Source organism: Lethenteron reissneri, chromosome 23 (genome assembly GCF_015708825.2).
Source record: "Lethenteron reissneri isolate LAM-NWPU_2019-01 chromosome 23, ASM1570882v1, whole genome shotgun sequence".
NCBI classification, from domain to species: domain Eukaryota; kingdom Metazoa; phylum Chordata; class Hyperoartia; order Petromyzontiformes; family Petromyzontidae; genus Lethenteron; species Lethenteron reissneri.
Window position 1 is genome coordinate 19,605,031 of NC_083801.1, and position 113,591 is coordinate 19,718,621.

At 43.1% G+C, this 113,591-nt stretch overlaps 1 protein-coding gene across 2 annotated transcripts; it reads right to left on the reverse strand.

Moving 5' to 3' along the window:
• Window positions 1-47,467: 47,467 nt before the first annotated feature.
• Window positions 47,468-102,169, reverse strand: LOC133346164 (collagen alpha-1(XXVIII) chain-like). 2 transcript variants are annotated; one of them, XM_061557620.1, is made up of 36 exons: window positions 102,001-102,169; window positions 98,419-98,601; window positions 97,351-97,919; window positions 96,620-96,640; window positions 96,400-96,459; window positions 90,151-90,204; window positions 89,650-89,694; window positions 85,789-85,815; window positions 83,684-83,728; window positions 82,636-82,680; window positions 79,928-79,981; window positions 73,116-73,184; window positions 70,408-70,476; window positions 68,995-69,063; window positions 68,282-68,350; window positions 68,044-68,112; window positions 65,923-65,991; window positions 65,304-65,372; window positions 64,011-64,082; window positions 63,702-63,770; window positions 62,426-62,497; window positions 61,572-61,640; window positions 60,279-60,347; window positions 60,056-60,124; window positions 59,407-59,475; window positions 58,884-58,952; window positions 57,901-57,969; window positions 57,323-57,391; window positions 55,892-55,972; window positions 54,770-54,805; window positions 54,608-54,644; window positions 53,322-53,879; window positions 52,071-52,177; window positions 51,050-51,416; window positions 50,006-50,182; window positions 47,468-48,951 (listed from the first exon to the last, which is right to left on the reverse strand). In XM_061557620.1, exons 2-36 carry the CDS (start codon window positions 98,597-98,599, stop codon window positions 48,935-48,937), a joined length of 3,660 nt encoding a protein of 1,219 aa, XP_061413604.1. In that variant the 5' UTR covers window positions 98,600-98,601; window positions 102,001-102,169; the 3' UTR covers window positions 47,468-48,934. The 2 variants fall into 2 exon arrangements, with proteins under 2 accessions (XP_061413604.1, XP_061413603.1); XM_061557619.1 differs by having other exon boundaries at window positions 101,921-102,168.
• Window positions 102,170-113,591: the final 11,422 nt, after the last annotated feature.

Here is a 113,591-nt window from a genome sequence, read left to right on the forward strand (position 1 = left end):
TAATTGGCTATATTCAATCATTTATGAGCAAAGTCTTGCACAAGCACGTGCATTTTACAAACGGATAGCTAAATCAATGGCGTGCTTGTATAAGGCATGACGGGTGGGTCAGGCACATCCTTGAAGCTACCCATAGGCATTGCCTCCTGATATGCATGTCAAAGCAAATAGGAATGAAAGCACATTTTTGCGTCGTTATAAATTTCAGGAGACAGCATACCACGTTTCTTGGCAGAATAATTTACAAGCTACACGAGGGTAGGGCATCGTAACGAGGCAATACAGCAGAAGGCTTCACAATGTCTTCTGTTTGTTATTTACCTTGCGTACGAGGAATATTTTGAGAGTTGAATGCTCGAAAAAAAAACACCACTCTCATGGGGACTTGGGAAGAGGCGTGGGTGGGGATGAGGGAGTGGGGGCGATTATTTTTGGGTCTCGTTCGCAAAGCCTTTCAGTGCCACTCATGCATGTAGAGTGAATTAAGTAGCTGAGCCATTTTATTTAATTTGAAGCTCATTGTATAAAGACTACTCTGTAAACAATGTATGTTTATTATCAGGGGCCTACAAGGGAGCGATTTGCCGAATTATCATTCTGACCCCTATCATTAAACACCGCCTTAGATCCGCAAATCACAATCCTCTACTGACGTTCTCTCACTGCACCGTAGATGGGCCATTCCTGAAAATGTTTGTCCACCCCAAATATTTTTTTTATGGACATGTAATTGACAATAGTCGTGTTTGACTCCGAAATAGCATAACATGCAGCATACCGAGTACAACCTCCAAACTCTTAATTGGATTTCGTGTGATGCATATTAATTAGGGTGCATAATTTAAACAAATTTTCATAAAGCATTCATGACTAAGTTAATCAATAATAAATTACATTACGTGTTGTTTTGCTTCGCTTGAAGACTTCGCGGCATTCATCGCAACAATGGGTTCAATGGCGTCATTATCAATATCAGCAAACAGACAGGCATCTGGAAAAGTTAATTTGCTCTATATATCAATACTCGGGGCCCTTTTAAAACACTGAGAGCCATTAGGCTAAATTAGCGTTACTGTAACCCAGACTGCATGAATAATACAGAGAGAGGCAGTTCAATGCAGCACAACTCCTCAGAAAATAGCAGGCACCGGGACAGACCGGCAGATAGTAACCAGACACGACCCACTGGGACGTTTTTTTCCTGGAGTCCTCAAAGACAGAAGTGCCACTTCCGTGAAATGCTAAGCCCCGTCAAATCCTTGCTGCAGTTTAACTTCGCATTGGCCGCGGGAAATGTATGTAAATATTCCACATATATTCAGGTTAGGCACGCATGTCCCATATGTACGTACATATACACACACATATAACGATTGGAGGAGTAATTGCCGTTATCAGGCACGTGGTAAAGATATGTTAGTACATCTATGTGTATTGTGGCCAATACTATGCCTAGTTATGACTGGTGATGTTCAAACGGCCATCAGCTGCTCATCTTGGGTTGAGTTTTACTTAGCGGAGACCCAGGCAAGATTCAGATATCCATTTACAGCTGGGGTTGTCCATCGCGCACAGGAATCAAACTTGGATTATAAGCATAATAGCAGTAGTCATAGCATGCAGAGACACTCGAATGTATACGTACACATCGCGGAACAAGATACTGCACCGCATGTTTAATAATTATCAACACTTTTAGATTACAAGCACACATTTAGTGTAATCACCTGAACCGTTTCTGGCATTTTTGCTCAAATGCGCACAGCTTGCCACGTGTAGCTTTTCAGTTTCAGTCTACGCCTCTTAATTCCGTTCAAAGCACAAAACGTGCGGGTGCGGATACAACAACATCAACAACAACAACAACATCAACAACAACAACATCAATAACAACATCAACAACAACAACATCAACAACAACATCAACATCAACAACATCAACAACAACATCAACAACAACATCAACAACAACAACAACATCAACAACAACAACATCAACAACAACAACATCAACAACAACAACATCAACAACAGCAACAACAACAACAAAAAGTCAATACTGCAGCAGTCAAAAGACCGCTCATTTTGAGACGCAAGCTGCATTAATGCCGCAGCCAAAATGTACACTGCTTAAATTGTCATAATGGATGATTCATGATTACCCTCGCACCCCACCACACAATGGGGCCCTCTCTCTCTCTTGTGAGGACGACTGCAGGATGCGTTCAGCCGGCAATCTCAAAGGACCCCCCCCCCCTCCCGTTTCATGAAGGACGCCGGACTCCTTAGACCCTTCTGAAGGATATGCCAACCATGCAGGCAGACGTGGGTTGGGTTGCACGCAGGTTGCGTTACAGTAACTGCGTGCAGACACGCTGTTGCTTAGGGCCAAGATTGGCCTTGTGGGTAACGTCAGTGCCGTTTGGACAAAGTTTCGATTATTTACTAATTTCAACCTGCTCCATCGGGGGCATTTTAAAACGTATGATATGTAAATGATAGATAATTGCCCGTAATTCACCGGATGAGAGAGTGAAACGTATGCGTGTGTGTGTGTATGTTGAACTGCTTTCACATCGTACATAGCCAACCGTGCCAATTGGAGGTTCGGGGTGGCAGGACGACAAACTAAACACAACAAGAGGCACTATGAGACATCTCCTTTACCAGTGGCAAAATATAGTAGTAGTTTTTTACCCTTTAAACTGGTACAAAAACTGACACCTTTATACAAGGCATCATGTTTGCAATAACCACAACAACACAAGCAGTCAAAATACTCTGATAGTGCGCTGTTTTTGAGTTGTACGCCTTTTGGCGTTATCTGGTCCAACACCAATGGAGACTAGGCTCTAAGAAAAGCTGTCTCGGATGTGGACCAATCAACTTCAAGGACAGTGTATATCATTATCAGAGTTGTTTATTTTTGTTTGCATTTTGACTGTTTGTGTTGTGGTTATTGCAAACATGAGGCCTTGTATAAAGGTGTCAGTTTTTGTACCAGTTTAAAGGGTAAAAACCTACTACTACAACAAGAGGCAGTTCTCGAGAAATTAGTTTACAATCTCGACGCCTTGGTGCGAAGCTGTGATTTGTTGTTGACGTACACAAAATGCTGCTTTTACGTAATTCACGGCTGTGTGTGTGTGGAGATTCGCCGCAAACGTTATTTCACACAGGCGCTGCATTTACAATTTCGCACCGATGCAACAAAACGCGAGTTCTAAAAGTGTCTACGTTGCACGAGTGCACATGGTAGGTTTCCATCCACGGTTTTCCATCGCTGTGTTGTGCTCGCTCTAGCGGACTTTGTGTTGCCGTTGCGCTGCGATGTCACCGTCTGGAGAGTTAAAAGTGAGGGTGGCGGTACAGAGCTATCGTGACCAACAGCACCAATGCTACCTTCACAACGCCATCGCAACCACAAGAATAATTGACAGCAACGTTTTCAGCTCAGGCTGTATTTTTGTTGAGATACTCTTAAGGTTTTTTCGGTAAAGTCACGTAGGTAAAAATAAATAATAAAAATAAGTAATAAAATGATAGAAATAATAATAGAAATAAAATAATAAATCTAAAAATAAATAATACAATGCTATTAATAATAATGGAAATAAAGTAATAAATCTATCATTATTTCTATCATTTTATTATTTCTTATTTATTTTTTCCTACGTGACTTTACCGAAAAAACCTAAGAGTATGAATCCTTGCAGTCACGAAAGCTTCAAATCTAGAATTTTGTTGAGATGTTTTCATGGTCATCGATCACGCAACGTGAACATTTGATATTCATTCAACATCATTTCCTGATTATCTCAAAAGGATGCACACGTGGCACACTAAGGGAACATTCAAATACATTGACCGTGCAGTAAAATAGCTGGTTATTAAATCATGAACAACTAAATCACACTTAATGTGCCCGATCTTGTCTGATGTAAGACATCTAAGCAGGGAATTTGCCTGGAAAGCACATGCAGGGGTCAAATCCAGTGGTGGAGGTGTGGGGGCGGTGAAAATGATCAGAAGATGACCAGGAGATGGCAGTGCGAAGTTTTAACACCTCATGTACATGGGTTTTCTCTAAACTACTCCAGTTTCACCTGGCACGAAGCCAACCACTCGTAAATGATGTTGGCCAAATATCGCAAATGGAGGACCATCTTGAGGGAAAAAAATATTGGTTATAATACTCATTGACATTTTTCTTGGGTGAATAAGTGGCAAAAATAATTGTCGTAAACATGTATTGAGAACACCAAATATTCACCCAAGATTATCGTATTCAAACAATCTAATTCCCTGGAAGGGTATAGATTGCTCACACTTAATGTGTTGCTTTTAAAAAATATATATATACATTATAAAATCTAAAATTGCTATGCTGTAGTTTTTATGAAAGTGTACTTTTAAAAAATATTAAAATAGCTTCCTCTCAGGAATAAAGCATGCATCAAAAAATGTCATCATTAAAAACGCAAGGCACCCAAAATTGGAATCTCTTTCAGGTGAGCTATTTGTGTGTGTATTTTTACTCATATAGACGTTGGCAAATAAGACACCCACCTGTACTATATACACAGTGTTGCAGTTCGTGCAGATTTATATTGTCATAGATCTACCTCATATACTAACAATGTTCTGCCTTGTTGGAGATTCGTAATTTAAAAAATGCAGTTGTCAGAGTGAAAGGTGTGTTCGTTTATGTTTAACAACTACTGCGGTCAAATAACAGCCCACAGCGACATCAATAAATATTTAGCAGTGTGCTTCAACAACTGTAAATGTAAAAACAAAACCCCTCTGTTTTCTCCCACCGTGTCATACTACGTTTCCACATGTATGGTTAAAGCGTGTGTATATATGCAGTAATTAGTCCATGCCAAAAACAAACTTTCATGCCTGAGGGCCAAATGCAACCACTACTTAAGGGAGAAGCCTGTGTGTGCATACACACACACACACACGTGCGTGTGCGAGTGTGTGGGCATGCGTAAGTCAGCCTCCTTCATAGGCGTTGCTGGCAACAGCCCTTGCCCCAGCAGTCTGTTAAGGCTGTACGGGGGATCTTTGTCTTTGTATGCCAGCCCTGGAGAAAATCGCGCACATACGGGAACTCGCATTCCCAACCGAACACGCATACCTTTTCAGAAGGATGAGCTCATCCTAATCAATACTCATAAAATGTGAATGGCTTGGCTGCTCGAAACAACTGGCTTCAAAGAGCAAACCCATGTAATCTACTTTCATACAAACTGTGTGGGTTGCACTGTAATTTGAAACCACCAACCGGATCATTCTACTGCCATTATATTCTTTCGCCGTTGGCCATGGTATCTTGCAAGATGCTCGATCACTTTTGCCATTACTATTTTCTGCACTGCTTCAGTTTGTGACCGTGGGATGCACGCACGCCGCTACGTTGCAGGTATCTCTCTGTCCTTCAGCACGACGGTATTTACATAGCCTGCACTGCACGTTCTGACATATATAAGGTATTCCAGATGCCTTGTAATTTTTTGCCATTCTGCATTGGCATTTACACACACACAGTTTCTTAAAGAGCTTCTAAAGAAGCTCCCAGCACGTGAAGCGAAACGTCGGACATCATGCCAAACGACGCATGGGAAAACCCGAAGACGCATGCAAAGAGCTTAAACAGCGCAACCGAGAAAACCTACGCAGATTATAACAAGGATTTTATTTAAATTACGAGCTTTTTGTTGGTTGTAATAACTCACCAAACATGTGAGCACACAATTTGATTTTTCAAAGTGGTGCTTTTGCGATTAAGTGCCAATAGTGTGTGTGCACAGCTAAGGCCTGGAAACTTGTGAAGGTCATTCCCAGGGTGAGTCTGTGCGGGGCTCCCTATCTCTTTAGCCATTCCTCCTATCAGATGTTTGCCTCTCACAGAAGCCAGTGTTGTGAAGTGTTTACATCCATTCCCTCAGTTTTGTGCAACATCTAAGAGAATCAGGTGACGTTAGACTGGCTTCTTGTAAACATGCACATAAACATTCTTTTTATCCACATCACTGCTTTTTAAAATGAATAATTCATGAAGCCGTTTTATAGCATAAAAACAACAATAACGTGTATTCCAATTAATAAAATTCCACCTAGCTTTTCAGAGACACCACAGTATTTAAGCATCGTGGAATCGTCCGTCGTTGTTTTGTACGGAGCGCAGAGCGCAGTATGCCACTGTTGATGCCATCTAATTTGAGTATTTTCACGTGAGCAATATGAGCTGTTCACACCACCAAACCTTCACCCATGCTGAATGCAAATGTTAGTGCCTGTGCGACATTGCGCTAAAGGTCAGGTGTGGTGGTGATGTAAAGGACAGATTTGTCCTTAGCACCGACACTCTTTCACCGCGCACTGCATTGCAGCTGGGTGCAGATCAATTCATGTTTTCATTATATTTTTTGTACACACACACACACATCAGTCACTTACGAAAATTGTCGCGTGTTTACCATTCCCGTGATGTGACAAGGTTGAAGAGGTTGCCTCAAGAGGAAAACTGTCCAGCCCCCAGTAACAAAAAAAACCCCACATTTCCTTGCGGTTAATAAACCGCCGATTTTGCATTCAGCGACTGCAGCTGTGCATCAAGGTTTGTTGTCCTCGCGTTTGATTTAAAATATTTAATGCACGATTACGGTTATTTTTCACAAGCGGGTTATTAGTAATCAATGGTGCCCCGCTGCAGCGCAGCTTGTCAGCCCTGAGAGAAAATGTTTTCAAATGTAACCTATAATTTTAATTACATTTCAAGCCTCTTTTTTATTTCAAGACGACACAAGTGAAATGGGCAATGCAATTATTCATCCCCGAGCCTGACTAAACACCCGGGCAGCGCACGGACAGAGACGCGCGTGGCGCAAAATACGCGGCAATGCGTGCACGGATGTTGCGTGGAACTGCGAACACTCGTGCCCATTAGAATGACAGATGGACGGAGAGGCCTGAGTGTACGCCGGCATTGTGCGAACTTCTACGAAGGCAGACGATGCTAACGCGTCGTCGTTTATTCCAAAGAGCAGACTCTGCAGCATTAATCCCGCGCCATTAGCCTGAGCTACCAGCATTCGGTAACGCGGCGAGAGATACGGGACACTGAGACCGCTGCAATGTATATTCACCTCTCTTACTCTACGTACAAAAAAAAATCCAGCCATCGGCTCAGCAGTCACTGCTTGCCTGAGCAGGATAAAAAGAACAATCATATCAGCTCGGAGTATATTTCAACTCAGCCGTGTACAAAGCCACAGTGTTCTGGTTGTGGTGAATATGAAACGTGTTTGCAACCGGCACAGAGGGCAGGTGTAGCTACTACCGTACACTGCTTTCTTATAACAAATATCCCACTGTGATGTTCCATCTAAACCCCCGTCCCTTAAAAAGGGTAAATAAATGGTTCCAAAAATAAAATGATCACAGATAAATTGTTGTCACCAAGTCAGAATGAACCGGTTAAGGGGGGTGCTTTTTATTCAATCTTATGATGTTCAAGCTTTGCCTGGCACAACTGAGCGGGCTTCAATCAGTCCCACAACAACCGCACTTACTCCAGAAAAAAAGCAATTTGTCATTACGCCATAAATCTATGCGAGTGCCGTAGAGACAGTTGGTGGAGTGGTTGTTTCCCCACAAACTCCGGCTGTACACCATTGTTCTCTCGACGAAAAGTCAATGGAAAAGACAAATGTCTTGGGGAGGAAACCTTCAATTCAAAATCGTTATACGTAATGTCTGCATCAGCAGAAAAAACACAACATCGATATTTAATTCAAGGCAAATATCTCTTTAATTTGTGTCGGTGGATTGACGCGCAAATATTGTCTCCGATGTCACTATTATCGTTACCTTTGTAAATATAAAAATATATGTTAGTTTTGCAAAATAACATTTGACATCAATGTCTTTTTTTCTGCAATGCTTTTACACTTCAGGGCCACCGACAGAGCATATTGCATGCGGTGAAATGGAATCGAGCTATTTAATTCGATTGCATTTCCTCACTGTCACTTTGAATATTGCGAGAAGGCAACTTGCATATCTAATCCGTGTGGACGTCCAATCCAAGCAAGACGATTCGTCTCTCCTTGCCTCCTCCAGCCGGCGTGGTGGCAATCGCTCGCTCGCTCTTCGGTTTTCCCGCGACATCACCCCGCGTGCCAAGCAAATGAAGACAGCGAGGACAAACGTCCCTCAACCAGGGCGAGGCTTTTTTTCGCTCTTGTGCCGTACGTCTCTCTCCACGCCAACGTGGAGGGAGGAAAAAAAGAATAAACTTTGTAGCCAACCGTGCTAATGGGAGGTGCGAGTGGCCACTGTTTTTGCCGAACATCAACTGACGTTCTTGCGCGTGCGATTGTCGGTGGCTGACGTTCACACGACATGCATTGGCAGAGAAGATATTAAAGTTCCACGTGAAATGTACGACTTCTTCAGGGGTTAGGAGTATTCGTGCCATATCGCGGCTTTCCTTGTTGGCCCAAGCCTCTCGAATTTACCTGCGAATCAGTGTTTACAATCGTCATGCGTCTGATGATTGTAAACACTGTTACATGAACAGTGGTGGGGTGCCAGGAGTGGAATTAGAGAAGCCCAGACCGACATAATCGTATTTATTTTTAGGTTAATTAGGACGAAAAGTGGTTGCGTTGTGTAAGCAGTACTGCCCTGCCTAAATTGCAAAATAAACCAACCGCAATTGCCGATGTTGATGGTGCTTGTTTTGCAAGCACAAGTAAAAATCATACAAAAAAAACCTACATTTAAAATGAAAGCAAAGCTCCTTGGACGTATTCATTGTTAATAATGACTTAATTAGAATGTTTTTCCACTGGAAAATGTTGTATCACAACATATTTTTTTTTGTAACCGTTCAATGTAATCGTCAAAACAATGTTAAAGTGCAGCCCTGAAATGTCTTTCTCATGGCACTGCTGCTGGCAGATAGACCTCCGCCAAAATAGAGCTCCAGAGATCGATCAGGAGGATATTTGGCTTGCCCTTTCACACTGGCCGTACAGCTGAGAAGAGGTGGACGTTCCCGCACGTTGGACCACCACGCGACCTGTCGATCGACCAAACACTGGTGGACCCATTTATACCGCCGAGTGAACAGGGGCTGCGGGATAAAAAAAAAACTCGCCCCCATTGCTTCAGCTGCGACGCCAGGAGATCGAATCAAACCGGTGACCTCCAGACTACAATTCCAGTGTGCTACCATCACACCATGGCAGTAGACCCCAGTGCAACGGGGATGTGTCCACACTAACAACGCTGTGTCTGTTCTCGTATTTCAGAGCTGTGCTTCCTTTAAAATAAATAAATGACTTGTTTACAACAAAATTATGCTTCGTGCAGAGAAATGTGCTTTTTTGGTCATTGTTTTTTCGGCAAAGCCAGAGCGCCATGTATTGTTGATCATTACAGAGGCCCCAAGTGGCGGAACACTTCTGAGGATATGAATGAAAAAGAAATGAGATAGAATCAATGTAATGCATGCACTATTGGAGTATTAACCAATAGTGTATACTATTCTAATAGATTACAATTACGACATTAATGTAAGAGACACACAATTAAAATTGAATTCAGAGAAATGCACCTTAGACCATTGACTATTTCTAATCAATTGTGACTTCATTGTGTGAGCTGACAATACTCTGTCACTTAAGCAGAGGCAGAAGTGACCTCTTCCGAGCTCAGCTGACCCGGTGGAAATGATCAGTGTTATTGTGAGGGGCGAGCAAAGCAATGTGTATAACACGCGATGTAGATGTAAAATTCTGTCCAAACCTTATTACACCGCACCGCGTTATAGCTGTTTTGCAGACTTAATGCCCCAAGCAGTCTCTGCGAGGCTGAGCAGAACACATCTATCAGCATTCGGTTTGAAGTCACCGGTTCTGTGAATGTCACGTTTCTTGCAGAATACAAAGTGATTGTCATGTGACTTCAAAGCGCACCGTCGCTAAAAGAGTGTCAGTGCTTAGCAACGCAGTTTGATTCAAAATGCAGATGCCACTGATTCAAACACTTACAAATTGCATAGAAGAAATACACCACATTTCCGCAGAATTTTTTTCTTTAATTAGTTTGTGTGTTTTTTTTTAGTGCATTTTCATTTAGTACTTTTATTCGACTGACCGGGAGGGCAAAGTCTGCGTGTTTTTTTCCCCCCATGAGGATGCAGGTTTTCAACAACAACAAAAAAGCAAGCTTCTTGGTTCTTTCGGTAAAGTCACGTAGAAGGGAAATAATAAAATAATAAAAATAAAACATAATTTTATTATTTCCCTCCTACGTGACTTTACCGAAAGAACCAAGAAGACGAATCCCTGCAGTCACGAAAGCTTTAAATCGAAAAAAAAGCAAGCTGCTTAGGTTTTCACAGAAGAAGAAGAAGAAAAAAAAGCACGAGGAGCCTGAAAGGCCTGCGATGGCAGGCGTGGAGGCTGCACGACAGCTGCTGCTGCTGCTGTGCAGCCCTGGTGCAACGTGGCCTTCGTCCGATGGCTCTTGAGGCATGGCCTGCTCGCGAAGGCACTCACGCCCGCCGGAGCCCCTAAAGCTGCGTCTGGCGAAGTGGAGGGCGGCACAAATTCGGCGGACAAAGGGAAAGGGGGTGCGCGGCTCTCCCCGCTGCCGACAGCCACCGTCGTCACGTCTCGCCGTGGACAAAAAAAGGTTGTGGACCCGGGACTGTGCTGCAAAATAAGATCCGACCGATGTGCTGAATGTGCGAGCAAAAACAAAACAGCACAGACGAGCGGCATCCAATGCGAAGCCTGAATGCCTCTGGAGGTACGCTGGATGGGGGGCGCCTGTAAGCAGTCAGGTTCGCAGCGAGAGAGGCGAGACAGATTTTGCTCCCTTCACTAAACCTCACTGAGCAACGTGGTGAAGTATGGTCCAACAACCGTGCCCATGACCAGTGGCCATGTAAAACACTCCCATAATGCCCATCGTGAAAATAGAAGGGTGAAGAAAGCTGCGTAAAGTGCAAATTGTCACGTGGCGTATTTACGCATACATAGGTGGTGATAACGACAATCGTGTTGGGAAATGTGTAAAGTTAAGGGTTATTTAACTATTTTTTTTACTAGGTAAGGCCCACTGAGATATGCAGCGGTCTTTCGGAAACGACATGGCGACACACGATAGCTCAACGAAGTGGCTTATCACGTGGGAATATATAGCAGCCAAACACTCTGAACGCGTGTTGATTCTAAATGTGGAGGGAAAAACTGGAGGATCCGGAGAAAAATCCACGCGACCATGGGGAGAATATGGCAAACTCCAAATTGAATTCAGGATTGAACCCACGACCTCTCGCATACCAGGCGAGGTAGTTAACATCTCGCCACTGTGGCAGTAAGGAAGGACGAGATTTCTACATTTGACGACCATGGCAATGTATGTTGTATGTATGTTGAACTTCTTTCGCACCGTACATACCCAACCGTGCTAATCGGATGGTGCGGTGGAAGGACAACGAACAAAAAGCTGGCAAAGTACCTTCACCACGGTGGGAGAGAATATTTAACAACAATTACATTTTTTCAGGATAGGAGCTTGATCAGGGTCCCTGCTTCACTGGAAGCTCTCACCTAATTTCTGTGTTTAAATGCTTGGAATTATTCATGTAATTGAGTCCCTGGCGTATGCCGATTGTGTTGCACCTATTATTATAATTAAGCAGGCCAGACATGCATTGATTTCGCTAGAGTTTAGGCACGTGCATCCTGTTCTGGGGGTGTTTTTTGTTTTTTTTTACGAATGAAGTGGCAGTGCAAAGCGAGTGTGCATATCGCAGGCATTTTGACGATACAAGTAAATACTGTCGCTGCAGTGCCTGCTGTCCCTGCCGGCCTGCGCGCGTCTCTCGCAGTCGTGCGCTATTTGTAACGTTGACATTTATAACACGTCGCAGAGGCCAGATTACGTCCTTTAACAGCCATTAGTGAGCGATATTCTATGCCGTGCGGGGACGTAAACACACTCTGCTTCAACTCCGCAGACACATTTCAAGTGCATTCACAGTGGGAGGGTGGGGGGTGGGCAAAAGACCTTGAATTTATGCATTCGCTAAGTCATCTCGTCTGCAGCTCATGAGGCATGCGCTCACTCCATTGAGCCGACGCAGGGACGGGCCAATGGAACTGTGGATAACGCCACCGCTGTAATAAGCCACAAGTATGAAAAATAAGAATATGTATTTTTTTGGCCCCTTCTGACAATAAAGAAGGACGCGTCAATGTGTTCCAACGCCACATAGATACCTTTCGCAAGGAACCAAGGTACTGCATTAACCAGGCGCAGTAATTGTGGTGAGCATGCAAACCAAACATGCTCTGATAATGTTTATGCATTGTCTTTGAAACCGATTGGCCTCCATCAGATGTCTAATGGCATAAGCCATATATTACACATTTGATTGGTGCATGTGTTACGTGCAATTGAAAGTCGTCACATACTAAGTAAAAACTGCATTGTAAAGCCTGCGACAATGATCCTCCGTATCGCCTGAACAGACTGTTGGGGCAAGTGCTGTTAGCGAGCACCATCGATGAAGGCCGGCACGGCACACGAGGGGGTTGGTGGGTGGCCAGTACCACGCCTGAGCCCACGACGCACACACATACATAGCCAGAACATGGCACTTTCAATCATGTCGTTCGCCGGCTGTAGTTTTTTTATCCTTAAGGTGACGATGAACGAATGAGTGCTGTATAGCACAACTGTCACCGATGCCCTTTGTGAGAAGTTGAATGGAAAGCAGCTCCTTTGCTTCAGATGTGTTGTCGATGAGCAATTTCCCATTCTTTCCCGTCTCTCCTAAAACTCGTAAACCAGGTAGATTTTGGCGCAATAATAATTAAGCACCGTGTTTTAACTACGTGATTTAAAAGTGTGATGGCAGTTATATTTTGTTATCGTCGTTATATTTCGATTTAAAGCTTTCGTGACCGCAGGGATTCATCTTATTGGTTCTTTCAGTAAAGTCACGTAGAAGGGAAATAATAAAATTAAAACATAATTAAATAATTCTCACGACGTTTCGGCCACAACGCAAGCAGCCGTCCTCAGGTGAATAACAGGTCTGTCTACGTGACTTTACCGAAAGAACCAAGAAGATATCATCGTTATGTTTCTCCCGTGAACGAGAGATACGGTGTTCCATTTCGATGAGTTCTTCTTACAAACTCCAGACTGGGATAAAGCCATGATGAACGCGGCTTCAGAACGCCCCTGCAGTGCGCATACAAAGACAGAGGCACACAGACACAGACACACTCGATGTATCAAGACTCCTGCTACAACGTTGGTATGCGCGCATCTTGAAACCCGGGATACATTTATTATTGTTATTACCACCTCTTGGGTAACATTACACGTAGAGAACATTAATTTAACCCAACACGTAGGCTTTCGCGACCAATATTATCTATAATAGAGGGTTTTTTTTTGTTAGATCGCGTAATTAACGACACATTTATATTGACGCGATCTAACCCAAAACCCCTTATTATGGATTATTTTAAATTTTGGGGTAAAGGTGCAGCCCTGCAATTGCTTGCTCACGCCACTGCTGGTGGAAGTGCCTCCACCAGAGGGAGCTGCAAAGGGAGTTCCACTCGAGGATATGTCGATTACTTTCCAAGCTGGGCAGATGTAATGGGAGAGGTGAGCGTAACCCCCATCTCAACTTTAATCCACCGCACGTGACCAACTTTAACCCACCATACGTGACCAACTTTAACCCACCACACGTGACCAACGTTAACCCACCACACGTGACCAACTTTAACCCACCACACGTGACCAACTTTAACCCACCACACATGACCAACTTTAACCCACCACACGTGACCAACTTTAACCCACCACACGTGACCAACTTTAACCCACCACACGTGACCAACTTTAACCCACCACACGTGACCAACTTTAACCCACCACACGTGACCAACTTTAACCCACCACACGTGACCAACTTTAACCCACCACACGTGACCAACTTTAACCCACCACACATGACCAACTTTAACCCACCACACGTGACCAACTTTAACCCACCACACGTGACCAACTTTAACCCACCGCACGTGACCACTTTAACCCTACGACCAACTTTAACCCACCACACGTGACCAACTTTAACCCACCACACGTGACCAACTTTAACCCACCACACGTGACCAACTTTAACCCACCACACGTGACCAACTTTAACCCACCACACGTGACCAACTTTAACCCACCACACGTGACCAACTTTAACCCACCACACGTGACCAACTTTAACCCACCACACGTGACCAACTTTAACCCACCACACGTGACCAACTTTAACCCACCACACGTGACCAACTTTAACCCACCACACGTGACCAACTTTAACCCACCACACGTGACCAACTTTAACCCCCCACACGTGACCAACTTTAACCCACCACACGTGACCAACTTTAACCCACCACACGTGACCAACTTTAACCCACCACACGTGACCAACTTTAACCCACCACACGTGACCAACTTTAACCCACCACACGTGACCAACTTTAACCCACCACACGTGACCAACTTTAACCCACCACACGTGACCAACTTTAACCACCACACGTGACCAACTTTAACCCACCACACGTGACCAACTTTAACCCACCACACGTGACCAACTTTAACCCACCACACGTGACCAACTTTAACCCACCACACGTGACCAACTTTAACCCACCACACGTGACCAACTTTAACCCACCACACGTGACCAACTTTAACCCACCACACGTGACCAACTTTAACCCACCACACGTGACCAACCTTTAACCCACCACACGTGACCAACTTTAACCCACCACACGTGACCAACTTTAACCCACCACACGTGACCAACTTTAACCCACCACACGTGACCAACTTTAACCCACCACACGTGACCACCTTTAACCCACCACACGTGACCAACTTTAACCCACCACACGTGACCAACTTTAACCCACCACACGTGACCAACTTTAACCCACCACACGTGACCAACTTTAACCCACCACACGTGACCAACTTTAACCCACCACACGTGACCAACTTTAACCCACCACCGTGACCAACTTTAACCACCACACGTGACCAACTTTAACCCACCACACGTGACCAACTTTAACCCACCACACGTGACCAACTTTAACCCACCACACGTGACCAACTTTAACCCACCACACGTGACCAACTTTAACCCACCACACGTGACCACCTTTAACCCACCACACGTGACCAACTTTAACCCACCACACGTGACCAACTTTAACCCACCACACGTGACCAACTTTAACCCACCACACGTGACCAACTGATCAACTAACTGTGGTGTGCCCATTTATAGTCTGTTCTCCGACAACGCCGCGTGCTTTCACAACGCGAATTGGATTCAACGCGATCGAGTGAAGAGAACTACGTCGCGCGAGCATGAATAAGCGGTTGTATGACTGCCTCGGCATAGCATCGCACAAGGCGGGATGCTGCTGGATGCTTCTAGATGCTACCCACACACGCCTCAGTCTTTGTTCAGCCTGCGTACGCATCTCACGTGTTTTCGCGGACTGTGCTTTACCCCCTCCCCCCCTATATTATTTGTTATAACGCGATGTTTCCATACGGGCGCTTTTTTTTAATTGCCCACCGCTTCAACTGCCACGCCAGGAGATTGAACAGGCGACCGTTGGACTTGCAAAAGTGCATTTTGCTCACCGTCACATTCATTGTGAAAATTCCGTCACAGTTCCTATGATCACTGTTTCATTGCTTTCATGGCTTTATTTTGGTGATTTCGAAAAGTGTATTGGTTTGGCCATGTTTGTTTGTTGTAGTACAGAGTTAGACTGATGGCCTTAATCTAAGATGTCTTGTGGTTGTTGTTGTTGTTTGACTTGCATTCCACTGGGATTTTTGCACACATCGTTGGTGTACGGTGTTTTTTCTGCAATATTTTGCTGTGTTTTCTTGGATTTTCTATTTGCACTCAGTCGCATATTCACTTTAAGATGTTTTTTGTTCATGTTTTTGTTTTTTGTTTGTGGCGGTTGCACCCGATTCAAGAGCCGAATGGCTCACAGGGCTATACCTAATAAATGAACTTGAACTGTGTGGCACGGCATCCAAGTCCAAAACTCATCTGCGGCACTCATTAGCGCAAGGAACATTTTGTGGCTCGGGAACGTAAACATGTTTTCCTCTGCCTCTTTTACACGTAATGTTTCTATTGCTATGCATGCCAAACTTCGTGTGGATTCACACTGTGTCAAGCCAAACATGCCATCACAGAATGTGCCATTGCTGTTCATGCCACTTGTGACGTGACAATTGTGATAGAAATGTTTGAGTTACAGATGTTCACCATTTAAGTTACTACGTATGTGAACTAGGAACAGAGGCGTGGACAGTGATCAGTAAGTGGAAGTCAAAGTAACATGGTCCTCTAAGCACATCGCTTTTCTTGACCAATATTATGATGAATTTATTTTTGGGCAGGGCCACGTTATGATCGGACAAAAACATGTCTTGTGAAACCCTCCACCAGCCCGACAACCCAGCCAACCAAATTAAATTCTCACGTGGTGCACAAGCGGTTTGAACAACGCTCCCATTATTATTGTTACAGCTCATCGGCCAGTTGGAGACAAATCCTCACAAACAATTTTAGCAATCGAAACGACCGACGCTTCATTTGGAAATAGGCCAAACGTTTTCAGCGAAAGTTTTTTTAAAATCCAGGTTTCAAATTTAAAATCACTACTTGGATGCTTATTTTGAGGCGTGGATAGTTTGAATGTTTATTTTTTCTTGCAAAGAGCTTACATTTAAATAGAAGATGCACTCACGAAATCATCAGTTGTAGTCATGTGGACTCTGCGGGAGAAAAGCTGCTTATTCATTGAACTAAGAACATTTCGTGGCATATTCTAGTTCATAAAATGCACGAACTTGACATTCAAAATGCAGTACGGTACAGTAAAGTATGGACTACTATCATCTGTCTCTTCTGTACGGGGATCGAGCGTTGCCCCCTCACAAGCGTGGGTTTGCAGAGCATTATAACTGCAGATCAATTGTTGGCGCTGCCTCACCGCCTGGCAGCCTTCCAGCTTACGCCTGTGGTTCCTCGGCTATTGCGAGATGCAATTTGCATGAAAGACGCAATATGGAACGGATAATTAGCTTAGCTTTTCTTTTCGAAATCTCAAACAGTTTTAATTTTGGTCCGTTATTATTTAAAATTGGAACTGAATTTTTTTTACGCTTCACATTTTGATATTGTTTTTGTTTTAAAGATTCAGTTAACAATACTTTGTCTACTGTCATTGCATTCTGTTAACGACTCGCTGTTTAAAACCAACCTTCACTGTGAACCCCTCGACATAGCACTCTGTCCAGTGTCGAATGAAAATGCCAATATAACATCAGAGAAGGACACACACTCGAAGGCAGGGTTGGTCGAAAAATAAAGAAGAACACCCCTTTCATGTTGTGCAAATGTGATCATATCCTTGACACATAGATGAAAACAACATGTTTTTATATGCTTCCTAAACTCACACGACCCCAATAAATGCCTGTCAAACACCATTACTTGTTGTTGTGTAATTAGTAGCCCAGTGGGACTTTATGCTGTTACAAACAGCGTCATTATTTGTTTTCCTACCATATTCATTGCATTATGTTTGCATTACAATGTTTGCATTATACTATTTGGCAAGCTTATGAGGTGGAGGGTGCGCTGCTCTGGTGGGTGGGTTAATGCTAAATGTTTGCGGGTTTTTTGGGGGGCAGGACCATGGCACACAGTGCACACGAGTTTTTTGAGATTATTGTAAAGTCTGCAAGTGGGGAGAGTGATGGATAACACAAGGGGACAGCATAATAAGAGTCCTTTGTAAGAGGTGGTGTGACCCACAACAAAGCACGAGGGCTGGATCTTAAGTATATCATTTCTTCCGTGGGGAGATACCACTTTGTGTCAATAACTTCCTCTGAATACAAACACCGCGACTGCAGAAGATTTTAAAGCAAAATAGAATTAATTAGGGCAGTGTTGTGAGAATTTTTTTTTTATAATCCCAGCCTGCTGTCGTGTAACTTGAAAAATAATTGTGTTAATAGACTATGGTTTATAAATGCGTAGTGTATTATTTTGTAGGTTACAAATAAAAGGACACCTGGGAGAAAATACAGAGATGCAAGTGGGTAAGGGAACAACATCGGAAACGCAAAAAATAAGCTTAAAAGGAAACTGTTAGAAGGTGCGTGGGTCATTTCATGGAGGTCATTACTGAGACAACTTGAGACTGTCCTCTATAAACATTTAAATATGTTTAATGTACATGGTTTTCAGTGAAATTAAAGCGAAGTCACGTTATTCAAGAATGTTTTCTGGCCATTATTCCACCAAGTTTCAGTGAAGCGGAAGTCAATTTCAGCTCTCCAATGAGTTTTTTTTGGTTTGTACTGCATGTTGCCCGGCACGATGTCCGACGTTCGGCGCCCACTTTGCTGGGAACGTCTCCTTGGCTTAAACGTTCAGTTCCTGAAAGAGCTGCCGAGACATCGCGCCCAGACAACAGACGGCACGCCATGAAAACACATCAGAGAGCGCTTCACAGCACTAACATGAAAAACCTACAAAGAGCATTAGTTGATGTTGCACAGAATCGACCTCACTTCACCGTTCGCTACTCATGGAGTTCCAGCTCCGCGACTAGGGGCTCACATTTAACTGCGCCTCTGTGAGTGTGGTGGACGAGATGACACTGAGATGGACTATGAAGCATTTTTTAAACCTACAAACTACGTTTTATTTTACCACGTCAGGCCCACTGAGCTATATAGTTCTCTTTCAGAAGCGACCTGGCCACAAGTGATAGCCCAACGCAGTGGCTTTTAGGGCAGCCAAATACTCTAAACGCGTGATGTTTCTAAATGTTGAGCGGTGAATGCCAGAGGACCCGGAGAAAAATCCACGCGACCACGGGGGAGAGAGGCACGCAAACTCCAAAATATACAACAGCAGTAGTCAGGGTCGAGATCGAAGCCAACGACGATCTCCTGTCTACCAGGCGAGGTAGTTGGCATCACGCCAGCGCGGCACCCCGAGATCACAGCTGGGGTCATGACCCCAGCAGTGGCTAAGGAGTGGGCGTGCGGCACTTTCGGGGCTATTCACAAGGCGTTCCGTCACGTCCACCGCACCACAATGTGGCGAGAATTCCACCACAAAGAGACGCCTGCCCGGCCCTCCGAGAATAGAGGCTTCGGCGGTCGAGTTGACAAAACAAAAAAAAGTTCCGTGGTGGATTTGTCCATCAGATCGTGAATGTGTGATGCACAGCCCACGTACCTAAGTATGATTTAATACACACACACACAATACAGACACACAACACAATACACGCTGCCTATGTAATTATTTGAAACACCACCACTCCCTCCATTCCTTCTCCCACAGCAATTTGATGGGTTATAAAAAAAAATCTGGGATCTGTTTGCACTCGATAATTCACTCGTGGCTTTGGATTGTGGAGACCTGTACAGGAGATTAGCTATTTTTAGACGACATTTTCAATTGCGCATATATTTAATTGTAATGCCTCTGTATCTAATTGTTCACGTTGCAAACAAAAGGCATTCAGGTTATGATTGCTGTGGCTGTAGTGTACAAATAACTGACGGTTCTCGAAATGGGTCTGTGGGCGAGAGACGAATTATAGTAAAATCACATTGTCCCCAGGCACGGTTGCTTTTGGAAACAGAAATTGCACATTATTACAGAAAGTAAGTAGGTCTTTGACACGGTGCCTGTGCGCATGTCAAACATGTTGACCAGTCAAGCCAAGCAACTGCTGTTCTCTGCTGTTTGAAGTGTAACATGTTGTACCAAGCAGACAGTCTAAATAGGGCTCACTACACGAGAATAACACAGTCAACAAAGAAGACTAAAACAGATAAATAAACAAATCACACGAATATACTTTATGAAGTTCGTATATGCTCTTTCCGTATTTTTTTTTCGTTATAAACACCAGACTCTAATTTCACTAAAAAAAATTACCTCTAAATGTTACGGCCATTATTAACCTGTTGAAGTTAAAGGTCAGCCTTGCACACAGCCGTCAAAACACTGCAGGGGAGAAAGGCTCCCCCCTTTCAAGTCATCTTTAGCTTGCTCTTGCATGTTGAGTCAATGGTTTTGAAGGTATGCAGTCCTCGCCACTTTACTCCGACAAAAGTAAAACACCTTTCCCGTAACTAAAGTGAATACGTTTATTTACATATGGGCAAAGGCCCACGGTGTTAATGTTGGCGATGAAAATGAAATGTTTGACTCAATTATGCAGTCTCTACGTTATTGTGTTCCTATACGTAATCTCTAGACCGCTAAAATGGATTTCGCTTATTGAAACTTTACATGAAAACACAAATATTCAGAACTTTAAGGAAATGCTATCGCATTATCCCTGTGCTATTAAAAGTGTCCTTGGTAGCAGCTTGGTAACTATGGAGGTCACTGCGCTGCGTCAGCGTATTGATCCAGCACTTCTCAAAATCTTGAATTCCAGCTTGAGGCTGAATTAACTAATTTTTTTACAGATTTTGTTTTGATTTCTATGGGGAGGTGAGATGCAAGTATTCTGGTGGGAAAGATGGTTTGGGGGCCTCCGTCTAGTTACCAGTGGCCGCAACAAAGCCAAAGATCCCCCGTGTAGCCTTTAACAGACGGTTGGGAAAAGAGCTGTTAGTAGGCGGCTATGAAAGCCAGCACGGCACATGATGGAATGGATGGCTCGCGCCTCGCCCATCCGCCTTTGTCTATCCGGTGCTGATGATTTACACACCACATCAGGTAGTCATTGATGGCTCAGTCAACCTAGAGGAGGCCCAGAACCAGTTCATATACATTTGCTACCGATGTTGGCCATGAGCGGAAATTGAACTAAAGTTAAATTCTACGTGACTTTACCGAAAGAACCAAGAAGATGAATCCCTGCAGTCACGAAAGCTTTAAATCGAAATTGAACTCAAGTTATTTTGTTCCTTGCGCAGTGCGCTAAACCACCGCGCCACCGCTCCCCGCACCAGTAGCCGCGCACACATACACGCTTTCTACCAGGAGCAGGCAATGCAGTGGATTCCTCAGAGCTTTAACCGAGCAGTTGAGTGAAATTGCCCAGCTGGCACAGCAGAAGGTGCTCCATGGGTGTCCTGGGTTAAGGCTCATTGAGTGGACATTGAGAGGCATCTAGAAATAGCCATATTCCCTCGTGTGGACCTCACCCCCCCTCCGCTCCTCCTTAGTATATTGGCTGTGTAAGATGTGACCAACGCAAAGAGAGCAAAGACAAAAAAATGAAAATGTTCTGGTGGCCAATCAATTAAGAAACCGTTTTGGCAAAGAACTTGTTTTGCAGATATTTGCCACTTAAATTAAAGTTAGACAAACAAGCGCGCCCTGTTACGCAACACGTCGTTTTCGGCAAACATAATGAACTCCACATCTATAAATAAAATTAAACAATCGTGCTTCACACGGCAAATTAGCACGGAACCACACATTCGCACGAAAACACGCTCACCGTGAAGCAGTTTGAGAAACAAACCCCATTCTCTCTCGTGCATTGCACACACACACCGCAGACAAACTAGATGTGCACGCGCACGAGTACACTATCCTAATGGTTTTAAAAGTTAATGCCGCAATGCCATTATCTGCCCATGCTCTGACGCCAGTTTGGAGGGCCTGCTGTGCCACGTTTGTCAGCAGTCGCTGAAGCCACCGCGCGCCTGCTTCTACCATTACTCTGCCTAGCCCCCCCCCTGCCCTCATTACTCCAGCAACGCTTGTTCACTTCCCCCTCCCAACCCATTCACACATCTACACCCCCGCCCGCCCGCCCCCGCCGCCGCCGCCCCCCGAGGCTGCTTACACTGCCGGAGTGTAACTCCACGCGGACCCGTTGCGGTCGCAAGCCCCAACGAGATGGGTGCAGGGAGAATGTTGGTCGGGAGGGGTCCGAAGGGTGGCGACTTTGAAGTTAAGATGAAGAAGAAAAAGAAGACCCCCCCCACACCACCTCCCCCCCCAAACGAAGACGCAGTGCAGCCCAATGCCATTGTGTAACTGTGTTAGTGTGAGACCAACCCCGTTAAGGGTTTTTGCTTAATCGGGCACTGGCAGTGGAATTTATGACACACGGGGTGTGTCGCTAGCTTTGGGAAAATGTCGAAAACGATTGTAAAGGATTGTTCATCGGCCCGCGCCTTTATATTGTGGGGGCTTCCATCGCCAGCTAAAATACAAATACTGCGGTATTGTATGTGGGGGGTTGCTGCTGCTGGATTGTCGGCATAACAGCCTAACTTGGTTCTGCAAATTTAAACATTCAGCGAGGAATGGAATCTCAAATCCTCAGATCACTCTCCGCGCTGTGCTGCCTGAAGCTTGGACTTTTTGGCAATGTTTTCGGACATTTATAAAGCTTCAACTTTTACATCTCTCCAAGAGGGTTGTTTCATTCAAGTGTTATTTATTGTGCACGTATATTTAAATCGGCAGATGGATGTATCAAAGCACGTCTAAAGTGAGATGTGAAACCTTTAGCAAACTAAGGCTGTAGGCTCTGGTAAACGTATTCCACTTTTTGTGATGCGGCACTTATTACATTAAATACCGCACACCGCCAGTCAACACCGGGTCGTGGATAATAATTCATAATCACTCTCTGATTCGGTGTGGAAACTGATATATGGAGCATCTTTTGCATCTATAATTACCATTGCATATTACAAGCAATCGAATTCTGACAGAATTTAAATCAATGAACGCTTTTATAGAATTTCAAATAGAATTATCAGGCATGTATTCTTGCAAGATGTGTATGTATAACGTGTCACAATTAGCCCCTCTTTCTTTCAAATTACTGCGTTACAATTGCCGCTATAATGGTATTGGACAAGATTACAGAGACATGCGGCACTCTTTGAGATTCGTATCAGGCTCTGGTTGTAGCCGGAATTCATTTCTTTGCCTGATGTTTAAGCGATGCACCCCACGCCAACTTTTCACACTTTTCCAATCATGCAATTACAAATTTACTTGTGATATTTATGTTTGTTTCATCTTCAGAATGTGAATGGCAGTGAGGAGATGTTGCCGCTCTTATTTCAAGGAATTGCAATGAATTTAACTGGGTGGACCTCAGTTTAACACGTCGGCTTTCGCAACCAATATCATCCGTGATACAGGTTTTTTTTTGGGTTAATCGCGTAAATATAATTGTGTCGTTAAATCCGCCACCACTCGACACAGCCAATTAGTAAGGATTAAATCTGGCTGTCGACTGATGAAGCTAGTTGTAATTACTGGCGAAACGTCGTACTCAGATTGCAAATGTTGTGGCTTGGCTCTCCAACACACCGGTGTGCTGTACTAGTGACGAATTGGCCATGCTCTGTTTACGTGACAACCCTTACTAGTTGGCTGTGTCGGGTGGTGGTGGGTTTAACGACACATTTATATATTTACGTGATCTAACCCAAAAAAGTCCCTCTATTATGGGTGGAACTACCACACATTATGAAGTCACATTCTCAGTGGGCACCCCTCGGGAGATAGGGCCCTGTACACATCACAAGTCTACCATTACAACATATTAATGTTGTAAATATTGCTTCCAAATAGTACAGATTGTTCCTGCAAAGTATCCTTTAATTAAACATGGACACTTTTGAAAAAAGTAAGAATCTCAATAATAAATGTCCTATTCGATGTTACATTTCATAAATCAGGTTGGATATTTGCATTGCAGAAAAAAAGTTAAAATGAATTATGGCTCGAATAATGGTTGAGTGGATTTAGAGATAAATAGATTACGCATTCTCTCCCATCAGCAGTAAACGTGAGGAGGGGCTCCAGGTGTTATGAAAAAATAATCCTCCACGGGACGTGGAATGCCATCTCTGCCAGTGCCATATTCTGTGATTGGTGAAGGAGTGGGCACACGAGGAAGCTTCTTCGCCTGTTGTTTTTGGAGGGGTTGGAGTAGAATTGGAGGGAGGCTCTGAAAAAGGGGGCATGGGTCAGGAGAAGAGGGAAAGGTTGGCCACGCGGTTAGCTTTTGTTATTTCTTACGATTCACGAGGGCCATCATTGACTCACGAAACCGATCGGAGAGGGACCTTGTCTCTTCAAGTACTGTACTCATGGGGACACTTCTTTGCATTCACAAGAACAATTATGCAAAGTAGAAATTTGAACGATACAATATTTAGATGTGTGAATTTAAGAGTAAATACAGTATCTTTGTTTTTATGATATACAGAGAGTATAGGTATTAGAGTACATCCTTCATGTATAACTAGGTTATACATACTAACGTTAAATATCTAATTTTCATGGCAGGCATGGTGAATACAACTAGAAAATAAAAACTAAAGAGTATAAATGTATTCAGTATACAGAATGTAAATTGAGTGATGGAAAAAATTAACTACAGTGACGTACTGAAATATGCAGGGCATGACTTAGTAATTAGTGCAAAAAATAGTTATATAATCACACTTTGTATTTAGCAAAAATAATTGTTTTTAAAAACAAACTTGCTGTGCTGCTGTTTTAGACAGCTTTTTCCAAATTAGAAATGAAGGAATGGGAAATAATCTAATAAAAAAACTAGAAATGTGGAGCAGTGCCTACGTAAACTCTGAATGTATTCTGTTTAAATGTAAATATTTAAATATCTGAAAGATGATGAAAAAGGAATAGGCCTTACCGTGAACGATGGTTTAATGGATTGCAGAACTTCAAGCTCATGACACCATAACTAAACATTCCACCTCGTTTGAGTTGCAACAGTCTCATCGTATGGACTTTCATTGCAAAGGCAGCATCTGATAAGCCACAGAGCTCGTTTGTAGCACTACCTGTTACTTATAAATGTGCTGTATTAAAGGCAGAGTGCTATTGTTTGACCGCCTGCCATAGCTTTGGCAATGACAGAAACAACATTATCATTCCCTTTGGTTTTTTCGGTAAAGTCACGTAGGTAAAAAATAAAATAAATGCAAACAACTACATTAAATCACGACGTTTCGGAGGCAACACAAGCTTCCGTCCGACTGCAATCTTTGCAGTCACGAAAGCTTCAAATCTAGAATTAACATTATCATTGTTTAGTTCGTGAACATGGATCATACTCACACACTATATGGTGAGATCCACTAAAACATGGACCTGTGCTCTCGTGTGTTCTGAAGAAATTGAGGCAGCACTGCAGGACAAACACAAGCCAGCCTACGACGCTGCCAATTGTCATTTTTATAAATAGAATGAGGTGTTTGGACAAAAAATTAATGTGTAACAAAAAAAGGTGTAATGTGCCAAGCTCAGAAAAAATGTCAAAGTTCCACTAATCAAAACCAGCACTGGCAGTGCTTATCCTCACCGACAACCCCAATTACAGTGTTGGAAATGCCACTTCCATAAGGCAGGAATAAACCTATCATCATTTCAACAATTGTTGACTTTGTACAAAGAGGTATAGCGTTCAGTTTGACAAGAAACAGGAGAAGAAACCGTGCTCTTAAACTTAAATGCCAGACACCGCGACAAAGGTTTATCGGTTTGTACCTGCGTGGTGGTTGGCATTGTCTCCGCAGTGTCACTCCACGTGATCCCAACACGTGCAGGAAATTAACCCCAGTACATCCCAAACAAAAAAACACACATCTGAGAACTATAAATTACAACAAATTTACTCACAATGTAAACACATTATTTGAACCGATTCGTATCGGACATGTGGTTATTATTGATACTTTATCCGTGTGAAAATATCTCAATGTGAAATTAAGGATGTGTTAAACTAAAATGTAAAACGTTGTTTGTGTGAATTATTCCACATCGTTAGTCTTTGCTATATTTCAGGATAATATATGTGGTTCCCTAATTCAAGCTGTTTTTTTAAATGATTTTTCAGGGTGTCTTTTGTGTGACTTTATGGTATGTGCCTTAGGCATTCCCACGGAGTCATACACACCAAGTCACCTTGGTTATATCACCACAGTTTTAACATCTTAAGAAGTACACGTTTACTTAAAATGTCATCACGTTTTTTGTATGCTCTTTGTAAGTCTAACTGGACTGTACCGCGTGAGAAAACTCATTAAAATTCCACATACAGTATTTATAATCTGGCAAAACATGCAGGGCCATAGGAGGTTTACAAGATACTTTGTTTTATTAATTGATCTACATAAATAAGGTAAATGCATATTATTTTGAGTGTGTGGGTGTTTGTGTATCTGTGGATGTGGGGAGCGATAGTGTAGCGGTTAGCGCGCTGCGCTATGAACCCGGCGACACGAGTTCGATTCCCGCTCACGGCCAACACCGTCCAGTGCCGATTATCTGAACCGGTCTCGGGCCTCCCCTAGGTCGACTCAGCCTGAAATGAGTACCTGGTGCGCTGTGTGTAGTAAACATCGCCACTGGGGAGACAACGGCGGTCGGGCGTGGTGCTGGCCACCCACCCCCTCGTGTGCCGTTCCGGCCTTCATAGGTGCTCGCTAACAGCACTTGCCCCTACAGTCTGTTAAGGCTATACGTGGGATCTTTGTCCATGTATGTGTGGAGGTAACTATACAGAGGTAGTAGTTCGATTACCATTGGGCATAATTCACTAGAAACTCCATCTCAGAGAGCTGTGTTCAGTTCCTGGTATCAGACTTCAGTAAAACAAATCATCGAAACTCCCCCGCGTCTCCCCTTACTGCCAGTTGCTCTTTTTTTTTAAAACGAGTGTCTGGTTTCACTTGCCCAGCATCGTCACTGTGGAGACTGGCCCTGCCTATTCCTGCAAATGTTGTGTTACCTTTATCAGGCACGAGCAGGATTTACTTCAACAGCCCTATCAAGATAAAGTGGAAGTTGTTTTTGCTTCTCTACAGGGTGGCCCAAAAATCAGGAGACAGGGTTATGCCATTTATTTTAACAATGGCATGAACACATTTCAATGTATTATTCTTTAAGTTAATATTTTACCTGTTGTTAATATACATTTGTATTCTTAAATCGCAGATAATATTTTCAAATGGAAATAAATGTTATTTATTTTTGTACGCTAAAGAAGGCAGCTGTAATCTTAAAACAGTCCTAAATTCATTTCAAAAGGGAATTCATGCGTGGATTCATGGTAATGTCAGTTTGAACATTTGTTACAATAAATTAAATAAACCCTTTGTGCTATCTTAAATGAAATATAATGACCCCGTGTCCTGACTTTTGTATATTTATGTATGTACCCACACTGTCTTCATCGATATCATGTTCACTCTGCACAAATATAAAGTTTAAATTAAACATATCCAAGATTCCTTGTACAGCAGTTACTTTGCATGCATCCGCACACGAATGTACAACACCTTGCATGGCAAGCCGCAGGTCAATGATACAATCAGTGCTCCTTTCAGTGTGGCTCGTGTTACATTTAAGGCATTTTACAAAGTTGGAGCACCATCTGTCTTAATTAAAAACGAACATACTACACTATGATTACGGTGTACACCCACAGATGGTGGCATTAATTCTGCAGCATCCCCCTCTTCCTCCCTGATTGTTCCTGCGTAATTAACCCCTCTTGGTTGTCACAGCACAAGTATGCCGAGGCTGCCATTTCCTCGCTCCGTTCTGTTTGTGATGCGCAGCTTAACCCCATTTTTCTGTGGCGTTGTTTTTTATGCACAAACCGCCACGCGTAATCAAACGCCATGAATTACGCCACGGTGGCTAGGAGATGTTAACTACCTCGCCTGGTACACAGGAGGTCGTGGGTTCTATCCCGACCCTGACGCCTGCTGTATATTTGGAGTTTAGTCGAAACTCCCCTCCACCCACTTCGCATCCAGCATGCAGTGCCGGATTATCCTAGTAGCAAGAGGAGCTACATATGCTACGGGCCCCGCACTTTCAAGGGCCCCGCGCTAAATGCTTTCAATCTATCAATTTTGGTTCAGTGATTCTGCACTTGCTCTATTACTATAGTACTATACTGCCTTCAACTTTTATGAACAACTGGATGTTTAAGGTTAGCGATGTGTCGTATTATCTGGTTGTATAGCAAATGAAAATATACAATTACTTTACTATGCAAGTAAAAAATGTGTGTTTTAATATTTATGTGTGTGTTTTATTTTATTTTATTTCGGGCCCTTTTATAACATATGCTACAGGCCCCGCACTAGCTTAATCCGGCACTGCCAACATGATAATCAACGTGGCCTGGCCTTCATTCCTGGCCTTCACCAATCCGTGGATTCACAAAAGACTGGAATTGGTGTTTGGGTTCGGCCACGTAATGGTCTGGGCCAAATTTTTGCCATAAGACCCTCCAACACCCGACATAGCCAAATAAATGAAATTATCACGTGGTAACAAGTGCTGAACCGACAGCTCTAATTGTTTAATAACTATTCTCACTAACATTGACAATTGTTCTCACTGTCAAATGTGGGTTTGAGAGCAGTTATATCAGTGACCTAACCCACAAGTCAATTATGAAATTAGTGTAAAATATACATTTCTTATTATTACAATAACAGTGTATCGTGATAATGTTTGTAAAAATGGATATGAAATGTACACTCACACGCATGTCATATTTTCTTCAATATGGTTAAGTACTAAAATAAATATAAACATCATGTAATAAGTACTGTGTCTACCCAAGGGCAGGAAGTTAAAATAAAACAGACGGTGAATTCAATGTTACCTCTCTCTTAAAGTGTTGACTGTTCCCAGTGCTTACATACAATGATTAGTAGGCGTTAACATATCTTCTTCGAAGAGGGGCTCCTGTCTGAAACATCAGCTTATTATTTACAGTTTTATAATTTACAGTTATTTGTAAGGCAGTGTTAAAGTATTTTTTGTTAATTATGACAGTGATAAAATGTATTTCTTTTTTATCACAGCACATGCACGTATAATTACGTGCATAGCTTACACACACATATGCACAAACGTAACATTTTTAATCAGAAATAGATGGGCTCACAGGGCATTCGGAAATGATCTCATTACAATGGAATATGCGAGTTATAATTTCCATTGTTTGTGCAACTCAAGTCCTAGAAAGAGGTGCTTTTCAATCCACATTCGGTGAAGTTCACGAATCAACGAACTGTAATGAATCAAGTTCATGATTATTTTTCGGCTTTTGCAATCAATGTTACGATTCATAATTTAAATGTTGGTCAGATTTCGTAGGTAAAATGCCACTGTGTGTCATACATTCCTCCTCCACCCGACACAGCCAAATACCAAAAAGTTATCACGCGAACAAATGTGCCAGTTTATTATTGCTTCAGCACGCTCATATGTTGGAGAGCAATCCACAACGTTTAACTATTTATTATAATTTATTTTTTCTGCTGTGTCAGGCGGAGGAGGGTGTACAACACTTCGAAATTTTATTCACGCAATCGAACCCAAAAAAATATATGTTCCTGAAGCATTGGATACAATCATGCAATAATCATTCATTTCCATTTACCATTGTGGTGCGTGTAGAATCTCTCGTAGCTGCAGTATTGATGTGAAATATTTACGCCAAAATCAATATGAATGGAAATAATTTATTATGAAACAGAGTGAGCGTACACATCAATTTCAATTGGTGAATTGATACATTTATTGCGAAGTTTTTTTGTGGTTACGTTATACAGTATAGCTCTCAGATGCTATCCAGCACAACGCACTGCGTTTTCTTCAGCGATGTTTCACTCCACGCCCCGAAGAATCTTCCTGCAATTTTTTTTTTTTTACTAAAGCTGCAGCAGATCTCGCGAAACGTCGGACATAATGCTGAACAAAACACGGCGCGGCCCGACCACACGCTTCATGGAATTGATGCATCATTCCAAGCCTGGTCATTCGGCTATTTGTCCGCTAGCCGTGCGTGCACGGGGATTGCCACCGAATATCCATAGCTCAACCGAGATGGTCCGCGTGAACGTTCAAGTTCGTGGCCCCTTTTGTTGCGTGAGCATGGAACTTGTTTGCCTGCTGCACGGGTAGACACGGGACCATCCAGCCCGAGACCGATTAAGGGCTTCAACATGCGTCACTGAAACCCACAAGAGCACAAGAGGCCAGTGTTCACGGTGTCCTTAATAAGCAATCGCACTCATTATTTATGTTGCCAAGTAGGCAAAACACAAATAATTAACTGTGACAAGGTATTCAATGGAACACTTATTTACTCAACACCAGAACTGTCATTTTAATTGGACACTTTATAGGGTGCGCTTTGATGCTATAATTGGCGAAATAAAAATGTTAATTTCAAAACGTGCATGTATCATTGCTGTTGTATGTTGTTTTTGTGTGCATATTATTAGCATTCAATTGTCCGTATACATCCACAAAATATATTCCGTACAATATATTACGGGACTACATTTTAAAGTATCATTTCAAACATTTACCACCAAAACATTACAAAATGTAAATCCTTAACCAGGGAGGCTATATGTGGGATGTTTGACACATTCACTTTTGAGCACACACGTGTTATTGGCATGTCGAGGCACCAAGAAAAAGACCTATACATGAACAGCACCAAGAGAGATCAGAAACGTACTTTCTGTACTGCTTTCCACGGGCACCTAATTGCCCAGCAGGTGGTAAAAGTACGTTCGTCTTGAGTGGTGCATTGCTATGCATCCGGCAAAACGTGGTACTTTAAATATCCTGTGAAAATGTCTAGATATCCCAGGACAGCAGCTACCTCAAAAAGAAGGTGATCTTGGGAAAGAAAGGATTGGTGGTGCAACCATAGTTTTCACACACAAACCATCACGGCTCAATCCCTGTGTAATCTAACAACTCTACGACCAAGCCACTCGATAAAAATAATGTGCTACACACCTTGGCTTGGAGTTCGGAAGGGTGCAGTAACAAAAAAATGTCATCTCTTAGAAAATAACACTTTTTGGTGCATGTTATGTGTGCCTCACAAGTAGAACACCTTAGCACAATATTAGAAGTTTCATGATCGCTGTTTTGCCGTTATATTTTTTTCCAAAGCGTCCGCTGGGAATTAGATGGATCAATAACTTTCCTCGTGTAGCTCCCGTGCACAGTTGTCGTCTTACCCTTCCCTCCTTTAATTTAAGGGATCGTTGGGGTTCGCTGTGGTGATTGTGTGTGTAGCGGCGAATGGAGGAATGGGGGCGTAGTAGCCTGTATCAGAGTGGGAGGAGGCTGAGATATGGTGCCAGAATTGGATTTGTGACGCTCGCTGCGCTACATTTTACAAATGCGTGAAACTTTCATTAAACTATCTTCAATCTCATTGATTTACCCCAGACATCATCGTGCGGGAAAATGAAAGATGTATTGATTTTAGGGACAGCGTTAATAATGAAAGACAAATAAAATAATTACATGTCAATTCATACATAACACGTGGACAAATAATAATAATAATAATAAACAAATATGAGCAATCAACAAACAGGCATGGTCAAGCGATCATTGGGAATTTTAAACGAACTGAATTTTAAATGGAAAACAGCCGAGGGATTGGTATGTAGCAAGTTCAAAATGCGGCCGCCAGGGTGCTAACTGATGCGACCCTTAAGGGTGACATCACACACCTCTGCTCCTTTTGGCGTCATCTGGTCCAACACCATGTGAGACTGGGCTCTAAGAACAGCTGTCTCGGGTGTGGACCAATCATTTTCAAGGACAGTGCATACATTAGTAATAGGTTTTTACCCTTTCAACTGGTACAAAAACTGACACCTTTATACAAGGCATCAACTTCAAGGACAGTGCATATCATTATCATTATCAGAGTTGTTTCTTTTTGTTTGCATTTTTACTGCTTTGGTTGTGGTTATTGCAAACATGATGCCTTGTATAAAGGTGTCAGTTTTTGTATCAGTTGAAAGGGTAAAAACCTATTACTATATTTTGCCACTGGTAAAGGAGATGTCTCATAGTGCATACATTATCAGAGTTGTGTTTTTTGTTTGCATTCCGACCGCAGGTATTGTGGTCAATGCAAACATGACTCCTTCTAAAAAAAGGTGTCAGTTTTGTTGCCAGATAAAATGGTAAAAAAAACAATTACCTCTGCTCCTGTTTCTTCACTGGCTCCCTGTCCCTACCCCGTGTTGATTTTAAGATTCTCTCGCTGGTATTCAATGCCTTAAATTGACGTGTTGCTCCCTACACTCGTGACCTCCTTCAGCCACCTATATTCCATCAAGATCATGAAGATCCTCAGATTGGACATTGCTCACAGTCGCCACGATCTCGGCTTCACACTTGGGGGGTGACGGTGCCCTTTGCAATTTCGGCACCTGAACTCTGGAAATCGTTGCCCTTCGAGGTCAGAGCTTCCGAGGCACTTACACATCCTCAAATCTCGACTGAAAACACATCTGGTTGGAATGGCTTTCTCTGTTTAGTTTATTTCAACCGTCTTTCTTACTTCTTTCTTTACTTGCTTTATGTTCAACTATTTTCCGCTTTTCCATGCATAGTGCCCCGATAACGATTGTTTAAAAGCGCTTCATACGCTGTAATTATTGTTAAGTAATATTACTCTTCTCTTCTGTTCACTGACAGAGAAACACCACGAAAACGTGCCAAACACCGCACGGCAAAATGCAGCCTGAATTTCAAATGTGCAGAAACAACAATTTGATCTCTTGAATCCTTGCAAGCTCGTTATTGTTCAACATCAAAAGGCACGCCAGGCAGAGTGTTTGGAGCGAGAGCTCTGAAAATCTGCATTCAGTTTTCTCCGCTGTGACACCGTCGGCACACTCCAAACAGCACCACCTGCTCTTGCTGCTGAAACGCGTTAGTTGAAAGGGAAAAAAGAGTCTCGCAATTTTTTTGCAAATGGTGTTCTTCAAGGTCCGACTCAGGTGATAGTGTACACCCGCTGTGACCGTTAGTTTTGAATGTTAGTGCCAGCCAGGAAGGTAAAAAAACAGTTTATTTGCATTGCTTACTATTTTGTACATGCGCGCTTGTCAAATTAAGACTGCAAAGTTTCAATAATGACCATAATAGAGGTTTTTATGTTTGGGAGAGTTTGCTTAAATACAAATGTGTCGTTAAACCCCACGCCATCGCCCGACACGGCCAATTAGTAAGATTTGTCACGTAAACACAACGTGCCAATTCGTTACTAGTTCAGCACACGCATGTGTTGGAGAGTAAACCCCACAACCTTTACAATTCGAGTACGACGTATTGCTAGTGTTTACAACCAGCTTCATCAAGCCATAGCCAGTCAATAATGTGTTAAATGAAATTAATGTGACTTTGGTTAACATGTTACAGCAGCGTAGGCTTTCACAGTTGTGCATATAGCTTTCAACATCTTCGTTATACATTTTTTTTATACTTTACCATGAATTACATATTTTTTAATTACCATACTGTATTTCTGATAATAATTGGTTTAAATAATTTGCTTATATTGTTCGTAAAATATGTGTCTGGGTTATACCGCGTGACATTAGTCATGATATTCTTAGCAATAAAATGTTCTTGCTGTGGTTTTCACACGTGATGATGATTGCTTGTGTTGCAATAGAAATGTCGTGAGAATGTTATTCTTTTTATTTATTATTTTATTATTTCCCTTCTACGTAAATTTACTGAAAGAACCAAGAATATGAATCCCTGCAGTCACGAAAGCTTTAAATTGAAAAATTAGTCATGATGTCTGACGTTTTGGCCCCATGTGCTCGTAGCTTCTTCAGGAACTGATGGACTAAATGTCGAACAACTCGAGGGAACTACCAGAAAACACTTTGAAGAGAGATAAATTAACATGTCATTCGAGTTACTATTAACACCATTGGTTTCCCATAATCACTTGAATAATACATGCCTGCACGCCTCCCATTTGAAATAGACAGCTTAGAATGTCGAAAGCAGGATAATTACTTCACGTTTTTGAATATTCATAATACTATGGCATCACAGTATTACGTGTTACATTAGCACAACGCTTTGAATATTCCAGTCACTGTTCTCCTCGATTTCGGATCATGAAAACGCAGGTTTCTCCTCTGAACACCTCATCAAGTCTCCCCACGATAATGGATTGCTTCTTCCCTTCTGCTGCTCCTGCCTTACCCGTCCTGTTGCTCTAAAAGTGTCCAACTTCCCTCCCTGTTTGACAACTCTCAAGATCTATGCGTGCATTTGTCATTTTTTGAAGTTGGTGTTCCTTATTTTGTGCTGCCTCTTGTTTTCCTTCACATATAAATGACATTCATCACATCACCATCATGATTTAATACCGTGCTGCAGCTGTGTAGCATCAAGGTTAATGTTCGTATTATTATTATTATTATTTTTATTTCGTTTAAAAAAAACACATTGTAACATACATATTACGCTTCAGAATAAGCCTGGCATTAGATGAAGGCAACTGCTTTGGTGTCGTGTTCACAACATTTTCCGGCCATCTCTGCACACACACATGGGCCAACTTTGATTTGTTTTAACATTTCATGGGCACTGTCCATGATGTAAATGATTAGCGCCTTAGACTTGCAAGCAATCCCAGAGGTCGCCGGTTCAGTTTCTTGATGCTAGAAGTGGTGTGAGCAAGCAATTGCAGAGGTTCACCTTTAGCTTCATTTTTTTTTGCTTATGGGCTCAAATACTAGCTTATGCTGCTTTCGGTGAAAATGTTTTTTGAAGAAATTTCCATTTTCATCCAACATACATGCAATATAATATCACTCCTTTTCTCATCCATTTGTATTCCAAGGTAAAAAAAAAACTCGGAGAAACAATCTAATTAAACGTTGTTAATTATTGGAAAGTAATAACCCTTTATAATTAATCCAATTAAAATTACACATTTCCTTGTATGCATCGTGCCCATGTGAATTCCCGTTAATTAAGTTATTTCATTAAATTAATTCTTTTGTTCGTGTCCTAAACAGTGCTTGATAAAGTTTTTCGGGTGCATGTTTTACGTTTAGCCCCTTAGACTTTTTTTTAAAAAATCTATAAATATAGTTTCAATATTCACACATGGGGTGCGGTGGCACAGTGCTTAATGCACTTTCATGATGAACCCAGCGACATGTGTTCACATCTCAACCACGGCTAATATCTATGGTGAGTGTTTAGTTTGTTTTGTGTGTGTTTAGTTTGTTGTCCTTCCCCTGCACTTCCGATTAGCACGGTTGGCTACGTACGGTGCGAAAGAAGTTCAACATACACACATAATGCATCGGGAGGACTTCGTCCAGTAGTGAATTGACAAAAGGCTGTAAAATTTAAAATGTGCATCTATAAACATATAAATATAACACACAAACCGAGCTTGACACACAGGCATCTATCCCTGAAAAGTATTCCAAGAGGAATGTACACACACACACACAAAGTAAATACAGCTGTGAAACTCACAATTTTTTCCCCCATACAAAAATATGAAAGAAAATATGCTTGTTGCCCTAACGACTGTATTGATAATTCCTTATAAATATCGTGTTTACACATACATCAATGACTTCAGCTGTATGGGACCAGGGCTGTCAGTGCAGTGTGCATGCTTGGATTACCTATGTGTGCAGTCATTCAGTGACAATGCCTGTCATACCGAGCTCCATTCCCATGGAGATCAACACAAGGCACAGCTCCAGGCGAGAGGGCTCCAGACGCCTCTGCTAGGCTGGGAACAATACCAGAGGCTTGCAAGTCTGCCCACATTCCGCCCCACCAGCACCAATGGGTGCCAATTGTGAGCCCCCGACACTTTCATGTTTTCTTGACATTTCCCATAAAAAAGAAACAGATTAAGACATTGAAGATAAAATAAGCACCAAAACCTGAATGACTAACTCCAACTTTAAAACAACATCATTGTTACAGTGGCTGGTAATTTACGAAATTACAAACTGCAGGCTTTTAATTTATTTATCATGACCACTGCCGTTCATAGTCTTTGAGCACGGAGCAGTGAATCTGATGCAAGTGGAGCTTGTTATCATTGCTTGTTAAAACACGCGGCACAGTGCCTTTCACACAAGGAATGCAATGGCCTCGTTTGCCGGGATTGTGCGAGTCAGGAGTCTGCACTGCTGCATCGAGAGGGGCAATTTAGGAGGGAAACTGATTATCTGAGGCAGATCAGAGCAACTGAATATAAATGCAATTAGGAGACTTTCACATTTAAGCCAGCTAAAGTGGCACTATTCCCCAATCTGGTTGCTCTCTGACGCCCACGGTTTGATGGGAGCAATGTGCATCAGTGCACGACAAAGAAAGCTAACGCTATGCGGTTTTTTGCAAAGATTTGAGGACATTGTCCCAAGAATAACTTTCAACCAAGAAATGGTTGTATAAAAAAATACAACATGATCCTTACAAAATTGAAATGTCATTAGGCAACAACTCCAGTTCAGTGCTTTTGAACAAAATGACAAATGTTCACTTTGTAGCGAAATGAAGCATTTGTTTTTTTTTAGGATAAAAAAAATCTGCATCAAATTTACACAAATTTACAAAGCTCATCTCAACGCAAAGAGCTTTCCAAATGAGCTGTGGCCTATCAAAATCCCTCCAAAGATTTTGAAGGCGGTAAGATTTAGACAAAGATTACAACTTGGCCCAACGTATTCTCAAGTCACCCATCACTCGATGCGGAGTGGCGTGTGATTAACACAACCGCGCTTGGGACAAAAGCTACTGCAGCATCAATTATCTGCAGCTGTTCAACCTTTAGAAACACAAACTGTGCAAAAGTATTGTAGACTCGGGCACAGTATTCACTGGTACAGTATTATGTACAATTCCGTATTCCTGTGATTTATATATATTTTAACTTTATAATATGGTGTTTGCATGACTTGTCAAAACGGCTAAACATTCACGAGATTAACAAAAAAACATGCCAGTTAATCTTGCAACAATAACAGGGTAAGGCAAAAAGAATCATCTACAGTTGCGCGTGCGTGTCTGTGTGCGATTTAAATTGGGTTGACAGTGTCGACGAAGGAATACACAAATGACACTCTGTCGTGCATTATGAGCAGCAGTGGTGACTTCTAATCATTGCCTCAAGCAAGAGCATTGAATCAGGCCTTCTTTTTTTTAAGCGCTTTCACGTGTAAAACTGAAATCTGCAAAGAGGCTTGCTGGGGATCATGGGTGGACTGATTGCAAAGCCTGGCCCGGTTTATGACCAGCATTTTAAATCCTGTGCCGAGTAACGACATCACATTTTCAGATCTTATTGTTTTCAGAACGCTGGTTAAATCACCGTTATTGCCACCCATGTCACGGGCATTGTCTTGGGGAAGTTTTTCTCCGAGTGGATCATAACCATGCTGCCGAGATCGGCACCCACGTCATCACTCTTAAAAAAAAAACGTTTGGGGTGAGGGGCAACACGTAATTTGGTAGAAAGTGGATAATTCACTGAATTCACTCTAATAGCAGGATGTAATGGCCTACCCCTTGTGAACAATGTCAGGAGACATGTTGCTTCCGTGAAAATTGTCCGACGCTGCTCCTGGTATATTTGAACATGAGCCGGAGATGATATTACTTTTAGAGGCCAGTGAAACCTAAAACTTAAGAGGTAATCACACTAACCACTGCAATACCTTTCAGCCCACACCACCATTCATTCAAAAGAAGGAATAAACAACCTCATACATTATCGATTAAAATATAATTTTCATCCTTTACAAAAACCTGGCTCATCGTACAGTCGACACAAAAACAGCTCTAAAATAAACATCGCTGAAAACACAACATTCAAGAAAAGGACACGTTAAATGTTCACCGAACAAGTAAATGACATTTGTTGTCGTGCAGTGCAAATGACGTTTGTGATGTGGACTCTGGAATTCTGAGAGCCACTAAATGGAAGTTTGATCACAGGAAATGTTGTGGATACACACACAGAGTCATTGTCGAAACTCCTCTGATGAAAACAACACAGCAGGATCCCTGCTTAAGAGGTGATGCCAAAATGTGGTGAAACCTGTTGACTGCAAACCACAAGCATTATGCTGTGTGCTCTTGGAATGAAAAACACAAGGTCGGTGGAAAATAAAATAACATTACAACGCGTGTGAAAATATACGATGAGCTGTACGTGGTATAAGCGTACTACTGCATTATTGCTAGCGGTAATAATGCTTGAATTTAAGTAACAAAAACAGGGAACAATACGAAGATATATGCTCAAATGTGTTTGTAAAAAGGTTACCGGATGGTTTAGCAAAGGGTTTGATCACGGTGTGTTGAAAGAAAGTGTCTATTCACATGCAGTTTTTGTTTTCTATTTGAACAGATTCAACACGTATAGTGAATTAATGTATTTGTGTTCTAGGACATGCAACTAAAGACAGAGTTTTAAACCCTCCTGGTTGATCTAATTCTCAAAACTGTTTAATTACATCTTGTAATTAAACAAAACATATTCCTTAAGTTCCCGTTCAAAATGAATTTTCAAAATATTTTTTTATAATGCAAGAAAGAGGCACCAAATTCAGGCATTCCTGATCCAGCAGCGGATAGAACTAAAACTGAATGTTGGGATGTTCTCCGCCGCATATTTGCACCGGTATGAATGCATTTTTTGAAAGTGGCTTATCTATTTAAGTGTGTTCTCAAGGGAGGGCTTTGTTATCGGCAGTGGTTATCTTACCCCTATTAGGGGTAGGGTAGGGCTCCCCCGGTCCCCTGTGGAACAATGAGGTATGGAACAGGGTCACAGACACGCTGGGATGTACAGTAAATGGGATACATTCCAAGTGTTGTGCTCTCGGGAACTATAGCATCCCGTGGACGCGCCACGAACCGGGAACCTCCAAGCGATCGACTCCAGCTCGCAACCCGAGGACACAAACACCGCAGCGGGGCACAGCGCGCTGTTTGCACAGAGATGACTTATGTGCAAAATGTGAATTATAAATTACTTCTCCTGGCTCTTGCTGTTGGCATAACATGTAAATCCCATCATCCCTCCCTTAGCCGGTGCCTCTGGGTGCACCTGTTCATTTGAATTCAGGGCCAGCGCTGCTGCCTGGAGATCGGATTGCTGGGCGAGAGCCCTCCCATGGGGCGACTCGTTCACAACATCACTTTGTGTCAAACCCTTTTGTGGTTTCCAGCTAAAATATCTACTGGCAATTTTCCTCCACTCCCTTCCCCGTCTCTTGCTCTCTCGCTGTCTTTAACTTCACGTTTCTCATGCTCTTTTAATACGAGCTGTAACATCAGTTTGAAATACGCAAACTTAGATGGAACGTTTTTTTGTACATCACATCCTCACCCCTCCCCAACGGCGGCTTCCTACAAGGCCCTCCACTCAGCTTCCCATACTACCAAAAACCAACACCCTCCTGTCACCTCCACCCTTGCAGCCCTCTCGTGCCCATGCCCCTCTCTTCTCCACCCCCAAAGCCTCCCCCCAATCCAGCCACAATGTGAAAGCGATTCTTGTTGTATAAACACAACAGATGGGTGGAAAGATACGCACGTATGGACCGTACAGACGGAGTTGTAGTCATATACGTTTCAACAATCTATGACTATTTTTAAATGAAAAGCATTGCAAATGAAACTGATGTAGAGTAAACCCACATGCTGGTAATGGTGCTGCTTTGTTCTTTACATTATCAACAACCTCTAGGATGACGTGTTGTGGAAACAATCTTTAATTGCAGTCCATCTCAAAGTTCTGTTAACCGTGGCAAAACTTTTCACTGGCAAAAGTGAGTAAAACAATGGTGTGAAATGAGAGTTCATTTACACGTTTCATTGTCATCAGAGATGTACTTAAAGCTCCCGACACTAACGGGCATATTCACGCAAGGCAATTAAAACAGATGTTCGGAAAATCCATGTCAAGCACACACTTGTGCTTCCTATTGCATGTTAATGTTTAATTTCCACTCGTAATCCACGATCAAAACACTGAAAGCTGCTTGCAGCAACGTGTGTAAACTTGTGGATCTCGTACGGCAATGCACCTTTCACGTGGTCGCGCTTAAAGTATTTTTTCTTTGAGGATTTTGCCCACGATACGTTCTGAATGCATCTCGTGTATCCGGTGCATAGTGTGTGTATGTGTGGGGGGGGGGGGGAATTGAAACTTTGCGAGGCCTTGGTCAACATTCCCAGGAGTAACTCGATAGAGACACCTACTGATGAGAATCGTGGCTGTAAGGTGAGTGTCAGACTGGCGCGTAAATAAATAATGAGGCCCATAGGACTGGACCATGCCGCTGCATTTAATTTAATACGAACTGCAGGTGTGTTGTTTAAACGGATTAGGTTAACGTCGTTGTAATGAACAATGCTTATATTAGAGCGACGTTATGGTTTACAGTCAATTTCCACGAGTCAAAGTTTATAATGGTTTTCATTCCCTTGCAGTTCACGTTACTGTCTATTATAATTATTCTGTAGCTAAACAAATGGATACATAAACGCTGCCTTATTCAAAGTAATGCAGGTGGCAGGTGTCACGTGGCAGGGTTGGTAAACCAAGACTCGTTACGTTTGTGCACTTGAAGTCGGATCAATCATTAAATAGACCATGGATTTCGCCCCTGCGCGCCTCGCCATTCAGAGTGGAAGAGCGATGGGGATAGATCGTATTTCAGGTCAGCTACACGCGCACACACCCAAACAGATCACAACAGCGAAGCCTTATTGGTACAACTGCTTCAGACCTGATCAACAACTCTGCCGATGAGACACCGTACGTCGAGACCTGTTCAAGCATGCTTGTCCTGAAGCAATGCTGATGAAATTGTGCACTCCCAGAAGGTCGTGACCCCCCCCCCCCCCGATAGGTTATGTAAATATTTGTTTAATATAGATATACAAAGGAGACGTATTGTATTCGACATTTCAAATACACCTTAATTGTTAGATTATCTAGGTTGTTGCATTCTCCACAAACATGCTCATTGTCTTTTTTAAATTTCGATTTAAAGCTTTCGTGACTGCAGGGATTCATCTTCTTGGTTCTTTCGGTAAAGTTACGTAGAAGGGAAATAATAAAATAATAAAAATAAAACATAATAAAATATAGATTTTTATTTTATTATGTTTTATTAAAATAATAATGTTATTTTATTATGTTTTCTTTTTATTATTTTATTATTTCCCTTCTACGTGACTTTACCAAAAGGACCAAGAATATGTCTCTTTTTTAGTAAAGTACATTAATGAATGGTGGTTTTAGGTTCACTTTCAAGCACAAATACCAAGACTCCAAAAATGCTTCCCACCATTCGCACCACTCCAAGCCACATTCTCTCTACTCTCCCTACCGCTCCCTCACAACGCCACAACCCACCTCCACGTGTGCAGCTGGTACACATTTTTTGCACTAATATGCCCAACCTTTTAATTACGTGGTTGCATTAATTGTTAGCAAACGGTTCAAGAAATTAAGTTACTTGCTGGCAATTATCGATGTTTCACGTGCAGACGGCAGCAATTAAATCATTAAAAACCCCCCCCACCAATATGACCGCTTGACAAATTGTATGGGAGAGGATAACAGTGCAAAGCCACGGTAAAAGAACGCAGCACAAAGCAATTCTGGCGAAACAACGTGGTGACCTTTATCAACCGTGAGAGAAAGGGGCGGGGGGGGGGGCAACCATACATCAATAAGACAGTCGTCCATATAGCTGACAAACTGGGCAGCTCTTTAAACGCTGAAATCTGATTCTTTGGTCTCACAGAGAGAGAGAGGTACTGGGAGGCCCGGGGCTTGAGCAGTAAACTGTAATGCTGGCGGTTATTAGCAATAAATACCCGCACAGCAAAGGTACAGCTTCAACTGCTCCATAAAGCTAATTAAACACGGATGCAATTACAGAGCAGAATGATGCCACTGTTTAATTGGTTAATCATTTTAACATTGTTATAAAGTGTTCTATATGCAGTACAGTACTTGCTACATGGATATTTGTATTCGTATTTTTTTTAATTTACGGAAAACATGGGGATTTTAACCTGGAATAATTTTATCCTGCCCAATGCGGTAATGAAATGTATATAATATTTCGGTGCCAGTTATTGAACGTTGGTATAAAACATGACATTCTCACGAAAAAAGCGTCTGCTTTTATACTTGGCACAGTACTGTAATGTAGTTCCCTGATAGCGTCCTTTGAGTGAAATGAAGTTGTGTGCAGGACTCAACTTTGAAAAACAGATCTTGACTTAAAGCTTTCGTGACTGCAGGTATTCATATTCTTTGGGTCTTTCGGTAAAGTCACGTAGATAGGTTCATCCCCTGATGACGACCGCTTGTGTTGCGATCGAAACGTCGTAGTTTTTTGTTATTTTCTTTGAACCTATCTACGTGACTTTACCGAAAGACCCAAAGAATTTGAAAAGAGGACAACCATAGTTCCAAAAAGAAGCACCACGTGTGCATTCTATTGTTACCTCGTTAATACGCAGAGCTCTTTGTTGGTCATATAATTAGTATATACAATATAAACCATGGTGTGTGTTTTTTTTATAACAAATGCGTCTATTTAACATTCAGGAAATTGCCAAGTTGTAATCATATGCACAGAACCCAACGCGTTTGCCAAATTCTTCAAGAACGATTTTCAAATACGGTACTAAAAATACGAGAGTGGAATTATTATTCTCCTTCTGAGCATGTCCCTTCCGATGTGCGATTTCACACAGTCAACGGGAGTTGGGGTTGTTTATGGCCAGCAACAAACCTGTTCCTTCCCTTTTGATGAAACTCTAAATCAGATCTAGGACAACGCAGGCGTATACTGTTTGGTTTTTTGGGTAGAGTCACGTAGGTAAAAAAAAATAGAAATAAAAAAATGAAAGTAAATTAAATCACGACGTTTCGATTGCAACAAGTGTGAAAATCACAGCTAGAAATGTTTTACTAAATGGGAGAAAAGCCGGGCTAAGGAGTTTATATAAGTGTAAACTCCTTAGCCCCGGCATTTCTTTTACTTTTTTATTTCTATTTTTTTTCTTAACCTACGTGACTTTACCGAAAGAACCAAAGAGTATGGATCCTTGCAGTCACGAAAACTTCAAATCTAGAATGAACGCAGGTGTAGTGGCCTCAATTGAACTTCAATCGGAAAAGATGATCTCTTTGACAAAGAATGATTGCACAATTATAATTACTGTGTAATATTCTCAGGTGGGAACCAACTGCTTTCATTCCAGCTGAATCCGCATTTGCCTGGACGTGTTCTGATGTCTGAAAGTACATGAAAGTAGCAAGTGTTTTTGAAATATAAATACAAAGCTTAGAGGGATTTTTTTTACGATATGTTTCAAAGTGCAAATTATATTTTTAATAAACATGTCTGTATGCTCAGTGGCATTCATTTGGTATCCAAAAACACAACAGCACTTACCCTTGCAATAACTACAGTACTGTACGGGAGGAATTATCGAGTTTCTGCTTCAGTGAACTTGTTCTGTGTTATGGCCCCCAGCTTGTCTGCACTGCTCACTTAGAGATAGGCATGGTATGCACTCACCACCATATCTGTGTACGGATGTACGTTGAACTTCTTTTGCACCGTACGTAGCCAACTGCTCTAATCCCAGGTGCGGGGCAGAATGACAACAAACTGAACATCCAAAAAAACACAGTAACAAGTATTAATGCTTGTAACTATATGCATTGAAGTTAATGTTTTTTTCTCGCTTGAATATACGTATGACAGAGGAGCGTTTATTTAAGTTTTCTTTAGGAGCCCTTTGCTTGAGACTAACAAGGTAAATGTGCGATATCGATACATACTGGGGTCGTGGCCACAAGTGAGAAGGGACTGATCGACACGTGATTACGTACACATTGGGGCATACAAATGTATGCCGCATGAATATGCCAAACATTTTGGGCCAAATAAGAGTTTTCATGAAATGTAAACCGGCTCAATGGAAACTTGAATAAGTCACGAGAATGCATGCAAATACAAAGCAATGTACAACGTAGAGCCGAGTGTCGAACGGCTTTGAGGTTTTGAAGTGTTTTAACATTTGCAATCACAGCAGAAATCTGAAAATACGCGTTCCAGTAATTGGGATTCCCTGTAGTTCATGGATTATTCGTGAAAATGTGGATACGAACCTTTTTTTAGTGATTTATCAATTTGTTTTTAAATTAATCGGTGACTGATGTGAGTCGTTTCGTACCAAAACATACTTTGATGTGGACACATATAAAATATTTGTGCCATTTTGTTCCTTAAAAAATTGTAACCTCATAATCCGCACATTTATCGCAGATTAATTTAGCCACTAATCCTGTGCTGTGCGTTCCCTGTAATCCACACGTAATTTTTTTGCGGATTAATAAAATTGTGTGGCTTACGTCAAGATATGTCCTGCTGATGAGACACTGTGTATGTCCAAACCGGTGCAGAGTTTGCTTATTTTGAAACAATCTTGCAGAAATTATGCTCTTCCAGGCCTCGTGGATGATGTTGATGTGTAAAAATACATATATTTTTACGTGGAGTGACAGATATTTCAAGATGTAATTATCCTAGATTGGAAGCTTTCGTGACTGCAAGGATTCATATTATTAGGTTTTTTCGGTAAAGTCGCGCAGGTAAAATTTTTTAATTAATAAAAGTAGAATAAAAATAAAATAAAAATCACGACGTTTCGGAGGCAACACAAGCTTCCGTCTTCAGGTGGAACCGTCACAGCACGATAGCTGTATCAAGTGAGAGAAATTCCAAGAAAACAGTCCTTGTATATATATACTGGTTGAGGGTGGGAGGAGCCAAGGTAGACCCTGAATATTATTTTTGTGAGGTTCGGTGCGGCTGAAGCACGCTGTTAGGAATGAGCCTTTGTTTTTTACCTACGTGACTTTACCGAAAAAACCTAAGAATATGTAATTATCCGCTTATTTATTGTTACTTATTTTCTCCACAATGGTGCTAATGATGATTTTTTTTTGTGCTTAAAGCGTACAAGCACACTTTTCCAGTGACTGACAATGCGTGAAGATACGTAGCTGTGAGCTTCATGTAAACCAGCTCGCTGGAAAAATACTGGCCTCTAGTCAAGCCGCACGGTACCGTTCTCGTAATTAACATCAACCTCAAGCGAATTCATCATTAAGTTGGCATGCAAGTGAGATGGACTGAAAGTTCACGCATGATCAAGCCAGACTTGAGTGTTACAACAACAATTTAAAACGCACGTTTTTACCTGCTCTCATGTGTAAGGGCAGCGTTGGGTGTATGAACGGCTTGCATGCCACATTACAATCCAAACAACCAGAGTTTCAAATCATGAAAATGTAACAATGTCATCGGCAAGTGTAATCTTAAGCCGAGCTCGGGCATCTGCTGTGGTGGACTAAAAAAAGTATACCTTGCCAGGGGTGTCACAATCATCCCCGGAGAGGGGAAAGCGGCTGAGATTGGCTGCTCGCCACACCCTACACGAGTACACGGGTATGTAGTGGTGACCTTAATAGGTGCTCTCTAGCAGCTTGTGTGTGGGGGGAGCGGTAGTGCAGCGGTTAGCGCGCTGCGCTGCGAACCCGGCTACACCAGTTCAATTCCTGCTCACGGCCAACACCGGTGACCATTATCTGAAAGGGTACTGGGCCTCCCCTAGGTCGAATCAGCCTCAAATAAGTACCTTGTGTGGTGTAAACACCGCCACTAAGGAGACAAAGGCGGCCGGGCGTGGAGTTGGCCACCTACCCCCCTCGTGTGCCGTGCCGGCCTTCATAGGTGCTCGCTAACAGCACTTGCCCAAACATTCTGTAGAGGCATTGGTATCTGTCTATGTACCATTGATTCTGATTATAGTGCCATATCTTTCTTACAGCAAAACGTACCGGAAAATGATGTGAATTTGCGGGCACAAGAATTACTACATCATGGTTCATATCATGATGTCGTATTTTTTATGTTAAGGAAAATCACGCTGCACGTAGTAGCACAACTGTATGTTAAAAAAAATACTTCATAAAAATACACCCAATGACATACAATTGCATTGCACTATAATACTTGTTACAGGATGTAATATTATATTCCGTTAAATTGTCTGTAAGCCCTGTTAATATTAGAATTTAAAAGAAAATTATAATGCCTATTTATATTTAAGTAAACATCGATTAATAGCCAATACCTTAAACTCAGTTTTTTATGCGACTGCCTGATGTCAGAATTGGCCAAACACATTTTTTCAAGATGTAAAAACTCACAACTTAGACCCTCTGAATTCTGACCAATGAATAATCCATCAGTGATTATACATTTCGATCTAATCAAAATGATATCCCAAGAGCACAAATGCATTGGTCATGAATATTTCTGAAACTCAGATTCAGAGAATGTCCTTTGGAAGTTGATGCCTCAAACGACTTTCTAGAACCCGTTGTAATAGGCTTCTCTTCCTGACACTACATAGAGCTCTCTCATGCCCTCTACACAAGGGTTCACCACACGTCACTCATCCCCTGTACAGTGTACACTTTAGATCTCGAAAATGCAGTCACCGGTGACATCAACTCGTAAAACTCGAGAAATGTAGGCCGGATGAAGTGCAGTTCTGTGCAATTTTAAACTAAGGATTGTCAGCAGTACCGGCTGATGAATAGGCTTACCTCCTGTCGTGGTTTTCCCTAGATATTCTTAGTTTTTTTCGGTAAAGTCACGTAGGTAAAACATTAAAATTAATGAATGTAAAATAAAATAAAAATCACGACGTTTCGGAGGCAACACAAGTCGTGATTTTTATTTTATTTTACTTTCATTAATTTTTATTTTTTACCTACGTGACTTCACCGAAAAAACCTAAGAATATGAATCCTTGCAGTCACGAAAGCTTCAAATCTAGAATTTCCCTAGATAACCTCGTTTTGCTGGAATTGTCCCAGGAAATCTGTTAGTCTTCGCCCAGCTAACGTAAAAGTCCCGATTTTTGTCACTTGCATGAAAATATTCCACCGAGGATAATGCATTTGCATCCAGTTCTTTCCCTCTTCCGGTACTGTGAGATATTCTTATTCGTTTGATATGTCCTAGTTTTTTTATGGATAAGCTTATTTTCATTTGGAAGTAAAAAAAAACATCTTTGTAGGTCGTACATCAGCAGACAGTAAGGCGCATACTGACATGAAATCTGGGGTTAAGATGCGACGAGAGGTCAACTAGCACATTCACATCTTGAGTACGGCTCATTGTTATTGCTTATTTTCATCAAGTGAATCCTGTGATGCAACGATAGTGTGGTCTATCACGGTTAATGCATGCCAAAAAGTGATCATTAAAAAAGAGAAAGAAAATAGAGCCTTAGAAGAATATTCAAGCATCACAATAATTAAAAATGATACCTTTAATTTTTACAAGTTATGATGCTGTAATAAAACAAAAGTAATTCCAACATCAGTGTTGTATTATAATTGGTTCATTTATAACAAGGCACGAGACCAAGAACTGTTACATGTGACTGATCACAAGCAGCTGAAATACTGCTTGCTCTCAAGTAAAGCACCAAACGGTAAGGGGAGAAGCATTTTAATCATTTAAGGCAAAGATCCCCCGTATAGCCTTAACAGACTGTTGGGGCAAGTGCTGTTAGCGAGCACCTATGAAGCCTTGCACGGCACACTCGAGGGTGGGTGGCCAACACCACGCCCAGCCGCCTTTGTCTTCCCAGCGGCGATGTTTTTACACACCGCACTAGGCACTAATTTGAGGCTGAGTCGACCTAGGGGAGGCCCAGGACCGGTTCAGATAATGGTCACTGGTGTTGGTGGCCGTGAGCGGGAATCGAATTCGGGTCGTCGGGTTCATGGTGCAGCGCAGCGCTAACCGCGATACAACCGCTCAATCACCTCACCCTTCAGCACAACCTCTCACTGGCAAGCAACTCATCTCTCAATCTTAGAAAGTTTAATACTCGTGCATATAACACCAAAAACACATTTGATTAAAATAGTGGCATGCAGCATTCTTGTATGTGTAGCCATAGAGCAAACATATCGCTGTGCCAATATGAAGGGGATTTAAGGACATCTGAAAGCAATGCACAATACTGTCATCACCTGCGAACGCTACTGATGAAAAGCAGCACAGTAACAAGCCATTTTTCCGGAGCATTTCTTGCGAACAGTGGTCCCACTTATCTGATTATCTACAACACATCGATGGTTTCACCAATTGATTCTCACCCGCAGCGTGCGTATCCCACGCCTGCCAGGCAACAGCGGGTCTGGTGTCCAGTATCTGTACGCTCTGTCGGATTATAATTAACCGTGCATGCCGCGTGAAGGAGCAATGACAAGGCTCCAAGAAATCAGACGTGGCACTTTATTATTTACATAATAGCAACGTCGCCAATAAAGGCGACGTTTTGTTAAGCGCGGCAGGTATATATCGATCGCAGTCGGATGCCTTGCAACATTATCTTACAACCAGCCAGTCACGATAAGCGGCCTGTGTAGAGTTCGGCAAATGATACGAACAGCACAAGAACTATATCCTGATTATACGTGAGAACCCATTTCAATAATAGAACACCACTGAGTATAATTCTAAAGCCTCCAGTGTTAATGACTAACCAAACCAATGACAGCCGGAGATGTACAACTGGCAATGCGATCTCTCTTTAGTACAGCGGGATATCTAATTGCCTGTGCACAGCATCATATTTTAAATAACCTTTAGCACCATCGACACGGTGAGTTACAGTGGCCGAGATGTCATCTCACAGCAGCATTCCTCTCGGCCAAGTTGAAACAGTTTCATCAGCTCCAGCTTTCTTCTTCTTCTTCAGAAAGTTGATTCAGCCCTCGATGGCTTCTGTGTTATGGGGTCAGGGCACAGGGCAGCGGGAGAGAGAGCAGAATTAGCAACTCTGTAAGCGTGCGAGTGAACCGCCTATTGTTAACACGAAAGAACATTTGTTATTAGCACAGGAGAAAAGGTGTTTTATCCCATTATAAAGGTGCAGAGGAATCGGGTGCGGCATCCTTAATAGACTCTGTGTTCACAAAGTTTGCCCAAATCAACCGCCTGGTTTCTGCACGTGAAAAATGGTTGCTGTGTGTCTGAAAATTGTGTAAGTTTGGTTTTCTCTAATTTGCTATTGAGATTTATTTTATGTGCTTCTGTCCTTTCCATATTGATTATTCGCTGTGCCTTTGGCACTTTCATTAAATATTGAGATTCTTAAGAATGTTACAGGCTCAGAGAAGCTGTATGCATTTTAATCTGGAGTAAGAATTACCCACATTTGTTAAATAATCAATGGGTTGTATGTTCAATGAATCTAGTCTATGCATTGTGCAGTCTTCTTGGGTGAAGGTGAATGAATAAACACTTTTATTTTTAAAGTTAACCTAACACTTTTGGCCATGATCATTCTCTGCAATCGTTGTTTTTTAATTAACTCTTTTAAAAAAGCCCATGTCCACAAAGCTTGGCCTCGGGAAAAAACACGTCATTTAAATCGGTCACGACCACTCGTGTCCAAGCACCAAAAACCAACGATGGACATTGCCCATCTCGGCGGTGCTCGGTGCAAACAGTGGACGTGGTGACAACGACGATGAAGACGACGATGAAGACGACGATGAAGACGACGATGAAGACGACGATGAAGACGACGATGAAGATGATGATAACGACGATGATGATGACAACGAAGACGACGACGACAATGAAGACGAAAACGACGATAACGATGACGACGATGACGACAATGACTACGATAAAGACGACAATGATGACGACGACGATAACGACGATGATAAAGACGACGATGACAACGATAATGATAAAGATGACGACGATGACCATAACGACGATGATGACGACGACGATGACGCCGCAATGGGCCCTCACGCTCTCACACCTGTTCTCAGGAAGACGCAGGTCTTCTTGCAGAGGTTCTCCGAGTCGAAGCGGTTCCTGTTCCCATCGCATCCTCCGTACCAGAACTGCGCGCAGGCATTGGCCTGCCGGTCGTAGTACCACTTGATGATGTAGTTGCGGCACGAGCCTTGGTCCAGAGGCTCTCCGCAGCGGCCGTCTGTCAGCGAGACCGCCGCGTGCACATCACAGACGCGACAGGCAGGTTACGGCTCGGTTGTGCAATGCGTATGCTTGTACTTGTATGTTTGCACAGTATGTTGAACTTATTTCACGCCGTACGTCACCAATCGTGCTAATCGGAGGTGCGGGGGGGGGGAAGGACAACAAATTAAACGCAAAAAGCAGTTCTCGAGAAATTGGTTTTCAATCTCGACTTAAAACGTATTGTGTATGTGTTTCATTTTATATATATTCACAGTCTATGTATTCAGCGACTCTTGCCAAAATCACCTGGAATGTGTCTGATCCTGTCAGAGCACAGAAATTCAGCGGGCTTGAGCCTGGATAGTGCTTGAATGAGTGACCAACATGCACAAAACAGCTGTTGTGGGCACTTGGGGCAGCCGAGCGCAGCGCAGAACAATGGACTGTTGTTCTGCACTTGTCACTTTCAACTTGCACTGATCAGCGTGGTGTGGTCGAGTGAGATAACCCACGTGACCACCCCTACACTGCGTGGGGATGCCTTCGTCAGGTTAGAAATTGACAACGGTTATGAAATTAACTATTTTCTAAAGAGGAGCATTTCGGTTTTCGCTTCGCTGGCATGACCGACTGCGCGAGAGGTGGTGCTCCTTCTTGGGGGGTGGGCCTGAGCAAATGATGGAAATCCTCACGTGCAACGTTCACCACCTGCATTCATTTTTCATTCACAAATCCGACGTGTCACGCACGCCTCCTGCCCCCATCGCCCTCTCCCTTCCTCCGAATGGCGTTGGCGTTCGCTCAGGCGACTAAACCCAGCTCACGACGAGAAGGGATAAAGGTGTGGCGCGTGTTCCAGAAGCGTGACGCGGCTACTGACCCAGCAGGAGCTCGTTCTCCTTGCTCGACAAGACGGTGGAGGAGCCGGGCGATGAGGACGATGACGAGGAGGATGGGCCCGGCACGACGACGATGACGTTATTCTCCCTCGAGGGGACGCCGGCGCCCTCGGGGACGCGAGGCCCCGGCGAGGGCTGCCGCCCGCCGCCTGGGCGCCCGTGCACCGCGCCCTCCTTGTAGTCCTCCTCCCCGTAGTCGTAGTCGCCCTCGTCCTTCTCCCGCACCTTCTCCTCCTGCTCCTCCTCCTCCTCCGCCTCCTCCGGCTCCGGCTGCGGCTGCTGTGGCGGCCGCTGCGGCTGCTGCGGCGGCTGGACGCGAACGGCCGGCTGCCCGCGACGCGGCGGTTGCTTCGGAGGGAGAGAACGAGGGGAGGTGGTGGAAGGGGGGTGAGATGAACGCACGTGCATGGGATTGCGTGACGCTTTGCGACGCGCGTTTGTCTTCAGGAGTAGTCCATTGCCAAAATGATCCGTGGAAAGCGGGCGGATAGTTGTCGGGGCGACAAAAAGGATTTGGATATTTACAAAGAGTCCTTTTCACGCTGGTTTTTGGAACTCCGAGTTTGGTTAAGCCTTTGAACAATTGGCCAGGTTTAAATACGGATCAGATCATTAATAGCAACACGACCATGTAATATAGGATTGGTCATATTGGATCATCAATTCATGTTTTTTATTACCATAGCAAAGTCCGCTCACTATTTTCTGATCACATTTTTTTTGCGTGACAATAATAATATTGTCTCTACTCACCAGAGAAATGCACAACGAGGTCTGAAGATGCATTTTCAGGAGTGTCCTTATTCAGACATTTCGCGATTCGCCTTAATGAATATCCAAGTATGTGTGTCATCCACGACTGCGTATGAGGGAATGGCACGAAACCAAGTTTTTTATCTCAATACTTCAACAGCCCATTTTCCCGAGTGTCATCTACTGACATTCATAACGATGATATATGACATCTTCGGATAGTTTGAAATGTATTCCTTATCCGCGTACCGGCACGTTTGCTGGAATGCCACCGTTGAGGATGGTGTTGAGGGCCGTGCTGGCAAAGACCAATCCCTCATCTTCACAGAACTGGCTCACCAACTTGGACTCCAGCACTGCCAAGAATCAACACACGTGCCCCTCAACTCACGCCACATTCCAGCGAGCTTTGCGGAAAATAAATCTGCTTTGTTTGCTCCACTTTGCGCTGTTGATTAAACAATGAGAAGTCAATAATAGAGATTAATAAATTACATTACGCACACAACTGTATCACAATAATCACATTATGGCTTGCATTCAGTATATATTGGTAGCGTACTTTCTATACCTCCTTTTTCCTCGTGAATTTCTATGGCACCTTGAGATGCGCTTGCAAAATACGAATTTTTATCATTGTTAAGTTGGGGGAAAAAAAAACACCGAAGTAGCTTACAGCAGCCTCCACATGTTCTACACCGACGCAACGGCCAGTTACACACATGTACACGGGCACTTAAACTGACATGTTATACATATGTCAGTGGCAAAATCGCCAGATGATGCTGCATGTAATTGCTAGCGAAACGTGACAGTACCCAAATTGCAAATGTTGTAGATTTACCCTCCAATACACCGGTGGGCCTGGAGTAGTGAAACATTTGCACGTTTTGTTTACGTGACAAACCCTTACTGGTTGGCTGTGTCAGATGGTGGTGGGTTAACCACACATTTATATCATGGGACCTCCTTTGCCAGTACCAAAATATGAGATTAGGTTTTGTCCTTTTTTCTGGCAACAAAACAGGTGTTAAGGTGTTAAAACACCAAACTGAAACCTTTTACAATGAATCATGTCTGCATTAACCACAATACTAACCCAAAAAAACTTTATTATAAATAATATTGGTTGCGAAAGCCTGCTACGTGTTAAACATATAATTCTGTAAATTTAATGGCATTAAAAAACACATAAAAGCTCAGTGTACATGTGAAAAGATTATTTTTTTACGTGAATGATTAATGGCAGTATATAATGAGGGTAAGGCAAGAAGCAAGCAGACACCAGCGAATTTCATTAATTCAGAGCGATTTAAAAGTACAATTAAAGGGGAAAAGTATTCGCTGCAAAGGAGTGATGCTCAACCTTCTCGCTCGCAGGTCATTGAGAAGGTGTGCAACAAAACAGACCAGGACTCATTTTGTGCCTTTAGCATAAAAGTGGAGGGTGGGGGGGGCAGGAAGCGCCGAGAGGCCCACACCACCGGATCAGACGCTCACCGGACAACGTGTTGAAGTCATCGATGAGGTAGACGTGCTCGTCGTCGGGGTCCGTGGCGATGAGGTTGAGCTCGCGGATGAAGTCCGCCTGCGTGGGGTCCGTCATGTTGACGATGCCGATGGCGAACATCTCGATGTTAGCGGCGTGCGCCTCCCGCACGGCCATGTCCAGCTTGACGGCCTCGCGCTTGTCCGTCTGCCCGTCCGTGATGACGATGGCGAACTTCTGGACGCCGGGCCGCGAGCCCTGGAAGCCCTCCTGCACCGCCTTGCGGATGGCGGTGCCCGTGTGCGTGCCCTCGCCCAGGTACGGCATGCGGTGGACGGCCTGCCGCAGGTCGTGGTGGGTGACGTGGCGGGTGAGGCTGAACTCCAGCCGCACCTCCAGGCTGTAGAGCACCATGCCCACGCGCGTGGCGTTGCGGCCGACCGTGAGTTTATCGACGAGCGCGTTGACGAACTCTTTGATGATCTCGAAGTTGTCGGGGCCCACGCTTTCGGAGCTGTCGATCACGAAGACCAGCTCCATGGGCCTCTCTTTGCACTTCCTGCCGCACCCTGGTGCACAGCGGAAGAGGGATGACCGGCGCGCCTAGGCCCTCGACAAGGCACTCGGAAAAAAAATATTCACGCGTTTAAATGTATTTTTATATCATTTGTGAGCAACCATTAAACGATGATGATTGGGATCAAAATGGTTACATAGTGGTGAACTAAAGCAGGTTGGAGCACTTTTGGAAAATGTAATTTGATACCGATTGGCAACATGCCAATGTGCTTACAGACGAACGTTTTCAATCCATGCATTTTATGTGCAATGACATATTAATCCGAAATATTGACACTGACAGTCATTGAAAAATTGTTGAAAAGCAAAGAAGCGTGGAGAGATGCATGTTAGGGATGAAACTGATCAACTAAAAGATAAACACTTGGATCCGAGAAGAAATGCAAATAAGAGACTGTGAAGTTAAGTCGGCTTGGCCATGGTACAACGCTAGGAGGCATGATGGCTAACATACGGGATGGAAACAGCATGCCAGCTCAAAGACAGAACGTGCCCAGGAGGACTTCCATCGCAGATTTGGATTGGTAAGATCAGCTCATGTTCAGGAGAGAGATTAATCATGTCATCACAGAACCTTGAAGGATGCCATTAGCATGGGGAAGCCTTCATCCAGCAGTATACTGTATAGACCACAGATGATGATGATGATATAGACAATTTCCAGTATTTTGGTTTTATGTAGCATCAAAACAAAGTAATCATGGGTGATTTTACATACCACAGACCTCCTTGATCAGTTTAATAACATCTTCCCTCTATAACAACAAAAAACAGCCAAAGTATTAATCCAGGGTCATGAGACAACATGATGTTACAGTGCCGCATAAAGTAGACCTTTTGCCGAGGACATGCGTGCGAGTGTGGGAAGGCATCCACTGACCGTGAGTCCCGCCTCGCCCTTTGACCCAGCTCGACCCTGCCACGATATCAAACAAGAGACAGCGACGACTTAGAGACTTCATCCTCCTCTGCATTGTCATCGTACCGTGCAGAACAGATGCAATCGTTTCTCACCGGTGTTTTTGTCTCGGTCGCAGCGTGCGATTGTGTGCGAAATCCACGCTATTCTAATCCCCTCCCCACCGTTGCAGAGATGCATTTGTGGTGCTGGCTTGCTGTTCAAAGCGACGATGGGCGGTCATTGGTGCCGGCATCTGGCAGCGTTTAGATCACAAGCTCCACAGTGCTGGCTACATACTCGCGTTTGGCTACACACACTCACGTTTGCTTAATTTGACCTCGGCGAGGGTTTGACTTGATGCGCGTGTCAAATAAAGTGAAGGTTTCACCAGATGCTCATTTGTACACAACATTAAACCAAATTACACGACGTTGTTTAAAACCATAAAATAAATCTATATTTTTAAATCAAAGGAACCTGAGTATGCAACAAGCAGAGCGGCAAACATGGCAATATTAACATGCACATTATAAAGTGGACATGTATGGAAAATGTCAAGAGCAAAGGGTTCACCTGTGTACTTGTGTTTTTTGTCAGTGAACAATGCGTCGTTGACATTTGAGTGCGGTGCCCTGGCTAATGGCATGAAATCACTCGAGTCACAAGGCTGTCTGAGTTGGCAATGAGGCAGACGGCCCTGCACAACAACAACCGCCATTCTCCACTTAAGTGGCGGTGACGTCACCACGGCGCCTGTGCCAGGCCAAGTGCACGTTAAGACCACGTGAAGTGTCGAACGTCCGGTGGCAGGTCACGGGACAGAACCAGGTGCCGTGGGTTGATGACTGGCCAATGCACCACCTGCGCTCCGTTCATTCTTGTGAGCACAATAACACACACACACTGGCTTCCTATGCTAAGTTATAGCAACATAATGAAAACATTTTGTCAGTCTAGATCTTTTTAATGGTCCATTCTTGCAATTTTTGCACCAATTACTGTAGAATTGTAATGGGGAAAAGGGTATAATTTTAAAGGGACATTTTGCCCCACGTTTTGGAGTGTTCGTTTATCTTGGTAGATAGAGTTGCCATGACCTACCGGGTCTCCGCTCGGCCCCGTGTCGCCCTGATCGCCTCTGTCTCCCTTTCTGCCCCTCTCTCCTGGCAGCCCACGGTCACCCTAACAGCGGCAAGGACAGAATCATGACATCCATCATCGTGCAGACCCCCCAACCCCCACACACATAGGCAGCGATTACTTATTGTAAGGCACCACCAACCATTTCACACACTCAACATTTGATGTATACGGAGTATGATTGAGTAAATGGAGTAATGATTGTCAGTCCTTTGCCAATTCACGTGCCGGTCATAGGGGCTTTGGTTGACCATACTTTACCATGCTGGTCAGTGTGGGTTGGTGAAGTGGAGGGGGGAGGGTGAGCCCAGGGGCAGTTCACATATCACTTGCCACTGATAATTGCCACAAGGCAATTAGCAACCACTGCTCCGCTGCTTTCAGAAAATACCACGTATAAATATTAAAAAAACTCTACTGTACTCGTGTTTTCATCTGAAGGCCAGCAATACTCAGCGTGGATAAAGAACTAAAAAACAAAGCAAGCATGCCAGCTTTTTGCTTCTCATTCCTGATGCTTGCATTACCTCGTCTTAATGCTAGGAAAGGGGATTATGGTTTCCAAACATTTAGCTTAGTGCCCGGGTTTTAGCGACCTGGATGTAAGCCGAGCACTAGATTGTCACCACTTAATTTTATTACAGCAGAGTAGAGGAGTCTGAAATACAATGCGTACTTACTAATTGCAAATAATTGCCACTGCATTTTTTTTATTTACCCGCCTATGCGGCTGAAAAGGCTATAACGTTGACAACTATAAGGAAAGGTGTTATAAAATAATACTGTATATGGAAAATGTGTTAATTTCAGGCAAGTATCTTTGCTAGAGACTCGCCATTTAAACATACAACTTCATTACCAGAATACAGTAAGATGAGGTTACGGGAATTCTAATTGAAATGGAGCACGAAAACCTGCAAGCACAAGCGGGCAATGGCACAAGATGTTCAGATCAATGGGTTAAATCAGATCTCTTTGTATCAATTAGAATGTGCTGATTCTTTCACAAGTTTCCATATGTAAACTCACACATTTCACTTACATGTAAATGAAAACATACAGATGCAAGGCCAAATGCTTAATTCTCTGTGTATTCCGTTTGATGCTCCACAACACAAAAAAAAATTAAAACAGATCACTGGGATACTATGAAAGAGTTTACTCTATCCTGAGCAATAGTGATGTAATAGTTGTGCATTTAGCACATATTGTCGGTGTTTGTAAATTTGCTGAAAGGGTTGAAAATAAGGAAACTGAAAATGTTCTCCATACGTATGATGGCACGCGCAATAACAAAAGGAGGTACATTTGAAGATGAGACTTTCCATGATGCGTCTCAGTTTGTTGTATCTCAGAGGTGGCAAGTCGAGTGTTGAGCAACGTCACACTAACCTTGGGCCCTGTGAGGCCTTCTCCCGCAGGTCCTCTGGGTCCCACCATCCCTTGAAATCCTTGCTCTCCCTTCGCAAAAAATAAATAAACATTCTCTCGTTACGCATGGGCTTCCCATGGCGGGATACATATTTTTTGGATTTCGCGTAACATTGTGTGAGGATAAACGTGAACTGTTGTAAGAGTTGATGTAATAACAACAGTGGAATAGCAGCACGTGCGATTATGAAAGGAAGAATCATTAAATCCTTCCCGCCATCAAACAGCCGGAAGTGAATTGTCCGAAGTAAAAATGTTTCTTGCCAAAAATAATAATACGCATCTCCTGTAGATAGAATCATGCTCTGCGTTTTAAACAATACACCTAAAGAGAGTATCAAGCTACTCAGCTTGTAAATATCCTATGTAACAAAACACATTAAAAAATCTGCACATTTATAATACAAACAGCAGTGCACTTTAATTTCACGCGGGTACACATTTACCGTGGATGACATATGTTCGGGCAACAGCGCACTGAACATCAGCTTGTGCATAATGAGATGTTGTGTCCGTGCAATGGGCAATGTCATCGTCACCTTGGGTCCCTGGATGCCCTCCCCTTGAGGTCCTGGTGGGCCAGAAGGCCCCTGACGTCCAACGGAGCCCTGTCCACACGAGACACAGGTGCACACACGTCGCTCGAGCCAAGCCATCGTGACAAATGAGAATAATAATCGCTGAGAGTTCTTAAAAATGTAGATTCTGCTCTGGATGTAGGTTAAAGCTTAATACACACGGGTTTCCGTTTGATCGATGGCATGACAAGTTGAATATTCGTTAAAACAAAGCAATATATGAAGATAATGTAATTTGTAAAACTAACCCCTAACCCCCCAACGAAACATTTTTATTGGGCAGGCTCTCAGAAGTGCCAAATTGATTATAAAAATCTTCCCTACTGACAGCTGCTGGTTTGTCAGCTTTTACTGCCAGTCACCTTCCTCCGAGCTCTGTGCATTTCATTACTGTAAAGCACTGCTTTCGTTCAGATTGTTGTAAATTTGTATTCATTATTGTACTCACCTGGAAGGTGGTTTACTGGATTCGAGGCATGGTGACCCGGTGCATGATGTTAACAATGTACTTTATTTTTAATTCCGAAGTCAATTGCTAAAATCTGTGTCAATAAATGAGTTGGTGCGGCTTTTAATTATGTGATAAACACACAGAGGTTTACTAAATACCATAATTTGAGCATACATTTTTGAGTCAACAGCAGGGGCTAATTGATTTTTTTAAGTGGTCAGAAAGGCACTGAAATCCATGAAATAAATTCATAGTTTTGCACCGATGTTCCATTCCTTGGATTACAAATCAGTTGTTGTTTGTGTTCTGAACAGGCCCACATGACAGATGCCCAAAGAGCATACATCAAAATATATCGACAGGAAATTTTTCAGATCCAATTTTACAATGCATAAAACAGAATATTTGCAGTTATTATTTGTAAAAAAAACCTGGAAAGTCAAGATTTCAAAGGGACCATTGGGAGTCGACTGAGCAACTACAATTGGATTACCTTTGGCCCTGGAAGTCCTTCACCTGTGAGTCCTGGAGGGCCTGGTAATCCTCTGGAGCCAAGGTCACCCTACAAACACCACATTTAACATGTTACTCTTTTTTTTTACCGAGGAAGAAGGGATCAGAAGAAGAGAATCAGTTCAGAACTCCATGACAGGATTTAAATTAGAATATGAAACCATTATTAATGACCATGGTGATGGTAAAACATTTACACACATTGTAAAAAAACCCAATGGCGTTTTGAAATTGCTACATTTAAAATATATAACACATCATTTATGATCATCATCACCACACGAGCCTGAAACAAAATACGCAGGCCAAGTGATGCCTATACATTTATGTAAATCCAAAATCCCACCCGTGAATTACTCTTATAAAATATATCTTCATTATTCATCATTCAGCGGTTCCCTGCTTATAAAAGTAAGTAAGTGTGTGTGTGTGTGTGCATGTGTGTGCGTGTGTGTGTGTGCGTGTGTGCGTGCGTGTGCGTGCGTGTGTGTAAGGTCTCATACCTTGGGACCGGGCAACCCCACGCCTTCTGGTCCCAGCTCTCCCTGAGGCCCTGGCAAGCCTGGTTGACCCTGCAACAGCACACAATCTACGTTAGCAAGGCAATCAAACAAATGTTTTGATTGTGGTTTGAAATTGATTATGGTGAGCGCACAAGCCCCATGCAACGCGTCGATGGTTTCTGGGGAGGGAGACGGAAGGACCGAGGGGGAGGCGGGGGGGGGGGTATTGTCTAGGTATGGGGACAGAGTTCTCGATGCCTACCCTGACTGAGGGGGTCTTCCGTGGGGGGGGGGGGGGGGTTGTGGGAGCTTGTGTTTATGGGAGGGGAGGAGGGGAAGATGGACGGTATTTAGCAAAGTATTTTAAAATTTCAAGGGAAAATCGAGTCATTATCTCTAATATGATTGGTATTGATTATATCGGCGAATATATCTCGATAGCAAGGCAGGCAGAACTTTGCTTAGCCGTGACCCCGTAGAACGCCGATTCGTTATAGCGCTTTATCATAATACAGAGTCTTGCAGATGCTGTCATTCTTGCTGACGTGGATATTGGCTAAGACAAGTGAAGGTATCCCCCCTAGCCTCAATGCCTGCGCCACAAAAGCCATCAATGTCAAGCGGTGTGGGGCGTTGCGTCAGTTCATACCGCTGGCCCAGGATAGCCTTCTCCTTTGGATCCCAGAGGGCCAGGGGCACCTGGCAAGCCACGATCGCCCTGGCAAACATAACGAAAAGCAAAGTGCAGTCGGGCATGAACATAACAAAATATCTTTTGACAAAAAAAACTCAAAAAAATCCTCAGTGCATCGCTGAAACCCTTCTGATGCAATATTAAACAAAGTGCAAGTTTGTTTGAACCCGAGGGTTACCTTTGGTCCGGGCAGACCCATGCCGGGTTCTCCAACAAAGCCAGCAGGCCCAGGAGGCCCGTGCTCGCCCTGCATCCATCGTGGGGGTGAGGAGCACGTGTCAGAGCCACACACGCGTTCACACGAGCACAGATCTGGAGGGCAGCTCCCCGACACATGGTGATACACATTTCATCCTTGGTCTGAATTTCTTCATGCAGATGAGACAGACACATAGACTAAACTAACTATAAACTATTTCTTTTTTTACCAGGTAAGGCCCACTGAGCTATATAGCTCGTTTTCCAGAAACAACCTGGCCACGAATGATAGCTCAATGAAGTGGCTCATCGTGTGGAAATTCATAGGAGCCAAATACTCCGAATGCATGTTTCTAAATGTGGAGGGAAAAAATTGGAGGACCCGGAGAAGAATACACACAACCATGGGGAGAATATGCAAACTCCATATATCCAGGTGTCAGGGTCAGGATCGAACCCACGACCTCCTACATACCAGGCGAGGTATTTAACATCTCCCCACTGTGGCAAGGCTCACACAGTAACTAGCATGCATTTTAGATTGTCACAGATACTATTAACAATAATAAACAGAGTTGTTTTTTAGACCAACACACATTATTACAAAAAATTTGGCCAAGTGTTGTCGTGGCACAGGGCTTGACTCAGCATCAGATGGTTATGTTTTACAAATTAATTTTGAGGTTGATGTTTATACATCTTCTTTGGATCTTTCGGTAAAGTCACGTAGATAGAAAACATAATAATGACAATAAAATAATAAAAATAAAATCTATCTACGTGACTTTACCGAAAGACCCAAAGAATATGAATTCCAGCAGTCACGAAAGCTTTAAGTCAAGATTCTGGCGAATTGCCCGATGATGCTGGATGCAATTACCAGCGAAACGTCGTACTCAAATTGTAAATGTTGTGGTTTCACGCTTCAACACACCTGTGGGCTAAAGCAGTGAACTATTTGTCTTTTGTCAACGTGACACTTTTTTACTGATTGGCCTGTGTCGGGTGGTGGACGGTTACGACACATTTAACCCAACACGTTGATTATGAATTTATGTTAGTACATCACCAAGTGGTGGATGTAAGCTCCAACACTGTAAACGTACTCGTGTTCGGTTGCCTTCGTCAGTTTCTTTCACGCAAGGTGCATCGAGCGAAGAAGCTATTTTTTTCAAAGGCGACTCAAGTCAACTGATCACGTGGTTTGCAATGGCTACACGCTGTTCTCAAACTGTGGGTGCTGAGTGCCCAAGCGTCACGGCTGCTTCCTTACCTTGGGGCCAACAATGGAACGTCCTGGAGAGCCTGGCAGGCCGAGACGCCCAGGAACGCCGGGCTCCCCCTGACAGCAAACAGGGAGAAGTAACATCGCAGCAGTGGCAGTGGCAAACTGGTGGTGTAAATATACACAAGTGTAAGCTGTATGCAGGGAGGAATGGTTGTGCAGTGGTCAATGAACCCAGCAACCCGAATTTGATTCTCGGGCATGGCTAAGGTCAGCAGTGAGTGATGTCTAAGCCACGATGATGACCACCGTGCGGAAGTATGCTCAAACTGCCCCCATGACCGAGACAGCATGAGAGGTTTTAATTCGGTAGTGTATTGACAAAGTTTGTTCATCATTATTCATTTGTCTGCCACCGTGTCGGCAGAATGGGTAGTGGGGAGCGGTAGGGTAGCGGTTCGCGCGCTGCACTACGAACCCTGGTGACCCGAGTTCGATTGTCGCTTACAGGTGACACCAGTGGCGATGATCTGAATCGGTAGTGGGCGTGGGCCTCTCCTAGGTAAACTCAGCCTCAGATGAGTACCTGATGCAGTGTGTAAACATCACCACTCGGAGAACAAAGGTGGCCAGGCGTGGTGTTGGCCACCCACCCCCTCGTGTACCGTGCCGGCCTTCATAGGTAATCACCAACAGCCCTTGCCCAATCAGTCTGTTAAGGCTATACGGGGGATCTTTGTATTGTCAGCGTGCATCAGTAACACAGGGTTCATAGCACAGTGCCTTAACCACCGAACCATGGCTCTCCACGCTATCAGTGAACATGTTTTTGTTGAAGCAGGTGACCACGGAGCACGATGCGTGGACGACCGGTGCGAGCTGGCGTGGACAGGGTGGCGCACCTTTGCCCCAGGTAACCCGGAGATGCCAACAGGTCCGGGAACCCCACGTGGCCCCCTGGGTCCTGGGTCTCCCTGCACAAAAACACCCGCGGGTAACTGGTCATGGTGACAGCACACGCTCTAAATAGCGTAGCGAACACACAAGTCCATATTTCTCAAAAAATGCATCTTTGGAGTGGCACGATTTGAACAACTTGACTTGCACCCCCAACGTGCCATTCAACGCTTGCCAATCTGTATTTGCCTTACAGAAGGCACGTATAGCACCCCCGCAGTGCACGTGCACATCGCAGATCAGCATTTCTTATTTGCAAGTGTACTGGTCAATGCTGCTTACAGCTGGTTGTCTGTTTCTCTTAACTCGTACCCCAGTGGGCCATTACACTTGCCAATCTGGCCTCATTTTTTATGCAATTCAGTTCCCCCCACCATGTAAGATGTATGCTTTACATCTCAGGGCATTGACCTTTCTTATAAAATATGTCCTGGTAAAGAGTCCACTGTGGGGTCCTGGTAAAGAGTCCACTGCGGGTGGTGTGTAATGTGTTGATGCCGTTAAGTGCAACCAGGCTTGACCAGAACTGGGGCGAACTGGGATGGACAGGATTCGTAAAGTGGGCACGTGAAGTAGTCGCTTGCACAGCTGGTATCTATCAAATATATATATACTCTATTGAATTTGAGCAAATCAACAAATATGGGAGGACTCTGCATGCTATTTTCTTTTAAAACACAAAGCGAATTGTATTGGCATTGCATGTTACTGAAGACAACATGGCTGCATTGGATTGTTTTTACTTGCAGAGAAAACAATTCTTCTGGGAGGTCTGAGCTTTATCTCTACTGCATTAGCTATAAAAAAAAAACATTTTGAATAATAAGTCAACGTTTGTTTATGATTGCGTAGTAACTCAACACATCAACATCTGCAGACAAACATATGTATAAAAAAAAGTTTTTCATAAAGATAATGGTAAACAACATCTACTTATCCAAAATAAGTTTTTCGAGATCACTCTCAACGAACAAAAAAAAAGTTTTGACATGGTCTCGCGCAACTCCACCGAAATCTTTGGAAACAATCTAGTAACAAATGGCGAACACACACACGCATGGCTCCGCGTGTCACAGCCCTAGCCTTGCCAAAGCCCTGCATGCATTACGTTGTAATAAATGCCCAAGGCAGGCTGGGCTGGATCAGCACTCGTATGAGTGAAGTGCATAACACCGAGTTGGCTCTAAGGAAATTCGCGTGACCAAGACGGGCGTCTCAAACCTTTTCTCCCTGCACGCCAACACCTGCACTCCCCTCAGGCCCGCGTGGCCCCGGTGACCCGATCTCACCCTGCCACAGAGAACACAGCAGCAGAAGTGTTTCCCTTGCAGAGGGCACGTACAGCACCCGCACGCACTTGCACATCGCAGATCGGCATTTCGTTATTTGCAATTGTGCTAGCCAATGCTGCGTACAGCTGGATTTCTGTTTCATTCAATGTGAGAGGCTATCTGTGGTAAAGCAAAAAAAAAATGCAACCATCATTGGTACGCGTGCCATGTGAGACGCTGGCTTTCATTCGTTGCTTACCTTTTGTCCAGGTGAACCATCCTCTCCTAGAATTCCAGGGATTCCAGAAAGGCCTGGGGATCCGATCTCACCCTGAAACAAGAACACACACTTCAATGCACAGTCACATACACACCTGCCCACATGCCTCCTGTGAAGATAGCCTTATCTCTGCAAGATAATATATTGACTCCTAAGTCTTGCACCTCCAATAGCGCTGTTTATTGCTGGTCACTTGGCATTTTTTGGGCCTCTGCTCAACAGCTGTAATGTAAAATGAAAGGTCTGTCTTTATGTTTTCAGTTTCGCAACATTTCCATGAAAAAGAATGAAGCTTCCGTTTTAACATCTTTCAGCCTGAAAGAGAAATTCTTATTTTTAAATGACATAGCAAATTTACTTGACTTTGTTAAGTCATGCAGTTTATAATGCGAATGAATAAAGTGCATGCTGAATTGCTTGTATTTAAAATACACTGTTAAAAAGCCAAAATTGTTGACCTTGTATACCGACATTTCTTTGAGATTAAACATCGCATTCATAACTGCATGCACAGGTTATACTTGCGTTATACTTGCGTGTATTTGTGATTGCTCTCAATTGTGACAGGAATCTGATTTTAATTTGAAAAGCTTATCACATTACGTAATGTTTCCATTGTAAGTTTATTTATATCAGTTCATTTGATTATTTTTTTAAAAACTATATCTCGCGTTTATGATTGATTTTATTTACAAACAAAAACCAAGAAGATGGATTTAAATATAATCTATGTTTTTACTTTGTATGTGCCTTTGTAGTTTTTCAGTTGAACAGTACTAAATGTATAAATCAGATGTTCCCTTTTTCTAAACGCACCATCTACTTTCAACATTTGATGCCTACCAATCAGCATATTGTTTTCATTAAACCATGACCACATCTTTTTAAAATATCAAACTCTGAACTAAGGAGGGAAGAAAATCTGATTTATGAAATATCTGGTGGAATGTGTCATGAGTATAATATTCTCAAAACCCAAGACTAATATTTACTTAAGCACGACTTTTATTAACAATTCACTGTTTTAAAATATATTTGATATTATAGTCCGAGAGTCCTTTAAGGCCAATAAATCATACATATGGCATTAACATCTCTCGCAAATAACAAAACCATAGCTTTGTAAGGGAAATAAATTAAACGCTCCACCTTGACGACATTTATTGTCAGTCAATTGAGAATGCGCGGTTATTTTTGGGTCATTTCGCTGACGCGTCCGTCCAGCGTTTGCTTAGCGCACAGAAGACGTGGCAAGCTGCAGCGATGCCTCACCTTGGGGCCAGGCTCCCCAACGCCGCTTGGGCCCGGAGGTCCGCTGTCCCCAGTGAGTCCTCTGTCTCCCTGTCAGAGCAGGGAGACATGAGCCACGTGGCACAGTAGCAAACAAAATGTTATTGCGAACCAAGCACGCTGACAAAGCGGGTATGCTGGTGCAACAGAACACGATGCCTGCATGCCACGCGTCGCACGGGGTTGGACAATGTTCAGGATATAGTACTTCGTGTTTGTGGGTTGCGCTCTATAGCTCCAGTTCAGTTTCTGAAGAAGCGAGTGGAAACGTCAGACATCACCCCGAACAACATTTAAAATCACTTCATGATTTGTTGAGCATCAAGCAGTCAACACTTCCTCAAGCCAGGCACATGTTTCATGGGAAGGGAGAGCCGAAATTTACGCAAAACACTGGAATTCCGTAAAAGCGCAAATTTAATTGGAGACCCAGAATCTCTTGGATGCCAGTCGTGCCTTGCATTCTATCATTCCTCCGACTTCTGCAGGTGCAGCAGTGAAGCAGTCTCGCCATGCCACTGCACCTACGGACATTCAATAGAAGCTAAATTCATTTAAGTTCCTCGTGTGATGATAGAAATTTGTGGGACGCGTAGTTCACCTTTGGTCCCACCAGCCCCTCTCCAGGAGGCCCTCTCGGTCCAGTCATCCCCCTCGGGCCGTGTTCACCCTGAAATGTCACGGCGAATATTTGTCAACCTTGCCTAATAAAGACCTCACAGCAATGGCACATACCGTCGGGAGAGTTGACGGTTAAACATCACAGGGAGTAGAATGTTTTTACCATCGCCAGTGTCGTCATCATCATCAAAAAAACATTATCATGATAAAGTGTATACAACACAAGCAACTAAAATCATTTAAAGTTGGTAAAAATACAAAATGCCTCAGCGTGCTTATTTAAACAAAGGCCAGTTTATCATGGTGGCCCGTTTGTGTGTGGGAAGTTGAACCTTTCACGGGCTATGGGAACACTTAAGCCAATTTTCCCACCAATGACCATGAACCCCGTTGTTTGTAGCTGGGCTCTTAAGCAACAACAGATGCGGCATCATATTCAGCCACCAGCAGATTCAGAAACGCTTCACATAATAGTGACTGATCTGAAAGAATAAGTGTTGATTTATGTGAAACAGAATTCATTCTTAATTACTCTTATGATATTCACACATGGGGATAATCACCGTTTTTACGTGGAATGCCATGATATGTGGTACTTTGAATGTTCAATGTAAAACAGACAATGAGCTTTGTTGCAACAGAGTTGGGTGCACTCTAAAGGTGTTGTCGGGGTTCCTGCGAGAAAAAAACCCTTCATTGGGCTCCCAGTGGCACCTTCAGACTGTGACATTTTGACCCAAAGTTTCTCCCATGAGAATGTTTGTGGCCACACATTTAATTGATTTATCTAAAACATGGTCCTATTAGTGTAGAACTCTGTTAACGTAATGAGTCACTTAATTTCAAACTGCAAATATCTGTAATACGCATTTGCGTTTGCCTGTCGTGTTAGCGTATGCTCAGCAGAGGGCAGCAGATATCTTTTGTCAACGGGTGCAGACGCATTTGTGAATTCACTCCATTAAAATACTAGATGAGATGGAAACCGATGCTCCATTTACCTCTTTTCCAAACAAAACATAAAAAAACATATGGGGATTGGAGATTTTTGTTTATACATGATGAATAATTCGTAGAGTTCTTTGCAAACAGAATAAAGATTTCGGCGCACTGCCAGTCTTGAGATAATGAAATACATTCTCTACTGAAAACTCTTGCTGCATGACAACTTCTCAAATAAATAAAATATATTAACTGTTTCATCTAGCTGCTGTTCGTTCACACCGACATTGCCATCTGCTCAGCTCACTTTATTTATGCGCAAGGCAATTTGACATGTTCCAAAATTATGATAAGTGATGGTAATACATTATTCCTGAAGTAAAAAGGTACACTACCTACGAAACTATATTTTATTTCATAAGATAAGGTTTGCTGAGCTATATAGCTGTTTTTCAGAACCGCCCTGGCCACGAATGATAGCTCAACGAAGTGGCTTATCACGTGGCAACATATCGCAGGCAAATCCTCTAAACGCAAATTCCTCAAATACTCTAAACGCATGTTTCTGAATGTGGAGGGGGAAACCGGAGAACCTGGAGAAAGAATCCCCACAACCAGGAATAGAGAGACATGCAAACTCCAAATATGCAGAAGTCGTGATCGAACCCATAACTTCCTGTATACCAGGCGAGGTAGTTAACATCGCACAATTGCTTGCTTGTGCCAATACTGGTGGAAGGGCCATCACTAGAGGGAGTTCTAGAAAGCCCCTTTTGGCGACATTTTTCCTACTCTTCCACCCTGGCCAGGCGACTTGGAGGAGGTGGGGATAACCACATTTGACCTCACCACAATCAACTAACCGATTGACTTGCAGATTTAGTTTGTGCTTATCAACACATGTGGGGAACATACATGCAAGCAGAGATGTGACCGGTGTGGAGAATCAAACTCCAGGGTTATTCAGTTTTCTCAGCTATTAATTCATACATCTCCATAAACATACCACTGATTTATTTTATAAGGGTTTTTTGTTGCAATTTTAAACGTAAGTCAGTGGGCAGCGTATGGACCCCATGTCAAGGGTGCAAGATGAGACAATTGAATAAAGGAATATTGTTCGCGGGCTGACGTGGGTAGAGTCAAAAGATTGTATTACCTTCTCCCCTTGAATGCCGAGCCCGGGAGGGCCCAGTGGACCAGGCAGACCTAGTAATCCAATATCTCCCTGTTAAAATGAAAATGTAAAAAAAAACAATAATCTTAGAATAGGGAACAACATTTACACAACCCAATCTCAACCACACAATGTAGAGTATGTTGTTGATGGTAACCACTTCTTGGCAAGCACAAAACAAGCTCTGATGTAACATTTTTGTTACTTGTTTTTTACTCACCTTGTCTCCTTTGACTCCACTGCCTTGTAAACCACGAGCTCCTCTTGGCCCATCGAACCCTCGGTCACCCTGATATAGAAATACAGTGGGTTGGCACATTTGTTGGCATTATTCGCGATACTAGGTTACATCATATAAAGGAGTCCACGCCTTTAGAGGGCCTTCGGTACAGGTTTAGGCCTCCCACTATCTGCAGTGGGATTAACCCAGCACGAAGACACCCGAGAAAAAACAGTCCATCAGGGCCCAAATACCAAATAACTAGAGTATGCATCTGTCTGTGGGCCCATGCGATATCAAATATTGGTTTTGCATTAGGCCAAGTTTATCCTGAATTCAGGGTGAGTATTGCTACATTCTTGAATGTCAAATTTACTGGCAATTAATAGCAAAATGCCAAAACGAATAGAGAAATAACAACCAACTACAGAAATATCAACCACTGGTTACACCTAGAAATTCAATATTGGCAAACAACTATAGCATGAGATAGAAAAAAAACCCTCTATATGATAAACCTCTGTATAATATTTCTCGGCAGCCTGGGGCACAATAATGTTTTCCATGCGATGAAGTTAAGGGCAGCTGCCCGAATAATGCCTCCGGTCTGCACAAATCTGTCGCTGCAAAAAAGCAAAGCAACCAATGTGCATTCTGAAAACGAGTCAAGCACATTTATTGAACAAAGCAATGAAACTTTGATCTGCACTTACCTTTGGTCCAGGAAGGCCTTCCCCGGGTAACCCTCGTTCACCAGATGGCCCCGAAGAACCTTGAGGGCCCTGCAAACAATCCCCTCCTGCTTATCTCTATGCACAATGTAGGCATGCAATGTTTTTATTTCATTTACAATTGTTTATGTATCGGCTAAAATATTTTGCTTGGTGATACTATCACAGGAGAGTACATCATTTTAAGCACACCTAGCGTTCCTTACTTCATCTATTATGCAGGATTACGACCTCTTCATGTCATAATTTAACACGGTATAATATTTAGCGTAACTCTTTTTAATCGTTTGAGTTCAATGCTTATAAAATGTGAGGTAATTGCGTGTTGGTGAATGGCATACATTTTTCTTTTTTTAAATACATGTAAGGCAGTTACGTGATTTTTTTTATTCCACATAAAAAAGCAAAGACTACAGTGTCAATGCGTTACAGTACGGAATTCCAAAGATGGCTTCAAAACGCAGTAAATGTATCTCAAAATGGAATCCTCCTTTTAAATATCATGCACAGTCTGTTCTCTCATAACGCGGTAGTTGCGTTCCTGAAGAACACCGCATTATGATAAATAACATAGGAGGTAAAGCACAGTCCGCGATAACACGTGGGATGTGTACTGCAGGCTGAACAAAGACTGAGGCGTGTGTGGGTAGCATCTAGAAGCATCCAGCAGCATCCCGCCTTGTGTGATGCTATGCCAAGGCAGTCGTACAAGCGCTTATTCCTACGTAGTTCTTGTTCACTCGATCGAATTATATCCAATTTGCCTCCGCGTTATAAAAATAAGTGTTCCCTAATACACTCATCGCGCTATATCCAATTCCCGTTCCGGAGAACAGACTGCACAACGTTCCAAAGTCGCTCTGCCGAGCCAGGCTTAGGGGCCGTCCCTAAATGACGTCACGCGATTTTGGACGATTTTTGACCCCCCCCCCCCCTCGTCACACGGCGTCACAAAAAGTCAGACCCCCTCCTCAAATATGACGTCACAAAGCTCTGCCCCCTCCCAAACCATATTTTCATTTTGAAAATAAAACATGCTTCAAATCGCTTTAAACTATTGTCATTGTAGTACGTATTTAATGTGGCGCTGCACTCTGATGTTGTAGGAGTGTTGTTATAACAATTAGTGTTGTCATACAATTAGTGTTGTTATAACAAATCTATATTTTTTTTAAGTTGCGCATTTTTACATGAAGTCACATTTCTCAACCCCCCCCCCCCCCTCGTCACACATCGTCACAAATGTCTGACCCCACCCCCCCCCTAGGTGCGTGACGTCATTTATGGACGGCCCCTTATCAGTGTAAAACAAGAGCGGCGTAGAACAGCAAGTCCCAGCTCGCATGCTGTTCGGCCAGCGAGGCGAAGTGGCCAGTGAGTGAGTGGGTGTCTTACGGGAAGCCCAGGTTCTCCCACTCCAGGGGGCCCGGCAGGACCAGCTCTGCCCGGTTGACCGAGGTCACCCTGTCCAGAATTGAGGGGACATGTACAGGGAAAGAGACAAAGAGGGGGTTTGTGTCAGTACACCTTCAAAATATCGCATCGAAAACGAATTCCAGTGAAATGTTGTTCTGACCTCAATTGCGTCTGCTCGAATACTGCATTGTAACTAAAAAGGGGAGAATGTTTTGCTTGAATTGATCGTCACGGCAGTATGCGAAGACTTAGTCTGGAAACTAACGCCACAAAGCACACCTGTGTGCACTTCAGGTTTCGTAGGTGAATGCGCAAGAGTGCCTGATGTGGCAGGTTGGCAGGCCTTTGGCACAAACTTCAACCATTACTTTACTTTTCAAAGTTACTTTCAAACACAAGTGGCTGCAAAAAACTAAAACCCGTCCAATGTTGTGTTTGGGTGCTCACGACAGCAGAGGGCAGCAGAGTGACACTCAGTGGGGATGAGTGGCCACGGTCCTGCTTGTCTGTTAGCCATGGCTTAGGGCACGAATAGCGGCTTCCACTAAACTTGGGCACTGGGGGCACATTTGGCTGACATTTAATTTGATGGTGATCTCAGACAAGGGGACTACAATGCGATTCCTCGGGAAAATCTGATGCACAGAGGCCGAGTAAGTTTTACACATATTTCTGACTTGTTTTTTTTCCCCAGCCTGCCCTATTACTCTGTTATGATGGATTTTGCCCATCATTTACAGACTAGCCTTTTGTCCATCCAAGGACAGGCGTATTTCAGTAAATCTGAAACTTGCAAACGAAAAGCAGACCGCGACGTGATATTCATTGCATCAATTCGCGTGCAATTTGTAAGGCTGCGGTGACACAGACTTATTCCATTTAAAGGTTATAATCCCTTGTTCATCATGACGTCCTTTTTACTTCTATGTCTCAACAACAGCGTTACGGAGATCGTGTGACGTGAGGGTTCTGCCTTTGTAGTGAGGGTTGTCAGTTGACGCTGAGGAGGGGGGAGGAGGCGCCTCGCCCCCCCCCCCATGTGGAGTGACGTCACCTGCTAATTAATATTAATGAGGGGGGGTGTCCATTTCGAAGACGTCACCTCTTCATGATTATTCTCTTCATGATTATTAATGTGGGGGGCTGTTCGATGTGGAGTGACGTCACCTGCTCATGATTATTAATGAGGGGGGGGGGTGCTACATGTGTAGTGACGTAACCCGCTCATGATTATTAATGAGGGGGGGGTCCATGTGGAGGACGTCACCTGTTCATGAATATTAATGAGGGGAGCTGGCCGACGTGGAGTGACGTCACGCGCGGGACACACAGACACTCTTGGCTCATTCTAGATTTGAAGTTTTCGTGACTGCAAGGATTCATACTCTTTGATTTTTTCAATAAAGTCACGTAGGTAAAAAATAAAATATTTATTTTATAATCGTAGTAAATTTGATAATTACGGCCATTGCATTGGTAGCCATTTTTTAAATTTATATTGACAGTTAAATTCCATATGATGACACATCTAATAATTATGATTCTGGTTGCCACCTCATCATCTTGCAATGCATAATTATATTTAATCGCTCTATCTCTGAGGTGGACATCCTGTCGGACGTACCAGTCCACCGACCATCATCCATCAACCATTCTAGTGAAGAGTCTTGCCCAAGGCCACTTATATTTATTCACAGTCAATATTTGTCGAACGTGTTGTTCCCTGATCCGCGTGTTTCTCATTCTGTCTCGGTCTTATTCCAGGCAAGCACCTCTCAGTGCTTCTTCGTAAACGCTGAAAGTTTTTGTTCGGCTCTTAATTTATCAAGATGTGCTTTGTATTTTTTAATTGTGAGGGTCAACATCCCACTTCCATTGCAGACAAGAGGAAGAAGCCACTCAACATAACAGTTGTAATTATGATAAATAGAGATGAAATTATCATGATTATAGATTTACATTAATTCCCAGTAAAAATTGCTTATTTTACAATTTCCAATTACATACACGACAGTTCTGCAAATAAATACATTTGCTAAAATGTTCCAGTTGTTTACGTAAACATTTTTAACCTGGTGTCGTCTACGTCATCGCAATTGTGTATGAACTGACTAGGATGTTTGGAGTTTATATCGAAGAAATTCTCTCATATATTCAGGGGATTAATGTATGATAGTGAATGAACATGAATGTGGAAACTATGCATATGCTGAACGTAAATGTTTAAGAATAATTACGATGATGCATAAGGAAGTAAAAAACTGAAAAATTAATATGTTGCATGGTACGTCACACAGGTGCAGTAATGGAAGTCCTGAGCATTAAAGCCAACCATATTAGCCGTATCATCGTTCTATTTTATTACCTCGCAGCATCTTCTTGGTTTTTTCGGTAAAGTCACGTAGAAGGGAAGTAATAAAATAATAAAAATAAAACATAATAAAATAATTCTCACGACGTTTCGGCTACAACGCAAGCAGCCGTCTATTATGTTCTATTTTTATTATTTATTACTTTTCTTCTACATGACTTTACCGAAAAAACCAAGAAGATGAATCCCTGCAGTCACGAAAGCTTTAAATCGAAATTTACCTCGCAGCATTTTATTAGAATTTAGTTTCGCCTGGACAGCATCTGCCAAGTGGCTTTAGCAAGGTAACAGTTTGTCCGTGAGCAGCACACCGTACCTTGGGGCCATGCAGCCCAATCCCAGTTTCCCCTTGAAGGCCTGGAGGGCCGACATGGCCACGGTCACCCTGCAAAACACGCGCAGCGCACGTTACAGAGCGCTCAAGCTTGCAGTGCTGCCAGTGACACTCACGGGACGTAATGAACTGATGAGCAAGCTTTGCTCCAATCTTCCTCTTTCCACGTTCATTGTCCGTAGCCTCGGTGTGGAACCACTTCCTTAGTTCCCCCCCCCCCGCCTCCCCCCACCTAGGATGATTGTTGCTCCACATAGGCTGAGTGTTCCTTGACGTCAAGGCATGGCAACAGAAATGACACACGATGTCAGATGGACACGGGGTTGCTTCTGCAATAGCAAATCTCACGGACGTCGGGCGAGTGCAGGTCACACTTGATGGCGTGGTCCCAGCACTTTGAGCCCGACAGCTGTTATCTGGTATTAACATTCCACTCAGACCTTGTGTGTCAACCTGACTTGATGACCAGGGGCACCTCGCACCTGTAGGAGAGGGACCAGCGGGTGAATTGCTGAGCGATGTTAACCTTTGTTTGGTGGGAGAGGGTGACAAGGGCTAAGCAGGCAGTGGGGACGATCCCTAAAGCCGCTCTTAACACGTGAAAATAATCGACAACTCGTGGACATGCACGCTGTAGATGTGTATTCCTTAAGAATTGTGAGCAGCGCTTTTTGTGTGTTATTGTATTGAAGAAAAAAGCTGTTGCGTTGACAGTGCCGCCTCACTGGCCCAAAGAAGGGCTGTCATAACAAGCCTAGCCCTTTTAAGCTTTTTTTCCTGCCACGTTACACCAATATATCCAAGCATATTGAGTGCACACATGTTCGTCTAGTTAGATTCTCGTTGATTGAAGAGAAATGCTGCTGTTATCAATTCAATGTGCACACTCCTTCGTGAGATACGTAAATGTTTAATGCCAATATTTTTTATGGCAAAAGCTGCACGCTGTGAGCTTTGTTTATATGAGCACCGGGCTCCACAAGCAGAGCGAGTCATTTTTTAAATTGCAGGCACAATTAGCGAGCTTATTTGGCCATGATAATGACAAACAACTGCACGCGGCTGTGAATGGTTTTGTTGATTCTTTTCACACCCTCCGGCAAGAAAACAAGACATCGCCTCCAAACGATGTTGACCTAATTGCTGATCTCCTCACAGAGCTATAAAATGGGAGTCAAGGCAGAGACTCAGGCCAATGAACTGTGGACCTGCAGGTGAACACCTCACATTCAGCTGCACAGAAATGTCAGGAAAACCAGTTTTTCTTATTTTTTAATTATTATTTTGCGTGCCAATTGTGTCACACCCACACAAAACATACCCACTTCAAACTACATGCAAAAGATCCTCGACTCGGATAAGATTTAACTGTTGTCTTCATTATGCTCTTTCTAAATTACTTCGAATATTTCAATGAGTGATAGCTCATTTGAAAGGTCATTGTGTATTTAAAAACATATCCGGACATTTTACACTTGCAACTTACAAATGACCCTTAAATCACATCAAGTTATAAAAATTGCGGATTAACATAACATCAATTTTAATTGGTATAATGATTAGTTTGATTTAAAGAAACCAAAAGTAATATGGGCAATATATATATATTTCACGTGGTTAGAATAGTCCTGTCAGTAAAGTATACTCAAACTAAATGATATTATTATTATTATTTCAATTCCTCTGTCCATTCCATATCAGTCATGGTAGTTGTTTAACCATATTTTACCATGCTGATGAGTGCGGGTTGGTGAAAGGAAGGCCCATCACTTGGCGCTGATGTTAGCGGTGGTTGGGAATCAAAGTTGCAGTGTCCTCACCACACCAACTTTATATGCATGGATGTGTGCATGCAATGCAATTGTTGTATTCTTTAATTCAAATCAGGAGTTACAGCCATATGTCCTGTGTATGCCCCGTATGGTTAATTTATTAACGTTTAACTAAATACGTATTACAATGTAATATAGGATAATTTAACGGTGTCAGGGGATACCCAGGAAAACAATATTTTGAGAACGCACCATTCGAACATGTTTCATCTGTCTGAGGTCACTGAACAATTTACTTTAATATATGAATCAGCAACTAAGATATCTGCCAACGCGCATTCCTCAATACAATCTAACATAACGTGGCTATGCTGTTTAGTGTAGCGCTACGGAGCATTTGTGGGACAGGACTTGGTGTTTTTTGACAACAGGTGCGTGTGAAGAAAAATGCAAGTGGACGTAATTCACGAGATCGTGCCTGTTAAAATAGAATGAAAGGAAAAATAATATGAAGCACGTATTTGTTTGGATAATCTCTGCCAGAGTAGCACTGATAGTTGAGAGCACTGTGTCAAGCCTAATGAGACATCTCTATAAATTCAGCCTCCAGCAGTGAACTTATGCACCATTCTTCAAAGAAATCCTCAAAATGCCTTTTTAGTTTCACAATTTAAGGTCAAATTCCAATGAAACATTCAAAGTTTTTTGTTAAGTTAAAAACAAACTTTCTCTGAATGACATTTATGGTTTAAGAATGTTCTTTGATATAGTTTTTAGAATTTATTTCTGAATTATATTTTAAGCAAAGTGAAATCTAAACTATTTGTCACATGAGTAACATTTCAACATACTTATTGTACGTATGTGTGTTTTTCTGTGATGCCATCTTCCTGGAGCTGTTTTATGGCACATGGCAGTGCACCGCTCACTGTGAGAGTTATTTACCAAAATTTCCACATTAAATCATTCGTATATTTGGTATTTGCGCCATTCTTACAGCACAACGCTATCGCAGAGGGACATTTTTTTCACACGCAATTATAGTGTCCAGTAGTTTCACAGTTAAGAGGGTGACGTTGCTTTGGTGTAATTAACCAATTAGGCCATTTGTAATTTTCAAATTTGGCAACTTTTGACCGACAGGCCGGGCAGCATACATGCCCAACTCTTTTTCGAATGTCACATGATCTTTAGCATCCGCTGTTCAGCAGAAGGTGCGTACGAATGTTCAATGCACCAGCAGTATTAACCAGGGCAGCCACTGGACTTGAACCACGAACCTTTGCAGCAAGCGGCAAGTAGCAAGGATTTGAATATAGTTGTGAGTAGTAAAAAAGAAAATAAGAGAATGCATACAGTTTTGAAGAGGGCACAATTGTAATTCAGAATTACGATACGTAGTGCGATATGCTGTATCAACTATCCATAGCCAGTGGAAGGACATCATTTGGCTGCCCACAACTGTCCCCTCGCTGGACATATCACAGGACATCTGTACAACTGAACAAAATTTGATCACGAGCGGAGAAGGGTGCATTACGCCCGTTAAAGGTATGTTGGCCATGTAATTATAGTGCAGCGAAGCGGGCAAAACAATTCCTAAGGGGTTACATTTGATGTCGATGGCTGATCGCTCCCGATCCCCCTCGTGTTTGCATTTCACGGGGAAGTAAAAAAAAAGCCTCATTGCTGCAAGAACAGCAACAACAACAATGATGCTCTACAAAATTGTTCAACTGAACAGTCTTAAATCGGCACCGTGCTCTCGGCTTGGACTGAGCTGTACCTCACCGCCACATCGGTGGGCTGCGATGAAATCTTTTTTAAAAAAACGTTGACTTGCACTTAAAATCCTTGTCTTACATCGTATCCACATCAGCGCGCTGACCTGCGGTAAGGCTTTAACACGCGTTCAACTTAACACGGTTACATGACCCGGCTATCACAGTCGTCTCACCTCTCAGGTTATCAGTGCTGCATCAGGTTTTGTAAAAAAAACAAAAATCTCTCCTGCATGCAGGCGCACACGCGCACGTGCACGCAAAGCAAGCGGTGCCTTTTTTTTCGCCTCGGGGCAACTTCGGGCGATGAATGTAGATAAAGTAGCGAGTGCCATAGTGGCAGGTGAAAGTTACTGTCTAGACAGCGCCCCACAGAGACAAGAATTAGCCCCGGGAAGGCAATGCAGGAGGGGCTTCATTGACCGGTGGCAGCCAACAGCATGGCCAGCCCCATACGTGGACACGGGCGCTTCAGCAGAGGCGGCAACCTTTGCAGAGGAACTCTCTTTCTCTCTGTCACGCACCATCATTGCCACAGCGTTTAGCCGATGTTAATGCGCCATAAAGAGAGGTGATCGAATCTGTTGGCCAAACCTGTAGCCACCGGGGTACTTCAGGGGGAACGATTGCCCATTAAGAGGACAATTACCAAACATTCTTTGTTTAAAGCTTGTTTTTGCCGATAATTGATTATCCGGATATTGCCTGCAAACCTTTTACGATATAATCGCCAGCCAAGTTCTGGTCTATTATAGTGTGCCAAGATGTGTGCTTGACTAGCCGTTTAGAAAAAAAAACATCATGACAACGTGTTTGACAGTCTTTTCTCTGCGAATGCAGGAGTTGGTAGTAAACTTCATCCATAACTATATTCTTGGTTCTTTCGGTAAAGTCACGTAGAAGCGAAATAATAAAATATTAAATATTAAACAATAAAAAAAATTGTGAGAAATTTTTATTGTTTTATATTTGTATTATTTTATTATTTCCCTTCTACGTGACTTTACCGAAAGAACCAAGAATATGAATCCCTACAGTCACGAAAGCTTTAAATCAAAATTCCTCCAAATCTCTTCACTCGAATGGCTCTACTGACTTGTCCCCATGCTCTCGGTTCAGACGTTGCTCACACTCAAGTTTGGCTATAGTACCAGAGCCTTCTCCAACCAAGCAGGACTTGATTTGAATCAGTCAGGTCCCAATATCAGACCGGTACAATCAGTTAATATAGGACCAGTTACACATATGATGTAAGATTCGAGAGCTATCTATTGTGGTACATTATGTATGTGCACAATTCATGTGAAAATAGTATTTTAGATTTCATACAATGATATGTCTTTTTTATATTTAATTTTAATGTATTGTAGTTACAATGTATAAAAGCACCCTGGTTATGCAATATTCATGGACTAATGCAGCTTTTGTAAACTTTATGTGGAGCTAATGTTTCTCTGCCATCCAGTCAGGAGCCATATATCAATGAGATGGAATCTCAAGGATTTAAATGTCAAGGGGTTTCCCTGTTTAAATACAGGAAAGCTTGCTGAAGAAGGGAAATCCATTAACTACTTATGAGGTAGTTTTATTTACTAAGTTTTAATTTATGAGGGTGATGAATAATTAACAAATCCATTAAAGTATTCAATATGATACTGCAGTACAGTATCTGTTAAATGTATGCGGAGCCACGTATACAAAAGTGTATATGGGCTACCAGTAATGTAAAAAATGCTCTCAGCAGTAAATTGCATTCGTATATACTTTAACCGCATCTCTAGTTTGACAAGGCTGCAGGCCCATGATCATATTAAACAGTTAAGTAATGTAAAACAGCCAGATCTTTGACTTTACTGGAATAATAAAATGTGTTTTACCTTTAAAACGCTTACTTATGTTAATACATATAGGCACAACACTCACTGGTGGACTTGCTCCTGAAAGATACCACATTCGTGGCATGGAAAGCAAGACATATATATAAATAAATAAGCATGCAATTTTGTATATTCTTTTTTTACAAATAAGTCTATTCACTCCCCCTGGCTGTAGAATATCTTCCTGCACCAACCACCCTGCCAGGATGTTTATTAATGAAGTACCACATTTCAGCTCTGTGTCAAAATGTCAACTTTGACAAAAAAGAGGGAATGAGCCTCAAATGTTTTTTTCATACTCTATGAAGTTTGATCTCTAGCCCAGTTTTTCTTGTTCTCCGCATGCTTTTTCCATAAACCTTTAGATAGAAAGGACACAGTGCCCAAAAATGAAGCAACATACCATGGAAGTCACACACAACACGAAGCCAGTACCTCGAACAAGACAACATCAACACTGCACAATCTGCTCCTTCAACATTGCAGGCTAATGTACACTTTGACATGTTTATGACCAACGTGGATATTTATATGCTTCATTTCCACAGGCAGGCCTATTTAATATAGTAGCACAGTCTATCATGCGAAGTTGTATACTATGTTGCATTCTGGTAGTAATTGTGGAATTTTATTTGAAGCCATTAAGTGAAATCGTGAATGTAATATGAGATATACCACCTGCTGCATGCATCTGTATGTCGTTTTAATGAATCGCTTTTGGCCGTATGTACATATTGAAAACAAATGTAGACCGCTGGATTAAACCACAGTAAATCAGTTGTCTCAATGGATCTTATGAGATGCCCTGTTGGAGATTTGCCCAGGTAGGATTTATTGCAATAATACATTCTCTTTCTGGGATTATTAGAGAAATGTGTGGGTGGCTGATTTTAATCTATGCCATGTTAAAGGTATGAATCAGTTCAAAGTACCAAAGGATTCACATTTCTCCTAAAATACCAGGAGATAGCATTTTACTTGGTTGCCTTAGACGCTCATTAGGGGGTATGGGATAGGTGAAGAGTACAATTGCTTGTTAATCAAACACATAAAGGGGTCTTTGAAATTGTGGAGGCAGCGTGAGGAACACGCTGCTCTCTTGATCCTGGCCATATCCCAGCTCATTGGTGTCTTAGTCTCTAACTGGAATTCTAGAATTGTCTCACAAGAGGTCCTGCACTTTAGTTGAATACAACCAATTGTGTCGAAATCGAGAGTAAAATGTAGCCCAGACGTTATAGCATAAGGAGTCACACACTAGTCACGTTCATTGCGCATCACAACGGATGCATTGTGTTCGCGTTTTCCTATCTTATTAATTTAATATCCACATAATAATCGCACAGTGTTAACAAATGTCCCACCTTTGGTCCTTGGATGCCCTCAATGCCTTGCTCTCCCGTTGGCCCAGGAGGACCCTGCATTACCCCAGAGAAAGAAACGCGTTCAGGTCTTGATTGCAAACCGTGCCGAGTCCATGGCACCATCACCACACCACAGGCTGAATACGAAGAAGAGTCTACAGCAAGAACATCTCAAATAAAGCTGTGAAATTACCAAGACATCATGTTGAATTAGCACCAGATTATATCCTTTCATCAGAAATTCGTTTCATAATCCAGAAGTATTTTTAAAATTTAATAACATTCGCCTAGTACAAACTGTTTTGTAGCTTACGGACCGTTCTATTCCAATTTTATTCTTGCCATTATACTTGATAATAACCCTTTTTTAAATATAAATCACACTATTAGTAATTTGATTGCAACAGTGAAATGTTTTAATTGCAGCAGTTAATTACCTTTTGAATTACCATATCTGTTGGACATTAAGCTGGATAGTGATTTCTTCAGTGCGGTATTCTCAACTCTTTTTTGGTAATCTTGAGCAAACCATCGACCAGGACTATCGGTTTTTACGTATACATTCTCTACCTTCATTTATCTCACAACAACCACCACTAAGTGGCGACGACGTCACCATGGCGCTTGTGCCATGCTAGGTGAAATTTGAGGCCACGTGAAGTGTCGAAGACCCGCTGGCAGGAATGCACGGAACAGACCCAGCTGCCTGATTGAGATGACTGGCAGATGCACCAACTGTTCTCCCCACAGTGCCAACTTTCTACGTTTTAGCCGCCTGGAGCTTCGCTGTTGTGAGCATCGTTCCTCTTCCCTCCATTGTTGCTGGAGGGCGACTGCCTTCAATTCCCCAGCAGTGTCCTTCACGAACCTACTCCACAGAGGTTGATCTTGACACTGCTGATGCCAGTCATCTACAAGTCCAATCGGCTGCACATCCTTCGGTACCACATCAGTCCATCTCTTCTCTAGCTCATGCTGTGCCCATTTATCCGGCCAAACAAAACCTGCTTGGCTATGTGGTGACTGGGCATGTGGGCTACATAACTCAGCCAACACAGCCTCGCTTGCTGGAGGAGCTCACTTATGGGATTGTGTCCCGATCTTTCAAGGCTCTGTGAGCTCCTCACACAATCCAGTCTGGTTCAATCCACGGTGGATTGTAAGCAGGCTAGCCTGAATGTTTCAAACCAGCGCAGATGTTCCTTTATAGGGCTCCATGTCTCGCAAGCAAAGAGAAGGGAGGGCATAACCCTGGCAAAAAAGATCCAGAGCCCTATATGGGGCGACAGGCGAGGTAGCTTCCACACAGTGTTACACAGCTGATGAAAAGATAAGGCCTCTTGACAGATTTGGAGTGAGACCTCGGCTAACAAATCAGAGCTGATCATTAGCACATTGCCCAAGCACGGAAACTGCCCCATCACTCATGGGGAGCTGAGGGAGGTAAGCATTTGATGACATAAAATACCTAGGCAGGTGCTTTATTTTTGTGGGGCTGATGGCAAGGCCCCATCTCTTAGCAGCATGCTTCAGGTTCTGCAATAGCATCTCCAACTCCTTCTCAGAGTGGGCAGCAATCACCAGATCATCCGCATAATATGGTTGACCAATAGGGAGCCATCCCTTGACCACACTCGGAAATCTGTCAGCCTTCCATTGTATCGACACGAGATGGAAATTCCACCGGTGTCTAACACCACTCTATGAACATGCATTTGTGAACAATCATCGTGCGCACCACTTCTTCTTGAGATAAAGTTTTGTTATGCTCAGTCCATTGCATGGGTTTAACGCTAAAACACGTTTAACCGATTATCCTCGATTCCATAGCCAGTCACAGCATGTTCCATAGAGGACAGCTACTGAGGGACAGGCACTAATGGCAACATCAAAGCATCCTGACACAAATGATAAGCAAATTTATCCCACTCACAAATGGACAAAGATGCTAACAATGCATGGTAGCTATTTTTTTTCTATCCTGGGCCATATACATATAAAATAAAGTGGTCAATGTATCAGGTGAGAGGTATTACTAAAGCCATACTCAATATATCTAAACTATATCTTGGCTATAATTACGTATTTAAAAACCGTTGTCTGCTGCATTACAATATCCATAGCTGCTGCAACATTAAGGTTATTTCATAAAATAAAAAGGATGGAGCCCTGCATCTACATGTCCACGACACTGAGTGCCCCTCTCGATGGCATTTTGGCCTTCTCTTCCACACTAGCCAGACGTCTTGGAAGAAGTAGGAGTAGCACATTTCACCCCACCACACGTGACCTGCCGATCGACTGACTGGTGTAACAATTTAGACAACTGATTGGACAGAGGTGAGAGGATTTAGGAAACGGCCCCAATGTTTCAACTGTGGCGCTGGGAGATCGAACCTCTGGATTGCAAGTCCGGTGTGCCAACAATAACACCGTGGCGGCATTCTTTCATATTAAATTAAATAAATAAAAAATCGTGGTTTCCATTGCAAATAATAGCATTTAATTCTATGATGTCACCCCAATGGGAGACAGGATGAATTGCAGCTATACTGCGCTTGTCAGAGGGAAATTAATCGGCTCGAGACGTAAGGAAGGGAACCTCTGATCAAATCCTTTGCGGTCACTCCTGGAAAGTGACCCCCACCCCCCTCGCTGATTGTGCTAAGACACGGGGGAGAGAACGTCATAGTCCCCCACACACTGACCTGGGGACCTCTCATCCCTCTGGGCCCAGCTGGGCCCTCTGGACCCTGTAAATAGTGGAGAGCAAAGAAATGCATCGGTTACAACAACAACAACAATAACGTCAACAACAGTTTAATTTTCTTACCATGGTTTGTTTCGCTCATGTCAGCCTGGAATGTAAATACTGCACTTTGAGGTTTTAATCTTCAGTGTATGAGACGCAGATCTGTTGTGCCCTCATACGAATTCAACAGTTTTAGATACCAAGCTGTATGCTTTAAAAAAACAAATTAAGTCCATCGGAATATTGGCTTTGCAAACCAAAATGATTCACCAGTATTTGATAAGCAAGATAACTCCGCAGCGGTTTCAACCTTGTCGGTCTCAACGAATGCTGCTGGATAACATTGGTCTATAAAGCCAATAGGTCAAGGGACTTTATAAGAATGTGGAGACAGAAGAAAGTTATGTTTACATATGATTTTACCCATAATGCTCCTCAGTAACGTATTATGAGTTTTAATAAATTGCTTTAAAATCAGCACTTATGAGAGCAAATTGTGTCCATGTCTCCCATCCTAAAGAATGCCGTGAACCATTACTAAAGACCCATTGTCCGATTAGCACAATTGGCTATGTATGGTGCAAAAGAAGTTCAACACACACACAGTACATTGAGCAGTACGTATCATTGAGCAAACATTAACATACAATTAATACTTTTTTTAACCAACTTCACCGTAAAAACCTGAAAACAATTATAAATGTTAGTGTCAACTTTATAAAGAGAAAAATATAAGCTTGCAAAACTTCGTTTGTGAGGTGGATCTTTATAAACGAGCCATTTAAGCTACCAACATATTGCTTTTTGAGCGTGTAACCTTTATTTGCGGGACATCTTTAGAACACAGAATTGTGTTCTGTCAGAAACCAAAAAAACCCTTTATTCATCAACTTTGCTTTTGCCACATTTTTTACGAGGAAGGTCGCGCCGAGGTCATCACCAACACGATCATCGGACGCAAAAGAAGGTTGCACAATGCGATGGGGGGGGGGGGGGGCACTCACCCGGTCGCCCTTGTCGCCAGGGGCCCCACACTCTCCCCGGTCACCCTGCTCTCCGCACACAAGACAAAGACAAAGATCCCCCGTATAGCCTTAACAGACTGTAGGGGCAAGTGCTGTTAGCGAGCACCTATGAAGGCCGGAACGGTACACGAGGGGGTGGGTGGCCAACACCACGCCCGACCGTCTTTGTCTCCCCAGTGGCGATGTTTACACACCGCACCAGGTACTCATTTAAGGCTGAGTCGACCTAGGTGAGGCCCAGGACCGGTTCAGATAATCGTCACTGGTGTTAGCCGTGAGCGGGAATCGAACCCGGGTCGCCAGGTTCATAGCGCAGCGCGCTAACCGCACGCACGCACACACACACACGCGCACACACGCACACACACACGGGGCAGCCACCCCCCGGTCCATCCAGGTGTCACGCTTCACCCAATCAATCTTAGCAACGATCACCCGCGTGCAGGTGACCATCGTAAACTCGTTAACCCCTGAGATGACATTCCGAAGACGGTGAACTTTCCATTCCTAGGCCTCATCGCTTTTAATTGCCACGAGTGAGCGTGCAATTGGCTTGTGGCTGTTTCGGCAGGAAAACGCGTAAACACTCTGAAATGCAATTTCGCACAAAACAGCCGAGACCTCGAGGTGTTGGGAGTATTGTTTCAATATCAGAGTATCGCACCTCCGACAGTCACGATTTGGCTACGTACGGTGGAAAGAAAATCAACATACATACGTATGTTTAATGTGTATATTTATTGCACGCATGGATACAAACTTACGCATGTTTAATGCGTATGCTTAATGCACACGTTAAACATGCTCTGGAATTAGAATCAGCTGTTTCTTCAAGTCAGTGTTTGTTAAACATACTCCACATTATTCAAATGCAATTTAATTTGAGCGTACTGTATTTGAAAACATAGTAAAATCATTTCTTGGACATCTTTTATTCATTATGCTGATAGGATATTTGATTCCATGCAATAGATGCATTTATTAATCATGCATGGGCTATTTAAGCACATCACAGATTATGTTTGTGCAGTTTCTTCAGCATACAGAAATCATTTACCCGTAGAAATAATCAATAGTCATGGCAAGAATAAATCATCTTTAAACACCGTCAATAAAGACATTGAATGATCACGATGGCTGGTATGTTTAATAAACCTTCCAACACGCGGCATAGAGGTCAGAGGGCATGAACACTCAGAGCTGAATGGTTACTTGAAGTCAAGTGTATTGGTTTCATTTCACGGTCAATTCAATATTATGCAAGTGCGGAACATTAGTAGGCATGTCACGAACATTAAACGACAAAAAAAAATGACGTTTTTTTGTTGGCCCAGATTAAGCTTCGTGCACGAACACATTGACACGGGCAAACAACAGGAACATGCCCTGTTGCTTAGCATCCTGGGCTCAGTACTGGGAGTTGCACTAGTACGAACGTGCAGAAATGAGCTCGCCGTTCCGATCACCGCACGGGCACGATCACGACGGCGCTTTGTGCAGATTGTGAATCGTTCCCGAGAAAGCTACGGAGTGTCATTGTGTTTCCCTGAACAAATCCGCAACACTGCCCGGTGCATGAGATGGGTTGATGTATTGTTGCAGCAACGCCGACAAGGCAGACAGACAGACTCTGCAGTCGGCGAGAGTTGAGAATGCTCTTAACGAGCTCTCGTTAATTGTCTTGCCCATTTAGCCACGGAATCAATGGAATGAAGGAGGACACTAAAACAATATATATACGTGCAAATGTTTTAAAGGGAATAGTTGTTTGTAGGGATAATTTTATTGCCTTTTTTAATGGCACAAAAAACTAAATTCACAATTTGGCTCACTCACAACACAGTGAAGACTACGAGTTTTATTTTGTACGTTCAACTTCTTTCGCACCGTACGTAGCCAACCGTGCTAATCGTAGGTGCGAAGTTTCATAGAAATAACATTTTAAAATATGTAAACAAAACCGTTTATATTTGTGTTCATAGTGTATGTTCAACATAACTGTTCGGAGTATAAAACGGAAATATATATTTGTTTTATATCAACAGCAAAAAGTACTTATGAAGCAACTAAAGTCGTGACTTTACCTTATCGCCTTTGTATCCTGGTCTCCCCTGCAAAAAAATAGAGGACAGGTGAAACAAAACAATTTTACTGCTGAATTAAGGACTTCCAATGCTGTGTAGTTCATGGGGGTTTGTTGAACCACATTTCACCACGCTGGTCAGTGTGAGTCCATCAAGGGTAAGGGCCCACGAAGTGAATTTCGATTTAAAGCTTTCGTGACTGCAGGGATTCATCTTCTTGGTTCTTTCGGTAAAGTCACGCAGAAGGGAAGTAATAAAATAATAAAAATAAAACATAATAAAATAATTCTCACGACGTTTCGGCTACAACGCAAGCAGCCGAAACGTCGTGAGAATTATTTTATTATGTTTTATTTTTATTATTTTATTACTTCCCTTCTACGTGACTTTACCGAAAGAACCAAGAAGATGAAGCCCACGAAGTGGTTCAGTTAAAAAGACTCTTAAATTTCCTATCTAAATTTAATCTGTATTTTTTCACTTGTAATTTTTTGCATTGGAGATTGTTTTCTGAGCAACATCAGCCTTCTCCACTGACTCGACCACGTGGTTCATCCGTACAACTTTGTAGGAGAATAAGTTTGATGCCTTTGATTTTGTGTGTGTGTGGATAATCATGTCACCAAAGTATGTGTGGTGGCTACAGTAGAGAGCAGATGAGAACCACTCGCATTCCTCGAATGCCGGCTAAAACCCCAAAGTGTGGTGGGGGGGGGAGCATATTATTATTATTATGAAGAAGTGTTAGCTTAACCCGTGGTGAAGATGCTTTTCAAAGTAGCGGATGATTATACGCTTTCACACAAATGAGCCCTCCCAAATGACCCTTAGCACACAGTGCGAGCGGCCGTCTTTCCAGGAACTACTTTTTTCCCACCTGACCTCGTCTCCATCCCATTATTGATTATTTTATCCTCCAGGAGTTTAAACAATTTTAAACATTCTGTTTAATAAGAGCCATTTGGAAACCTTTGTGAGGTCAGTTCTTGCCGATAACATCAGACTATTAAGATGGATTCGTTCAGGAGTCCACGATGTTACGATGAGTCATGGTGAGGTCAAATCTGGTCAAAGCTTATGACGTTTGCATAATTTTTCTGGAAAAAGCTTGATCTGGAAATCTCAATGGTTGATAAATTCACTGCTGGTCCTTTGCGTTTATCATTTTGTTGTGAATACTATATTTTAAAGAGCAGTTTTGGGAATGTTTTTTTTTTATCCAGCAACAAAACACAAACATTTTTTTAAAAGTACAACAGAGTGGTGTGTGTAAGGGATAGATAGCGTGTATTTTACTGCATAAAACGTACGAATACATTGCATTGCGAATGAGATGCCTTGCTCAAGTAAGGGCGCATTATTTGAATAAAACACATGTTGAAAATGGAGACGATAGTTCAAAATAATACACACACATCCTGTAATGCCTTTAAAAAAATATTCTTTGGTTCTTTCGGTAAAGCGGTCACCTGATAACGACCGCTGGTGTTGCGATCGAAACGTCGTGAGTTTTTGGTTTTTAATTAATTAAGTAAATAGATTCTTTTTTACGTGACTTTACCGAAAGAACTAAAGAATATGAATTCCTGCAGTCACTAAATTTTTCTGTCAGCCTCTACAAAATGTATACCATTGAAGACCACAACATTTTGGCCCCAAATGAAGGTATTTAGGAGGCAGGGGAATGAGAAGAAGTAGAGATATATAATTAATAATAGTGGAATAAGTAAATATTCTATAAGGAAAAAACAGTGCTAAATTAATTACATACAAATAAAACGAGTTAGGCAGGTAGGTAGAGAAAAAAAAGATAATTGCAGCAACAACAACAAATTATTTATTGGTTCAAACTGATGGCAATTTGTAAAATGCATTTATAAACAATATTGCTACATTATAGACAGTCAGTTGAAGTTCCTTCTCTTCGGAGGGAAGAGGAAATGAGACGAAGACACACATTGCATTCTGCAGGGTTAAGGCTGCACTCATTTTTGTGCATCCAGTGTTAGACAGGCTGGTAATCGCACTACAACATGTGATACATTCACTAATTGTAGTGAAGCAGCTTCTTACGCCTCCATGCCAATAGAGAAGGGAGTCGGTCAGGATAAGGTTTTTTTTTGCCTTCGCTGATGAGTCAATGTTTATAGTGAATTAGAATTACCAAGAGAGGTGACCCTGATATGTGAACTCACTGCACCCACTTCATAAATGGCCCCAATTTGCCAAATTATGGAAATCTCAAAAAGTCATTTGCTCAGCAATCGAGGAACAAGTCAAGGGTGATGATGCCTAGCATGCACGTGTTCAACATACCCCAACATTCACCACAAGCATTATACTTTGCTCAATCCACTCAATACAAAGTTGTTTTCCACATTGACAATTTGGAGCTGCTTTGGAAATGCTTCCAATTGGTAAGTGGGGTGAAAGGTCGCAACCTTTTAGGGTCATTACTGTATGTCTCTGACTGAATGCCCACCATTGCTTCGGGTGGAAAGTTGAAAATGTTATATTCTTTACAGCAATGCGGATAATTTTACAGCTAAGCTGTATACAATGTTACTTGCCTGGGGCTGCCTGGAATATTGCACATTCTGAAATTGTAAGCAAGCTTAGAACAGCCACAAAATGGAGTTACAATAACAATCCCCGAATCTAATATGACACGGGGCTACAATGTGAGCAGATCCAATTATCTGTGTTGTTATGCACGTTATTGTCATTTTATCCAAGTGATCAGGTACGGCTAAACACAGATAAAAGGATTAATGTTGCATAAAATCCAGGCACTTCTCTTACCCGTGCAAAGGCTTGGATAATAGCGTTCCATGTGAGGACACTTCTGGGTGATTTGCTGCCGCAAAGAATGGATGCATTTAACCAACATCTCTGGCTACTCCGCTTGTCCACGCAATGATCATAGGAACAATGTAGCACATAGATGATGGGACGTTGCTCAGATCTCTTAAGGTGTGTGGGTAATAGGTGTGTGGATAATAGGGCATTAAAAAATGTCATATATGTATGCCACTTTTTCAATAACTACCAAATTCCAGATATGACATGAAGCACAAACATATCCACTGATAAATAATTGGAGCAAACTCCACGTAAGAGTGTGGACGTTGGATATGTGGTATAACTTGAAGAGAAGAGAAACCCAAGGATTATGATGAACATGAGTTCATCACTTCAGAATTAAATAGGAAATCGAAGTAATCTTGTGCAAAATATGCCACTGAAAGTTACAAAAAGTATAAACAAATCAATGGCAAAGTCACAGCCAAGACAGAGAATGTGTGGAGGTGATGATTAAGTAGAAGACAGAGTGAAAAGTCAGTGGATTTTTAACTGAATTAAAAGTTTGGCGACAAACCCTTGCTGCATTACTGGCAATACCCGCGCGATTTCCAAGTACTTTATGGAAGAAGAAAAACCGCAGCACTTGTGAATGCAACTGGCTGGCAAATGTCCCCAGCATACAAGGACCAACAGATGAAACCCACACGATTAGTTGAGCAATTTTTCCTGAGTCCAGAGTCAAAACAACATACAGTACTCAGCTTCTCATTTCCCCTGGATAAATGAAATCGAATGATTCACCGAAATTAGAAGCCACTGATTGATGGATTTTATTTGTATATGCGGGTAAGAAACATTCAGCCTCGAAGCTGATTTTTTTTTATAAGTTACAACCCACGGAGAATGTTGGTAGAAACAAATTGCCAAAATGTGTTTCGGTTAAAACAAAACAAGGCCATGGTGAAATTTCAACACGTGGGTGTGAGTCACTCATCCATAGAGGTTTTGGGCAAAACACATGCTCGCTCAGCCATGATTACCACTGGAACCACTCACCTCCAACCCACTGGCTCCTGGACTTCCATTAAGTCCTGCGTCTCCCTGTTAGAAACAAACATTCACGCTATTAGGCAAAACCTGCAAATTATGAGTTTAGGCCTAGTAGGCACGTGTGCAGTCACATATTGTGCGTACGGGACGTGGGTGAGGAAACGTCGAGGGCTTAGGAGGCAGCCACCTGCCTCCTTCCCTTTCTCTCATGCTGCCCCTTCCTTCCCCACAGTTATGCTAATCGAAAGATAGCCATGCACTGTTTTATTGTCAATTGTTACCTCTCCTGTGCTCCCTAGGCTGCTCAACACGGGCCACCATGGCTGCTTGCACCCATGCCTTGCCAACTTCGATATCAACCCTATGCAGCTCGTGGTTTTCAGCTCGTACCGCGTGTGCTTCGCTCTCAGCGCTTGGGAGCTTCTTTAGGAACTGGATTGACGCTCCCAGTAATAACTTTGTTACGACTGACTCTGTGTGGTTGCGGTAAGTACTGTGTTGTGCTACCTTGCTCCCTTTAACGCCAGGTATTCCGTCTTCACCGGCAGCACCTGGCTTGCCCTGCAGAAAAAGAGAAAATGCAGGATAATATATTAATAATAATACAAATCGCAGGATCCTCTGACACGACACTGCGCCACAATGCGTTCATGCCGCCAAGTCAAGAATCTTCACTTCACCCGGTAGGAATGCGCCAAGGTATGAAAATCCCCTCTGCAAGGCAGACGTGGACAAGATGCCTTAACAGTGACAGCTGCAATTACACTTGAGTGTCAGTTGATGCCACGTTTGAACACTATCATGTCAAAGTATTTATATATAAATTTAAATTAGACGTATAATCTGAAACAATGTGCGTTACACGTGCATAGCTATGGATTGTTTATTTTTTTTGTTCAGCTGTATTCAATTGGTTCACATTTCTGTATTCGTTAATTTATTTGTCAGAGGTAACTTTCAAGTAGACTTCCGCTGAATATATATTTTCACCTGTAATAAATAAATAATATTGATTTACCCTTTTTCTCTCCACATAGAAATGTATTTACATTCTTTCTTCCAATGGACTTTCCAGATCAATAATTGTTGAAACAATTCTGGAACGGTTTCGACCTTTATGATCTGAACATTCTATAAGCCGTTAGACCAAAACATATTTATTTTGTGTGTGGACAGATAAATTAAACTCTGTTTCTTTATTTTATTATCAACATTGCTCCACAAAGACACAAAAAATAGTTTGTATTTCATCTGAATACTCAAATTACAAATCAAAGTAGCACTGCGTGTATATATAAATATATAAATGTAGTGTGTTCAAACAGAGACAAAAAAGGCCACATTGACCTCATGTCAGACCCATTTTTGAAGACTATTTTTTAATAAGTAATTAATGTTAGGGGTCTAAATATTGAACATGTATACGCGGTAATAAATACGAAATTACTGAAAACAGCGCGACCTCGTGCTAATGATTGCAACTGGGACTGAGCCACTTACGATCAAAAGAGCATCCGCCCACCGTATTCTGGCACAGAGTATTTTTATATACTTTTAAAAACATTGGAAAAAGTGTGTGTTTAATTCAAACGAGACACGGGATGTACTTTTTTGTGGGAAGTTTTTTTTTTGCAGTTCCCATAAATTCACGCGAAACAAAAAAATATCGAGACAAAGCATTTTTGTCACTAATCTTAGAACTTGTTTTGCAACTTTACATAATTTTTTTGTAAGTAAAATGTATTTATTTTATTTATGCCAGTTCCTGCCATGGTAGCAACAAGAGGCAAAAGGATCTCCCCTCTGGCCAGAGAGGGTCCGACACCACGTCTCATTCCTGTCTTGTTGCTACACGCCGTAACTGGAGGACGACGTGAAATGGGTCGACAGGGTGAGGCCGTCCCTGCCTGCTGTCAAGATTTATGAGCCCCCCTCGGGCCAGAGACCCTTCAATAGGGAGGCCAAGAGTCAGGAATTTCAAAATGATCTCGGTCCAGCCTGCCTCCTGTACGCTCTCACTTTTTTAGGCTGCTCCTCTTTGCGCTGTAGTTGTGAACACGTGGCGACTGAACCTAAACGAGATCCATTGGAAATTACCTTTGGTTCCATTGTGTTATTTAATAGTTTTATGTCATTACAAAAAAAAATTCCCATGTTTTGTAATTGCCTTGTCAAATACTCTTTTGATTCATGGAGCCGTGGCGCAGTGGTTAGCACACTATGCTGTTCCTGGCCGCGGCAGAAACTACTTACGAGTAATATCTGAACCAGTGCTTATAGTGCCCACTACATAAACACACACTGACTGGCATGGGCAAGCCTTCATTTAGCAGCCGATTAACAAAGGGATGAAACTAGATTGTCCAATTTTACGCAGCGCTAACATGATCACTTTCCTTTATACTCTACAGCTACAGATTACAAGAAAACCCTCGACAAAATACATGCATTTCTTCAAACACTTTGTTTTATGTGTGTAAGACTTGCTGTGAACAGATTCACAGCAACAGACAACGTGCACGAAATGCATTTGCTATGAAATTAAATAGAAACTTCTCATTTCAGATTGAGGTCAAAGCATCCATCAGTGGCTATCACTGACAGTGGATAAAAAAAGGGGGGAAAAGAAGACAACTATTATTTCGCCTGCAGCTCTTTCTGAAATACATTTTACAAAATCCCCACGGAACACACCCAATTGTAAGGCACATTTTGTCACGCACTGCAAAACAGTGAACAGCATTGTTAACGGCTTCTTGGGAAGCGTGGCAAGACTTTTAACTCCGAAGCCCACGACAGTAACATTGCATTTTAATAATACCATGACGATAATCATTTTATCGATGTATACGGTTTCAGTTCAGTTTGGTTCAGCATACAAATATTCAAGGCCACGATTCACTACGGCATGTTTTAGGCAACAGTTGCAGAAAAGGAATTACTTTGAGCAGCTATGATAACTTAGTGTGACAATGGCATGGGGTTACAGAGTTCTATCTGGCCAATGAGAACAGAGTTTGTTGAACGGTGTGTTTGATGAAAAATTTATAGGTCTACAAATCACACAAACGTAGTTAATTGGAGGTTTCTATGTCAGTTGCACACCAGGGTAGCAGCAGTCAGATGTGGTCAGATGTTAGATTGTCAGTGGCAATTACTCTCATGTATCATGGTGTTAACTCATGTATCATTTGACTCTCATGTATCATGGTTTTAACTGAACACAATCAGGAGGTTCAACTTGCCATAGTCATTTGATTGTACACCAGAGCCTACACAAACAATTGCTTTAAAGGATACTGCATAGTATATATTGTGCACCATTTCATAAGGGTATGGTTGTCACTGACCCCGTTTCAACAGCTGTTAGATTCCCATAATCAGCAGATACTCACAGAGACCATTAACACCTTTTCAATGTTTGAATTTACTCCTCTTTCAACAACTGTTAAGAATTAATCAGAAAATTTTCCGCTTAACTGAAGTACATTGAGGCGTAAAGAGTGATGATTATGTATGTCAATGGGTTCTCACTCAGTTTATATCCAAATTCAGCATATAAAGTGAAGCGTCACGGGCAGAATTATCGCACTCCACCCAGTCCATTGCATAAGCCTCCCCAAATCCATTAAGCCATCTCTGTTTGGCGTCACATGACAAGGGATGAGTGCGCGCACCTATGAACATGGTAAGGCAAAATCTGAATCGGGACAACTTTGAGTGACTTCAAGGGGGTCTTTTGAAGTCCGCTGTGGATCAGACGGCGCGTATATTTAGTTGATACGCCGGTAGTAATAACAAGGGCTGTCTGGCGGACTCAAACCACGAACCTCTGGACCAAGTTTCGGCAACCAAAATGACAAGAAGAGCCATTATTTTTGAATTCGGTGGAAACCCCCCCCCCCCCTCAATATTTCAAGAGCCGCAATTCAATGTGGTCCTTCATAAATGACGTCACATGCGGCTCTGGAGCCGCAGGTCGCCGAGCCCTGCCCGACACGTGACTCTCAGTGGGCCGTGGCACCACCCCGACAAAGGCCCTTTGCAAGAGCTTGGATGGCTGCATTCTTTTCCACTCAATAAAAAAATCTTTTTTTTTCATCATCTGTACAAGCGGTGAACGATATTCGCGTGTCTTTTCTAGGAACTGATTTGTCATATGCATGCGGTCAATTGTAGGAATTCCAGAATCTGAATCTGTATTTATCCTGGAGAAATCCGATGAGCTAGCAAGCTCTTTTTCACAGATGTCCAGTCGGGGCGGGTCATAAAGTTACAACAACAAAGAATAATAATATAAACTATAGGATTGCAAAGTTTGGGAAAGGTCAGCTTTCTTGTGCAATTGATTGGCCCGCGAAATGTTCATTCACTCTGAACGTTGTGAGAAATGTATGTAGATGTGTGAGAAGGATCATGGGTTTGTAATTCTTAAATCAGTTTTGTCTGGATGTCTAGTTCTGTCTCCAGTTCAAGTATGTCATATTCACCAATGTCTACGTGTTGTATGATGACATACAGGAGGGGTACTTACTTTTTGTTTTTTTTCGGTAAAGTCACGTCGGTAAAAAGTAAAATAAATAAAATGAAAAAACTAAATTAAATCACGACGTTTCAGAAGCAACACAAGTCTCCGTCTTCAGGTGGAACCGCCACATCAAAATTACTGTCGTGAATTAAGAGAGATGTTTAGAGAACCGTGATTATATAGGGTAACAGGGGGGGGGAGCCAGGGAGTCGGGGGGGGGATTAGCTGATTAATAGTTAAGATAAGGCTAAGTGTAAGAGAGGGTGAAGTAGCCAGGGCGGACACAACATTGGGGTGCGGATATTAGGGAGGGTGAGTGTGGGGGCGGGGTGTGGGCTGGGAGGTGCGCATAAAGTTCAAACTGAAGCTTTATGATGCAAGGGGCGGAAGTTGAGCTGGTTGATAAGAAAGCTAAGTTAAGCCCATTAATTACATCCTTTGGAGGGGTACTGTTCACACACCTCGTGATTTCTAGCACTTTCTGCTCCCTCACCTTCCCATATGACATCATGGCTATTGGATCCGGAGCTGCTGGGGGACTGGGGGCCGTGGTTCAGGATTTTCACCAAACATCACGACGCTGGTCAATGTTGGTTGGTGACGGTAAACACATTTTGGTCCACCTCCCGTTGAGGATCCGATTGGCTTGGGTGCTCCTGGCCATTATATTTACGCAGGTTCCAAACGCTCTCAACCTCAAGACAGTATTCCTTCGAACAATAATGTGTCAGATTATATATGCATTTGAATATTCTTTTTCACGCTTGCCTTTTTTTTATCCACCTGCCCATCCCCCAATTGATGAGTTGTAATTAATGTGCTGCCGAAATAAATGTTCAAAAAAACCTGGAGCTTTGTGTTATTGTTGTTATTATATTCGCCTCGATGATAGAACTTCTGTCGCAAATCCTCAAGAGCAGAAATCGCTCTTTAGATTTTAAAACATTCTAACCGACGATGGAACAAAGGATTTTAACTGTTAACTGAATCCAATAAAGCACTACATTTCAGCAGTCTGTCCAAACCTCTACCCAAACCAAACCAATGAATAGGCAGCAACAACGATTGTTGATGGTACATATTCTGTCTTAAAATTTGCAAAAACCAAAGCTAAATCCACTCATAACTCTATTTGAATGAAAGTGCAGTTTTTTACTTCAGAGCCCTATATTTTGAGTGAAATTACGTTGCAACTAAATATTTTATACAGCCCCAGGGTGTAAAACTGCTGAATGATAAAATGCCTGTTTGATTTCACACCCATTACTAAAAATGAGTTTCTCGATTATGTGCATCGTCTGCCAAAACACCGAAATACCTTGTAAGAATGTCTGCTTTATAGTGCAGGTGAGTAGATTTATTCATACTCAAGGGCAATGTGGCAGAAGGCCAAACAATAATCAGACGAGACGCTGCCTGTAAAGTTTAACCTGCAACGCGTTTGGCTACATGTTCAAAGTAGATGGTCAGAGTTTTATTTTCCAAACACCTGTACCAACTCCTGCTATTAATGCTATTATTTAAATTATTTCCCAAAGTGCATAGTGTCAATAAGGCTCCATACCGCACAGAAGGTATGTTAAGTGTAGGCTTCGCCATGTGCTGACGCGCTGGTGCCCAGGAATGCATTTTTAATCATGGGTATTTTACAATCATTGTTTGTTTGGGAAATATATTGTTTAATTATGATGCCCTCTACACATACTGACCTATTCTGGCATACCATGGGCACCTTCACCTAATCTCTTCTGGCGCCTCTTGCTGTCACACTATACTTGCACTGTTTTTTTTAATTCACGTGTGTTTATGTTACGACTTGTCAAATATCTAGTTCGTTGTGCAATTTTCCTGAAGGGCCTTGCACTCCTTCACTGTAATATTGATGTCTTTTTCTTTGTCTCTGCTGCTGCTGCTGCTGCTGCTGTGGTGGTGGTGCTCACACACCACGGATGTCCCTTTGCAAAATTGCCAGGCAAATGGCTAAATGGGATCGATCGATGCAACAAATAAAATAATAAAGCTAAAAACCCTCAAAGCCGTTGGCCCTGTTACTTGTAATGGATTATTCATAACATAAAAAGGTCATCAGCATGAGGCGGGTTTCAATGTTCAAGTTTGGTGGAGGTAAAAACCAAAAAAATTATTTTGTGGCCACAGCGATGCAGAAATGTCACGAATCCAGACATTCCGGGAAAGAGCATTGCAATATTAAAACGTGTTTTTCTCACCTGTAAACCCGCGGGCCCACGCTCTCCCTTCTCGCAGGCGCATTTGGCTGGGGCGGCGCACTGCAGGTGAACACGGAGTCGTGCGTTTTAACTGGATGTCAAACGAAGCCAGGAGAGTTTACACATTGCGCACACGGTCAACATTCGGCGGTGAAAATATTACATTTTCGGATAAAACTCGAGTTGTGTATGATGCAAGCACAGAACGTAAAGCGCTTACCCCTTCCGATGCCAACAGAGACTGGAATATAAACGAAAGACAAGCGTTAACACATCGTCCATTTGTTTTTACGTGACATGCCCGTCGATGTGACACTGATTCGTTTCGTGTACAAAACATTCGGAGAGATGTATTCACGCCGCCGTGCAACTCTGCGCACAGATTCACGACGTGGAAACTCCACCACCATCGCGTCTCTTCAGGTGGCGAGGGACTAACCCTGAGGCATTTTTCCAACTCGGGCTCCACACGAGTACAGAGGCTGACAGCCTGGTATGTCAGGAAGTCAGCAAATCAAGGCACGGTGATGAATTGCAATTACCTTCAGATTTAAAGCATTGAGTCTTCTCTAAGATTAATTACGGCTTCGCAAAAAGTTTCCATTTGACCGTCCCGCAAAGCCCGATCGTGGCTAAAGGCGTGACTTTTTTACGTGAAAAAATCCAGCATATTCTCAACCATTTTCTGAGTCAATTCAAGAGTCCCGTTCTGAGAGAGCACCTTCTGCCCTCTTTTTTGCTTTTCACAGACTGAAGCAATATATATATTTTTTATACAGATCTCCACTCATCTCAAAACTGAACTCGCAAGCGATATATTAGGGAAACGCACAGCAGCGACATCCTCCAAGAGCACTCGCTCAACGGAATCAAGACGTGAGGAAAAAATGTCTCTCGCGCCCACCTAATTCCCATCCTGCAAATTAAAAAAATAAAAGATGGTCCCCTCACCATCTCCTTGAGGAGCTTGTCCATGACGCCGCTGTCGCGCATGTTGTGCACATAGCGCGTGGCCGGCACGCTGGCCAGCAGCCGCAGCTTGGCCGCGTTGGCCGGCTCTTCGGCGAGGCCGGAGAGGCCCACCACGAAGAGCCGCACCCCCTGGTTCTTGGCGTCCGTGGTGGCCGCCACGATGTCAGGGTTGCGCGGGTGAGCCTCGCCGTCCGTCATCAGGACGGCGAGCATGACGCCGCTGGTCCTGGACTCGCTCAGGAACAGCTGCGTCATGTTGGTGATGGCGTAGGTGGTGTAGGTGCCGTGGCCGATGTAGCCCATGGGCTGGATGCGCGAACGAAAGTTCTGTGGGCCGCGCCAGTCGTTGAAGCGCTGTTCCATGCGCACGCTGCTGCTGTACTGCAGCACGGCGATGCGCCAGCTCGCCTTGCGCTCGCCCGGCACGTGCTGGTGCTCGAGACGTTCGGAGAAGTCCAGCACGAACTTCTTCTCCTCGGCGTGGTTCGCCGCCTTGGCGCTCTCCGAGCTGTCGAGCAGGAAGGCCACCTCCACCGGGCACGCGCCGTCTTGTGGCGGCACAATTAGCGTGGAGTTACGGTCCAAGCGGCATATTACCCTCGAGTCGCGGTGCTTTTATGCTGCGCGAATGGCGGATAAAATTGAGACTTAGCGAATGGTTATTTCGTTGTTTGGGACCGATGTTGGTTACCTGGAAATACTATTAATGCACCCACAATTCATCAATTAAAGACTAAAGTTACGTTGTTTTTGAATAGAGTATAGCTAAATAATGTCCACTTCTTGCAGATTTATAAAAAAAATGTGAATATTTTGTAGGGCCATGTCTGCCTTGCCCGAAACAAATTGCATCGCAATCAGTTGCTTTGGTCAGTTGCAAGTAAATCAATGAATTCCCCATAATAATTGACGCCAAAACCTTACACATTTCAAAACATCAGAATACATTCCGTTGCATGTCCAAACAATCTCTCGAAATGTGTCCGCGTGTCATTTGAACGTACTTCGCGTCCACCACCATCATCTCCAGCGCTCCTGCCCCATTACCTTTGGATTCATCGTTGAGCAGCAGCTTTTGCCGCGCCCGCCCTCTGACCCGTGGCAGGGAGGCCCTGTCCCCTCTCTCCTCGTGCGGACTCCCTGCCGCTGGCCACACCAGCAGCAGCAGCACGCACAGCGGCACAAGCAGGCAGCGCATCTCCCCACGCAGACTCGCTCGCCCTCCCATTGCTGCAGCGACACAGGCAGCATTGGTTACGCAAGCGAAGGTGCTGTCCGGGCTGTGACGTGAGTCTCACGGTTCGACTCCAGCGGCCTCCCCTGGTTATTACAGACATGTACGCGCCGTCTGCTTCCGCGTTGGGCGTTGAAAGATTCTTGTAAAGTCTTTTGCAGGAGTTAGGCCATTGTGTGCCGGTGTCATGGTCCAAATGTGTCAAACTTGAAACAATCACTCAATTGGGGTTAAACATGCCAATCCTCGCCCCCCCCCCCCCCCCCTGCTGCGAAAAGTTGGCAGGACTCTCCTGGAAAAAGAGTCATGACTCCGTGAGGTTTGCCTGGATAAACAAGCACAATACAAAATTGAGAGTTATGTGGCCACCTGCTGTAGGACTGGAAGGCCATTGGTAACGTCTTCTACATCCTGCTGGTCATATTACCGTGAAGGTTTTCACAGATGTGCAGTATTCTCTCTGATGTGTTTTCGGGTTATGCTGCGTGTTGCTCGGAGAAAAAATATACTGCCTGTTGTGTTGTTCAGTGAGATGTCCAACGATTCGTTCCATGTGCCGGGGAGCTGAACAACTTGTGTGTATGTTGAACTTGTTTTTACACCGTATGTAGCCAACCGTGCTAATGGGAGGTGTGGGGGAAGGACAACAAACTAGAGGTAAACTCAAAAATCAGTTTTAAAGAAATGAGTTTTCAATCTAAATTTTAAAAGTTCATAGCTCCAGTGGCTTCCTGGAGCTATCTGAAAGCGCGCGATGCAGTGACCGTTTTTGTTCGATGGTTAGCGAAAAATCGCCGCTGCGAGGATGACTGGAGTTCGCGTGATGGTTTATGCTCCTTGACGAGGTCAGCGAGGTATTGTGGTTCATTGTGGCAAGCACTTTGTGTGTAATGAGCACGACATTATAATGTATTCGTTCGGAAAACAGAAGCCAATGCAGCTTGGCGAGCACTGTATGGAATGTGGTACAGGTCAAAAACACATTGGAGGCCTTGCCTGTAGGCATGTCTTGATATCCTATTGCATTTGTTTTTTTTTTACTCTGCAAATTGCATATAGAAATTATTAATTCTAAGTTGTTTTTTTTCAATCTGAGATATGAGCAGTGAATCTCAAAGAGTCTGCGCTGGTTGAAAAAATTGGTTTCGTGCATACTTTTGTTTATTTGACTTTGTATTTTGTTCCTCGGGGCAATTTCTTCTCAATTATCCTCATCCAACAAAAACGGCAAGAGCTCCTGCTTTTGCAAAAAGTTGAAGTTTGTTCCCTCTTCATTCAAAAGGATGTCATCGAGTACGGAATTACTATCGGTACTACATGTACAAAATGAAGCCACGCTCATTCCCAATACTTTCTTTTCAACAAGTTCTCACATTGGACGCTTGGCCGTTTCTTTTTGTGTGTGTGTGAGACGAAAAACAAAGTACAAGGAGATAAAACTCAGAACTCCATAATGGACCAACAAATAATCCCACAACCTCTACGATGTTCTACCTTCTACATAGCCTTGTGTGGGTTCGTTTTGCACACGTGCCGATCGCTTTCTCACCCCCCCCCCCCCCCCCCACCTCAAAAAAGCATTGCAATGCCGGCGTGCGTGCCAGGAGGAATTGACGTTGAGCACAGAACCCTGGCGAAGGTCTATCGGCAACCGTCTATTATAAAGGTCGGGTTACGTGAACTCCACGCCGTGATCTGCAATCGCCCTTGAGCAACTCTAGCGCGGTTCAAACGCTGCCCGCGAATCTCCGCCACCTTGGCGGGAGAGGGGACACGCTTGTCTCCGATGGGCCTGTCGGCCGTGCAAGAGTTGACCGGGCACGGCGAACATAGTTGTGCACGAGCCCACGCCAGTCCTGTCACTCTGTAGCCACTACCGGCGAGGTGGCATCGCTTTAACGGTCCCAATGTCCGTATGGGTGGGGTGGGGGGGGGTCAATTTGCAGTGAGAAGTGCGACGACCGTTTGATAATTATTCATCAGTCGGTTGTTAAAAAATAAAAGTGCACTCTCATTCGCCGTAGAAATAAATTGGTGAGACTAAAGAGGTGCTACCTGTTTCGGCTCTGGTTTAAGGAAACTATGCAGTGCTGTAATTGAGCATTGCATGGACGTAGCCAATGTGTTTATGCCGACAAGCGTGCAACCTTTATTTATCTTGCATATTCTGTTGCTCAGCAGTAGATGGTATATATTTTTCCTAGTTATTATGCATGTTCCTGGAACTTCTTTCGCACCATACGTAGCCAACGGTGCTAATCGGAGGTGCGAAAGTTATTCACTCGGAAGCGTACAACTTAAAAAATATATATCACGCATAGCATATCCCGTAATCACCTATACATCCCACAGCACGTTTGCTCTGTTAGCCGTAAACAGTGCAGGGTTGCGTTGTAACAGAGAGACAAAATTTCGATTTAAAGCTTTCGTGACTGCAGGGATTCATCTTCTTGGTTCTTTCGGTAAAGTCACGTAGAATGGAAATAATAAAATAATAAAAATAATACATAATAAAATAATTCTCACGACGTTTCGGCCACAACAGAGGGACAATTGCCTTTTAGTGCGCGGCACCACTCCGCATAGAGCAAGCCGTGCCGCACTTTGGAAGCCGATGTTCTCCGCGCTACAAGCGACTGGTTGGTTCCCCTTTGCTTCGATTCCAAACAGGATCCGGGACGTTCGCCCACACCCTCGCGAGTTCCCGAACCACTGAGTGGTTTGATGAAACCTGCGTATTAACGGGCGACTCGCGCGGTCGCCCTTTTGAATGAAGAAAATCACAAATTCGCAAATACAAATTCCAACACTTTGGGGATGTCTGGACACCCCGACGCATTGCCTCTGCGACATCACAATACGAAACGTATAGGTATTCTGCTTTAATCGCTTCTTGCAAAAGCCAACTGAAAGTCTGTTTTTTTTAAAGCTGCATTCCGTAGCCAACTTCTAAAAATCGAAATTTAAACAATGAACACGCCTCACAATAAAATTAAGTTGTCAAACAGACATCGCTGGCATAACATTTCACATTCAAGTTTACAGCACCTTGAAGAACACTTGCTATTCACACTTTTCTCACCCTTATCGTGCAACTTCTGTATTTCAAGTAATAATGCACACTTTACGTCATCGTATGTATTGCATTGTAGACTGCCTTAAAATACCGCTGTTGGCATATTCGATGTGCCTTAAGCTGAAATACATACTTTATAAGAAGTTAACATTTCGTGTAAAGCCCCGTTGCGCGAGGGGAGATTTTTAAAAAACGCGTACAGTTACATCGTAACAAAGTTAACAATAATCTTAACTTACCAAAGAGGTTAGTTTATGAACACCAGTGCAACCTCGAAATATTTCGCAGAACGTCTGCAGCCTGATACAGCGCCACTCACCTGCAGGCAGGCAGGTAAGTGAGAAGATTGTGTCGGGGGGGTGGGGGGGTCACGTGTGCTCAGCAGTGATGTGTGTTTGCATGCGGGGTGTGCATTTAGGAGTGGGTGTGTTAGTTGGGTCTGGGTGTGTTTTGTACGAGCGTGTCTGAGCGTCTGATTATCCCAGAGTGCCGTGATGTCGCACACAGAGAACCTGCCTAGAGGGGGTGGTGGTGATGGTGGGTGGGGGGGGGGTGCAGACAACTTCACTGGATGCAAGCTAACAACTTTGCCTTGCGGGGGTCTTCCCACACCGCCCTTGCGGAGGTCTTCCCACACTGGGACAGATGCCCACTCACACATTTGTCTTTGCCTCTGGTTTAAAATGTATGCTTCTGCGGCTTGAAGAGTGGGAGGGGTTCTTTTTTTTTTGGAACAAACAAAAAAAGAGTTTCTCACCCACCACGGTCGTTCCCTTAGAAAGGGAATTTCCACTGAGTCGTGTGGAGCTGGTGCCGTGAGCTGGCTGCCTGTGTGAATAATGCGCTACTGTTAAACAATTGCAGCAAAGAATGTGAATCGATTTACTATAATTACATCTTTGAGAATTACAGCGGACAAAATGGGCTGTGGGGAGACAACTCCACACATTTTTCGATGTAAAGCTTTCGTGACTGCAGGGATTCATCTTCTTGGTTCTTTCGGTAAAGTCACGTAGAAGGGAAATAATAAAATAATAAGTGAGCACGGCTGCTTGCGTTGTAGCCGAAACGTCGTGAGAATTATTTTATTATGCTTTATGTTTTGTTTTTATTATTTTATTATTTCCCTTCTACGTGACTTTACCGAAAGAACCAAGAAGAACTCCACACATGTTGAACACATGCTGCGTGCACATACATATTCTTGCTGCCATGGTCCAATGGGTAGCACACCCGACTTGCAATCCAGGGGTCGCCGGTTCAACCTCCCAGCGCGGCATTTAAAACACTCTGACTGCGGTCTCTCTCTCTCTTTGCTCAGAAGGAGGGACATTGCCTGAAGCGTTAGCCTGTTAGATTATATACGTTTTACATTGTATATGTTTACTGTTCAAACGCAGTGCTGCTGATGAATGCAATGGGGGGCGGGGGGGGGTTCTCTCAGTTCTTATCCACAAACACAGCTTGGCGTGGTAAAATACACACCAGTTGCAGTGTACAATGTTAAACAAAAAATATAAGAAGATACATTGATATTAATGTGCAAGGCAGCTTTTTTGTGAATGGTGTTGGTGGATGAAGTTTTGTCGGCCTGGCCCTTAGCCGCTGGTACATGTAAATAAAAATTAAGAGCACAGATTCTAGAACAAATGAGAAATGGGCCGAGAAAGCTTTCAAATTAGAAAAATTGTCTTCTCCATTGTTCGCAATGTCTTGTTCGATTGTTGAGAGATCAATAATTGTCACAGACAATAATTCGTGGCTGTATTCATTTAGTGTACGGGGCCTTTATGTATGCACATTATGCCACGCTTTCTCTTCAGTTATATTGATTTTCTTTGCAAAGTTGTAAGATATTTATTTTTCATTTTGTAAAATTTCCCTTCGACTGACCGACATTTTGTCCGTTGTAATTAGCAAAAAAAAATATTATTGTAAATCAATTCACATTTTCGTTGCAATTACTACAAAAAAATGCACCAATACATGCTATATTTGATAAGAGTCGTGTTGCAGAAATTGAAAGAGAAAAAAAACAACACTAGTCATTTTGTTCGTATGCCATTTAGAGGTAAATTGTGTTTCGTTTCACGCCACCTCATCCCAGCTGTTCTCTCTCGGCATTTGTGAAGTTGACGCGGATGTCGCCATGACGTCACCCTGCGGTGACGTGGGCCCATCGGTGAGCGAGATCGCCGCTCGCCGCAGAGGTTCACGGTTCCGACTCCAGCGGCTGCCCTGGTTAGTATTGACGCCGTCCGCTTCTCCGCCGTACGTTACATATATCCCGTGCCGTTATTTGCACGAGTTAGTCATATTGTGTACAGGCGACACGGTCCAAATTTGAAAGAGAAATATCGGCAACTTATTCAACTTGAATACACAGTGGAGAGCAATCACTGCAAACATTTGGCAGGACCCTCCTGAAAAAGAGTCATGGGACTCAGTGAGACTCTCATGGATAAACAAGCGTAATAAATATAATATATTGCGGATTAAATTATGAGTTATTCAGTCAGAAATGTCGTCTAAATTCTCAGCATGACACTCCGGGCCATGATAACCACACTCAGAGTCTCTACCCACGTGGCGATTGTGAGAAGTTTGTGTGCGTAAGAGGATAACAATTCGGTTTTCGTACTTCGCCACGAGGCTTTCTCCTTTTTGATGGACACCCATGGAGACGTGAGTAGTTTGATGGCGAAATCTCGCTATGGCCAAACGAGCTACGCATTTGATCTGTTTATGACATTTTATCACTAAAACAATACATAACCGAATTAAATATTTCGGATAGTGATGGGAATGTAAGCCTTTTATCTGGGCATAATTAAAAAAAATTTTCCAGAATAAATTACTTGCAAAAGACAAAAATACAAATGTCAAAATATTTTATTGAACACTTAACGAGAACAGGGATGTTAGCATTATTGTACATTCTTTAGATATAAGTAACAAAACACACACACATATATATTGCACACACATTTTTCTTTGAAGTTGGCCCATAGGTAGTAGCTCTTCAGGTATACGCAGCTCGACTGAGCTAATACCAAATGCGATTTCCGAGGACGTAGTAGTCCCTCTATTGGACACATTTAGCCATGACATTGCCAAACATATGCGGGGCTTTTTGCGGTTGTGCTGTATAGAGACAGCTCTCAGACGCGTCCTCGGCTTGTACCCCGTGTTGTTTGGCACGACGAAGCGACGTTTCGTTCCGTCTGCTGAGAACCCTCTTCAGTAAGAAGAAGCTTTCCTTCACGTAAGACAAAACAACAAACACGCAGGACAACCTGAAAACGCATGGGAGAGCTGGCGAACATCGCTCAAAGTTCGGTATTCACGATTGAGCCAACTTTTGCGACTGCCATAAGCAACGGGCTGCGTGTCCTTTGAATGCGTTCAAAGCGGAGGGCACTTAATACATTCCCATTCGTGCACAGTGCATGCATCACAAAGGGGATCAGGACATCTAAAATAAAACAATGATCCTTGAACTCATGGGCATGCGTTTTCATACAAACCACTATTGCTTTTAAATCTACACATTCACTTTATTCCCATAGTGGCCTATAATAAGTGTTATGAATATTCTGTAAAAAAAATAGGTTATAATGTTAATATTGTAATAGTCTTTAAACACTTAAACATTGGCACACGTACACTCAGTCGTGTCTCAGGCGTGGCTGGAGCAGCCGCAATGCTTGACGTTCCACCCTCACCCTGCAAAGCAAAGACAAAGATCCCCCGTATAGCCTTAACATACTATAGGGGGCAAGCGCTGTTAGCGAGCACCTATAAAGGCCGGCACGGTACACGAGGGGGTGGGTGGCCAGCATCACGCCCGGCCGCCTTTGACTCCCGAGTGGCGATGTTTTTACGCACCGGACCAGGTACTCATTTGAGGCTGAGTCAATCTAAGGGAGGCCCAGGACTAGTTCAGATAATTGTTACTTGTATATTATACCTCTCATTGCTTCACAACAACCATGCCCTACCACTACCGGACAATCCGCCCCCACACAGCGTTCCCCAGACCATGCACTCCCCCACGTTCCCTTCTCCCTCAACACATCTTTGGAAGAAAAAAACAGCTGCTCTGTGTCTTTATAAAAAGGTAACCTAACGAATAGCATTTCAAGGGTGTATTAATGGTGTGCTTGCGTCACAAGCTCACCGGTACAGGCGAAATAAACTGTAGCTGTGTGTAATTATAGGTGGTAATGTCACCAATGCAAAGTCTTCATCCAGCAGTGAATGGAGAATGGAAGTTGGTAGTCCATCGCTGAGACATGGCAGGCAACGCGTGCGTTTGAAAGACGGAGCCAGACGACTAATGATGGTTAATTTTTGTAAGCTGTAGGAATTATTAATTGTCTAAATGTTCCATGGACTCTCTGAGCGGGCTTAAATCCAATTTCATTCCAACGCTTTCAATTCCATTTCCATAACGCTCTACATCTCCGAAGCCGGATCCACACGTTTAAGTTGCCACTGAAATCACAGGAACTGTTTCGCTGCTTAGCGCAATCAGCTCGACTCGCCTTCGCGACCTCGCGACCTCAGGGAGGAGGGGTTAGGGAGCTTCTCGCGCAAGCAGAATTCATGATGGCAACTCGGCGTGTCTCTGGCCTCCGACGCGGCAATGGGAAACCGTCAGCGTCTTTCGAAAAGGAGCCACACACAAAAAAGAGGCCACCCCCCCCCCCCCTCGGAAAGATTTAGGGCCACCGCTGCAAGAATCGTATTGTTTTGTTGTTTTGAAGATTTAATGCCTCTCGAGACGCTGTTCCCTTCGCCCGAAAGGCGACATGCCACTGACGTCCCGTTCCCACGCCACTTCTGCGTCAACGTTAATAGATGGCCCACGAAATGCACCGCGACTACGAATTGGGGGGGGGAGCAAGGACCTCGAGGAAACTGCTCAGTATTGAATGGTCATTTCTGTTTTCATGAATACGATGTGCCGAGAAAGTGTTCCCCCTCGACCGGTTGTGTTTTCATTTGAAGCCTTCGGAAAACGTGAAGAGGAATTGTTTTTAGGGCTAACTCTGCGTGCACATCGTTAAACTACCCCTCGAATGCATGCATAGTGTGTGCCGTTGTTTACAAGCGTTGTAGAGAATTCGCCTTTGTATCAAATACGTATGCAGTTAAGGGAAAGTTGTACAATATAATAAGTACTCTAGTAGTATGTGGTAGACGCGCATTGTTTTTGCAATTTCAAGGTTAAAATAACTGTTTAATTTAGACCCGTCCTGATGAATGTGGCCTTTCAATATAATTTCAATTGCTAACAACTTGTAAATGCCATAATTGCATAATTGCAACGCTAATGGTGCCTGCTTCCATGAGGATGATGGTTATTTGTGCTGAGCGATGACTCATGAATTGCAAACACTACTACACCTGGGTCAACGTATTTCAAGTTTTCAGTGAGTTAATGGGAGGTCATTACTTCAATCCCCAGCGCACGAGCACTTCTAAAATCTGTGTATTTTTTGTTCAAAGTTTATGCCAATTTCTCAGAGATAAACTACCCTCCCACACTCGCCACAAGCCACGCACGTAAGTAACCCTGCTGCTTCAAACTGCAACGATAGACGTCAATGGTTTACCGCATTCATTTTGGCGTTTTTCACTGACGTGCCGTTTTGAAACATCATCAATCTGCAGTGAGCAGTGCGACGAGGTACGGTCAAACAACATTCGTGACCAAAGCGCCACGGGAAGGCGGCCTTCATCCAGTAGTGGATCGACAAAGAGTCACAAACAGGAATTCGACTGAACAAGACACGCGTTTGTTCCATGGGAACAGTTTTTTAAATTGCCTCACTTTTATCTTCCATTTTTCTTCACGAAAAACATTTTCATTTAGGATATTTGGCTCAGTGCTACAAATGATTGTACGTGAGTGTGCTACTGAGCCAAGGCTGTTGACAACAGAGGGCTTGAATGTATATATGCATGTATGTATGTGTCCTTTGTTTCATGTTAATGTGTGTGTGTGTTTGTTTACGTGTTCTTGCATACAGGACAATGTCGTGCTGATGGACATTTAGGATGGTACCAGTGTCTTCCTGTGATTGGTTGTTGTTTATAGTAAGACGCAACGACAAAAGCTACGCAATTATAGATAATAACCACGTAAATTGCATCTGTATTTATTTTAAACTCCCGTGCCATTGTGCCACAACTAAAAAAAATATATTTGGAGCCTGCTCAAATGCATGAGAGGCAAGCTAATTTTATTTTTTAACGACTGTAATTATAAAACTATAATTAAAATCTTTCCATCACGGAAATTGTTTTTAATAAAAGACGCCACCTTGTGCCATGAGCATGGTTTAATATGCGCTATGTTTGTAGCATATAGAACGAGCTAAACGCGTTATTGCGTTCCATAATTAATGTGCACAAATGTCGCCGTATCAAGTTTAATCTGCCAAATATTTGAACTCGGGGGTGATTCTGAGTGACGCCGTGAACGCTGCATAATTGTCCCTGTTCCGCGATAATGGGCCCCATTTTCACAAAGTGCAGGCTGCGAGGGAGGATCGCGCGTGTCGCCCAGCGATGAATCATAACACCCCTGATCGATGCGTGACCCCTATCGGCCCTGCATGACCCCGGTGGGAAAGCTACTGCAATGAACTCTGGCGCATGTCCAACTGCAGCCCTCCGTGCCCGATGGATTACACGCAGTGGCTGCATCCTCGGGAAGAGGAGTTGAAAGGTGAGGAGGAGGATATTTTGAAATAAATAAATACATTCGCTAATAACTAAATAGAAACGCGGCACTGGTGAAATATTATACCCATTACTGACAACACTTGCGGTGCATTACAAACTCCCCCCTCCCCCCCCAAAAAAATATCTGTATTTTGAGAGTAGGTCGACAAAAAGTGTTCAAAAGCATGTTTTCATTCCGTGTTTGCACCAATATTGCCTACTCGTGAACTAATTGACTGGAATCGAAAGCAACTGTAGAGTCTCGTCTGCAGCAGCAATGCTATCATTTATCGTGCGTTTTCCTCATTCTAACTTACGGCAAATGTTACATGGGCCATTACAGCACACCGCTGTTCTTACTCACTCATACTGGTAGGAACCTCCTGGTTACACCAGCCCACAGGGGATTATTGTGTCCGTCGTGCAGGGAGGGGCTGGGTGGGGAGGGAGGGGCTGGGTGAGGAGGGAAGAATGAGGAGGAGCTGGGTGGGGAAGGTGGGGCTGGGTGGGGGGTGGGAGGGGTGGGGCTGGGTGAGGAGGGGCTGGTCACCCCGTGGTGCCCTTATAAAACTCAACGTTTAACCTACTCACGCCGACTTGTGCCCGCCCTCACAGTCGGGCATATTTGCGGAATACACCACGCCGCCGTTGACCCTGGCCATTGACCGAGCAACCCAACGTTCCTACCAGCTCCCTCCGCAGGAATGTGTTATATATATGTTTTAACATTGTAAATGATTCATGTACACGATCGCTTACTACTAAGTCAATAAAGTCAAGAGTATTTTCCTGCTCATGAAGCAGTGTCCATCTTCTATTTATAGCCCCGCTGAGCCAGTGGTGGAGATTCCTCATTTCCATTACGGGGTTGAGTCTCTTGATATGACGACCACTGCTGACTTCCCCACAAAGTGGTACTAGTTGTATAGACCCCAGAGGGATGATGGGCTCAGTCAACCCCCAAGCAGGATTTTGACTTGCAACCTTCCAGCGGTGAGTCGCTTGCTCTACCCATTGAGCCCCTGGTCACGTGACTGTGATATTATACTACTAATGAGTATAACCTGAATAAAACAGCTTCGAATGAAATTTAGATTTAAAGCTTTCGTGACTGCAGGGATTCGTCTTCTTGGTTCTTTCGGTAAAGTCACGTAGAATGGAAATAATAAAATAATAAAAACAAAACAGAATAAAATAACATAATAATATAATAAAATAATAATTTGAGAATGAGTTGACGTTGAGTGTCACACTCAGATGGTTGTTATCTCTATGGGGTCATTACCCGTAAACACAACAATCCGGGTAATTCACCGACCTTCACAATCGCGGACGCGTTAGAATGTTCGACGAAAACTTGATAGTCGAGGCCCATTGTGCGAAAACGGTGCAACGATTCGAGGTGCGTAGACCATTGACGTCACAGCTAATTGCCCACTACTCTCCTGCACCTCCGATTAGCACGGTTGGATCCGTACGTTGCGAAAGAGTTTCAACGTCCATTACGTGCATACTCTGCATTGTTTTGCTCAAACAGTGTTTATAATGCGAAAACTCAACGCATCCATTAATAGCATTGCCCTTAAAAGGAAACGCTATATGCTGTTATAGGTGACGCATTGGGTAAAGGCTTTTCTTCATATAGCACGATTAAGTGGTAACAATACATTGATTCTGCGATATCAACAAACGAAGCTTCTGTAAACGAAAATTGAATAGATCTGTTCTGCCCCCTAATAACTGTCTCTTTGCACGGACCAACGATATGGGCAAGCAATCAATTCCATAGTAAATTGGGGGCGTTATTTGTCGAAACTCGATAAACGAGACCCATCCCGTGCCAGCTGCACTTTTTCTGTTATAGTTGCAACAATCCCAGACGTTTAGTCTTCAATGGTTTTTTAATAATTCATTTGAATAACAATGTGCCTGGCTTGCAATTCACTTTGTGATTCAAATAAGTTCCATGTATTCAAATTACATTTGTTTGGAATAAACTTGATACAAATGTATACGGCCTTTATATTTGTTGAAAAAATCTATATAAATTTGAAACCAGATACTCGTCATGGATACTATCTAATTAAAGTATAATTATGACTCTGCCGTAACACTGCACGAATCACTGCAGTGATAATTATATATTTGAAGCTTTCGTGACTGCAAGGATTCATACTCTTTGGTTTTTTCGGTAAAGTCACGTGGGTACAACAATCAATAAAGTAAAATAAATGAAAACAACTAAATTAAATCACGACGTTTCGGAGGCGACACCAGCTTCTCTGTTGTGCCTTTTTTACACCTGATGAAGGAAGCTTGTGTTGCCTCCGAAACGTCGTGATTTAATTTAGTTGTTTTCATTTATTTTATTTTGTTGATTGTTTTACCTACGTGACTGCAGTGATAATCTATTGTAGTGGAAAATGGTAGGTTGCTTTCGTAAAATTAATGCATATTGTATCGACAAAGCAAAATTATTGATCCAGTTGTCTTATTGAAAACAAACGAATGAGAGGTGGACCACACATTTTATATTGTGATTGATAATCAACCACATGCAGGATTTCAACCTTACATTGTGGCCCTTATCTTCTTGGTTCTTTCGGTAAAGTCACGTAGAATGGAAATAATAAAATAATAAAAATAAAACATAATAAAATAATTCTCACGACGTTTCGGCCACAACGCAAGTAGCCGTCCTCAGGTGGAGAACAGGTCTGTCGAGAAGATAGAGTCTGAAGCTCTGTCTTCTCGACAGACCTGTTCTCCACCTGAGGACGGCTACTTGCATTGTGGCCGAAACGTCGAGAAGATAGAGCCTGAAGCTCTGTCTTCTCGACAGACATGTTCTCCACCTGAGGACGGCTACTTGCATTGTGGCCGAAACGTCGGGAAGATAGAGCCTGAAGCTCTGTCTTCTCGACAGACCTGTTCTCCACCTGAGGACGGCTGCTTGCGTTGTGGCCGAAACGTCGTGAGAATTAATTGATTATGTTTATTATTTTATTATTTCCATTCTACGTGACTTTACCAAAAGAACCAAGAATATGAATCCCTGCAGTCACGAAAGCTTTAAATCCAAATTGTGGCCCTTACTTGCCCAAGGCAATATGATGTGGAGCTAATCAGAATCTTTATTTGCATCTGGAGGAATCCGATGAGCTTTGAAGCTCTTTGTCACAGATGTCCAATAGGATCGGGTCAAAAAGCAAATATTACAAAAAACTATAGGATTGCAAAGTATATAGGAAAGGTAAGATAGTCACTAAAATAAAAAAAATATAGAAGTACTAATTACAAAAGTCAATTAATTCCTGCCGAACTTTTTTACACGAAATGCAAGTTTGGGCGAGACATCAAAGACAACAACAGTCCCAGACCACACCGAGACAACAACAACAACGCACAGTCCCTCAATAAAATTGCACATTAACATTGAACGATCGACACATGGGTCAAGGGTTAAAAATCGCCTTTGCTAACGTGGTTGTAATCAGTGCTAATCTTCTGCTTGAGAATATTTTTTTTTGATGGAGGATGATTGACAATGTAAAGGGAGGAAGCGAGGTTGTTCCACAACGTTGATGCTGCGACGGAAAAGGTCTGTCACCAATTCGAATTCTTGTCCTTGGTGATAGTTTGAAGGCAATTAAATGGACGTCCTCGGTTTCGTGGGTTTGACAGTTTGGCTTGGCAACACATTGCCATGTCGGCACAAGTAATAAGTAAAAAGTGATTGAGAGGAGAAATACGTGAATACTGTGCAATTTTCATGAAATATTAATCGTCTTACACTGGTCGCGAAATCACCGCGGCGATGCAAAGGAAATAAACGTGAATATGTAAGGATAGCGCCTGGAAGTTTACTCGACTATACGTGGGTGACAACTTGTTTTCTTTACCGACTAAAAAGACCCGCATGCATGTGTCTAGATCATTCATAAAAAAAAAACTGTTTCATAAACAATTCCGTAATGTAAACCAAACTGCACGTGACTCGACACACTTCAGAGATTTCCATGATTTTACTTTCGATTTCGACTAAAGATTGTGCGAACATTGCAGCAATGACCTTTATACGACAGGAGGGTCGTGATGGGGATGCTGCCGTGGAGAAGTTGGTTATCACACAATCTCGCCTGGGACAATCTCGCCTGTGTGTGCCATTGTCCCAACTCCGCGATGCCGTATTTCACAGATGCTATCGTAAATCAGCATTGCCTAAATGGCAATACAGTAATGAACCTTGATTTGAATCTTTCGTGACTGCAGGAATCCATACTCTTTTGTTATTTCGGTAAAGTCACGTAGGTATAAAAAATCATAGATCACGACGTTTCGATCGCTACACAAGCAATCGTCAGGTTGAAGACGATTGCTTGTTTTTCTACCTACGTGACTTTACCGAAAGAACCAAAAAGTATAGTAATGCACCTTTAGTGTATGTACATACGACCGTATGATTTTGAACACAGTATGAATCATCTTAATCAAATTCTGTGGCAGAAACCTCGTATGCCAGTGCTCGTTTGTGATTGATATATTTTGCCACCTGTGGAAACTCCGTTTATGCCGTGAAGCAAATCACAACATCGACATTCACCATTCTCCAGTGGGTCAAACATCCACGCCAGGACTGCTTGGAAGGAATGGAGGGCAACATCATCACCAAACCAGTCCCTTATCGCGGATCCGACAGCCTGTCCACCTGACTTCAACCTGCCATGCCATCAGTGGGCCCTTGCTGAGCAGGCTTGGGACAGAGTCAAGGTCTCTGTGCAGCCAACCTACACCCTTGTGGGGGGAGGGGGGGTCTGCATGACAACCCAAACTGCTGCTGTGGCGCCGTCCGAACGATGTCGCCGATCGCTTGAAGGGCTGTCCACTGCCAAGTTCGGCAGAGTTCTGTGGGAACCACGCGGAGCCACCGCGGACGCTGCCGCATGGCTCGGCGATTAACGTGCGCACCGAATGAATTAATTTACCCAAAAATTGTATTTACTGGCGTGGATCTGAACCTCTGTAGATATTTCACATGCACACGACGGACGTGAGGTGCGGAGGCTCAAGGAAATGTGGTTTTCCACGTGAGAGCCTCAATGAACGAGGTGGTACGGAGACTAATGAGTAGATAGTACTCAAGCAGATGTGTTGGCCTTGCCCTCTTCTGGCTGG

Bases quoted from the DNA above. Each gene is read 5' to 3' on its own strand.
- LOC133346164 (XM_061557620.1), bottom strand. From the start codon at position 98,599: ATGGGAGGGCGAGCGAGTCTGCGTGGGGAGATGCGCTGCCTGCTTGTG. The intron at 70,477-73,115 runs GTACGGTGTGCT...AATTCTGGACAG, and splicing joins TTGGGCTGCATGGCCCCAAG to GGTGACCTCGGTCAACCGGG. The intron at 60,125-60,278 runs GTAACCCTCGGG...TATGTTTGCCAG, and splicing joins TGGGTCTGCCCGGACCAAAG to GGCGATCGTGGCTTGCCAGG.